The 144179-nt window shown below is 44.4% G+C and overlaps 2 protein-coding genes across 4 annotated transcripts; one reads left to right on the forward strand and one right to left on the reverse strand.

The window, feature by feature from the left end:
• Positions 1–16804: 16804 nt before the first annotated feature.
• On the reverse strand, positions 16805–99144 carry KCTD16 (potassium channel tetramerization domain containing 16). 2 transcript variants are annotated; one of them, XM_087753895.1, is made up of 3 exons: positions 99099–99144; positions 95693–96829; positions 16805–18785 (listed from the first exon to the last, which is right to left on the reverse strand). In XM_087753895.1, the coding sequence occupies exons 2-3, from the start codon at positions 96519–96521 to the stop codon at positions 18334–18336; spliced, it is 1281 nt and encodes a 426-aa protein (XP_087610021.1). In that variant the 5' UTR covers positions 96522–96829; positions 99099–99144; the 3' UTR covers positions 16805–18333. The 2 variants fall into 2 exon arrangements, with proteins under 2 accessions (XP_087610021.1, XP_009462641.1); XM_009464366.2 differs by lacking the exon at positions 99099–99144 and adding an exon at positions 97103–97468.
• Positions 99145–105939: 6795 nt separating this feature from the next.
• On the forward strand, positions 105940–115783 carry YIPF5 (Yip1 domain family member 5). 2 transcript variants are annotated; one of them, XR_015703949.1, is made up of 7 exons: positions 105940–106063; positions 106403–106513; positions 108116–108288; positions 109599–109744; positions 111796–111977; positions 112639–114249; positions 115095–115783. XR_015703949.1 is itself a non-coding variant. In XM_087754104.1 (6 exons), the coding sequence occupies exons 2-6, from the start codon at positions 106413–106415 to the stop codon at positions 112799–112801; spliced, it is 765 nt and encodes a 254-aa protein (XP_087610230.1). In that variant the 5' UTR covers positions 105940–106063; positions 106403–106412; the 3' UTR covers positions 112802–115783. The 2 variants fall into 2 exon arrangements, 1 of the variants encoding a protein (XP_087610230.1); XM_087754104.1 differs by having other exon boundaries at positions 112639–115783.
• The last annotated feature ends 28396 nt before the right edge of the window (positions 115784–144179 follow it).

The raw sequence follows: 144179 nt of genomic DNA on the forward strand, positions 1-144179 counted from the left end.
TCAGGTCTCTCTAGTACAGGGTACGCAGCCACAGTAACAATTACCTGGTACACCAGGGAAGAGGATAAAGAAATGTTCTCGCTCATGTTTTGTTTGCTGGGGAGGCATATTGTACAACTGCAATTAAACTGCCATATTTTAGTTCTGCATTGTTAGCTGGATTTATTTCTCATCCATAGTGCTGGAAAAATAAACATGCTTGTGAGTTAGAGATAAGTACTAATACTGCAATGTAATGCAGGGCATAACAAGCAGCATGAAGCAATAGCAGAGGTAAAGAGTTGGAGTTCAGTGTGGCTTGCCCTAGACATAAAGGGAGGTATTAGATATGACACGAAGATGTGAGTGATTAAAAATGTATGAAATTATGAGCAAAAATCTTCAGTCTTTTGTATTGGCTAAAAGCTGCAAAGATGCATGAAGAAGCTGGTGGAGACTGGAATGATTTCTGTAGATAATTAGATCAATTTATTCGATTTGTGGACAGCTTAAAGAGCTAAATTGTAATGTAGTGATAAACATGGCAGTAGCAGTGTGGGGGATGATTCAGGTGTGAAGATCAGTCCTAAGCAGGATACAAAGCTGGAGGGAAAGGTGGAGATGTTAGGGCAGAGGGAAAAGTATGGCTGAAGGCATCCAGACTTCTGCATTTTAGGGAGCTAGATCTTTTTGCCACTGTAGTCAGGGACAGGCTTTTCCCTTAAATAACAATTTTAGCATGAAAGAAGAGAGGGCTGTTGGCTTTGGTTTTGGGTTTTTTTTGTTGGTTTTTTTTTTTTTTCTGTTGGTTTTTGGTTTGTTTTTTGCTTTTGGTTTTTGGTTTTGTTTTCTTGCTACAAGTATGGCCACCAGTGACAATTCAAGGATAACCTTGCAGGGGTTGTGTGCCCTGCTGTGGGAGGTTTAATTGCCCAAAGCAATGGCAGAAGGATACCACGTCTCTCCTGCAAGAGCTGTCAGCACTCAGGAGATGCAGACGGGCCTCTGGTTACGGGAGTGCATTTCAGTCCCTGTTCTCTCAAGCTGGAGGTTACCTGGTGTCGGGGGCTGCTCCCCAGCTGCTCCTCTCCTTTACCACTTCAGCCAGAGCATCCCGGCGCTGACTGAGAGTGGACACCCTTGGCAGAGCCGCTGTGGTTAGTCCATGCCGGCATGGCATGAGTTACCCACACGCTGAAACTTGTGCAAGTCAAGCGACCACATACCCACATTCAGCACTGGGAACCAGGTGCTGCTTCGTGCAGGGGCTGAGAGCAGCTTGTCCTGCAGTGTGGACCGTCACAGCGGGTGCAGGAGCACCAGCAGCCTGCCTCCCAGCCATGCCCGCCTCCCAGCCATGCCCTTTCCAAGCACCTGGGCAAGGGACTCATGGCCAGCCATCTGGGTTAAAAGGATGGGCGGACACACCCAGGTTAATACTGCTGTTAATTGAGGGATTATGAGAGACATATTTTTAATCTTTCTATTACTGCATATGTGGGCATTGACCTTCACTGTCACCCATCCCAGGTTGTACGTCACAGTCTAACCATGTAATTTAGCAGCCTGGCAGCCTGACAGCCTGACTGCATTAAGTGTTGGCAATCATGCTTGCATTATTATTATTACAAAGCTGCAGCCTTGCCTGCATCCTCTGTATTCGTTATTGCTTTGCCTAAAGCCATGCTATTTCAGCTCATGCTCTCTTCAGCTCTCACAGGTTTAGACTGGATTAATTCATTAATGCAAAAGGCCAGGGAGAGATCTGGTGGCAACTGGAAAAATTATGTTTCTCTCTCACATGGCTCTGTCACACATCGCTATCCTAACCACACACTACAGGTTGCCTGAGCACTTTTTACACCTATATTTCTATCTATCTATACATCATACACCACCCAGAGCACAACATTAGCAAAATTCTGTGGTTGTTCACAACGCTCACAATAAGACAGAGGGCATCTTATGGCAAAGGAAAGAGGGTCAGTTGTAATGGTCCTAATGAATAATTATAAATAGATCAAATCCTATTCTTTTGGGCTAATGATGAAAATAAAAGCTCACAGCTACATGAGTAGCACCATTTATTTTAGCACTGGTAATATCACTAAACTACATACTATTCCCAACACATTATGTTAAAATTACGCATATTAGATGTCTTTATTGGATTTTAAAAAATAATTAGAGTAGCTTAATAACAACTTCAAGTAACACAGGCAAGATCATAGAGAAAGCAGAAATTACATTTTCGATATGTGTCTGAGTGCCTGCACCCTTTCAGACGTTCTGGAAAGGGACTGCGCCACACCAGGCTGCTAATTTAACTTGAGGGTTAATGTCTGTGACTAAATAAAAAAGAAGGAAACTGTGGATTTATCTTTGGAGGTACAGCCAAGGTCATCACTGTTGCCGTCAACGCGTACAGTCCATTACACACTTGGAGCCCTTTATCTGTTACTGCTCATCTGTTGTTGTAGCTTATCTTCGTTTTATATCAACTCATAAAGAGGGAATAAGGGGTGGGGGAGCAAAGTTAATAATGGTGTTGGAGTCAGATGAACTGAAATAACTCCAGTTCTGTGCAGCGGGATTACGGTGTTCAGTTGGCCCCTGCCTCCTCTCCATCTCTCCTGCCATCGAGGAGAGGGCAGTGGCAGAGCACAGCTCAAGGGGGACGGAGGCTCCCGCTGCCCCGGCTCCCTTCCCTCCCCACCCCGCCAGAGAAGCCGGCGTTCATCTCTCTTCGTGATAGTCCTTCTCCCCCGGGAGATCTCAGACCTCTCTGGGTCACTCTCTTATTAGCACAAAGCTGTCGATACCCAGTGCTCTGACCTCTAGGATTTCAGGATTACAGATGAGGTCTAGGACGACAGAGCAAAAGCAGAAATAGCCCATCACATTCTGTTCAGCAGCTCAGCAAATCTGTATGCTAAAATATGTTTACATTGAAATGCACTAAATAATTTTTGACAGTCCAGTACTGTCTAAAGCTCAAAGAGCTCTGTAAATACTTCCCAGGTGGTTCAAGGGGTTAAATCCCAAGCAGAGTTTCTTCCCGCATTCATTCTGCTTGCCCAGCTCTATTTCATGGGTAAATGGACATTTGCAGGAATCACAGGTATTGACTTCCCAATACCGTCAGCACTAAATCTTGAAATCGGGGAATGTTTTGCTTCAGTAAAGACTAAATAAAATCTGATAAAGGGTTTTAGATTTGGCAGCCTGGTGCAGCACAGGCACACCTGACCGGGAATTCGATAAGATGAGATGGTTTTAGTACCTCTTGGCTACTGTTTGCTGTGATCTCTGGGGCAAAATAATCCTAATGGCTGTGCCTCACTTTCTCCTCCCATAAAATGGGCATAATAATAAAAATACATCTGGAAAGATGCAAAATTTGTGCCACAGAGAGGATGTTTATAGTATTAATGTTTTCAGTGATTTTTAAGGGGTCTCTGATGAAACCATTTTTCTCAAGCTTTTCTTTGGGAGGCAGCTAATTTACATGCAGTTAAATTGCTTCAAGTTTTGTTTGTCTTGCTGTGCTTTAAAAAATCCTGAGCATTTTGGGATAATTTTTCAGCCATTAGTGATATTTCTGTCATCTCAGTCCTGCTTCATGACTCAGTATTGCACCAACAATCCCATTGCAGAGCAGGATGCATTCACAGCCGGTGACGAGCGCACAGCTCCTCTTCCTGCTAAGCTCAGTGGACGTTTTCTTGTTAATTTAAATGGGCGTAGGAGCAGGTTTTTATGGTAATGTCACCAACCACTTAGCAGTTCAGCTGCCCATGCTCCACCACCGTGGGGATTTTGCAAGACAGGGTTTGTAACTTAATCCTTATGTTTCAGATGGAGAAAAAAACCTAATGTTTGTGTTTGGAAAAAGCCCTGAGCTGAATAACGTTGAGATGGAGTTACTGGGGCTCTTACTGCTGACTGTCATGCTGCACCCTCACTAGCAATAGGAAAAGGCCAAGGATCAAGGATGATGGTCTTTGTTTGGAGGGACCCCTCCCAGCAGGTGCCTTCCATCACCTCGCTCCACCACTGCCCCACCTCACCCAGCGCTGTGCCTGCTGCTATGGGCATGTTGCACGTCTCGAGGCTCAGCTGGCTGGCTGGCCTGCTAAGGGGAAAGAACCACTCAGGCGGTCTGTCTTCTGTTTCTGCCTCTGCTACTGATTCCCCACTTGGCTTTAAGTCATTTGGACCAAACAGACTACTGCTCTGGGTGCCCAGCACAGCGCACCTGAAGCCAGAGGGGACCTGAGCTCTTGGAAGGCTCGTTGGGGATAAATGTGAACCGTGTCGAGCTGTTGTGCTGCAGAGACAGTGGTGACATCCTCACCCAGTGCCCGTTGTGCTCGGCAGGGTGTTATCTGTGATGATAACAGTTTCAGAGGGATGCGTGCATTGCTATTCCTTCTCTGTCCTAGGTAGTGTTTAAGAAATAAATAGCAGAGTTGATACACGCATCAGTGCTTGTTAACTGTATGGGTCAAAGGATATGAGGTGCCCTGTGTCAGTACTTTCCTGCAGATAAAAAAATACTTAAAAAAAAAAAAAATCCCATTTAGTTTGAATCTGTCGTGGCTTTGCCTCCCAGCCACAACATGCAGGGGTGCTCGAAAGCTTGCCTGGTGCCCACCAGCTGGGCTGTGAAAGGGGCTGTTTCAGGTTCACTGGGGGCTCCAAACACATCATTTGCCAACAAAGACATGTGTGGGAATTATTGTTTCTACGCTGAGTGTATCTTCTCCTGCTGAGAAGAAAATGCACGTTGGACACAATACTGCAAGGGTCTCCTGGAGTTGCCCTCTTGAGAGTAGTTTACAAAAGCCAGGTATCAATCAGCTTGCCGATAAACTGCAGTCTTGGCTCCTGGCTAAATGAGTTTTGTCCTTCCCTTTGGAGGACTGCGGCTTTGGTGTTCAACAATGTGGAGCAAATAATACATGGATGCCAGGGTTAAATCTGTGCTAAGCAATTCATGGGAGCTGATTGCAAGATTAATAGTTTTGGTGCCGTTCACAAAGGTCTTGCCCCTGAGACACCGCTCGGACCAAGGGGAAGCTCCTCTCCTCTTACACTGCTCTCCACAACTCTTCCTTAGCCCTGTCTCTGGCTCCTCCAGCTGAAGGGCTGCTCTCATCTCCCACCTTTAATTTATTTCTGTTCCTGGTTTGCTCCCCGTCTTGTAATCCTCCACCCCGCCTCTCCCTAAACGAATCTGCCTTTCCTCTGGCAAGCTCTCCCCCTCCAACATAATATGCCAGGCTGGAAGATGCCTCCAGAGGTCATCTTGTCCAGCCTCCCGCTCACGGCAGATGAATTTTCCCTCTGCTTTCGCACCCACCTCCACAAACATCTGAGCTGCCGCTTTGTCATTCTCCTCTCAGCCATACAAATATTGCTCTCAGAGACAGGCGACAGCAGGAAGGCTATTTTTTTTTAATATACACACAGTTCTCTCTCAGGTTGGGAGTGGACTTGATCGAAATTACACTTAGGTCCTTGCTCCCCTAATTTTGAGGGACCACATTGCAAATTCCAGGTATTTTTTTTTCCTTTGTTAAAATTCTGCTAAGCTGAAGAAGTCTTGCCCTCTGATATTATTGTGGTTAGACAAGGAATGGGTGGATGAAGTATGTAGCGTAACACTTTTATGACTAAAATCCACTAAATTTTCCTGGTTTTACATTAACCTTTAATGGCTTATGTGTATGCATATCTAGGCATGAAAAGAAAGGGCAAAGCACAGTGCCCAAGAAGTGAGACTTCAATGACAGTGGTGAAGACAAGATTTATATTTTAGGAATTGTTCTTATTTTTCAGCCCTGAATCAATTCATCCCACCACACTTCTCTACAAAAGCTATTCTGGTATTAATATTTAAAATAAGATGCTTGCAGAGTGCGCGAAAGGTGCTGAGCTGACCGATGAGAAACAAGCAGAGCTCAGGCAACCACACTTCAACCCATCGGTATGTCCACTCTGGGGGGACAGGGCTTCCCCCAGCCCATGGCCTCGGCGGTGGTGCTGCTGCAGATCTGCACCCCTGGCTTCATTAGGTGCTTTAAAAATGAGTCTGAAGTGGCTTTGAGATCTAGAGTCTGGTTTGGTCTTTAATCAGTATCCTTGAGCCCAATCTCTACGCCTCCCCAAATTTAGAAATACTTTTGTTCAGATTTACATTTCTAATCTATGCTTTTGATTTTATTTCTTTTTTTTTTTATTTCTTATGTGACAGAAAACTCTAGTTTGCCTTAAAATTCAACTTCTGCATCATATTTTTGATCTAGGAGTGGGATATAGACTGATCACAGCAGAGATGATGTGTGCCGTCAGGAATAAAAAGGGAATATCTCTGTACCTTCACTGGACAACAAGCCTCCTCCATCCCTGCAGCTCCCTGCTCTGGTGGTAGAAGAGGGACCAGGGAAGAAATATGGGGATGATCACAAGACGTCTTCATGGCTTCGATGCAGATTTCCTTATTTATTCCACAGGCTTGTGGCTGGCCAGGTCATAGGTGTGTATTCAGCTGCTTAATAGTGTATGTTTGACTAACAGCTTTGAAAAGACTGTCTCCCAAAATTTTAATCTAAACTGTCTGACTGACGGCTGTGCTCACCAGCCCAGCACTGGTTCCAGCACTGTCAGCAACACCATGAGGATTAACCACAGTTTAACCAACATCCGAGGACGGGGTCTCCTGTGGTCACCCTCCCCTCCAAAGTCCTCTGGGAGAGTGTGAAGCTGGGGGTAAGAGGCGGAGGGCCGTGCAGCTCCTCGTGGGACAGGTAGCATCCCCTTTCTATAGGCAAGTGCACGTGAGTAGCTCAGTCCAGGTCACACATACAATGCCAAATGCCTTTTTTGTCTTTGGTTAATTTTTATTTATCAATAAAACAATACTACAAAACATGGGAAACATCTGCATTAAATACAGATCTGCTGTTACTTTGCCAGTTTTTAACCTGCTGTATTTACAGAGTTCTCCCTTACAGAGTTTTCAGCAGCAGGAGCCCAAGGGGTGGTCGCTGCCAGCTGGAGGATGGGGCAAGGACCAGCTCCTCGGCACTCTGCAGCAGCAACAAGAGAGAAAAGTTGAGGAAGAAGTGAGTATCTGTTTCTTTCTGCTTTCGCATGAGACAACCTCATTGTCTCAGTTCCCTGCAGTAGGTTTCCTCTTTGCCCTGCCCCTGCCCTCGGTGCAGGGGGGAGAGGCTGTTGCTGCAGGCTGGAGGGTGCACGGGTCTGCGTCCCAAACGCTGCAGTCCCACCCGAGTCCTGCCTGACAGTGGAAGTGATCTTCCTTCTCCACTGGATAACATCAAGCTGCTGAGCTCCTCATTTGCTCTGTTTTTGGGGCACAGTAATAATTCATTCCCATTTCTGTTAAGGCCATGGATGGCTTGCACGGTCACACCTCACCCTGCCTGAATGTCGCATCTTGTGGAAATTACTAAGATCAGCGAGCAGAAAGGGTGGCACAGGTATTAACCGGCAGCCTTCCCATCCCAGACCTTCTCCTCCATATATTGAGTGCTTGGACAGCTTGTCATTTTGGGGGGTTAGGGGTTACATCTGGGGAGAGGTGTTCTCTCCTCTGCATTCGAACAAGTGATGAGTTAGTGCCGTTCTTCCCACCACCACTTACCTGTGTGGCTTGCAGCAACACACTTTCCAGGCACAGAGCAAGTCCAGACCCGGCCTGGTGCTGCTTACTCTGATTACAGGCTAGAATGACTGTAACTCAATCAGCGATAAAAAGAAATATACGTGTGTTTATATATGTTTCTATATATAAGCTCCTTTAATTATATAGTTGTAAGGCAGATTAAAATTATTTTCTGATATCACGGGGTATCAAAGGGAGTATCTCCTACTTGCCATGCACATCATACAGTGCTGCGTAGGGAAGGTAATTAAATCCTCAGTAATTATCATACAGGTATTCTAACCTGAACATCCATTGCTCTTTCACACCTGCCCTGACATGAAAAGAAGACAAGACAGTACTCAGAAGTGCTAGGAATAGCAAAATTCAGCTTCCTGCCCTAGAAAACATGTGGGAAGCTGCAGAGCTGAGCCCCTGCTCAGGACAGAGCTGTGACCTGCCGGGGGAGAGGACCCTGCAACCACAGCAGCAATCATCTTAGGTGCTTCTGATGTGTTCTCCTCCTTTGCAAGCTGGAAGGATTGAGAGAGGTGGAGAGTGAGACCAAACCCCAGACAGGGGCAAAGTGGGGGGAGCCGGAGCCAGAGCCTCGGCTGAGTCGTGGTCCAATGCCTCTGAACATTTCTTTTTCCTCCCAACTGCTGGAATTTGTCTTCACCTCAGCAGTCAGTAAAGAAGAACAAGTTGTTTTTTTTTTTTTCTCTCCACATGAAAGGGAATGAGGACAATAATATATTCCATAATGGTTCAGCTTTTCTTAAGATTTATTATTAGGGAGCTGGCCAGAGCCTTGCTAATGGGCACTCAGCTGTGCAGCACGGTGCATGCTTGCACTGGAGAGGACCGTCTGCTCATACCTCCTACCCGAGACCCTGCAATCATGACACCTCTGTAACGAGGCGTGTTCATAGAGCACAGCTTCCCAAGAACTACCCCCAACATTGCCTAAGACATAATAAAGTATTAGCATAACTAAATAAAGTTGAAAGAAGGGGAAGAACAGGTATAGTGCTACTGCTCTGTTTGTGGTCTCTTGAGCCACCAAAGGAAAACATAATTTTTACAAAACAAACCTTGATCTTAAATTGATTTCCTTCATTTTGTCTCTATTGTTCTGCCCAAGCAATGGAAGTAGTCTAGGACATCTAACTACACCTCCCAAAAGCTCAGGAGGTCTTAAAGGACTTTTTTCCTGGGACAAATGAGGATGCTTCTCCTCAGGGGTCTCAGACAAGATGTGCTGCTGCCTGAGAGCCATCTCTGTGCACGGGTGTGGGCAGCCCCCAAAACCCACTTAAACCCCAAAGCATGGCTTAAATCAACACACGCTAACAAGTAGAGCTGCTTAAAATATTTTCCACAAAATATCCTGTTTTGAAAAAGCCATAGTGTATTACGAAGGCATATAGGTGTTGGAAGGAGCGGGGTTGTCTTTCAATAAGGGATGTTCAGGTTTGTGAGCAGTGGCTGTGCTCACCGGGGCTCGCAGTGAGCCCACCCGCTGCCTGACAGGGCCGCTACTGTGGGGCAAAAACGCATGTCCAGGATGAGGAACAGGGTATCAACAGGTCCATGGAAATGAGATTATTCAGGAATGCACGGTGAGTCTGGGAAACAGGTCTGGCTGGAAAAAAAAAATATTTATGGAAGAGGGACATGATGAAATGCGCAAAAATGCATACATTGCCATTCTAAAAGTGAAGGATTTCAACTTTTGTTCTCAGAAGTTCTCATTTTTCAGTTCAAAACTCACTTAATTGAAACAAAAAGAGACAAAAAATGGGTGTAATAAATCATTATTAATTTCTTCTTTGTTTGAAGTGAAACATTTCTTTCATTTCAGGTTAAACAAAACGATATTTGTAGTTTCACATTAAAAAAAATAAAAACTTCATTTTTTTGTTTATTCCAAACTGACATTTAAAAAAAATAATTGGTCAGCAAAGTCAAAATCCATTAGTCACAAAGATCTCATCCACACACACGTGCAACAGCTCCACAGGTGTCTGGAGTCCAGGTATTTGCAGTTACTGGTTCATGTTACTGGCACTGAACACCTACAGTAATTTAGATATATGTCATTAGGATAAAAAAGCATACCCAGAGAAGTAACCTGTGTCATTTCTAATAAAAAAACTGATGATATCAGAATCTCTACTTGTTTTATTTGTGTGAAAACAAGTGCAGTACCATGTGAGCTGATCTTCATCTTCACCTTCCAAGCTGCAGTGCCCCAAGCTGGCCCTGGCCCAAACCAGCCCCAGAAGAGGATGATGCTGCTGCTCACTCGACAAGTCAGCGGTGAGCTCCAGGTTTCAAATGCCACCCGGGAGAAAGCAGGCAGGTAAACAGGGTTACAGATCACTGGGTTTGTTTAGAAACAGCAGCAGAACCGTATCCTCATTTCATTCCTGCCCCTTTTCCCTATTTCCTTGGCTCCGGACAAGGGGTCATTAATTTGGGAGAAGCTCGCCTGAGAGCTGTGATGGCAGTTTAGGGACCGCAGGGCCCCCACTGCTTTCTCTGCAGGTGTTGGCATGCTGTCACCAATGCGTCTTCTGCAGAGTCATCTGTTGGGGTGGGAATTGCATTATCATCTGGCTCACGGTCCTTCCAGCGTCAGCCATTTGCAGGATGCCAGCGGAGCGAGCTGGTACAGCAGGCTGTGACTGCCGCACGGCGAGCATCACGCCTCGCCATCTGAGGAGACGTAACTTCCAGAAATGCTTTGCTTTCCATATGCTTGTGCAGATACTGTAACATCCAAATCCCTGCTCTGGTGAAGCACCATATGGGGGGAGCTCTGCAAAGACGGGATCTTTCACCTTCTCCCAGGAAGAGGCCATTGGAAAGGGCTTCCTCTGAAGAACAGCCAAGTACCACAGATTAAAAATAAAAATAAAAAAAAATCATCTCAGGATACTCAGCCCCACAAGCGAGCAATTGCCTGGTTTTCTGGCTCTTTCAGACCCAGTCTGCCTAGGGCGATGCTTCCCAATTCGAGTCATGCTAGCGTGTGTGTGCATGGCTGGAAGAGCGATGAGAGCTGGGCCATCCAGGGCGGTGATTACAGCAATACCAAGCCCCAATTACCCCCCAGACAGCTGTGCAGAAGGGAAGAAGATATGACAATAAAGCCAAACTGTGAGTCTGCCATTCCAAGAACAGCACTGCTGGGGGAGAGGATTGCTAACGGCTTCCTCCCACCCCTGGCAGCCTTTATATCTTTGCAGCAGCTACTGGAGGAACGTAAAGCCTCACAGCTGGGCACCATCTGCGGACCCTGGGATCTGCCTGGGATGGACGATGAGGGGACCAGCACCGAGAAAGGCCACAGTTGGCTGCCCCTCCATGTCCAGAAGAGATATCCTGCCTTTCCCTCTGTATCCTTCTCCTGCCATGCCCTGCGTTATTTCCATTTGTGACTCGGCCACTGGCTGCAAGGAAGCCTTCCCTAGCCAAGGGGTCTTTAAAATGACAGAGGATAAAAGCATTTTAAAGTGTTCTTGGAAATACTTTGGCAGGTAACCCCTGATGCAATGATGGCTTTTCCAGAAGTATTGCTGCTGGTGACAGTACTTTGAAATCATGGCATCAGAAAATCTCTGTTCAAGACAGGGAGGCAGAAGAATCTCACCCTGTGACTACTGAACTGTTACTTTCAGCCCAACCCAGAAATGAATGAGGAAAAAAACCACCACCACCTTCAAGGGAGAATAATCCCCAGCCTGCAGGGAACTGGTTAACATGAACCGATGCTAAATCACAGTGGGCAAGAAAGCATGTATGTATCTATCTATATATTTAGGTGTGTGTGTATATATATATATATGACAGTTGAAGGATACCAACTTATTTATTCTTGTCTGTGCTCTTACAGTGTATATGCACTGATTTATTTGAATGGCAAGACACAAATTAGCTGCAGTTTTCAGCCTCCCAATGCCACAACACTGATAGCTGTACTTTTCACCAGCGTATTGTGTAACACCTAACCCGCACACGGAAACTATTAATATGGAGTGGCTCTCTTCATTTATCATCATCCTAAATAAAAGGTCATCTCTTCCACCAGCAGTGACGCTGGAGCAGAAGGCAATAGCAACACGTTCATTTACCACCTCCGAGCCTCTATAAATAGGCATTTTTTTAGCAGTTGGACCACAGCTACCTGGCAGGTGCCATTGCATGAATGACTCCACACAGGTCACAGCTATGACTTGCTTGATTTTTTCCAAGATGTCTCTCTTTCTTTCACGGTGTTATTTGTACCAGGGAAATACAGCAGGCTAAAAGCTACATGATTTTTTTTTTTTACATACCACAGTAGAAACAGTTACCGAGTTATATTTGTCAGAGTCACAGTAGTTTATGCATATTTGCTATTCACAGACTGCAGAATATTGCCAATAACCTCACTGGTGGGGACTGACAACACGGAGATACATGCATTCATGTGAGACCATAATCAATGATGTCTATACTGTATTTAGCACATTCATTTTTTTAAACACCTTCCAGTAAAATCGATTCCTTTAAATTTGTAGTTAAAACTTTTTTTTTTTCACAATTACGCACAAAATAACCTGTAAACAATTTGACATTACACTTATGTACAAGTGAACCATGTTGGAAAGTAGAGAGGTAATTCAGTGGGTGCCACTTAATCTACATCAATGTGCAACAGACTGACTCAGCCTCAGCAAAGTCATTAAGTGCTTGTATGAGGTCCGAAAATGTAACATGAGCAAGGCCCCGAATAGATCACAAAATCACCAAACCCCCCTCTAAATCCTGGGTTGGCTGGGAAAATATTGCACTCACAGCACTCACTCCTCTAACGCAGGTATGTCTGTATAAACCAAAATGCCCGGGTTGGATCATGCCCTGCGAACACGGGGAAGGGGCCAGCCCCCCTCCCTGCCCTGCGCGCCCGCTCCTCGGGGCCAGGGTGGCACGGCCAGAGGAGACAGGCAAAGGGACGTCAGGGAGGACATCCCCTGTTGAAGTCCAACAATTCCTGTTCAACCAGCTGGGCCCTGCCATCCTTCTGCTTCACGTTGGTAAGTTTTGTCTGTTTAATTCTGAATTCTGCTTTTTCGTGTTTGCTTTATCATTGCTATAGTTTAAAATCTGTAATATCATACTTACTTATAAACTGATTTTTTAGCCAAGTGATATTGATGCCAAGAAAAATAAAGAATGTCTTTTTATAATATAAATAATTTAAAAGTGCTTTTCTGTTCTTTTACTATTAATCTACAAAACCCCGTTGGGGCATAAACTATCCATAAGACTGGACAATTATTTTGTACCATGATACACATGGGGCCTTATGCATAAAGTACTCTGAAAGCCAAGTCCACATGCAATGGTGGAAAGGGCTTCAGGGCAGAGTAAGAAGTTGGAAAGTTTTCTCCAGCCTTTCTAGGGCTAGGAGCAAAGTGTGAGATGTGGCTGAAGGTCTCAGTTACATTATGGTCATTGCCAATAAAAATCAACCTTGTTTTCTCCTTCAGCCCACAGCTTTGCAAATAAAATTAATAAATGGACTCACAAAACTAGAATTAAAAACCCAAAACGTTCTCCAGAGTGCTGTGAAGCCTCTATACGGTGCATGCAGATGATTTGGGGAAAAAAGTAAAACAATTTTGTCCCCATGGGTCTATGTAAATTCACATGTTCTCCCTTTGTCTCCCCCTGATGCTTTGAGTCCTGCTCAGGTGTCTGTCTTGAGGCATTGGGGCATGTAACAAAGCCCTTGGAAAACTGGTATTTCTGACCATGAAAGGCGTAAGCAGGCGCGGGTTGCCGAGGCCAGCAGGGATGCACACGGCTGCAATGGGCGCTGAGCTGAGCCCAGCTGAGCCCAGCTGAGCTGAGCTGAGCCCAGGCGCCAGCAACGCTTGCGGCCAGGGGGGCTGTGTCACCCACCTGCGAGGCACTCATCCCACGGTGCACTTGTGCAGGGGTATGTACGCCTACCATGCTCCTTCAGCCCAGTGTCCTCAGCAAAGCTTAAGCAAGACTACTAAACAGACCATGATAATTAAAGATTGGCCATGCAAGACCATCACCAAATGACCAGACCTGTTTGCCATACACAGAAGTAATGAACATAGCGAGCAACATAAGTGGATGTGAATTTTATTACAGCTTAATGGCTTTCTCTCATCCTCACTGAGGCAAGTGCCCATTTTTCTTGAAAAAAGGTGTTTTAGTCCCACTAAAGTCAATGTAAGTTTTCAAATTAGTTTCAACAGAACTTATATTTGGTCTTTGTTATGCATGGAAAGTAGCTCAAAGCCCAATTTGCTCCCCAGATACTTTAGAAAGAATAAAAAGTACTCTGTTAATTGAATTTCATTTTGGCTGGCTACCGATAAGTGGCCAAAAATGTCTTAGGGATAGACACAGGTTCTCTCACTGAAACAAAGTAGAATTGAGCTGAATATTTTTAGAGCTCAAAACCCAGCTACCTTTTAGACAAGCTGTTATTCCAATTTCATTTTCCCCCACTGCATTGCGTCCATCTTCCTTCTTTCCCTCATTGCCTTGTTTCGGTAGGTGAGCAGAGGGGGGCTGCAGCCCATCAGCCCTGCACAGCCCCAGGGAAAAGCCCAGGAGGGAGGAAGGTGTCTGACGTGTTGAGCACCGACCGTATTTCCCTACTTCTGCTGAGCTGATGGTTTGGTTTGAGGCACCATTTTGATACCCACCTATTGCAGGAATTTCTCCTGCCCCTTCTAACAGTGAGTGGTGCCACATCCTGCAGATGGGGGAGAACCACCTTGCCAAAAAGGCATAAGTATATGCCTTTCATCCCATATGTAGCTATCTAACTATACGTATGTATATGGACTTGTAGATATGTATATATGTATATGTATTTATGCATGACATTATTTTTGGGAAGAGGTCTTCCAGAGTTAATACATCACCCTCCTGTGATAAGAAAAATCTCCATCTCAGTGCCTGTGCAGCAGGAGAAGGTTCAGTTGCTCTTTCCTGACCCACGTTCACCTGCACGTGAATTACGGGGCCGTTGTGGAGCAGCATTTTTAATTCTCCTGGTGACTGTCTCTACCTGGCCGTGGTTTCTCCACACCATAGCACGGTGGTCCCACCCTCTGTCCTCCCTCCAGCCCCAGAGCCAGCTGCAGGGGCTCATGCTGGAAGGGTCCTGTGCCCAGTGGTGGCCCTGCAGCCACCTGATGGTGGCAGAACAAGGTGCCTGAAGTGTGGCTCTTTGGTGGGGTGCGGTTCTTGCCATGGAGTACTGGTGGTCCAGAGAAAGGCAGTGAGGGAAGGAGGGAGAGAAGGGTACCTTTGAGCAGTAGTAAGGGACACTGCAGAGCATCCAGCATTTAGGTTAACCCCCATCGGGGAGGGGTGGGCGGCTCCCCACCATTGCCCAGGGGCTCCTCTACAGCAGAGGCTGTTTCACCTAAAGCCTGCCAGTCGATCTTAACAGCAAAAAGCCTCAAAGCACAGCCCCTAGCTCCTATACCAAGCCACTTGTAAAACAATTGCAACATGAAGTTAGACCAGAATTAGATCCCTGCAATACCGCAGCAGAAAGTGCATATGAACGCAGACACAGACCAGCGTGCACCCACGCGCCTGGGCACCTGTTCTCCTCTGGCTCCATCCTAAATTGTGTTTCCTAGCAGGTTTGGCCTGCCTGTGATTACTGAAGTTTAAGACCTTTATTTCTATAGCACTGGAGAGTAATAACCATTTCATCTAAAACTGAAGACATGAAGGCCACATAAATCAAGCCCATTCGGGCGCGTTTCATTTGGTCTAATTTTTCTACAGTTATTAATCATCGTGCAATCCTGTGTACCCTGAACGTCAGTCTGGGAAAACACACACACACACACACACACCACCACCACCCCCCACACACACATCCAGCGCCTGTTCTTCCACTCTGTCACAAGTATTTTGTAGCCCAAATATTTGTGATATTAAAAGGAGACAGGGAATGATCTGGAGCGGTGGGAAGGACAAGGTTTTAGCTGCAGTCTGCTGCCAAGGAAGAGGGGTGATCCATCCCAAACTACATACTCAGCTGGAAATCCTGAGGGAGAGTCCTATCTGTTCCCCAGTTTTGATTGCTTGGTGCCAGAGTGGGGGGGCAAGATGCAGGAAATGTTGGGTAGGAAAAGAAAAATGTAATAAACTAACAAACAAATAACTAAGAGGAGCCAGATCTGTGGATCTTGTGCAAAACATTGATTTCCATGTGACAATGTACCTTTTGAGCAGGTAAGTGGAGGGCTGCACAACTACCATGCCTGAACTCGAATGTGAGTGAATGTCTTAAAACCTGAATTGGTTCTAGAGCCTGATGCCAAGAAGTGCTGAGTTTTCTCACTGAGCCCAGCATTTCCCAGGTCCGACCCTCTATTTCACGTTCCTCACTCTGCGTTACCAACACTGCGTGTTCACTGTAAGAAATAGCACCCTTCTCACCTGTAAAACCTCAGCAGAGATGATGCCAAGCTGCCACATCCAAGCCCTGTTCTCCAAAGACTGGGAGATGTATTGCTGGGAGGGTTCTTCCCCCTCCCTACAGCCAGCTCATGCTTATGGATCACTCTGGACAAGTATTGCTTCCTTTTTTGCTGGTAAAATTTCCATCCTCACCAATAAACACCTGCATAACATCTGCAGCTGAGTGATGGGTATGAACCTCTGCCTGTGTGCTCGTGCAGACCTCACGGTTCTTCTGGCAAAACAAAAATGTCTCAGCCAGGTGTGTGGGCACAATGGAGCCCTGCAAGCACAAAGATACCACCTTGCTGAAACTGCATGAAGATCAACAGAAATAATCTGTGCATACTTGACATCAGGACACTAAATAAGTGAGAATCAAAGTGCTTTGTGTTACCAGCACCATCACTTCCCATATTTTTTTATATATATAAAATCTCCTTCTTTCTGTGCCTTTAGAAAACAAATAATTTATCTCAAATACTCTAGCTGGTTTGTTCCTAGCTATGGCAAAATAGGTTAGCTGGAGCAATTAATTTCTCTGTCACTCTCTGTGGCTCACCCGCCCCAGCAGCCCAAGCTCACCCCTGAGCTGAGCCCCCCTGAGCTGAGCCCCCCCTGACGCTTACCTGCTCCAGGTTTTGCTGGCCCTACGCCTCTGACCGCTTGCTAACACCCAGTTCCTGAGTGCTCTCTGGCCCTGTTGCTGTGCTCATGCATTACCCAGCAATGACAGCCTGTTGCACCCCACAAGACTGACCCATTCCCTTTCCCCAAGCTCCTGCACCCTGGGGGACTGTGGACTGTGGGACCTCCGCTCTGATCAGTGCAGGACCAGCGTTTCCCATGGCTGCCCAGCCAGTGCGCGGCGGATAACACAGGACACTCGGCGCAGTTTGCTAGCTAACGTCCTGCCACCAGCTGTGGACAGGACCAACACTGAGACGGGCGTCTGCAGGAGGGAATAGGGGTACCTCCTTCTGGGGTTTGCATTTTCTCTTGAAATGCACATGGCTGGAACGGCGTTGCTCCCGTCCTCTAGCAATCAATCCCTCGCCAGTCAAAGCACTAAACGTGGCTTGTTAGGTGGATAATTTCTTGTGTTTGCTTCTGAGCCGGACAGGACCCAGCGCCTGCTCTCCCTGCCAGCTTTGGCCAAACACTGCTGGCACACGCACCTGGCAAGCTTGCAGAAATCAGCTGTCCTTACCAGCACGGCCACTCCTCCTGTCACCACACTTGACCCTGGAAGAATTCCTACAGCTTTCCAACTGGGATCATCACGCATTTAACCCACTGGCACCGGAGAGCCTTGAGAAACATGACAAGAGGCGTGGGGAGGACACAAAGGGAACAAGATCATCAAAACCAAATGGAATATTTTGCTGACGGCAACAAAGACCCACATACTATTCCCTGGTCTCCACTGAAATGCATTTACAGTGTCTCAGAGAAGGGAGGGGAAAAAGGTAGAGAGAGGGAGCAGAGGAGAGAGAGAGTGAGATGGGTTTTCTACTGTTCAACCCTCAAAGACCTGAAGAAGAAACGGAACATCCATAGACTGCTAAAAAATGCTCTTTTCTGAGAAAGTGCAGTTATAAGGAGAGAGCCAGAAAAATCTTTAAGCAATATATATTGATATATATATACATATATATATACACAGAGATATATATACACACATATATATATGCACATATATATATACACATGCTTAAGGTAAACTGTCATGGCATAGCTTGTTTCTTTGAGCTGTGTACATCCCTCCAAACAAACGCACTACAAGGAGAACGCAGAAGGCATGCAGTCCACAGACACCCCGGACACTGCCTGCTCACGTGCCATGTTCCCACCAGCATCAGCAGCATCCACACATGAGCATCTCTTGTTGTCAGTATGGTTGTGCCCTTAAGGTATTCAGCTTGTGTAAGACTCAGAGTTTACAAATAAAAGCGTTTGTCATTGTGCTTCCACGACTGGAAAAATATCGTTGCCCTATGACTATAAATGTTAAGGTGAAATAGGCAAATTAGGCAGTACTATAGAGATGGATTTTTTTTTTTCTGACCTAAGAAATAATTATTATTGGGAATTATTTTTGTATCACTTAGAATCTTGCTCTAACGGTAATAAGGTCATGTGCTTTCCCCACCCCGAGCCTATAGGTGGTACTTCCGCAGCAGTTCGGATTGCCAGGGATGTTTCCTTTCTGGAAACCTGTCTGGGATTTTGATTTTGAGGAAATCCTGGATACATTTTTCTAGCTCCTCCTCAATGGAGAGCTTCTCCTTCACTGCTTTTTTCTTGCTGGAGTTGGACTCTCGGGAGCCGGAGGTGAGAGTTCGGAGCAGGTCACTCTTCCTCCGGATCTCGGACTGTTGCAGCAGCTGCACCGGCCCCTTCTTGGCCGGCCGGTCCAGAGTCTGTATGTTGGGCTGGCGGGTGACGGGGCCGCAGATGACTGTCTCCTGGGGGGAGCTGGCCTCCGACTGGCTGTCACAGCTCGACGTTGACAGCTCGTTGCACGACGTGCCACTCTCTCCCTCCTTGTCGCCTTTGCTGTTCTTGCAGCAGCAGTCGCAGTGGGATGAGGACCACCGGGATGGCTCACCTGTAAGAGGAACAGAGAGCACCCCAGGGTTACCGACAGCTCCGAACCCCCCGCCCACACCCCACCCAGAAACAGGCTGCTCACCCACCGCCGGGCTTGCTGCTGCCTGCCAAGACCCACGGGAGCAGCGAGGGATGCAGCCAGATGGCGTGGCAGGAAACCTCTCAGGGAGCTTTCCAGAATGTCACCACAAACTGTCAGCAAAACCTCCACCATTAACAATTTCCATTAACATTGGGGCTCCTTCATCCACTCCACTTGCACGTGTTGCTCAGGTCCCCCCTGCAGGTCCCCTAAGACATCCAACACATGTCTGAAAGTTTTCTGAGATCCTCAGTGAGAAAGAGTCATGCGAGGATCCAGTCAGGTGTTTAACCAGAGTGAGTAACCATCACTTCAGGAACCCTAATTGCTTTTCAGGCTTGTCATGATTTGCTGCTACCTCCACCCACCAACCCAAGGGCAAACCCTGAGCAAATCACCCGGGGCTTTTTCTCCCTTAAGAGAAAATCCTGATGAAGTCCACGGACATTTTGCCTGAGGAAAGACAGAGAAAAAAACAGAACGAGGACTTCAGAATTTGTCATTCCCAATCCATTCCTCCAAGTTTTACCTGTATGTGGGGTTCCTCTGCAGCCAATAAACTCATAGGTTTGAATAGAGGTTACAAGGCCAAGGCCAAGGTTACTAGTTCAAAACAGACAAACAAATGGTGACTTTTTGGCTGCCAGAGGAAGGCAGCGCCCAGGAGGCCGGACATGGCAAAGCCTGCTGCCCCTTTCCATCCCAGCCACCATCTGAGCAAAACACGAGGGGTCCAACAGCTCATGTTGGCACTGATCTTCCCTGGGCTTGCGCTCAATAAAGACAAGTCTGGAAATACGGGAATAAAACTTGTTCACATAGGAAGGGCCTGTCTCCACTGGTGTGCAAAGAAGTCAAGACTGTACCCAAGGTGGCTGCAGGGACTGACAGGTCTCACCTGGGAACACCAGGCTGCTTAAATCCCGTCGAACCCTCCTAGCCTAAGTCATCTTTCTGCCTTTAAAATCACAGTATCAAACATGCTGTTAAATCCAACCTGCCTCATTTTTCCCATTTGCCATGTTCAGGTTAAAACCAAAGACCCGTGGATTCTGCAATGATCTTCTTTGCACAGTTAAACACAGCTGCAGAGTCCTACCCCTCATTAGCAACCGCATGTAACGAACTAGCGCAGGTAAACGCCCTGCCATGGGCTTTGCCCCAGAATAGGTCAGCATAGGCGATGTGGCACGGGCTGGTAGCTCTCCTGTATGGCCAAGGTGGAATTTTGGCAGTGGAAGGCACCGCCACCACCACTGCTCCATGGAGGCTTCACGGCTGCTCCCTGGCATTTCCCTGCAGCCCCACAGCAAGCCGGCTTACAGCAAACACCCCACAGGGAGAAACACCGGTGCCAGACTCGGAGCCACCCCACCAGCGTGTTTGTAAGCAGCCAGGTTATACCAGACTCGATCCCTCCGTCTCCTCCCAGCACGACACGAGTGGTCCCATCAGAGGGAGCAGCACTACGCGAGATCATCGCTGGCACTGCAGCTTGAGGTGCCACAGCAAAGTAACCGTGAGAAGGGAATGGCAGAGAAATGCATGCAAAAAGCAAAATGCATAGATTCTGAGTACAGGCAGCTCATACAGATCTTTTTCTGGACCTTACAGGTAAAATCCTGGCAGTCACAAAGAAATGCAGTGTTAGGGGTTTTGGTCTAGTCCCCAGGATGCAGCAAGCAAGCGGGGGGGGCTGCGGGAGGCATGCCAGCACGGGGAGCCTGGGGAGCCAGCATCTCCGCATGACACCACCACGGGATGTGCAGACACGCCACCCTGGAAATCACAGGCTTTCCCAACGGTATAAAATGAAACAAAACAAAACAAAGCAAAACAAGATGGTCCTCATGTCTAAACAAAATGTTCAGACAATACTGCTCTGCTCCCGCTGCTCAGAAAAATATTCATTATTATTCCGGTCTGTAATCATCACAGTCTTTTCACTTTCATTGGATTAAATATAACTATTTGTTGTTTTTTAAAGTAAGAAATCAAACAGTATTCAGGTGATCATTGCCTACTTATGTCAATAAACATCTCTCCCGCAACAAGAAGGATATATACAGCCTGCTATAAAATTCAGAACTGGGTATCAGAAGGTGCCTGGCTTCCCCAGCCTCCAGGGAATAGCTTTTAGGAAATTATCTTTTCCATTGTTGACAGCTATAGCATCCCTAATTTCTCCAGCCATCTTTTCTTCTCCAAGGCTCAATAGCACAGTCACCTTTGCTGTAAGACGGTGCAGTGAGAGCCGCCAGCCTCTGCCCCGGTGGGCACCGCACCCCCAGCATCCCCCCTGCCCGCAGGGGCACCCCCAGACCCTGACCCCTGCAGACAACTCACTGCACTTCAGAGGTAGCCTCCCCATGCATGAGAGCTTGGTCATGCACAAAACAGAGGCTTTTGGGAAATACGGTCCTTCATTTGCATAACCCATTGGTGATGGGAACCCGTGAATAGTACTTAATTTATTTCCTGATTCATGTAGTTTTTCTTTTTCAGTTGGAGATCTGCCCAAACGCAGTAATCCGTGACAAAGTGGAAGAGCTGGCCTTGATAACAACTGTTCCCTGACCAAACCACTGCAATAATCACGGATTTAAATGTCATTTGGAAGCATCCATCTTCCCACTAAAATGTAATTATCATTTCCAACTCATGCATATTGGTAACATTATCCAGATCAAGAAAAGCATAATTCAGCTTAGCAACTTCAGACCAGCAATATAGCCCCTGGTCTCACCCATGAGAAGGAACCGGGGGCCCCATGGCCAGTATCGAACCCCAGTGCTTGTGGCATTTCTTACAGCGGTGTGAGGGGCACGGGAAGGGAAAGGGGGAACAGTTGGGTCAGAGCTGCAGCATTGGCCCACTGGTTTTTGCAGCAGTGACAGGCAACGCGTGGTGCTGGGATGGCGGTGGTGCTGGCAGATCCTACACGGCTGCAGGGAGGGCAGCAGAGGGGAGTGGGGCTGATGGAAATCTCTTCCTCACGCCAGGGTCCAAGGTGACCATTTGCTGCCACCACTCCAGAAACAGGTCTCCATCAAAAAATGGGGTAAAAAAGGAAAAAAAAATGTTGCTGCCAGTTTCAAACCCCCAAGCCCTGGGAGCAGACCATGGAGGAAGGGGGTTTGCAAGCTCATGGCAGCAAAATGTTAAAAAGCTGTACCCTGATAGTCATTGCCCTGCTCTCCCATTTCTCAGTCTTTCTTGCAACCATGAACACAATGCATATAATTTACAGAAACAGGTGGAAAAACAAAAGTCAGGAAACCCATCTTCATTTCTTCCTTCCTCTTCCTTGTCAATGATGAAGGAGTCTTTCAGTCTGTGAGCTGTGTGGCCAAATTTAATTTATAGACTTGCTTCAAGACCTGTTCTGTATCTTGTCTGAAAAAAGTCAATAATGGCTAAATTGAAATTTTTTATACTTTCTCAGTTTTTACAAAGGCACTACATATCGATCCTTTGTAAAACTCTGATCACACATGCTTCTGAAAAACACACCCGTGAGCTGTGTTGGTTTGCAGCTCCTTATTGCAGTTGACATTACAGCTTGGTGAGGGTTTTCCTGCGTTGCAGCTACCAAGTGCTTCCTGCGAGGGACTGCTCCAGAGCCTCTGCCCTTCCTAAACACAGAACCATTTATTCCAGCAAGCAACCACCAGCGCTTGAAAGGCAAAAATTAATCAGGTGGAAGGTAATTGGTCAGGGTGTTTCTGGCTGGTCCTGTGGAAACACAGAGATGCTGGGAGTGGAGTGCATCCCTGTCATGGCTCTCCTAGCCAGCGGGAGGGCAGCTCCTGCTCTCCTTATCAGCATTTGCTCTCTGCACTTGCCTGTAATTACTTTTTCTCTTCTCACCTGCAAAGTCAGTCATTTTACCCTGCTGCTTGTGTGCATTTATAGAATCATAGAATCATTAAGGTTGGAAAGGACGTCTGAGATCATCGAGTCCAACCTGTTAACCTAACTGCCTGGTCCACCTCCTAATGGAGGAAATACGTTCGACGAGCAGCACTGCTGCCACCAGCTCTTGAATGGTGTGTTTTCCCTCCTCTGGATTCAGGCTCCCTCCCCATCACGGCCCCGGAGGACAGCGGGGCCGAGCTCCTTGAGGGCAGCGCTGGGGATGCTCACCTGCTCCCACACCGAGATGATGCCTTTGCTGCCTTTGCTGCTTCCCCACCCCATGTTGAAATGAATGAAGTCTGAAAAACGGTGAAAAATGAGTTGAGAGGGAAAAGGTCACTGCTCAGATCAGTCCCCATTAGCGTGCTATGCAACCTCCTCCTACATCCTACCGCTTGCTTTGAGCACAGCAGTTTTCAGTGCCTCCCTAACAGTTTCTAAGCAAACTTATAGGGACATTCAGCTAATGCCCATCCATATCCCATTGCAGTGAGACAGCCCATGAAACCCAAATCAAAGGGCTGCGCTCGCCCAGCCATGGAACAAAACTCCAATAGGTGCCTGAAGTGCCCAAACAGCCCAGACACCAAACGTCAGATACCAAATATCAGACACCAAATATCAGACCACTGCAGCAGTGCAGGACATTGCTACGATCACCTAATGAAACTTTGCAAACCTGAGCTAATGTTCGGCACACACTTAGGTCACAGACACCTCCTCACAGATGTAACTTCATTGCTATAGGGAAGAACGGGTCAAGCCCCCCGTGCTCCCACCAGAGGGGTTGGACCCTGCTCAGGGATGGCCATGTGGGCAGGGGGACCCACCAGCTGCCATGAGGCACATCCAGAGTATATACTTCATTACCACAAAACAAGCCTTTTATAAGCTAATTAAGACCTAATAGATGCTAATTTCACTTAATGAATATTCACCAACAATGGGCATACCGCGGGTGAGTGAGCTGGGAGGCAGAAATTCATCTATTCATGAGGCAGAACAGCAAAACCAGGCGAGATCCAAGTACTGGAAACAGCTGTGTGGTTTGGAGAGGTTCCCGGGGCAGAGACCTCCCACCAGCACCAGTGTTCAGTGAGCTGGGCTGGGCTAGCTCACTGGGAGTGGGGCTTGGTGCTGGTGTCCAGCAGCGGATGCTCTGGGTATGCAGAGCATCTCTACAGTGGATGCAGGCAGAGATCTCCAAATGCCCCAGGGAAAGGCGAGAATCCGGCTAAGCAGCTGCTGCAGCAGCAGGGAGAGCTAAAACCAGCGAGCTCCTTTTTGCAACCTGAACAACTGCTCCACTCTGCAGAAAAAGAAGGGGCAAAGGTGAACAGATTTCTTTTTGATAAATACATTTTTGACACCTTTAAATGGTGGGGAAGTCTGTATGCACAGTTAAACACCCTCTCAAAAAGCATCCTGCCAGTCTGGCTTCCAGCTTTGCTAACACCCCTGCCCTTGCTGGCCTCAGCCCAGCATCAGGCAGGCAGAAGCCCGGCTGGGTCTATGGGCTGAGGGAATCGCCAGATGTGTACTTTTACTTTTAACTACAAAATGGGGAGAGCTTAAGTTTTATGCTGAAAAGACCTTGATACAATCATTACAAGAACAACATATCAGGCTAGCCAGAGCAGTCCATTAAGAAAATCTAAAGAGAGAAGGAAAGCTATGGAGAAAATTGAATTGCCCTTTAGCATTTAATGAAGTAGAGGAAAAAAAATAATTTTCATTAGGCTATCTTCAGATACCAGAGGGAGAAAAAAAAGAAAGGTTCCAGTATTAAGCAATAATACATGAAAAATACATCTGTGCCAACCAGGATCAAAGTAATTACCATGCTAGGAAGTTGGCTCTGTTAGTTAAAACAGTACTGTAAAATTATCTGATCTCAAGCCAAACAAGCCAAGCTCCACTTTGTTGCAGGTGCACCATGAAAAGTGCAGGCATAGCTGTCTAATTTACTGCTTTGCAAACTCCCTTTGCCTAAGTTAGGCTTAGGCCTAACTGAGGGACATGGTTTAGTTGCTTAGGGACATGGTTTAGTGGTGGACTTAGTGCTGGGTTAACAGTTGGACTTTATGATCTTAAAGGTCTTTTCCAACCTAAACGATTCTATGATTCTATGATTCTAAGTTTGACTCAGTCAGGCATGGACTGTGAAAACCTCTGCCTCACCCCACGCTTTGACAAACAGCTTCAGACATCGCCTCAGTCAAATGGCTTCTGTCACCTCCTCGAGAGCCAGAGGATGCCAGGGTGTCCCAGAGGCAGACGTGCCAAAACGCTTTTAATAGCCTAAATCTAAAGCCAGATATCAGTCAAATGAATTCACCGGCTAAATGAACTTATTGCAGGATACACTCTTTCTGCCTCTAGAGTTTCAGAGGCTATGGGGTAAGGAAATAAAATAACAAAATTCTAACAAGGAAAGAAAGCTGGAGATTCTAGACACATCATACAAGACCTAATTTTATCATTTTAAGTAACTAAATTGCCCTCTATATTACACCAATTAGTTGACATCAAAGTGAGGGAAAATGATCGGTCAGTCTGACAGAGACATGGACCAGACTCCGGAATTCTAGGTAACTGTATGCACGGTTGCAACGCAGCCTGTTAGGAATAAAGTCCTCAATACTATCATTAGCAAGGAAAAAACCCTTTAGGAATCGGGGAGATGGGTGGCAGGTTTCCGAGCTGCACTACCACCAGCATGGCATGCTCGGTCCCAAGTTGGTCAAAGGTAAGATGGAGCTGATGTGTGTTAGCAAGTGAGCCAGGTCGGTCACTGCATGGCCATGTCACTTGGCAAAGAGGGATGCAAAAGAGGTCAGGATTTAGAGAAAAAAATTCACTGCTGTTTGCCTCAGGCTGACTTTTTTTTCCTAGCAATGTTAAACCAAAACACTTCAGCCACCCACTACCAAAAGAAAATAATACACTGTTTGGCTATTTAAAAAAAAAGTCACTTTTAAAAGACGTTTCGAGCATGAAAGGGAGAATGGGAGGCAAAGGGCTACTGATTCAAGGCTGTGTCACGTGTCACCTCCATGTAAACCCCTCCATATCTGGGCGTAATTGGAAGCTGCTGCCAAATCTCAGGTTGCATCAGAAAATGATTCTGTATTACATTGTAATGAAACGAGCAGAGCAGTGCACTTCACACCTTCCATGTGCACACATTACACATTATTTTGCTGGATACAACGAGTTTTCAACAGCAAGAACTGTGGGGGGGGTCTAGGTGACCGCCAGCAAAAGCAGTGTTCAAACTGCAAACCCTCCTGGTGAACTCGGCCTGTGCGGGCACAGGATCGGCCACGGGTTTAGGCTGGGGGTACACCAACTTCTCTAAACTGGGAGCACAGTCTTTGACAGCCGTATGTGTTGTGGAGTGATCACGTGCAAATAGAAATTGATAAAGCACTACTGAGAAAATGCAGATTGCTGCTAACTAAAAGCAATGGCTGCAAACTGAACTGAAATCAATTAAAAAATAAGAACTATCACATCATCAAAAAGAAGAGCTAAGGCAAGTCATTCATCCCCGTGTAAGGACAGCATTGATGCTCTTCAAGTGTTTTCCAAACATTTTCCAGATCACTTTTTGAAGGATATTTCACCCACCTACTCACTTCTTGGAATGTGATTTTGGGGGAGAAGTTAGTGACTTTCAGCCTAAAGTCCCCAGGCCAACACCTTCACAAGGCTGCCACCAGTTACACCGGGGCTTGCTGCACCTGGGCTGGGCCCATCTCAGCAGGACATCTCAGCAGGACATCCCTCCACCGCAGATGGAAAGCATGCTCACAAGTACAGGAGAGGATGCACAGCCCTCAGAGACAAACCCGCGCTCCCTCCTGCTCCGTACCAGGACTGCTGTAACTTGCTAAACGGCGCTGCTGCCTCGGCTGCACGCTGCCACGTAAGGTGTAGATGGCTATGGTGTCTGATGCAGAAGTATCTCTGAATTAGAAAACAGTTAGCTCTGTTACTAAATCCTGTATCAAAAGCAAAACCATACAGACCTAGAAGGCCAGGAGAGATGTAAACCCTGCAAGCTGGGCCACTCCCTTGCACTGCATACCAGAAGCCTTTTTATTAGAGGAAAACTGCTGCCAGGGTCAATTTATTCTTTTGTGCAGCATTTTGTCATGCAATAAACATCTTTTCTGGAGTCCCAGGGACAATCTAAGTGCCGCAGGTATGAGATTTCATTGAGTTTGGGTCCAGGTCAGCAGAGAGCCTTTAGTCACCATGGGAAGCCATCAGCTTTTGATGCACAGGGGATGTGCGTCTTATGGGCTCGTGGGGATTTGTGCAGTTCCCAGCAGTGTAAACCTGCCTGGTTGCATTGCTGGATGGGGCTGGGTCTCCTCATCCCAGTTTTGGGTGCTCTCAGGATGACAGAGCCGACAGGAAAAGAAGAAATATTTCTCTGCATTTTGCAGCGAGAGGAAGGCATCTGCAGCTGCATCAACCCACACAGGACCCATGGACACGCAAGGACGGGTGCTGAGCCCTGAGACCGGCCACCATCCTGGTGGCAAACCAAACATTGTGCTGATTTAACCACAGAATTCATTAATTAATGTCTAAACGCTTTGAGATTCTTGGATAAAAGGGGCTAATTAATTCTGGCCTGGCTTTCCTGCTTTTCTCCCTGATCTCAGCACATTTTTCTCCCAGTGCCCCAATTATAATTATTATTATTAGAAGCTTCTGAAGAAGCAGTAAAGCCTCCGATGTATAATTGACACACAAACCATCCAGTTTTTCTTTTCTCCTCGCCCTCTTTCACAACAAACGTGCTGCAAGCAGGGAACGGGAAATCCCCATGAAGAGGGATGGAGAGAGATGTCATGATATAAAATAAAATTAGCACAGGACCTTAAAACCAAAATCAATGAAGAATTTTTATTGTGAGAAATAGCATATAGACCCTAACCCTAGCCATCACTAAGTCCATCTCAGATACAATGGTGGTTGAATTTTGTAGTGCTAAGCCTGGGATAGATAGCCCAATGAAGACAGACCTGGGTTTTGCAGGGCAGTGCCTCCCTCTCCTCCCTTCCCCTCTGCAAATCCCCAAAGCCAGCAGCGATGGTCTGATTGTGGGGTGCTCGCAGAAGAACTTTGAGGCATCTAAAACTGCCCCAAACCCCACTGCTGCAGCAGGCTGGGACATCTCTCCCTCCTTAACTTCTAGGAACTTCGAGAAGTAGGTTTTTGCTTTAATTCACCCAGAAAAAGGCTAACAGAAAATTGAATACTATTCAATTTAAATGCTATCCATAAGTGACTTCCAACTGAGTGCTGTTTTACCATGTAGCTGCATCCACATCTGGGACTGGCACCAGTTTCAGCCCCTACCTATCCCCAGTAATCACCCCCAGATTTAATCCCTCTAACAAATTATCCAGCCACTGCACTGGAAAGAAATTGTCGCCCCTTGCTCTCCAAGCCCACCTGGAAATGCAGAGGGAGCATAATCAAATGTGTGAGACCTCTGACAGATCCCAGGAGAAAGAGATGAACACTTCTTAGGCAATTTTGCACTGATAAATGCTGTTGTCTTGAAATTGATATATTCTAAAAGAGCACAGTGATTTTGATGACATTTGCACTGGGAAAGTGCTCAGCTAGATCACTTCAACACTTCCTTTCATTTTGACATCCATATTATAACATTAATTTTAATATCAAACTCCATATAGTTAATTTTCTGTTAAAATGTTTCAGACTTATAAAAATGCAATGCTGTGATATTTCAGAATGAATGTTACAAATTACTATTCTACAAGAAATTTCAAAAATTTTATTTTTTTTTTCCTACTGAATTTGGAATTAAAGTACATGTTGGTGCATGAGAACATGCAATGGGATGGAGACTGCTTTCTCAAGTAACTCTGACCTTACAGGCAGAAAAGCTCATTGTTCTCAGAATTATATTCCTTTTATTCAGCTTCTACAGTTTTCACAGCCCTTTTTGCTGAAGTTCGGGGGGTTTTTCGGTTTTGAGTCTTTTTTGGTTTGTTTTTTTTTTTTTTTCCCCCCCAGAGGAAGAGGGATGGTTGAGCCTGTCTTATAAAATAATCAATGGCAGATTTGTTGCAACAGAGATGGAGATAGCAATCAATTACTAATCAAAAAGCACGAGTGAGTTTTCTTGCTCAGAAAAAGGCACCCCACCAGCAGCACGACTCTCTGGCTGCCAGTGCCACCGCAGCAATCGCTCTGGGGCTGGGCACGGCTGGGCACTATCCCGCAGGAGGGAGGCTGTTGCTGGGTATTTTGCCTGCTTAGACTGTGCAGCCCCATCAGCCACCGCTGCAGCGAGGCTGCTCCCGGGGATGGGCATCGCACCAGCCCCAGGAGCGTCTTTCAGCAGACACAGCTGGGAATGGACAATATCTTCAGGAAGGGCACAGAGGTTATGCATCATATGCTTTTTGAGGCAGGCAGAGATATTTTCAGTATCCAGACATTCATTACCTCTATGTGTGTGGGCTGTACCAACCTTTCAGTCTGTGATCATCTTAATTTGAGCCATTTTCCTATCCTACTGTTCTCAATCCACTCTTGTCCATTTATGTTGTCCTCTCACCTTCTATTCTTCTTACTGCTTCTTCTGCTTTAGGGTTTTGTTGTTGGTTTTGGTTTTTTATTTCTATTTCACGTTCCTTTTCTTCTTCCTTGTCCCCATGACTTTAATCTCTCAATTGTTCTTGGTTCTTGCTCTCTTCCACACTTTCTCTCTTCTGCTGGGGCTAATTGCAGCACCTGATCCCCATTTGAGCAGTAATTAACAGCACTGCCCAGGTAGCCAAGACCACCGGCAGGTGGGAAGAGGGTGGGCCCCACCCTGAGCCAGGCAGCCTCCAGGGCCACCCCCTGCCCAGCTCCCCATCACCTCCATCCCATGGGAGTCCCATCACCTGAGTGCTTGAGGGGCCAGTGGCCTCACCTCCACGTTCACCTTTATTTCCAACCATGCAAAGGAGGTATACTCCTTTCAACCCAAAAAATGAAGTGTTGAAGCTTTTAAAAATATCACACATTATTCATATGGTAAATAAAAAATTGATTGCCTCTAGGTCTGAAGATAAGGTAATGTCGCTAAAGTGACAATTTGATTTAGATCACTCATTCATGCATGCACAACGCCTCAAACAGTTTTTGCATCCATGCATGAATTAAAGGCGTTGTGATTGATGAGAGACCAAGGTCTAATTGGTGTTTTAATAAATACATTCTGACTTGGTAATCGAGCTAGATTTATCAGCAGAAAATGCCCCTGTCTAAATAAAATTACCAAGGTAAAGCTTTGGAACAATGACAAATACCATGCAAGTAATTGGCTCTGGGATCAGTGTTGGCAGCAGGATGGACATGTGGTAGATTTAATTGCATTTAGGATCAAGTATCTTCAGTAAAATTTCAGCAAGCAAACAAAACCAAGGAAGGACTTGACAGTAATGTTATTGGTTTGAACCCTCCCATATGTTCAAAGACAGCAGCGAAGGGGGAGGAAGGGAATCGGCAGAGGCAACGGCTGCTGGCAGGCACAGTTAGTAAGCTAGTACAATTTTCTACCCTTCTGAGAGCAGCTGTGTCCACCTGGGTGCTGCCATGGCCACGACTTGAGCTGCTATCTGCAGATACCTGGTTGCTTCCTAGTCTATTCTATTAATTTAAATTTTTTATTTTAAAGTTTTTTTCCATTTAAATTTTCTGAACTTGCCAACCCAGTGTAAAAAACAGAATTGTTCACCCACAGTCTCTCTGTCCATGATTCGTGCAAGAGAATTTCAGCCAGTCCCTAGCCAGCACAAACACTTTTATCAGGAGTCTCCCAGCAATTTTACCAGTACTCCTGCGATCTTTCCTAAAACACTCAATTCTGGAAATGAACTTCTGTAAGAGTATCAGATTTGTTTGAAAATAAAAATAAGTTCCCCAAATGGTGGAGAAAATATGAGACCTGGTGTTAAAGCACCAGAAGGCATATTAAATGAGCCAAAATATTTATATATGGATCTTTTGCAAAGTAACATGTGATGAAGTTAAAATTCTGAGTGGAAAGAGAAGCACAAAGTGTGAGCAGCAATATGGTAAGAAACAGAAAGCATTTAAAGAAATTGGTCAACCATGGTCATTGAGGTTGTCAGACCATTTTTGAAAGTTGTGATGTACCCCAAGTGATACAGACTCCACCTTGCACTTCGTAACAAAAGCCTTTTTATCAGAGGAAAACTGCTTCTGTGGTCAATTTATTCTTTTAGACATAACTTTGCTGGGCCAAAAACATCTTTGACTCTCCCTGGAGTCCCCCGTGCTGACCTGTCTGGAGATACGACCTGTATGTGGGCTACTCAGCACTTGTCTAAACCAGCAAACGCGTCCCGGGAGGACCCTTCAGCTTCAGGCGTCTCCCACCTAGGCAAGCAGACAGTGACGGTGGCCACCCACGCTGCAGAAGCATCATCATCCTTCCCGGGGAATGTGGTGGCCGCACTGCTCTGCACCCTCCGATCAGCAAAACACATACATGGTGAAGACTCAGCCCAGAGAGTGACTCCATGCAGTCGTCTTGGCAGGCTCTGATGAAGCCCGTGCAGCTTTTAAATGGAGGTCGGATGGTGGCAGGAGACCCTGTGGTTCAGTACACATGACCCTTGGGTGAGTTATTTCCACGTTCAGGAAAACTCTGTTCTGTCTCTTACTATGAAGATGTGTGGTGATACCTCAGCAAATGTCTCCATCATTAATTCAGGTCATCTGTCAACTTTTAATTGCTTCTGATTATGGTCTCTTCAAATCAATCCTTTTTTAAACCTCTTTATCAGCCTAACCATAGCTGTCTGCTTAACCAAATCCTTCTCTGGTTGCACTGTAGAAATCATTCAGGCTTGCACAACCCAGATTTATCTGCCTTTCTACCTTTTAGTTCTCATCCACTAAGTAAAATCTTTGGCCAGACCGAAGCAAGAGCATAGCTGAGCAATAATCTTTCAATTCTCACCTGTATTTTTCATTGACAATTTAGCAAGCATTTAGCCTCAGGAAAAGTAAAATGAATAGCTTGGTTTGTACGAAGAGCTGAAGAGGTCTGACTGTTCAGCATTTCCAATGTAAGAAGTAATTCAAGGAGTAATTCAGTGCTGCTGGCTTCCTTGCTTTGTACTCCCCTTTCCAAATACTGTGATTAGAAACAATATTTGGCCATTGGGACTGTGGCATTTAAGTATATCTTCCTCTGGGAAAATTACATTGATATGAAGAACTGATGCATACGTTTTCTTCTGCCAATAGCGTTTGCTCTTTCTGTTCTTCTGTCAAACATCTCTAGCTCATTTAAGTTTGGTGCACAGAGAAATAATAGCTGCCACTAGCAGCATCTTCCTTCTTCAAGTCCAGCCTTGTCCCCTCAAATTTAAGACTTTTCTATATCTTTTTCATTTATTATTGCTGTATTAATACCTTATCTTAATACAATCTTTCCTTTTACCTTCTGTTACTTTAAATTTACACTCAAGAACTTGAAAGTGAAGTTTGATTGAATTAAGCCAGCCTGGGTTAAAGAGCGAGGGCTTTCCTTGTCTTCTCTGCACAATCCCGTGGAGTTAACCACGGCGCGAGCTGAGACCTGCACCGCCTCTCTGTTAGCAAAAGATGCGAAACCCTCTGGTAGGACATTAACTCAACCAGACCAGAAGCCAGGGAAATAATGCAGGCAGATCGTGGCTTGAACCCCCGCAGTTGTTTTGCACTGACGTATTCCTGATGTTTATTAAGAAAGAAATTCCAATCATCCATTAATTAAAACACAGGTAAAACCAAATTAGTCTGAATAATCAGAAAACACATCCCCTCCCAATGCCCTAATTTTAGAATTACCTGCATGAGCATTACTGCAGACTCCTCAGCAGCTAAAGCAAAGAAATTCAGAATTAGATGAGTGTCAACAAAGCATTAATGCCTAAATGCAAAGCCGGAGCAGTTTCCCCAGCATGGCTATGCCACCCTCAGCACTGAGCCGGGGTGGGAGCCCACCCCAATGCTTTGTATCTGTGACTGCACACAGCACTGATCTAGTACGAAAGACCTTGAGATACATACATATATATATATGTTTGCATACATATATGTAAAAAAACCAGTTTACATTCAAACTCGAGCCCTGTTTTGGACACCTGTTTTAATTAGCAAAGCCAAAGTGTGTATTACTCCCGCTTTTTAAAGATATATATTACAAATTGCTGACAGATGGTTATGGTAATATGGGAGCCACAATTTCTGAACTTTTGAAAATTAGAACTCATGAATTCAAAAATGCTCTGGAGATACAAAGATATCATGTCACCCTATGTTGTTCCAATTAATTGCAATCAATTGCTAATTGAGAGCTATTTTAAGACGTGTCATTACTCTGAACATAATGTAGAATAATTTGTGTGTTCCCCTTTATCCCCACCACAAATGACGTTGGTGCAAAGAAATCTCAGGAAAGAGAGTAAAAAAGGAGTAACAAAAGCCTGATTCTTGATTTCCTTCTGCCTCTTTGGCAGGTACAATAAAATTAGGAGCTGTAGATGTAAAAAACTTAAGAGACAAGGACCGAGATAAGGAATCTCAGTCACTTGGGGCTCCACCTCTAAAACTTTCCAGAATGGCAGCTCTGATATTACTGAGTAAATACATTTGCTTACTCCCTGGGTTTCCAGACAGTACAAAGGTCTCATTTGTTGAAACTAATGTCTTCAAAGAACATTGCACCTCAAATCCAAGCAATAGTAGTGGAACAGTGTCAAAGGTAGAGGGCAAACTGGAGCCCATTTTTTATATTATAGTATGGGAATGGGTTGTTCAAAGAGACGTCATAGACTCTAGAGAGGAATTGGAAAATTTGGTTTTAAAGGCAGAAAAAAGAAAAGCTTAAAATATACCTAAATTAATAGGTTTGTAGTGGCACCACTTGCATAGGACCTGGCAGCCTCCAGAGCTGCCAAGATGAAGACAGTGCCTACCTCGGTGCAAGGCAGGGAGGAGGACGGGCGCTTCGCAGCAGGGATGCAGGCAGAAGGGGAGACACACGCCCATCACCCTGGGGAGGCACAGGCTTTCTCCCCTTGCCCATGCCTGTCACAAGAAAGGCACATTTCTGGGCAACTGCCACAGGCAACAAACATGTTATTAACCAGTCAGTGATTTCCAAATATAAAGATGAAACAAAGTAAGTGCGTGATGCTCCAGAGCTGAAACCAAGAGGCACAAAGGAGCGAGCTCCTAGCAGCCTTGTCCAAAGCCACCGCCTTGAAATCTACACTCATGCTTCATATATATATGTTTTTTTTACAAACAAGTGCATATACACATGGGGAAAGGAAGCATTGTTTGAAATTGGTTTACTGGGCAACACAGCAGTTTCATTTGCATCTTTAGCTTGACTGGCTTTACAAGAAAGGCCCCAAAATCCTGACAGAGTTATTTTGACATAAAAATCAAATGACCTAAATAACTGTACAGCATTCAGCAACAGGCTGGATGCTTACTGCAAAAGCTGGTGGAGCAGGCAAATCCAACAGGGATATAACTCGGAGGCAAGAGGCATTTATGAGTAAGACCAGCGTGCTCAAAGACCGCAAGTCTGTCATTCAACATCTGCATTCAGACACGCACCAGCTTGACAAGCTGTTTCATGATGTCAAGTAGAAAAATCCCCAGGCAAAGAGATAACTAATTCTTAAATGAGGAGTTTCTGCTAACAGTGCTGGTTTCAACCAACCAGTAAGATATTTTTCTTAATCAATCTACAGTTCTGCTGTCTTTTCTTTGCATTTTATGATGCTTATAGTTGGAGCAAACTCAGCTTTCCTTTTAAAAGACCCAAGTCAAAATTTTTTCATCTGATTATTTAATCACATACTCTCTTCCCTTTCATTCTCCACCTGGTCCCCATATATAAATATATACTATATATAAATATATACATCCTTGGATCCTGTTAGTGGCTTCTGTGGAGGATTATGCTTGCCATCATCACATGAATAAATTCACCCCCTTTCACCTCTTATTTGTTCTGCTCTTGCAGTCTCTCTGTTGCTCCAGTTTCTTCTCTCTCATCTTTTACTCTTAGCATCAAGTGATTTGCTATTCTTGGAGTATCCTCCCATTGCCTCTTTGTCTCTACTTCAGTGCTGTTCCCAACAGTCACCCTTTCCATAAACTGTTTATAGGGGCTCCTCGGTCAGGTCTCACCCTGGACTCTGCAGTCCAGTTTTCCTTTTCCTTGGGGTTACCAACTTCTTATCTCTTTTCTTTACTAGTCCTTTTCCTTCACTTTACACATATGCAGCATAGGGGTTTATGATGCTATAAATTAATAATTAGACTGTAATAATACGCAGTGAGCTGTTATAATTCACAACTGAAATTACTCAGTTGAAAAGGGGCGGGGGGGAGGGAGGAATTCAATTCTTTGAATTTAAAAACGAGGTTACTCAGGGTTAGTTAATACAGCCATGCTGCTCATCCTTGAAGAGCCAGGCTGGCTGAACAGCCTCCCAGGGAGGAGGGGAGCAGCCGCTGGCTCCTGCCATCTCCTGGGAGAGCTGCAGACAGCTGCAGTGAGCCCATCTCCCAACCGCAAGGAGGGGGCTCCAGTGCTCCCCCCTTTCCTAGTACACCTGCCCAGCGTGCAGGCAAAACTCAATGCCCACGTTGGATGCCATGCAAAGGGCAGAAGATAGAAGAAACCATCTCTTTAATGCTTGCTCCTGCAGGTCTGCCAATGGTACCCATGTGCCTGGAGGGGAGTCGCTACCATTCGGACAGGCTGAAGCCACCCGTTAAGCAGCACTGAGCATCACCTGCACAGGCAATGGAAACGGCTGCAGGAGCAGCATAGAGTTATCAACCTACAACAAATTTATTAGCAGCATTTCTTTTCTGCCTAGTTTAGCCCCATTTGCCAGCATTCCCCCCTGAGCCTGGATAGCACTGGCAGAGCCGAGGAACAGCTGCTTTCTGGATGGTGAAGAGTGATGTGATGTATGTCATTATTACGGAGTGAGATGAACCATGGCTTGTGCACCTGGACCAGGTAGCAGCAAGAGGGTAGAGGACCAGCTAAGCAGCCAGAAATGGTTCTCCTACTGAGACATCCAACTGAAAAAGCTGCTTATTGAAAACAATTACTTTGGAAATCACTTTCTTCCCTACTTAAAGCCATTACTAATCTCCTAATTGCCACGATATAGTTTTCTGCTTAACCTGGGCTTATTTTAATCAATCTAACGTCCTTCACTTATCGTTTAGAGTTGCACAAAATGGCCACACGTACCCCATGCGAATACACCAGCTGCACAGCCAGCAGCTGCCCGGTGGCTGCGGCACCTCCCAACCAAACAGGCTGCATGGTGGGTGGTTTTCACCAGTTGACATAAGGCACCATTCCTCCGTTCTAAGGATGCATCCCGAAATGAAGTCGCAAATTACTTCCCCAGTTACCAGGAATTAATGTTGCAACAGAAACACAGTTTATTGCAGCACCTGGCCAGCAGTGTTTGCAGTGCATTCCCTGCTTATTTATTGCTTAGGATCACAGTGGTATTTCGCTCTGACAATGGGCACTAATAAATAACTCATGTTCTTTGCTGTAGCAGCGCATTTTCAATAGCATTGAACCAAGCCTCATTTTTCATAAACGGCTTCTTAAGAACAACATTGTGTGGCGCTGGCACCCCAGGTGATGGATCGCAGTGGGTGCCAGCCTGGGAGCCGTGCCGCAGGGAGCAGCGTGGGTGATGGTGGCTCATCGCCTGCCCTGAGCTTGTCCTGCTGCTCAGCCTCATGCTGCCCAGCGGCGCCGGATCCTGCTCCCCACCAGTGTTGTTCAGCTGCATCGAGGTAAACACTGCAGCTACAAAGAAAATCAGAAAGTCAGGGGCTGCTAGATAAGGGAGCAGCCCTGCAGGGCTGTTGTTTATTAATTATTTGGAGCATGACAAAGGCAGCTGCTTCCAGGACAAAGGAGGGAAGTGCAAACCCGCAGCCAGGGGCATGGACGGTACTGGAGCTCTGCAATGGGTGCTGCTGCATTTCTGGGAGTATCAGATATCCCTTTCCATAGGGGCAGATATCTGTTTTTTATGAGCTATTTAAGACTCTCTCTCTGGAAGTTTTGGGTTTTTTTTCCTGTCTGAACCCCATAAAATAGCCTTGTGCTCTATAGAGATAAATTTGGTTTATGTGAGAGAAACATTCCCAGCCACAGTGGGCTTTGCCTTAAACCCCATATCTTGCTGTTTAATGTTGCTGTGGCTTAGCTTGGTTTATTTTCTATCCTCTAAGTGTGTCATGGTTTAACCCCAGCCAGCAACTAAGCACCACACAGCCGCTCGCTCACTCCCCCCCGGTGGGATGGGGGAGAGAATCGGAAGAGTAAAAGGGAGAAAACTCATGGGTTGAGATAAAGACAGTTTAATGGGTAAACCAAAAGCCGCGCGCGCAAGCAAAGCAAAGCAAGGAATTCTTTCACTCCTTCCCATCGGCAGGCAGGTGTTCAGCCCTCCTCAGGAAAGCAGGGCTCCATCACGCCTAACGGTTACTTGGGAAGACAAACGCCATCACGCCGAACATCCCCCTTCCTTCTTCTTCCCCCAGCTGATATACTGAGCATGATGTCATATGGTATGGAATAGCCCTTTGGCCAGTCTGGGTCAGCTGTCCTAGCTATGCTCCCTCCCAGCTTCTTATGCACCTGGCAGAGCACAAGAAGCTGAAAAGTCCTTGACTAGTGTAAACTCTGCTCAGCAAGAACCAAAACATCAGTGTGTTATCAACATTATTCTCATCCTAAATCCAAAACACAGTGCTCTACCAGCTACTAAGAAGAAAACTAACTCTATCCCAGCTGAAACCAGGACAAAGTGGTGAATTGAACTTTAAGAAATGAATGGTTTGGTTTATCAGTTTTAGCATCTAGACCAAAGCACTTTTGTATCAAATAAATGCATACAGTGGGAGACCCTCCAGATACTACTTTAAAAAATCCAGCAGTTTATTCCAAACTTTTTTAGCACCAGCTCCAAGACCAATTAAGTTACCCATGCCTGAGCCATCCTAAATGCTCTGAGATCACAAGCTTTTCCATGAAGTAGAGGGTCCTGAGGGGGACAAGGAGGGTGCTGAGCTGCAGCAGCAGCCTGGCAGGGGCAGCAAACACTGCAGCTGGGCTCATCCTCCCATTGCAAGGCAGGTCTATGTAGGTCACTTTGAGGCTCTCTAGCACAGTGTTAGCATGAATGAAATATCCGACTATTTCTATTTTTGCAATGCATAAAAAATAAATGTAGAAACCAACCAAAGCCCAACCTGCCCCATCACTTCTGACGTCAAGGAATGCACTGTGCAGAAGGGGACATGGCCTTCAGACTAGTAATTCCAGAAAATGAATCAGTAACATTTGTGAACCTGCTCCGTGGGAGTAAACCCAAGTGAAATCTGGAGCAAGTGACATTTAGACAGAAAACTAAACAAAACACAGCACCCATGCCTAGGTCACGGAGAGGATGTGCTGGAACACACAGAACCAGAAAAATCTCTTACTGGGAAGTGAGGGGGAGACAGGCACAAAGAGGCAGGCGGGGATGTGGCATCCTTTGCTGTCCACAGCCGTGGGAGCCACCTGACAAATCCTGAGGCAGTGGCACCGCTTGGTACTAAACACCAGCAGCTGCATACATATCCTACGGAGAGGTTTTTCTACCAGGTTCTGTAGACTTGTTCCCTAATGAGTCTAGAGGATAATTTGATTTTTTCGAGGTGGGCACAGTGGGTTGGATCAGTCTGGGGAAACTAAACTGGTTTTGGTTAACCAATATACAGCTCTATCCTACATTTATAGAAGAAGAAAATACATTTTTTTTCCTGCCAAATCTAACAGATTATTGGATATTCTTTTCCATATATTTCTACAGAAGGATGCAAAAAGTCTTTAGAGATGTTAGTGGTTCCTATTGAACTCTGTAGGGTTTTAGTGTCATTTACCAAGACTCTACTAGTATCAGCATTATTAAATTCCATATAACTTCTCGATAAGAATGCAGAAAATCTCAAAGATTATGAGTCCAGTACCTCTGTGGATGACAAATATATTCACAGAAAATCTCAGAGCATTACAGATGTATTCAAAATAATAATAATGGAAGGATTTTTCTACATGCTGTAATACAGAAATGCGTCAAACATGGAAAAATTGGACTAACTGTCCTTTGACCTAGAAGAAACGCTGAAAATTTAAGTAAGCTCTCAGCTATGTAAAGACCCGATCCTAATCCCTCTGGAAATAATATGAGCATTTCCACTGACTGAAAAAGACTTCAAAAGAGCACACCAGCTGCAGCTGTAGCATCACGGTGTACTTTTGTACTCTTTACCTTATAGACACTATTTCTTTAGAAATCACTACATCTCACAGCTATCCAAAAGCTAATAAAGCAGATTATGAAGGCAGGCTGAGTCTAAAGAAAACTTCAGAGGAAAAAAAAATACATCTATACAGAATTAATTTCAGAACTGGTATGTCAGGCTTCCCAGGCTGGTTTAGTAATTACTCCTCAACATAGCACCTAGTAGGTTGGCGATGGAGTAGGAACAGGTCATGGGTAGTAGCAATCTGGCTATGGCCACTTTAGTAACTGGTCTGTTTGCACAACATAACCTACAGATGTTACAGAGGAAACCTTCATCTGCAGAAAACAAGACACAGACAGGAATATGAGACACTCAGGTACACCACCATCGTGTTAAAGTGATGGGAGGCCCGTTTCATCGAAGCCCTGGAAGAGCAGCTGGTGTTGCCTCCATCTGCTTGAAGTGGTGGAGCCAAGGAGTAACCAAACATACAATTTGTGTTTTCTTGATTTGTTATTCATTTTAGGTTTGATCAGAAGTGCTTGTAATGCATTTCTGGAGCAACTGAATGCAGTGCTTCCAGCAGGCATCAGAAATCAGCAATTACAGAAACCTCTTCCACACAGTCCATGAAACACAGCCCTTTATACAGTGGAAGCCAAGGCAGACCCAGTCCAGCCCAGCTGGTCTTGGATCTGAGTAGAGACCTGGACTAGTCTCACCCACTGGCACACCAAGGGCAGGTGACTCATGGAGAAGAAATGGGATTTGCAGCAGAACTCGGGAAAAACCTTTCCACAACAGGAGAAACAGCCACAACACCCGCAGGTCCTCAAACTCATGCTTCTTCTGACATGTCATGAGACATAGAGTATCTCCTTCACCATGGTCTTCCACACTGGTTTTCCTTAGTAATTTTTTTCCCTAAAAAGAAAAAGGAATTTACTAAACTAGAGCCAAGATCCTACAAAATCCTCAAAAACATTTTTCCTCAGTTGCCTGTGGGTCCTGTTTTCTTTTGCTCTTGGTCATCACCATGACCCTTTCCATACTGCTCTGTACGCCTGCACTACCCTCCCTACCTGCCAAACTGATGTGTCTTCATTCACCTCCCCGTACATGTATTTCCTCCTACAATATCTACGCAGACAGTAATACTTACTGGTTATTTTTCTAATTAAATCCATGGACCTTATGTTTTGAAAAGCAAATACTTAGGAGATGGAAAACTGAGGCAAGTGAGGATCTGGGATGCTAGAATTCAGGCTGAATTGTAGACAAGTTTCCTTGACTCTCTAAGACTGACCTAGCACCAGATCACATAGGCTTCCCAGAAAAATAGTAGTAATTGATAGAATTTCTCTTTAAACACAGAAATCTTTGTTTTCTTGAAAAACTTTGTATTGCTTTTTTTTTAATTGCATTTCAAAGAAAAAAATCATTATAAAATCAAATTTGGAAGAAAAATACTTGTCCTGGGTTCATTTTGCATTTAATTTAGAAGTTTCCATTCATAGCAAAATTCAAAAATAGGTGTTTGCATTGTGATTTTAAGTGATTTTTTTTTCCCCCCAGGTATTTCCACAAATGAAACAGATAGAAGGAGAACCGTGCTTTCTATGAAGTGGAAATTTATTTCACCCTGGTTTTGTAGACAACACTGATAATAAAAACAGTCATTAAAGAGGAGAGCATTAGTCATTTCTCCCATCGTGCCTCCCACCGGCTGTGCTGTGCTCTGCTGCTTTTTGGAAACATCCACTTTGTCATGTGCAGCCCCAAGAGCCAAGCCAGAAGCCTCTGGTCACAAGCTGGAGATGCAGCAGGGCAGCTTCTTGCTGTGTGGGTGTTCTTGGGAGCAGGAGCTAGGCTGAGCTCTGCACAGCTCTGCAGACCTGGCCGAGAGGCAACGGCCACGCAAACACTTTGCTTCTTCCAGCAGTTCAGAGTGGCACTTGGAGGTCCCATACCACTCTCGCTCTTCGCTTCAGAGACATCACCCACACGCACAGAATGATGCGTTCGTGCTGCAGCCTGTCATCTACCTCAATCTATGTCATGGGCAACTGATCCCAAGGAGTGTGGGCATAACATTCCCTGCAGACACATGCTTTCTGAAAATTGCACTAAGGAAGGTGCCCCGCTGGTGGCAGGAATTCACATCATGTCACCAATCTGGCCAGGGCCAAGAGGGGCTGGAGGCAGGGTACCTCTGGGAGCCATTACTGAGAAATGGAGCATGGCTCATTTCGCGTGTCACGGGAATTTCCATGTACCCCCAGTCCCCAGGGTTTCCCAGGTGTGAAGCACTCTCCCCATAGCCTCTGGCTTCAGGTCCTCATCTGCTGCTCTAGGAGCAGACCCTGCACCTCAGGGTGTTGGGTTGGTGACAAACCAGTGCCACCAGCCAGACCCTCATGCTGGTGGAGACGGATCTGGGCTGAGGGATCGCTATGCCCACATATATAAAGGCTTTCTGAAATATTAAAACACATGTAACTGCTTAGCTGAAGTGATAAATGGGCAACACAATTATTTCAGCATACATCACATACTGCCTTATGGCTGCCACAATAGACAAGCTATTTCAGTTGGAGTTCTAGCAAACACCTTGCACTGTTTTCTAAATATTTTATATTGGAGGAAAACACACTTTCCCACATGTACCTGAAAAATTCAGAATAAGACAGGCACATTATGGGTGTTTTCACATTTGTGTTTTTCACATATTTACTTCTGGCACTGTGAAAATCATTTCACCTGTTGTTAGTGCCTGGAAACATCATTCATTAACTGACATAGGGCACTTTTTTTTTTGCTATAGGCACAGTAGCATTAACTTGACAAGTAGGCTGGGAATAAGTGCCATCAGGAGTTCCACGTGTGGCTTGTGACAGCAAAACAAAAAGCACCTCCACCTTGACTAAAGCTGTTCCTTCAGTTGTCATCCTTTGGTTCAGATGAAGAGTAGTTTAGCAGATATGATGATGATGAAGTCAACTGCATACTCTTCTGCCGAGTCCCTTTGGAAGCGATTTGCACTTGCACGCTGCCCATTGGGGTTTGCACAGGGCGAGGGAGACCCTCGACGCCCCGGGGCTGAGGAAACCTTGCACACCACTCTATCACTGCCAAAGGGGAAAGACTGAGTATTTGGAAATAAGAAATACTCCAGAGTTATAATATTTAGGGATGTGTTTTTTCTTTCAAGAATAGAGATGGCATCCTTTGCGTTGTACAGTGTAGTTTAATATTGGGAAGAAATGCAACTCTCCAGCCAGCTCTTCCCACACCTGAAGGTGTGCTCGCTTTCTGAGGGGGACTAAAGCAACAATATAAAAAAAAGGTAAGGAGAAATGTAAATCCTGTCCCTGGCCCAGGAGCTGCTGCAGGATGAGGAAGGGCCATTCGCTAGTGCGGGAGCCATCGCTTGCCGCCCAGGCCCCGAGAAGGGGAAGCCGTGCTCCTGGCTGCCTGGCCCTGCAGTCAGCTGGGGATGCACTCGCCAGAAATACAAAATCCCAAATCCTTCCTGACCCTGCAACCAGCCTGTGACTTCACCAAGTGTTACGTTTTTTGTCACGTTTACACCTCCTACCAATTCTGCTTTAGTGCAGGAGTTTATATTTTAACTCTTTACGGGTGCGTGTTGCCTCGGCTGTGCATGCAGGCCCTGAGGACATGGCCCCTCAGGGTGGTGGACACTGCTGCAGCACAAGTGGCTTATAGCTCAGGGGCCTCGGCACTGCCGGTTTTGTTCTGATGTGTTTTAACACTTATCTAGATGGAAAATGAACATAACCAGGAGGGGAGGCACCAGCAAACACGTGGGGTCCATGCAGGCAGCATGGGGCCCTTGCCCCCCACGTTCGGCACTCTCCAGCTCCAGCCCAACAGACCCCATGAGGCACCATCTGCAAAGGCATTCTCCCACATAAAGTTAAAAGTAATTACAAAACGTGGTTTCACAGGTGGTATCAAATAACATCCAAGGAGTAAGATGACCTCGAAAAGACCTTTCTTGCTACCCATGGCGAGGCCATCATATAAGAAAACAGGCCATACTAGAAGGCAGATGCACCAGCCCAGCTCCATAATGAAAGACTCCCAGCCTCCGCCTGACTAGAAAGCATTCATACTAAAGCCATGCAGGCAATTATATAGTAAGTCTCCTGAGAAAACAGTGCAGTTTTAGTGAAGCAGAGTGTTCAGCTACTCTAATCATACTAATTACTTGAGACATTTCCTTTCTCCCTTCCCTCCTGCACCCTCTTGGGCCCTTTTGCCTCCAAATCAGCTACAGAAACAAAGTAATTTGGTCAAGTAAGAAGCTTATTACACACAATGCAGCTCAGCACAAGAAAACACAAAACACCACAAAGGTCCATCCACCCTGATGTCCTGACAGAGTGACCATCCCAGACATGGCAGAAGGGCTTTCTCCAGCAGGGAGGGACTCAGTACAGGGGGAAGAGGAGGGCCTCATCCTGCACATGAAGGGCTGCAGGACCCAGCTCAGCCTCAGACACCCTTGCCAGTGTGACCAATGTCCAGCTCCACCTCCCTGGAGCCCGCTGTTGGGATGATCAACTGCATCCCAGCAATGGCAGGGACACTTAGGGCTAGCTCAGATTCTGAAATCAGCACCCTCTGCTTCCCCAATTCTATTCTCTCTTTTTTTCCTCCATACCTCATTTTCTTAAAAAAAAAAAAAATAAAATAAAAAAAAAATCACCGAAAAAACCCACAAACCACCAAACCCAAAAACTCTCTCCCTCAGCTCTCCTCTTAACCTAATTCCCAGACATAAGGAAGTCATTTAGAGCTAGTTTTTGGGAGTCATTTTCTTTTGCATCAGTCACTGACGCTAACACAAGGACTGGCTGCTCCAGTCTTTCCTATTGCTTTATTTCAGCTTTATCTGGTGAAAACCAAATGCTGCAACTTCGTTATATTGTTCAGGAAAGACAAATTATATTCTAAATGCATACATAACCTGCTGTTCAAGAGGCTTGTTTTAGTGTTTTATGGTCTTTATTTATTGATCAGCCAGGAGATCCAAATCTGGTACTGCAAGCTATCTGAGCTGGGCTGGGAGTTAATGGGAGCACTGGCTCGGCAGCAGGAAGGGGAGCTTGCCAGCAGGCTCCCTCTGCAGCAGTGGATGTGCAGGGTCTGGCTCTCCTGTGCATTGCACCAGCCTCATTTCAGCATCACTGCTCAGCCAAAAATAGCATTAAGCAAGCAGTGAATCCAGTTTTTAAGTGGTGCAGACAAATACAAATATGATTGTTAAAACTGAAGAAAAAGGCCCAAACTATAATTTAAAGAGTCTAAATGTTTCAGCTTGAACTCAATACACTACCATGCAAGAAAATCTAGTGCTTACACTGTTTCATCTTCCTTGTGAGCTGCTCGTGCCCAAGTCACCACTGTAGCAGCCTGCTCCATCCTGACCTGTCTCTGTTGGCTTTGTACCCTTGTAAAGCTGCTGTCAGGCAGGCGTGAATCTGGCCAAAGGCATCTCCTGCTTCCTAGGGGGAGTTGATGGTCCTGACAGCTTTGCTCTGCAGCCATTAGAAGAAACTGTAAATCCAGCAAGTAATTTCTGAAGGGAGCTGTTAGACATGAATTAATGTGGAATAACGCACACACATCACGGTGCACTGCGCGCAAAGGTCACCCCAGCTGATAGCCTTGGGCAGGGCTTGTGCTGGGCAGGAGACATAGGCTGGGGTCCCAGTGCAGCTGGGGAGGCACGTGGTGGTCCCAGGACTGGGATAACAGGAGCAGCAGTAGACCTGTGTGGGGAGCCAGGACCTTGACCCATCAAGATGCGGGTGCAGTGGATATGGCTGGCTCCCTTCTTCACAGAAAGGAGGGAGAAGCTCAGCAGCTTTCAGCCAGGAGAAAGCACACCATTTACACCTGGAAAGTCGCAGGCTCCCTGGGTGTGGGATGCCCATGGCTCAGTGCATGGGTTAGCAGGATTTATGCCCTCTTCAAGGCTTAATATTGCATTTCACACAAAGTTCAGCCTATTGCCTTCAAAAAATAAAAACAAACCCGTATTCAACATGGGAGATTAATCTCTAACACAAAATATTTAATTAATAGAGTGAAATTTCATTTCATGGGTACTTGCATTTGTGCTGTGATAAGCATTAGTTGAAGATCAGTGTATCACCAAATACTGCATAAGACAAAGGAATCATTTGTCTATATTGCAGTCAAGCATAACAAATAACCAAGTAGTATTTTGGCATAGGTCTGTAATGTTTGCTGTATTAGTCCTTTACATGAATAATTTACAGCTAAAGGTCTGTCTCATTGCCATCACCAAATCAAAAGCCATTTGCACTAGTTATGATATCACAGTGACATCTTGGCTGAAACAGTTTTCACTTTGCCAGCCTATGTATTGCATTGAATTTAATGGATTTCTCTTACATATTAAAACAAATAAAATGAAAACAAACATTACCAGTATCTGGGAAAGATGCACACATTTTATTATAGTTATTCAGCCCCTAAGGAGGGGCTTTGGTGCAAAGGGACTGTGCCTCCTCACCCTGTGCAGTTTAGCTGCAATGTGGCGGGACAGAGGGAGCAGACCTAGACACAGCGTTCCCGGGGGCAGAGCCAAGCAGCAGCGATTTCCTCGTACCAGCCCTGGCTTCGAGACAGACAAATGCAGCAACATGCACAGCCAGGACATGCACTGCTTCTCCACTGGTTCCCAGCCCTTTGGGCCAGCGTAGAGGGCAGATAAAGCATCAAGACCTCATCCAGGTCCCACCAAGTCCTGTCCCACCACTGGTCCTCTGAGCAGGACCCCAGAAAAGTGGCATGAGCACAGATTTTTCTTGCAGCGCCATCCATAACAACGCACACCCATTGGGATGCCAGGGAGTGCATTTCTAGGGCATCACCTCATCTCCAGCACTGATCAAGTCAATCCTCTTTGGTCTCCTGCCTTACAGTATTAACCAAGGCCCTTCTGAAAAGATCCTACCAAGCTCAGAGATTCAAGACTGAGCTGCGTTACCAGTCTCCAGGCACTGCTTTGAAAAACTGTAAACCAGAAGACAGTACTCTATCTTTTTAATGAAGCACAGTTGCAGGGGTAGTGTTTGACTTGTTTGAGACTGTTCTACAGAATGAATGTTTGGTCCTTAGCAAAAGGGGTGAAAAGGACTGTAAGGAGCACAGGCTAATGACTTGCCAAGCCTAAAAACCACTCCAAATTTTACTCATTTTTAAGATGTAGTTTGATGACCAACAGATGAACTGACCTGAGACACCTCATTACTGCAAGAGCAGCCCTGAGGCTACCCCATCCTCCCAGCAGAGCCACTGGGACTGGGGTCATCCTGTGGTGGGCAGCGGGTGCCCAGGGGGGCCAGGGCAGCTGGCAGGGAGGATCCGAGGACCCTGCCAGCCCATGGGATGGGGCAGGGAGCTGCTCCACCATGGCACGCACTGCCTCCAGCTTAACTCCCACTTATTGTGGGGAGTTTGTCATTTGGAAAGCTTCACAAATCCAAAACTAGTGAAGTCAGATTCTCATTTACACATTAAGCCTTTTTATACCTCTCTTACTGCATACGAGGGCCATAAAATAAGCAGCAATATAATTTACTTATGCTTCAAGGTCCCTTTACAAAGCCAAAGTGATTTATGGGGCCTCCATGCACATGACCAGCAGGCCCTTAATATTTAACAGCTGTACAAATATTGCACAAACACTATGCATTACTGAGTCAGTTTTGGCCTACAAACATATTAAGATAACTCTGCATACATTGCAACTGGTCAAGTATTAATCATTGATTATTTTATCCTGTGAATTTTTTTTTTAAAGAAAAAAAAAAATCATTCAGCAAGCATTCAGCAGATATATTCATCCACTCTAGTACAAATACATATTTGTGATATGGTTATTGGTCTAATATATGTTTTCTGGTATCCTCATTTCAGGATATACATAATAAGAGTCAAATCCATCCCTAGGAAAAGAAAGGGAGGAGGGCCAAGCAAAAAGTTTTATATGCAGGGCTACACTTGTCAAAATGCTGCTGCCTGCATCCAGGGAGCTCTGGAAATGAGCAGCTGCAGTCTCTTTAAATATTGATGGCTTTGCTGGAACTGTTATGAAAGCACTGGAGAGAGTACTGGAGCTGATGCAAAAACCCAACACATGAAGCAGAGTCCACAAGAATCCGAGCAAGGCTGTGTGCTACGTGCTGCTGCCAGCACCAGCTCCCCCCACACACCCAGGACCCTCCTGCTCCATACCTACAGAGTGAGACCCTGGCTCCCTCCATCTCTGCAGCAACATACATCCAAAAGAGTGAAGTGCATATTAAGACAATAAACAGATACACATAATAGTAGCAAAAAGTATTTGTCTCCCAGCATCCTTCAGCCTCTGCATGAGAAGGACGGGGATCTGGCGGCACAAAGCATTACTGGGGTAGGAAGCAGGTCGCTAGCAGCAGCTGCCCCAGTCTCAGCAGAGCCCACAGCCTTTCTACAGGAGAACCGCTCCGACACACCGTTCAACACTTCTCCACACACAGTGTGGGGCTCACGACTCCCTTTGGCCAGCACAGCGATTGCAAGCTTAGCGCGCAGCCAGCTCCGGCACTGGGGAGATCCTCAGCCTTGCTCTGTCTTGCTGCTCGACGTGGGGCCATGCCAGGTCTCATCCAGAGACGTTCAGCCAACAGCATATTCACACCACACAGCTGGACAACTCCACAGGGTTTTAGAGGAGCACTGCTCACACCAGAAATGCACTACTTGCTTCCCATTGACCATTAGTCCTCACTTGGAAGCCCCCCACTTAAAAGATTTTGATGGTGGATTGAAGGAAAAGCCATGTGATTTAGGCAGTCATTAACATCCTGGGAAGAGTAAAGTCAGCTTGGAGTCTGCGCTGGATAGCAAGTCTACAAAAGCCCATAGAATGTCTGAAATGTCACGTAGACAAGCCCAAAGGGACCAGCGTTCAGTGTTTTGCTGGAAACAGCTTGTGCAGGCAGACAAAAAGCTGATAACATCCTTATGCCTACCACGACAGACATATGCTGCCACATGAGTCTGAAAGCACATACCTGGCTACCTTTTAGGGAAAGAAATTCATATGGAAAGCAAGTCCTCAGCTCAGGCTAGGCTTCCTGCTCCTCAAATCCCATCACTGCCCCACTGCCTTACAATTATTGACTGCTTGATAATTGTATGATATGCACAAAAGAGGATTAGAAGGCAGCAACACGATTGACATTGCCTGATTAACCTTAGCCAGGAGTTGAATTCAGATTATCAGAAGTACCACACAAATGAACGAGAGCTGGCCCAGTGCATTACCTAGTCCTCTTTCAGTCCATCACAAATAAAGGGTTTAATTAAAGACACCAGGTTGTGCATTACGACCACATGATGTGGAGGCAGGTCAATTCATCCAGCAGAAGGAATGGCTGAAGAGCTTGGCTGGCAGGACAGGCAGGCCAGTTATTCTGTCTGTTCTCTGCCACTGAGAAGCACCGGCATTGTCAGAAATACCATAATTCACACCCTGTGTGCTAGGTCTAGCACAGTCATTTAATGACCCTGAAACAGGTCCCTGTACAACCACAGTATGTCCACTGACAAATTTGCACTGTGATTATACCACTTCAGTAGCTAAAGACAGGTATTTCTAGTGCCTGCCTCATCAGCTTGTTGCGTCACTCCTGCAGCTGCCTACCCAGCTATGGGTTACGCAGGAGGCAAATACATCGAACGGGAAAAGCAAGACTGATGCCTTGAAACAGGACTGTCGCAGCAATGCCTGCCTTCCCTTCAACCTGTGCTTCCAGACTGAAAGTCAAGGGCAAATCAAGCAGCCATCCAAATGCATAAGCATATCTGAGTTACGTGCCTGCTCCAAGCCAGCCAGCACTGCCACTCCGGATCGATCTCCTGAAAACCCCTCTCTGAATCCTGACATCTTCTCTATGTACAATCATGTTTTGAGGCATTCGTAGCCAACAGGCAACTTTTAAACAAATCAAAACAACATGATTTTTGAATTAAAAGCCACCAGGCTCAGTTGTTTTAGCTGACCTGCGCTCTCCATGGTACATGGCAGCCTGCAGTATGATGTACCAATTTGTTTGGGGCCTGATACTTCCCCCTCCCCTCCACGCTGCTGCCAAGCACTGCCCATCACAGTGGGTGAGAAGGGCACCCGTGGGTCACTTTGGGTCCTGGGGGGCCCGCAGCCTGAAGGCTGCTTACATCCCCAGTTTGCAGCCGCTGATAGCGCTGCCCAGCATGAGCAGGTATCTGCCATGCACCTCATCTGCATTCAAACTGAATGAAGACCAGTATGAACTGCCTCCCCTTGCTCCCACAGCACCAAAGAGCTCGCAGTAGTATTTATTTCACTTATTTTAATTTCTTCATTACGAGTTGGTTGGCAACATGGAGATTTTCACTTGGAGCAAGATTTTTCCCCTCTCTCAGGTTCACACTATAATGATTGAACATTTTTTTTTAAAAAAAATCACCCCAATGACTCTTCAGAAGAGAACTGAATTGTTTAGGCAATAATGTCATTCTGCAGGAATGGGAGATTTCAGCCACATTCACACCAGAGGGGTCAAAGAAGAGGTCCTTTATCAGAGCAAAAAATACCCTGGAAGTGGGTGCCAACTCCCCACTGGCAGTCTGCGCTGCTTTGAAATTCAAATCAGTTGCCATTTGAGCCATAAGTGTCAGCCCATCTCCAGGAGCAGCTACTGAGAACTGCTTCGTACTTCTGCAGGCATCGCACACAGCTCAGGCAAGACCTTGCTCAGCCCCCCTCCCTGAAATGCCCAGAAAGCAGGAGCTGGACTTCAAGCTACCGACAAAGAAGTTTAAATTTCTAGTAAACCATGAGAGATTCTCCAGCTCCCATCACAGCAATGAGCCTGACATTCTTTTAGGAAAATATAAACTTAATTTTAAAACATTTGGGAAATTCCATTAAGTGATTTATCATGCAACTGATGAAACTGCAATTTAACTTCAAAGCCCTAAACAGCAGTAAAGAAAGCCTCATGTGCTCAAATTAACAGTAAAATATTTGACACTGAAAATTATTGTTACAGCAAATAGCGTTGTTCTCCAATTAGCCTAATGCAATAGATCACCACATGGGCACGTATCCCAGCAGGCACTCACTGGGATGTGCATATTCAGGTTAGCATATATGGCCTGTAAGCGCAGACAGCAGAGCATTACATGTGCAGTAAGGGGGGCCCAGATGAACAGACTCTGTCCTGCTCCAGCCCAGCCAGCTCTTGCCTCTTCACAATGTTATCCTCAGAGTAAAGACCTAAAGATAGCAAAACATCACCTGGTGGGCTGCAGCCTAGTCACCCTCCATACCTCACCTCTGCAGCATTCACAGGCAGCAGAAAAATTTTGCAAGAATTAAGGTTGCAAAAAGAAAACACCCTCCTGCAGGAGCTGCTCTGTGCTGCTGCCGAGCCTGCAGCCACCCCAGGCGATCCCTCCTGCTCGCAGGAAACAGAGGGGCAGGAGAGGAAGCATCAGTGCTCAGCCACTGTGTGCCTAATTAGTTTACAACTGTCTCTTTCAATAACTGGTGAATAAGATCCCTATTGATCTAATTAGCAGTAAAAAGAAAATTCTACCTTTTTTTTTTTTTTTTTTAAGGGCTGTTGGCAGCTTCCAGGTTACAGCTAAAGAGCTCCCTTAGCTCCATGCAGGCGTGTGTGGGCAGCGGGGAGAGCTGGCCCCAAGGACGGAGCATCTGCATCCTTCACAGCCAGGTGCTCTGGTGAGAGCTCAGCATTGCAAAAAGCCAAGGGCTTTGCAAGAGCACACCTTGACATGCCCAAAAAGGACCATTCTGAGTGAGGTCCATGGGAGCCTGCAAGCTGACTCCTTCTGCAGAAACTGCCTTATTTAACGACCCTGGCCCTGGTTTCAGGCTGTAACTGAGCTGAATGGAACCAGCAGAGGAGACACAGGTATTTATGCCCACTCATATTTCTTCACATTATCCCCAGATAATGCCTAGGGCTGCTCAAATTTAGGCCAGCTGGAACAATCCTCAGCAGAGCCGAGCAGCAGCCCCGAGTGACGGGAGTGCACAGAGCAGGCAGGGAGCAGTGACAGGAGCTGCTGGACCCATCTCACCGCTCCCAGCCTGTGCTGGAGATGCACCAACTCTGCCACAGGGATTCACGTCTGGTACCACCCTGTGCATCAGCCTGTACATGTCCACCAAGGAATGCAGAATGGATGAAGAATATCACTGCCTGGAAATGTTTAGTTTCAAAAAGGGATGAATGGAGGGGAGAAGGAAGAAGAAATACGCTGGTAGATGGTATTTATTTATCTTCTGAAAGGAAACAAAGACTTCCCAGGACTGAATAGCTCAATTAAGCACTTGCTGGAATGACAGATTTACCACTTGCTCAACAAATACATTTCAAACCAGAAGTAAACTGGATGAGAGAATTAACTGAGAGATAAGGAGAGCCTTAGATAACCCAGGAGAGGATCTACCACCCTGCACAGAAACCAGGAGCTGCTACAGAGCCAGGTCAGATGATTTGTTTTGCAGCTCTTTATCCCTTGGAGGGAAGAATTGCTCTGAGGAGACTATGCTGCTCCCCAGCCTCTGCTCAGCTGAGCAATCCCAAAGGCCACGAAGGCCCCAACAAACCATCCCAACCCCAAGCAGGCTAGGGAATCCACCATAAAGGGATTTCAGCCAAGGCTTGCTCTATTGGGTTAAAGATTCACCTCCATCTCCAGCTGCTCTTACAGAGGCAGCTTTTCCTAAAAATAATTATAAAGCAGTTCTTGGTTTTCTTTTTATTGGTTCCTACTTTTACTCAGAGCCTGTGAATGGGGCTGTAATTAAGTGTGGAGTGCTGTGAACACACCAAACCGCTGTGACAAACGATGCACTTGAGTCCTTGTTCCTCCAGTTACACAAGGGGCAGAGCAAAGCCCTGTAAAGGCTCTGCAGCTACATCTTAATAAATACTCTGGTAGTTATTTAAACCTCAAAAGATAGGTGCAAGTCCTCCAATTTAATCCTGTGCCTTCAGGGGTCATAGAAAGTGCTAGATTACACCCCCCTCCAGGAGCAGCAAGAAGTGTACTTTTTATTACGGGTACTCTGCTGAACAACAATCTCCAGCTCCATTGAGGAGTTTTTGATTAAACCAGACAGAGGATCGCCTACATTAGCTTGGCTGGAAACAGTTTTACCTCAACTATCTGGCAAGCATTTTTTTATTTTAGCAAACCGGCATTGATGGCAGGAATTCAAGATTTGCAGGTGCCCAGATAGAAGCTCAAATCCTCCTATTACTAAACCTCCATACAATTACAGCAGACAAATTACTGTCCCTTCCTCATTGCCCAGACTTAGAAAGGATTCATGGTTTTTCCATTTCAGGAAGATTTTGAAAGGCACAAAAGACTGATTATCACTGGGAGTTTTACACACAACAATGACATTTGGGTCCTTATCAATCATTATGTCCTCAAAAATCTTTACCTTTGTGATTAACCTATTGTTTCTTTGGCTCTTTTCTTCATTAAGAAGAATCACAGAGAAACAATTATGCATCCTATCATTACTTCTAAGGGAGCTCAATAATTACATATTTTAATTAATATCCTTGTTCATTTCAGAGAAACTTTGGGTTTAAGTCTGCTTTTCTGGCAATCAAATTGTATCCATATTGTGGTTTGAGAGCTTTGCTCCAGCAGCCCAGGAAAAAGTGCAAATGGTAAAGGACATCACTCAAGAAAACTTTTTTCTTTTTCACATAAAAATTTTGAATTTAACTTAAGATGAACAGCAATCTATTTCTCACACCCTTGATTGTGAAAGGCTCCTATTTTGCAGCATAACAAATTTACTTTTGCAGTTTTTTGGTGAGGTGATGGCTATCAGGAGTCATTCTTCAAAGACATCTTGGTGGTGGCAAATCTGTGGTTTTGCTCATCACCACTACTGAAGCTGGTTTTCAATTATGTGGCACATGGGTCAAAGTGGATCCCCAAGGATCCCACAGCAGAAGTCTGGGACCTGGTTAGGGTCTTTTCCAAATGTTACGTTGCATTAACTCAGGCACAGCTGGGTTTCTCAGAATCTGTGTTTTAAAGCTGAGCATGGCCAGGACCCGTGTGATGCCACAGCTCCTGTGTCTGCAAGGGCCACCCTCTTTTGCCCTGCTTGGACCATTCCCTTTCCTTCTCATCCTTTTTCTTCATCTCTCCTTTCCACAGTTGGCTTTTCTCTTCAGCCTCTTCCTTTTGCCTTCCAATGGGAAAACAGGAGAGATGCAGCCAGGAGCTCTGCCTGCAGCTGGCCATGTGCTCTCAGGTGCTGACCTGGGGCTGGCTGGGGGGTACCTGCAACCACAGCTGAATGCTGAGCACAGAATCCTCCTCTGAACCACATTATACAGGCCATCTGTATTGCAACTTGCTGTCATAAATTTTCTGCTCAGTCAGTATACCAATTGTACCAGGAGTACCACAAAAGGAACAATTGCACAAAGCCCATCAAGTACCAGAGTGTGAATCAGAAATAGGAATTTTCTCTGCAATTAGAAACAAAACGGTGTATAACTTGCCTTACAAGAGGGTCATGCATTCAGAAGCAAGGCAAGAAGGAAACCATTTTGTTTTTTAAAAAAACAGGAGAACATTTCTGTGGGGAAATATAAAATACTTTCAATTTTGAAATGTCATTTTTTTCTTACCAAGTCTTCCTATGTGAAAAATTACAGTTAGCCTTATCTCTGCCCAGTCTCCTTGTCGTACTAGTAAAACTGACCCAGCGCCCATTACCAAATTCCAAACTGAGGGTTGTCAGTACTTGGATTTAGGATCCAATTTGACCTGCTGGAAAGTATGAGTCATGAAACTTGCATTACAGTCACCCCCAAAATTCAGAGAGAGCTTTTGATCCTAAATGAGAAATAAGCCAAGCAACCACTGAAGCTATAAGCAACTTTCAATATAAGCATCCATTTTACCATCAGCCTGCAGGTATTTTCCCCTAACTACATGCCTTTGCCTTGGAAAACACTGTCACCAGCTGAGGGCAGGGCCACACCACCTCTGAGGCCTGTTGCTGCTCCTCTTCCTCTCAGCACTCCAGAGTGGCCGGGGCAGAGGTGCCCAGGCACCCACCAAGCCCTCCCTGGATGCCGGGGCTGCTCCCTGTGGCGACAGCTGCATCCTGTGGCATCCGTATAAACACTCTATGCACCACTCAAAACCACAGTCAAAATGCCAAGAGCAATTACTTAATTGCTTTGATCTGTGCTCTGGTGAGATCCACGGAGTATAATTATATTCTTGCTTTAAGAAGAGTAAAGAAGAAAAAAAGGCTTTATTTTGATGTTTTAGTGTTTGCTTCTCAGCAATATGTGCTTAAAGGGAACTACGGTAATTTATCTTTCCAATGCTTGCTTTCCACATCTGAAAAAAAATAGGAATAGCTGCTGTATATTTGCATCTCAATTTTAGCTCAAGCAACTTGACAAGGATTCAGCTAAATGAATCGGCACAGTTTGCAAAGAAAGCAGCTGAAGTAAATAAAACCTCCAGGGATGCTGACAAAAAACACGTTAAAATCGGGATCTGCTCTTTCACAATGAAAGAAATCCAGCACTTGGAGTATGATCTAAAGTTCACTAAAGCCCTTCCATCAGCTCCAGCAGGCTTTGGATGGCACCCAAAAGGTCTAACAATCGATCGCAGTCCCTGCAGCTGAAGCCTGCTGGGGCCAAATTCATATCGAGATCCAAGACCTGCTGCAGAGAAGGTAAGGAGGAGAGCACAAGCCCCTACCCGACGGTTTGGGGTAAATGGTTGAAAGAGCAGGAGAAGCAGAGGTGAGCCTGGCTGCCAGTACCTGGACAGCCCCATAGCATCCCCACCTCCCACCACCGCTCCGGTGACAGCAGAGGGGAGGCATATGGCTGCAGGTACCACTGATGGGTGTCTAGTAACCAGCTAAGCTCCCACCAAGCCCCAAGGTTTTATTCAGAGCAGCTCTCAGTTTCATCTGAGAGCGTGAAAAATGCCTTCATTTTCAATTCACTCAGGGGAAAAAAGTGAAAAAAATATCGGCCAGCTGCACTTTTTATGGGGAAGTTATGAGCACTGATCTTTGAGAGCTGAAAAATATGTACCACTTTTGCATAACAATTAACTTTTATGTTTTTCAAGAGGGCTGTTCCCTTTACTGCCTTCCTCACTCCAGGCCAAACTCTCTGCTGGTCTCAACTGCCGAGGCTCCACTGCCTCCAGCCACGCTACAGCAATTTACCCAAGCCAAGGCTTTTACCCTTTGTTTTAACCCTGCCTTTGTCTGAAGGTCATGGAGGCTCAGAAGGAGATGTTTCAAAAGCATCGAGGACTTGGCTGACTCTAATCCCTGGCTTCAAGGGAAGCAGAGGAAGTTAATGCAGCATGCTTTCAAAAACCCTTCCCGGAGTCCATATTATCTTAAAATGCAGCACGTTGGAGAGGCTAAAAGCAGAGGTGGGGCTGCTCTGGCTGCTGCTGCGGGAGCTGAACAGACCAGTTTAATTAGTAAGACTGAGCTGAGATAGAAAACTTTCATCTTTTGATACAGCAAAGAGGACACAGAAGAGGCAAATGATTTAAAAGGTGCCCGTTGCCCTGGGCTGGCTTTCACTGGGTACTGTTCCCTTTTGTTACTCAGTTCCTTTTGGTCCAGTGAATTAGGTTGCTCACAATGGTTTGCTTATTTTATTTGAAAGAGTGGGAGGAAAAGCTACTCCTATATACAAGTCTGCGGTCAGGTTAGATCAGACAAAGCGGCAGCTCCCAGACTCTCTACTGCTTTTTTCCAATCAAGGCTGCCCAAAATTGCCATCTCAGGGACAGCATGGCCAGCAAGGCTGCAAGTGACAGCCATGGTCAGCTGAAGGCTCAGTGGGGAAAGCCACCACCACAGGTTTTATTCCAGGGCAGAACAGCAACAGGCATAATTTTAAAAGTCTCCATTTACCACCTGTATATCTAGATCACATATGGTATTACTCCAGCACAGAGTATCTATATAACCCACTGAAATGGCACTCACTGTCCCAGATGGTATTTACAGGTTTAGACACTTATTTTCATTTTACAAAGTATATATGCTCACATATAAACTCAGCAGGTTTTGATCTTTTGGCAGCAAAGCCGAAGCGCTCTTTACAGGGCCGTCATCATCATGGCATTTCCAAGTACCCACAAGGAAAAGAAAAAAGTATGCTACTGGCTTATGAGTAGCCCACCCTATTCCCTACCTGTAGGACGCGCTGTGTACGTTGCAATGCTGGCATGAGTTGTTGGACTAGTGGCCAATATCACCCAGGGGTTTGGGAGATGTCACAGCAGAATTGCCCCTACAGACGGTTGCAGATATACATAAAGGTTTCATTGCAAACCCCTCACACTCAGAACAACTTAATTTTATACTGTTGTACAACATAAAATCTACAGCACGTTTCAGGAAGGCGATTGGTAAGGCTCGTAATGTTTACAGTTAATCCACGCCATGCAGGAGCTGTATATTAGCATCGCTCAAAATTCACCTTCCTGCAGATGGAAGGTGACACGCAGCTTTGCACCAGGCTGGTAATTCGGTTCAGTCCTAATGAACTTCAGACTTTGATGATGTCCATCCAGCAGATTAAAACAAACCGCCAAGAGGCTGGCATCAAACCAAGCTACCCAGTGTCATCATCCTCCCAGTCACAATCAAAGTCTTCATGTCTGTTGCAAAGAGCACAAGCCTGACCTTATTGCATCGCTTGGTGTACTACCCACATTAGCAAGGATCTAAGCAAAAATTTTGCTATTTTTTGAGCAGAAAGATAAAACAAGCCAAGTATTTAGTTTTACTAAGAAAAGCTTCACACAGGCAAAAAAAAAATAAATCTGTTTTTCCTTGGAACCATCTTAGGAGGGTTGTTTCTCCAGAGCAAGATGAGGCAATGACAGAAGAAGCTATAAATTAGTCTTTTCAGAGAGCACCTGTGTGGCCATTTTTATCTGAGACATGAGGAAGGAAAGGCCTTAGACACACAGTATTTTCAGTGAACTATCTCAAGAGTACTTTGAGCTAGAAATGAATACACAAGCTCCCCTCTAGCAACAGATTGCTTTCTAATTCACAGAATGCAAATGCAGATGCTGTTCTTGGCACTTAACCAAACTATTGCACAACACATTTGTTCTAGAGTAGCAGCATTTAATACAGTAGCAATAAAGAGGAAAATAATACCTGGCATCCACCTGTATTCGCCTGGGTTTGTTATTTCTGCATATGATACTACAAAGATCTAAACTGAAGACAAAACCCAACCCTGCAGAGATCTCAGGCTGCCTATCCTGCTAAATAATGAATAGGGGGGAAATCTAATAAATATTTCCATGATGTCCAAGCCTTCCAGCACTACAGTCATCTTAGGGGTCATTTTGTACGATGAGGTTACCCAATATAAACATTGCCTGGCTCCTGCAACTCAGCTAAGACACAAAGTGGTTAAATTAAAAAAAAACACGCTATCGAAGCCAGTGATTCAAAGTCTCTTCCACTTCAAAACATTTTGGCTCAGGATCAACAGAAAGACAATTAATTTGCATTGACACCACACAAAGCCCATTCTCCATGATTCAGTTTGATGTACGTTGCAAACAGGCACTTGCATCAGCAGGGCTGACTGTCACAGCCCTTTGCTCTGCTGCACGCCCTATGCCCAGGAACCCAGGGAGGACACTCAGGATGGTGGCAGGGAGCCCTCCCACCCCTGCTTTCTACAAACTAGGAATGTCTATTGCTGCCAAATGAAGAAATTTAGAAGAAAAAAAAATACCAAAAAAATCCACATCTTTCCTTTTCCAGAATGACTCCAACAGAAACCAGAACACACTTGAAAACAAGAAATCATAAGTGAGAGTCAATATCTTGCCTCTCAATAACAAGTAAGGGGAGATGCTATCATTTTTCTCCTTCTGTTCCCACCCAGTTCTGCCATTGTGGCTCACCGTGCCCCTCCCAAGACTGGGAGTGCTCAGAAACCCACTCAGGACAGCCTGGCACCTCCTGCACCCCCCCATGGTGATCCAGAAGGCACAGGCAGGGAGCATCTCCTTCCCGAGGCAGAAACCCCTACCTCGGGGCAGCCAACACTTTCGCCCCCTCTTTTCAAAGGGTAAAAGCTACCTTTCCTGACATTTCAAACCAGTAAAGTGTATCAGGTTTTAAATACAAGGGTCACCTTAATTAAGCTGCAATTAACACTTCCCAGCCTTGAAACAAGCCCATTTTTCCCCCACAGGTTTCAGCCAACAGTCTCCATCAGTAGGAACTTTCCCTATAAAGCGATTTTGAAACACTAGGGATTACTGACTTGCTATCACCTCACACAAATTACATCTTATCAAAGAAGCACTGAAGTACATAATACAATTACCCAAAGAACAATTTGCTGGTGCCACAGACGGTATTTTACATACGCCACTGAATTTACAGTTTAAGACTAAATACTGTCAGTGAGCACCGATCTGATACACTTCCCTCCTTTGGGTTTTTTCTTCCTTCCTCCTACTTCTTTTAGTCCCCGATTCACACACTAATGTGTAGCTGGAATTAATGACAGGCTAAGTAGCTCCTAGAGAGATGAATGTCCAAACAGGAGCCTTGGCAGCAGTCACAGCCATACCGCCCCACCAAAACCAGCTTGTGCTTCCCCAGTACACACAGGAGATGGTACAGCGTGGTCCATACACTGGATTTCACTGGCTCTCCCACCTTTAAGAAACCCAGAGCAGTAATATATAACATATATATAGCATATAATATATATAAAATATTACTGCTATATTACTATATCTATTATAATATAAGACAATATGACACTTGTGCATATACATATAAAGAAAACACTTTTTCACAGGGATTCATTCAGAGGGTTTTGCTTTGAGGACAACTTTTGGGCAAGGCCTGGATCATGATTTACTGATTTGACATCAAGTGAGTTGGGTGCTGCTATACAGAACAGCATTTATGCCAAAAGCCTGCAGCAGGCACTCTGTGCTGTTATGCAGTGAAATAAAGAAATAAACCTTATTTTCAGCTAATGGAAACCTTGGTAGAGTCATGATCTCAACACAGCTCCTCTGCCACAGAGGAAGAGGGGACAGTGACCACACTCACAGGAGCAAGAATGTCTGAGCTTCCCAATACCGAGGGGGAAAAGGTTATAGTTTTTGCAAGCATAAATCCCAGAATAGACCCAGCACCCGTATCTCATGCAAGCCCATCAGCACCGAGGACGCAGCCAATGGGCCCCAGGATTAATTTAAACAAGGACCTTGCTCTTGACCTCACCTTCTGGGAGGTGAGGCAGGCACGAGCCTGGCAGGACATGGGGGTACAGATACACCGGGGCTGCCCAGCAGCCGCAGGTGGATTTGGGTCAGATGGAGCACATGGGATACTGCAAAGGCAGGCACAGGTCCGCAGCTACGCAGATGATAACCAAGCTCTTATTTTCCCTTTACTTAAGGGATAAATACAGCAGGGTGAGATAACAGAGCAGCACACAGGGGACATCCTTGCAACAGCACCAGCAGAAACACCACAGGGTTCTTCCAAATCATTTACATGATTAACATGTATTATATGCATATTTATATATATATATATACACACACACACAAATATACATCTGCAGAATATCCATATATTCTGCATTGCTTAAAAGTGGAGACCATTTGGTGCTTGTGCTCACCAAATCAAGCCGACTTTTTGAATCTTTGATGTCCATTTCATAATGAGGACCCTGGAACTGAATCCACCCCATTTCAGGGGACAATATGACACCAGTTCCCCATCCCAAAGATGGGCTGGCCACCATACGCTGCTCTGTGTAATCGCAGATCTCATTGTACAGTTCAGGACAGGCAACCTCACCTTTATATCTTATCTTTCTAGGATTTTACCTACCTATTTATCCAGATTTATATGCATACAATAACCTTATTTATCTAGAAAGAATGTTGTGTAGACCAGTAAGCAAATATTTGATGAGTATTATCTGAACCTTAAATGTTATTACTAATAAAAATGTCAGCTTGAAAAATCAATTAAGTCCTGTGGAACCAGATTCTCAGCAGAGATGAATCGGTTTATTTCTGCAGAAGTCAATGAAGTTAAACCAATTTACACAGCTGCTAATGCCATACAGATTTCTGAACAGTAATAAATAGTCTGTTCTTTCCTTTATTTAAACAAAAACACATTACTTGTTTAAAAAAGAAAATAGCCTTGCTGTAATAGCTAGTGAGCTTTTTGCCTAAATGAGACATTGCTTGTTTTTTTTAAATCAACACACCAAAATAGTTTTCCAAATTCTTTGTCCTATGTAATATCAACTACACTTGACACAACTATAATGAAATCAATGGCAAAAGGCAAAAATGCATCCTATTTTGGTCTCTGATCGATTTTTCTTTGTTCTCAGAAATTCCCACTTACATCTTTGAATTAACAAAATACTCTAACTTTTAAGTAATAATTTATTTCTGCTGCACAGGGAGGTGTTCTGCCTGGCATCATGCAGCAGCAGCAGGACATGAAAGCTGTGCTGCAGGCACAGCACATGGGGTGGCACCAGGTTGCCACAGGGGGCTAGGGGCTTGATTTTCATCTTGGGAAGCTGTTCACAGTAAAAATATGAAGATTCACTTTTTGTCAAGCAGTCCCTTTTCTAACTAATTTGCAGACTCAGAGGCAGGAGCCTCTCCTAAAGGAGTCTCTGCTGCAAGGACTGTGTTGGGTTAGCCAGCACAGCCGAGGAAGACAGACAGGGTTCTGCAAGGAAACAGTCTAACAAAGACTATCTCGTGCCACTAATTGAATCTAAATAAACCTCCCAAATTTTATGGCCCTGTGAGGTCTACCACACAAGTATTTTATGCCTATTTTACTAGCCTGAGTTACAAACACTGACAACGTGATTTAAGAGGGCAAATGCTAAATGCTACACCAGTGGTAACCTAGTACACATCCCGACAGGAGACATTAAGAAAAAAAGCAGAGCCCAGGCAGAAAAGTTTGCTGTTGTTTGCCCTTCCTGACAGCTGTGTTTTATTTCTTAATGCTTACAACCCAGTTGGTCCCAGGCTTACAGTTGGTCAGAGCCCCCAGTTTGACTATGAACCTTGGGTAGAGCAGAACCTAACACTACTGAACATCAGTACCCACTTGTTCTTGCAGGGCACAAAACCAATCCTATCCAGCGGTACACTGAACTCTACACCTGTATTAACCTGATTCTCCATTTCCTGAAAACCTATTTATTTTCCATTTTCAATATTTTATAGAAATGTCAACACACTGTACCATAAATATTTAATTACAGGTGGCTAATGAAAACACTAAAGTTAATAAAAATCTCAAGGTAGCGTGCACAAACATAGCAAGGAACATTTTCACATACAAGTGAAAAAGATAAGACAGCATATACTCTGGGTAAAACATTTAATGCCTGCTTAACCAAATTCATTCCAGTGAATTAAATACTTCTCAAACAATTATTTGTTTCCTATTTGTTATAGAACACATTGCAAAGCATCTTCCTCCACTGCTGTGTATTCAGCAATTATACATACATTTTGATAATTGTTTTGTCTCATATGTCAGATTTTATTTAGTCTTTCTAAACTCTTGCAAAATACAGGAGAGAAAGTTTCAGTGTTTCCACATGTATCTTCCAGAAGCTGAGATACTGATCTTGGTTTAAAAGAAAAAGAGGGTAAGTACAAAATTTTAAGTTCAGTGAGAGGCCATAGGATTTTTCCAAGGAAACCTGCCCTTTCCCTGTGGGACTGGCAGCCACCAGGCATCGCTACAGCCAAGAGCAGACACCAGCTATAAAATGTTGTCTTTACGATTCACGCATTTGTGAAACTTGCTAAACAAGGGATTTAGATGTATAAAGTGAGCATATAAAATTCATGTTTCAGCACATGGAAGAGTCTTGAACAGAAATTATTCCCTGTGAATAGTCGATTCCCCAGTTACTAATGAGAAAGAAGGTGACTTGCATCTGCCTCCAAAGCACTTGCTGCTCCAGAAGCATCTGTATTTCTCCCCATCATTAACAGAACTATTTCTCCTCCTCTAAAATGTTTCAGTCACAATGGCATTTTCTTTAAAATTTAATTTTATCTCAACAGTTATGGAAATTCAGTTACAGTGTTTGCTAACAAGAAGATCCAAGAAGAAACTAAATATAAACAGCAGTGACACTGACTTGTCCAGTTTTTAATCCAAACTTAGTGAAATTCAGAAATTGTTATGAGCATAAAATGTGGAAAATAAATTATGTCGTGCAATTTTTCTTCACTCCATTTGACAGCCAAAGCAGCCATTAGAAAATCTTTGGCAAGATGTTATCAGGACAAGTTTAATTCTCTCTCATCAGGAATCTGCTTCTGAAGATCACCAAGATGGTAGGGGAATGGAAGCACAAATCGCCAAGGACCTAGCCCCACTTGTGGTATTTCCCCCTTGGTAACCCTGCTCCACCACGAAGGATAGCTTGCTATAGACACACAGCCCAACAGTCTTCAAGGCCTATCAACTTCAGCACTCTTTGGATAAAGCCCTCATTGAAAAATTAAGGCCAACCTCACTGTTTTATAGCATAGAACAAAGTTTTAGTGAAACACCGTGCTTTAGTGAGACGCAGTGCCGGGGCCAGGAGGGAGCCTCAGGTCTTCCCTGCCATGTTCATCCTGCACCTGGCTTAAGCACCCACAAAAGGTTCATTACCACATTTTTAAGAGAGACAAGAAACTGGATTTTTTTTCCACAGTTAGGAAGTTCAGAATGGGTCTAATTGTGGGAAAGAGTAATTAAGCATTTGCAGTGAGGTCTAGAGGGGGGTGGAGATGAGGATTTCATCACATTCATCACACCTATACATTACCTCCACTTGGGAAATGAGAGCTTTAAACTGAGTTTAAACTCTTCAGTGGGCTACAGTACAAGTTAATAACGGCTCACAAAATGAGGTGCTACATATTATTCGTGATCTTTAAACTACTATCATAATATGAAGCAATTATCAACACACACAGAACCAGAATAATTAGCACATCATTACTAATAAAACAGGGTCATCAAATAAAAGATACAAGATAATTACATTACATAACCATACAGTTGAAAAAGCACAAAAAATATATGGAAAATTAGTTAAGACCAAGAAATTATTAGACTGACTGGAACCATGATGATATCATTGCAGTAAAACAAAGCAAATGTCACCACTCTTCCTCGGAGGCAGCAGGAAAGTTGCTATCTGTAATTGGACTCTGCATTAGGGAAGAAGTGGCCTGTGATCTCCATTACCCACTCTCCAGCACGACCTGCTGCTCTCAGAGCCCATCATGCAGCAAATGCACATGCAGAATGAAATCGATAAGGAAATTAATAATTACGAGCTTTAAGCAAATTCCCTGAACATGCAATTATTTCACCCTGAAACGCTCCTGAGCAATCAAAGACAAGATGGAGAACAAAGCAGTTAGTGACAATTGCGTAATCAAATAATTATTTATACTGTAACTGGCACTCCAAAAAAAACCCATGTATGCAGGACTAGATAGGCAGGGTGGTAAACCCAGCATTACAGAGACCAACAGACACATGAGCCTGGCTACAGTGACACACACCCAGGGTCACTTATGCCTATTCTTATACATTTGCTCCCCACATCCCATTTGTTTTGCTCATTAGGGAGCAGCGAAGCGGAACCAGTGGGAGCTGGGCCAATACCAGCTGCCGTCACCGTAACACCAGGCAGAAAGGATTGCTGCTATCTTAGGACATGCTTCACTGAAGATTCTTTAGAAAGGAAACTCCACAAAACAAGAAGATAAATGACTCCTGAGTGCGGGAAACAGGAGCGATGGCTGGATGAGCTTTCCCCACATCCCTCACAGGGCTGTACCCACCTGAAGTCAGCTCCTGGAGAATGGGTGGAAACTGCCAGGTGCCCACGGGCTGGCAGGCAGCTCAACAAGCTCACCATGGGTGCTAGACATGGTCCTTAGCTCATGATCGCCTGTACTCCTCGGGACTCCCTGCCCAGGTTAGCAAACTCCAGCTAAGAGCCAGTTCTCCACATCCAGCCCAGCTGCCCGTGATAAAGTAAGTTGAGGGTCTGTATCTGAAGTTGCCCAGTATCTGCTGAAAGTTTAAGTCAGGACTCAAGCTTTGCTCCCTTCTGTGGTAGGCAAAAAGCATAGGCCAAGCTAAGGAACATCTATACACCCTCCACACAGCTATGCTGCTCTTGGGATGATCCCAAACACAAAACACATGGAGAGGCTGACACATGATGCCCTGTCCTGGGAGCTGCCTCCCAGCCTGACAGCCAGAGCTCCAGTGCCCAGTCCAAATTCCTCCAAAATCAGCATCTCCCCACTGACTTGATTGAATCGTGAATTCAGACCCTAAAACTGCACCCCAAATGACTTGGAACATCCAAAAGGATAATTATTCACTGATACGCATTCAAACACAAGCTAAACCAAAAACCCCCACTGTTCCAGTTCTCCATGGAGAGCAGAGGCACAGCCTGGCCATGCCAGCTATCCTTGAAACAAATAAAAAAACCACAAAACCAACACAAACTGTATACTAAAGGTGAATTTTTATCTGCTGAGCATCTGCATGTCCCCAACCTTACACCAGTTATCACACTGCCTTCTCCTGCCACCTTACTGAGCAAGGGCTTGCAGAGAACACACAATTTTGAAGCAGTTCACAGGCTTATTGCCATATTGCTAGTCAGTGCTCTGAGAGCAGGTTCTCAACACAACCGCCCATTTCCAGTTCCTTAGCTCCTGGTTCTCAGTACTCAAGTATTTGTAAATAGACCATCTTCATTTTGTTCCAGAAAACCTGCAGCAAAAGCAAACCAGGATTTTGGAGGCCCTGGGCAATGCTGATGGGAAGGCTCTCAAATCCCTGCAGCAGAGAGCACGCTGCTGGCAGCAGTGTCCAATCACCCAGATATAACTTAAATGCAGCTTTTAAAGTACTTCTGATTTTACCTGTGCAAGTACAAGTCCATATCGACACTTACGTGGATACAAGCAAGCACATCTCTGCAATAAGACAGGTGGGTGGATGAAAGCAGTGAATGAATGCAGACCACAAATACCATATCCAGCTCTTCCTAAAAGCTGCTTTAATCAGCTTTTGTTGGCTTGTAGAACCTCTTGTGCACCTCCTTCTTTCTCCTTGGCTTCCTGATGCAACCTCCAGATGAGAGTGCTCCCTGTGCTCACTAAATGCTCTCAGCAGCGCACGCCAGCCTTGGGTGCTGTTCATCATCCCCCAGTGACTCCAGCCCCTCTCACGTTTCTTTTTTTTCAGTGAAAAGGGAGATAAAGTGAAGCCAGTACATGTAGACCAGGCAAGGATGGTGCTGGCAACAGCCATAGCATGAAACACATTGGGAGAATTACAAAGCCACTATATTTTACTCAGCGAAAGCACTCAGAAATCCAGGGAGGAACTGAAGGATATGTTACTGGTGAAGATCACCAGCTCACAGGGAATCTGTGCCTCCAGATGACAGGGCTGTAAAAAAGGAGCAATTGCATTCACCCTGTGGAAATCCCTGCTGCCCCCCAGGTCCTCCTCCATCCTTTCTTCTTTCCTTAAACCTAGCTTTTTTTTTCCCCCCTGTGAGCAGGAATGTATTAGCACCTATAAAAATGGAAACACTAAAAGGCTGGTGGAAATTGGGAGATATACAACTGCAGACATGCTGGCAATGTCTTCACATGCAGAACTGCAGTGTTCAAAGCACCTAGTCCAGGAGTCAGATAAATCACAGGCTGAAAGATGATCTCAGGGAAATGACTTTATGGAGGAAAAGCAGCCAGAAGAGATAGCACAATCAGGCTTCTGGCATAGTGGACATAATGAGTGCAGGAACAGCAGCATAATAATGCAAACCTCGTCCTGTAGCAAAGGACATCGAGCAGAGGAGCTGAGAATCCCATTACGTGCATATACCTACATTATCCTGGGATGAATTACACTTGACAAAGTGCATTTCTACATTTCTCCAGCTTCTGCCAGCCCTCACACATACATCCCAGCATTACCATAACCTACAATGCTTCCCACGGGCAATATATTACATATATCATTCATGCTTATCATATATATCGTACCAATTTCCACAAGCAGGGACAAGAATGAAATCACCTCATTTAAACAGAGAATAAGTTAAAGAAAATCTATTCTCATTTCAGGGCTAGATCATCACTGCTACGTGAACAGAGAGTTTGCGTGTGTAATTATGGCAGCCATAAACATAAGTGCAACAACCACACATTGTAATGAGCTCATCTGCCCAACCAGGCACATCAGTGGGACAGTTGGGACGTCAAGGACCACTGCTGCACTTGGGGCCCCACAGCAACCCTGCAAACACGCTAGGCACATGTGTGAGCATTGCACTGCATCTACTGCACTGCGCACAACTCCCCCATTTGGGTCAGATCTGGCTTTCAGTTGCACAGGTCCAAATATGAAGTCATTCTCCTTGAAGGCATTAGTGTAATTTGTCCAGAATCTGCTTCTAGATCTTGAAATGCAATTACTACTGGCTGCCAGCTCAGCCCACTTAAAGCCAAAAGCTTTCCCCAGGGTCCAGCACATCCTACCGCCAGAATTACTGTTTGCACTGATGCAGACTCAGGGCGCAGAAACTCTTTGCTCTCTTGTTCCACAGATTATCTGTTCTACTCTTTTTTTCCTCATATATCACACCTGCATTTGCACAGGTCTCTTCACTGGCAACATCAGGTATCCCAAATAATTTGTTTGTACAGTTCAGAACAAGTAAGTGCTAAAATAAGTTATTTTACACTATCACTACTATCCTGTTTCAGAGGAATTTATTCATATAGATATGAATTATATAGTTAAATTATTTAATTATTCAATTCTAAATCTTATGAGTAATCCAGTGCTAGAAAACAATCACTGCTGGGGAGAGGCAAGTAGAGGGCAACATACACTTCCCATCTGCTTGCACCAGAGCAAGATGCTCCATTTGAAGCTATTGAAGCAACAGATTTGTGGGACCAAGAGAAAAGGCAGGGCCCATGTGGTAAAACTGAAGTTGGTTGCAAATACCAAACTGGTATTACTGGGTGTGAATATGCAACGCTGCCATGGTACCAGTCTGTGTTTTATGAAAGTCGATCATTAGTGCTTGCCTGGCACTGCATTTCCAGAGCAAACACCGCATTGGGGCACAGAGATGCCAGGACATGGAACACACCCTGCCCCTATTTGGGGTCATGGTTTAAGGTCCTGAAAAACACAAGCAGAGGAGGGAACTGAAAGGCTGGATGGTATGCATGCAGAAAGTGAGCCAAAAATTTAAGAGGCATTATTACAAGTCTGTTGATGTCCTCAAAGCCTTTAAGCATAAGGTCTACTTTGCTGCTTGTGGCCTTTCTAGAATAACAGCTAACAGGCATTTTTTTTTTTTTTTAGATCCGTTTGTCCTGACACTTGCTTGGGTTATAAGTGCAAATGAAAACAGAAGTGAAAGAAAAAATAGTTCCCCAACTGTTAAACAGCAGATGTGTTCACCTTGACCTGGACTTATTTGATATTGCATTTCTGAGCTGAGGTGTAACATAAGGTTCCCAGTCTCTCCTTGGGGACACCAGGCCAGAGACCAAGTCCCAGGGCTGCCCCAGCCCAGCCAAGACAAGACACAGGTGCTCCTGACCCCACCACAGTGCCCCAGCCCTGGGGACAACAGGGCCCCCAAGGCCACCAGATTCACATTAATGGCCATGACAGCCATCACATTTATAAGGCATCTGGCAAAGCTCCTTCCACAAGGACCATGCGTGCACTCCAGTGTTACAGAAGGAGCAACAGACACTGCCAAAGCAGCTCACATTATCAAGCATTAAACACAGACTATAAACAAAGCCAGTTCAGCGCTGCAGGTATTTAGAAGAGCACAACCCTACGACAGCCCGTGGAAAATCCAATTACAGAAAGCATGACGCATTATTAAAACTTTCCTAGAACAAATTGTTACTACGTATTTTCTGCAGTCAAAATGAGATTATCACAATACATTTCATGGCCATATATTGCATGTTTCCCACCAGCCTTTATTGCATGACAAGCCCTTCATGCAGAGAGAGACAGTAACACACTGGGACTCCCAGAGCTACTGGTTAAGTGTAGAAGTGTCAGCAATAGTGGCTGTGCCTGGCCCCTCTGTGCAAAGAGGTCCCACCAGAGCCTGCACCATCCATGCCTTGCTGGGGACTCGCTGTTCCCTACTGCGCTGTCCTACAGGGGATGGCGCTTGGGGAAGCAAAGGGACTGAAAAGTAAATACATAAAGCCCAGAAGCTGATGAAACGCATGTGCATCAGCTCACAGCAATGTCCCTTAATGCATACAGCCGTTCACAGTCAGAAGAAACAATGCTGGGAACAACTACTACAAACAGAAGATTTCTTCATACAAGACAAACCCCACTTTCACATTCATTTTCCCAACAGGCAAGGGGGGGACGGCGGTAGATTAAAAGCTGGTGACTGACCTTGCAGGTCTTGTTATAGGCATGCAGCTGCAGGAAGAGAGGCAAAGGGAAGACACACTATACTGTAATTGGAAGGTGCTAGGGAGTTATCACCACTATCAACAGAAAGGCAATTGCTGTTTAAAAATTAATCTTTTTTTTGTTACCCTATTGTTACTCCATTTTTAATGTCAGAATGAGCAAAACAGGATATTACTTAGCGATGTTCACCCAGAAGGGAAAAGGCAGTTTAAATGCAAATGAGGGCACAGCTCACAGCACTCAGTCCTGCCTACTTCACTCAACCCAGTGGGCCAGGCGTCCCGTAGCAATTCAGGTGGAGGAATTCAGTCTGGCCACTGAAGTCCTGCATCGCCTCTTTCGTTTTTAATCATTTTCCAAAACAACTCTACTTCTCCATTGCCACCAGACTGGCCACCAGCAAGCCCATTGGGCAGGGAACAATATCCCCATCACCCCACACATCTTTTGACTGCTTCTCCATTGTCCTTGTTTTCCCCAAGGTCATTGACAGCACTGCTTACAGATGTTGTCTCAATGGTGAGGTGCCCTTTCTTTTACTTCCACCCCAAACTACCAGTCTCAGTCCTGGCCACCACACTCTGCTGGAGCCTCTCCTGACCCCCCAGTACCCACGGGAGAGTATACATCTGTCATCCCTTCCGAATCAGGTATTCAGATAGCTCTTCTCTCCTCTCCCCTAAACTCCACGTCGTTATACAAAATCTCTCCCACAGCCTGTCATTTGGAGAATCCTCTTCAACACCTTTGTTAGCTTTCTGTGCAGTTCTCAAACTGCCTCGTTTGTCTTTGCTTCTCATTTGTTTCTGCATAATCTCATCCACCAACACATCTTTAATTAACAGTTCTGTGTTGATGATTCACAGATGCACCTTTTAGCTCCGAACACATACTTGTCCTTCAGTTCAAACGCCAATTTCAGTCTCCCTCCCTCCCAGCCCTGAGGAGGTCTGTCCTTCAGGTCTAGTGAACACTGAAGACCACTCTCTCTCACCCCACTCACCATACACTTTTCTCCATCACTGTGGTCAACATCTTGATCAAAGTAACTCAGCCTCATAGTTTGGGATCATCCTCAGCTTGGGTGTCCCTGTGTCCCCATGTCCTGGCTATAGCCACACCTTGCCAGTTCTTTACCACAATGATTAAAAATGCAATCTCTCTCCTGTTTCCATGTAAACAAAATCCTCATCTCCATAATTGCAAAACTCTTCTCTCTGGCTGTTTTACCTTCCTGCCATTCACATGCTACCAGAAGATCCTGGGAAAGGTCATACCCAGAGGTGTCCCTTCAGCCATATCACCCTGCAAACCCTTTTCTCTGCCTCCTCTTCCTCACAACCATAAGCTGCAGCTTTACCTCCCTCCTCTTGCCTGAAATGGAGTTCGTGGTTGTCTTCCCGGAGACCCTTGCAGGAAGCTGAAGGGTGAAGCTCTCCAAGGCTATCAGGGGACAGCCTCTCATACTGACACCTAAAAGCAGTGACCTATCTTAGAAAGGAGCCCCACAGCCCATGTTTATTCCTGTGAATACCCAGCCTGCCAACCTTCAGCAGTTTTGCTCTGGGGACCATCAGCCAACTTACCCGATAATTCTGTTTGTCACTGTTCATAGGAAGCAACAGAGAGAATTACAGGCTCACAGGCAGCAACAGAGAATCACAGGCTCTAAGACAACCCACCTAAAACTCATCAAAAATTTTGTGTGTGCGTGTCTCTGTACATGGCAAGGGGTTTGTCTTCACATTTATCCCATGCAAGTAAAAGGAAGACTAAGCTTTAGCATCTTTAGCTAACATACATTCAGAGACGAGCATCCAAAAAGGGAAAGAAAGAAAGAAAAAAAAATGTTGTTCATGCAGCAGAGAAGGCTGATACGGAAAAAGAGATGTCGGAAAACACAGGAAGAGATCATAAGCTGCACTGGATAGCTAAGGAGACAGAGAGGAGAGAGAAAGAAAGAAAACTGAGAATGGCAAAAGGAATTAATGAATTATGCCTGTTTCTTGTAAAAATGGAAGAAAAAAATCACTTCCAACACTGACTGGTTTTGGACTCCGTGCTGTAAACAGGCTCATAAACACACCAGATGCCTTTTTCTCTGCTGTCCCCACTCATTAGGAAGCTGCAGCCCCCTGGGAACAGCACTGCCATAAGTAAATGATGAGAGAACATATTGCCTGGTGCCAGTGTTCACCTTTTTCCAAGATGGAAACAATCACGGATATTTTGATTGTTAGGGTGAGAAAACCGTTAATGATGTGTTGATGAACATGAAGTTAATTTTCCAATACATTTCCTACAAACTGTTTCTTTAGGAATTTTCCTCAGAGCCCAGCAAGCAGCTTTGAAGAGCTACTGTTAAATATTGACTGCTGCTCTGGGATCATTACAGAAAATGTGTTTGGGCAGTATTTTCCAGGGCAGGTTGAGGGGGCTGGGTGATTTCTGTTAGGAGAAATGCCTTTTCTACCCCGGTAAGGAGGAAGGGGAAGCAGGGCAGACTGAAATGGTCACTGTTTGTTTGTTGTTGGGTTTTCCCTCCCCCAGATATAGGGGAACAATAATAAATAAAGCCTGAGGACAGCAGTTTTCTAAGCTGGGTCAAGCAGAGAGTGCAAATTCAATAGCAAAATGGAAATATCCTCCACTGCACCACAGGGAAAAGCAAGAGCAAGTCAAGTGGGAGCAGGGAACAGACACGTGCAGAGGTGACTTTGGGACCAAAAAGCTTGCAGGAAGGAGGGGAGGGAAGAAAGAACAGGGTATACAACATGCAGTGTCCCAGGAGACCAGCCTCTGCTTGGCTTTCAGAGGCCTTTCACAGCAGTAAAGCTCACCATGTTGAATTGCAGTTTTCCTTTATATGTTTAGGAAATAAAGGAAATCAAGGCACTAAAAAGATCTAGAAAACAAAAAGCTGCACAAAGCAGCTGGAGGTCTGTGCTCCGGTGCCTGGAGCAAGGCAAAGGGGCTGCCTCACCCAGGCGAGCATGGACAACCTTGCTCCCTCCTGGGAAGGCACAAGCACCAAAAGCCCCCAGCACCACCACGGCCCCATCCAGGAAGAGCCAAGGCACCGATCGATGCTCACTGCATTTGCACAGCAAGCAAGTACGATTGGAACAAATGTAATGACAAATGCTTAAGCAGCACTTAAAAAGGAGAATAAGAAACGTAGTCTGAGAGGATAAAAAATTGAATTTTAAGCCCATAAAGCAGCACACGACTGTATCAGTGATGGAGCCCTCCCCGGCTTGCAGAGGTTTGCCCATCCCCTGCCCACACTGCAGTGGATGGGTGGGTGCAGGCAGCTGGTGATGCTCAAGTGGACGATGCTGAACTGTTTTAGTGCCAGCACCCCAAAAGGTGACTGTTTCCAGGAATTCCTATGAATTCCCAATGCCATCAAAAGGCATTTCCAGTATTGAGACAGAATACAGGGGTCTGGGCAGGGAGAAGAACAAAGTTAAGCAACGCACTCCCAGCATACAGCAGATATTTTCCACACAGACCTAAGCACCCACAGAAGACAGGTACTTTGCATTTCTGTCTCTTTTCTGAATGAGAAAGCACCAACTTAGCAACAAACCCCACAGACAAATAGCTCAAGAATAATGCAGTTTTCCAATAAAATTTGTACTATACGCTGCAGCTAACATGTATTATGTTGAGGGATTGCTGATTCCCCGATTTTCCAGGCTTCTTAAGCCCATAATAAAGAGCACATGTCAGGGATTTCATCGCCCACAGTCAGTGGCAGAAGCTATTCTTCCTCGCTGGCTAAGAAGGTAAAAAACACAGTTATGCACTTCTGCAGTATACGTCACTAGAAAATACAGATCTTTTCTGTAAATGAAGGCCCACAAAGCAATACATCAGCACCCTCTGTTCAAAACCTAGCAGCATGAAGAAAATGACTCGATCCATCAAGTTGTGCGAGGAGGTTAGCAGTGTCAGTCTCCTCAGCCCAGCTGCAGAGGAAGGGAGGTACCCATCCCCTCACCCCCAAATCTCCCGCTGGAGGAGATGCACCATCTTCCCATGAGGGCGAGAGGCAACAGAAATTGGTACCTGGCTCCTTCACATCAGAGCCAAAAAAGCAGGAGTGGGGACAGATCTGGCTCGTGCTTGTCTTGCTATTGGCACCGATGCCAAACCAGTCTAAAGGCCAACATCAAATACCAGCACTGTGGACTGCTGCTTCTCACCGCCTGCTTCCCTGTGCACCCCAGCAAAGCCTCCACAGACCTGCTGCCCCCTCCCTTTCCAGGTACACTGGAGTGAATCCACACCCAAAGAGGTGAGGTTGCTTTCATTTCACACTTTAAAAACTCTGGATTTCTCTTTATAAACTATAACTTTTTCCCCCCCAAGGGTCCCACCCACTTACATATGAAATTCCTTTTCTGTCATTTACAGTTTATGATCCAGTTTTCCCCAACACAGAAATATTTGCAATAAAGGATGAGGCAGAGACAAGTAACCCATGAGTACCATGAGCTGAAATGCTTCCTTTTCTTTCTCTTTTTCAAATACTGATAGATACCAACTACAGTACATTTTGTCCTTGTATATAATTCAAAATTACTTGGGCATGACATTTATTTTCATGTAATACAAACAGTATATGGAGGCGGGGGGAACAACCAGATTCATTTTGTACTTTGGATTCAATTTTGTTTAGATGATTATCTGTCCAACACCACTATCCTGTTTTTTCTAACTAATCATACATAAAACATGGAAAAAACCACTATTTCCTTTAAAATTAAAATTCACTGATGATACACACTCAGCAATAAAATAGCTTAGTTTTGCTTATCGTCATCAAGAAGCATTTGAGTGACAGTCAAGTTAAAAAGCCCTGATTAGCACATGAAATAACATAAAAGATCCAAACAAAAGCAGAGCTTCAGATCCCTCAAATACAAATATCCCAAATAAGTAAAACCCTGGTGTTGGCAAAGCTCAGTTGTGGGATATCCAACTCATGAGAGAAAAGAATCCCCCTTTTCTTTTGGAGAAACTTCAGATGATAGTTATACATCAGCCATTAATAAACACTGACATGACCAATTAAGACAGGAGCAATCCTGCCCCGTCCACTCCCTTCAGCCTGCCTAAAGCTGCATAATACAAGCAATTCCAACTATTTGTGAATAAACAGCTCAAGAGTCAACCCATCTCTGCTCTTCTTGATGATGCATGAGAACCTTCATGTGCCATAACCAGTGCTGATAAGAAACATCTGTGAAACTTCCACATGTAGGAAATCCATGCTAGAAGTTGTCTAATTTTTAATCTCCTTTTGACATCCATGTTTTGTACATCTGCTGTGGGAACATGCTGCCTCCAGCCAAGGAGCTGGATGAACACCACATAAGAAGTCACAGCATCCAGGTTATGAATCATTCCCGGTGTGGGAATGCACACAGCAAAGCCAGGCTCACAAAGGACTCAGCAGCGATTAATAATGTAGAGTTTTGAGCAAACCAAGAGCAATGAGCTGATAAGCTAAAGGTTGCATCTGTCACACCTGGGCTTTGTCAGATGCTGCTCCACAAGGAGCAATGTAAGCATTTCTACCTACACCTTCATTCTGTCTCCTCACACGGTGCAACTCTTGCGCTCTTCCTTCCATCACTCATTTTCACCAAGGTCTGAGACCCATTTGCCATCAGCTTGGCACAGAGTCTATCAGCGAGCAGGCAGCAGGTTTCACACGCTGACCTCCCTCTGCAGCAAGCAACAGGGGAGGCTGGGGTAAGGACACAACACCCCCAGGGTTATCCAGCCATGGGCTCAAGCAAGCATGCATCTCCTTTTGGAAGATTAGCCAGGGAAGCCTATATGCCAACATCAGACCAAGATGACTGCCTCAGTAAAACACTGGGGCTGGCTGTGCGAAGTGTGGATGGAGCATGTGCTGCTTTCCTGGATGCTCTGCAGACACTCGGTGTCCCTCAAGGCACGGCCCCACTTCACCAGGACTTCACTCCATTGCACTTGCTGTGCAAACTCACAGTTAAACTGTGTCAGCTTGTGCACAGCAGCAATACCAGCAGGACACAGCCCAGCAAGGGACTGCATCACCCTTTGGTCTGCAGCCAGGCTAGCTCTGCCCCACAGCATCCTCCAGCCCACACACCCAGAGCTTTCTAAGCCTGCACTTCAAGCAGTATTTTTCCCAAATACATTGGTCCTAAATTCCTGGCATACCTCAGTATCATTAGTGTCCTCCAAACAACATTGTCAACTTGGAATACAACAGTTTTGTTTGAAGATGTTGCATCTTATTTTTGAGACAGTCTAAGGACTGAAAGTAACTAGGAGAGGAGAAAAAAAAACCAAACCACATTTAGTGTAGTGGACAGCACTTTGCAATCAGGGCACCAATTCCACCTGTCTCACACTGTTTGGGAAGGCACTCACACACTCCCCTGCTTCAAGTTACTTAACAGGGAAAGTGAAGCCCAAGGGGAAGCAGCTAAATAAATTCAGAGAGGGGTAAAAAAGGAAAAAAAAAAAGAAAAGTGGTGAAAAAGCCCCTTTTGCTCCCCTCGAGTCTTTCTGAAGGAAATTCACAAGCACAGCAGAACAAAAGAAAAAAAAAAAAAAAAGGACCTTATTCAGTTTTAAAGATATTTAAAGCCTGTTGTTCCTAATGGATTATCATACTTTAAAATAAACTGGATCAGGTGCTTTCAGCTGAGCTGCATCCCATAACATCACTAGCTTTTAGAGCTGGCCTCAGAGCACACCCATTAAAACTCCATCAAATAATTACCATCAGTTTGGTCAGGGTTAGAGCTTTAACCTCAGACTGCATAATTCAGGGAAAAATTCAAAAATCTAGCTGTAGCTTCTTACTTATTAAGGGTATTTTAATAGCCTGTTCTGCTGCCTCCCATGCTCCCACTTGTATTGCCTGGATATTGATGAGTCCAAATCTGCACAGGCAGAGCTCAAGTGCTCTGCCTTTGCTCCTTGCATGCATATTTTTATGTTGATAACATCCAAACTGGACAAAAAGAGGACTTGATGCCATCAGGGACACTTTATTATAAATTCCAGGTGGACTTTTTCATTCCACTAGTCCAGATCCATGTCAGGAGCTTTTGTCTTACCAAAGATGAGCCCTACCCGGTAACATCCCCATGGAGGGACACAAGAGCTCAGTGACCCTGGGACACAGCATCTGGCACAGCACCACACAAGCCACGTGTCCCATCCTGCCCTTCTTGCTCCCCAAAAGGCCAGACCAGCCCCATGCAGATCTGCCTCCTGTATACTGATAAAACGGCACTGGGTTTATGGAGACATATAACATGGTCCCATTTTAATTTCAGCATGTGAATCAAATAATTGTTTGGATTTTAATATTGAGTCTACGTTTCAGTGATTTGCATTTAAATGTGTTGTCAGAGAACTTCCAGAAATCTTTAATAAGAAGACCAATTTGCATTTTAATGTGCACTTAAAGAATTTCAAGAAATCTTTTCATGTGAATAGTGTTATCTGAGTAATGCTCACACTTAAAGCAGAATGAGAGCTGCTGATTTGCTAAGTACAATTCTAACAAAACTACTTTTTTGAGACAGCCCAGATTTGGTGGACTTTGTTTTAAAAAAAAAAAATCTTACTGAAGATGTGGTTTACAGGGAAAGCTGGAAGAGCTGGAAAGGCAGTGATGAGACCTGGGCTGGCACAGAGAAGGCTGAAGAGCAAATCACCAGGGGCTCAGCCCTCTTCGTGACCAAGAGCACTTAAGTGAAGCCTGAGCCTGGTGGGCAAAGACCCACAGAGGGATTGCAAGCTCTAAAAGGCCATTTGCTGGAGCTCACAGCTTGCTATAGCTTTATAAATAATTCAGCTGGGTAATGTCTTACTTGAGCCATCCTGAAAGTTAAAGAACCAGCAGCTTGTCTTCTGTGTCAAAAGTGAAAATAGACAAAAGCATGATTTCTTTCCCGCTCTCCTCAATAAAAAGAATATTTTAACCTCCTTGTGACTCTCCCTGTCTGTTTAGGGCATGTTGTTTTATCTAAGCCATACTACTACAGTTATGCCTTCAGGTTACAGGGCAACCTTGCTCTCTTCTAATCAATCCAATGCCACTTATATCAACCAGATTATTGGGAAAAGGAAGCAGAGAGGCTAGATAGAGTTTCTGAGAACAAAAAAATAGAATAAGTCTTCACAAAAGCTATTAACAAACACAAGTTAAGACAAAAGAGGACGAGAAAAACCCCTCACAAACCCCAGTCCTCCCCAGCCAGAGAGAAACACCTCACTGAGGCACAGCCCAGAAGAAGCCTCCTCCCTGCCATCGCAGTCCTCCTGCCTAACCAAGCCTTATACCACAAAGGGACAGAGGCTTACAACACAGACCGCATCTTGCGGCCTTCAAAAAGAAGGCTGCAGTTACCCAACATCTTTGGGGGACCAGCTGGTGGCTGCACAGATGTTTTAACATCCCTAGCCAACATTTTTCCATAAATCAGTAAAATACTAGTATGTGTCTTCATTATGTTAATCATTACTAGCAGTATGGTTTTAAGAGCTAGGGAAAGAATCCATGTTTCTGATTATCAGCTTTATCTCATACTCATTTCTAAGCAGAGCAAAACTCTAAGTGGATGTGAAAACAAGTTCTTTCTTCCATCTGTAATAGCAACAAAAGAAATGGATCCTTTAGGTTGGGTTTTCTTATGGAACACTTGTATGTGCCTGTAGATTATTTTAACAGGAAAATTAGGTTTCTACACTACTCAGGTTCTTTATGCTCTCACTTAAGCACCAAATATATTCATTATGCAGAATAACTCAGCTGATCATATAGTTAAATCATGCATTGAACTTTAAGTTTTATTAAGTTAACTTATGTATTTCTCCATTATGAGAACAGAGAGAGGCTCTAGTCCCCACCAAAAATGCTCAAGTTAGGTTTATCTTTAAAACAGACCAGTCCAAAAATTCACACATAATACTCAAAGCAACTGAGAAGCCCATATTCCAACTACAGTCCCAATCTTACCTTCATCACTTATACCTTCCAGCACACACCTCACTAACACTCTGACCCCTACAACTCTCCCAGTGCTCAGCCCCTGCAGATAAATGTGTTTGACTTTAAACCACAGCTGTGCCAAATAGAAAAAGTTGGGCTAAAAGTGGTGTTAGCAGCTGTTTCCAATAAAGAGATGCAGACAGGCTTATCACTAGCAACAAGTGGAGGAACTTAAGAGACTATCACAACATTAAAACCAGCTCTTTTAGGCCCCAGAAGTTACTTGCAGCTAAGACAATGCCAGTGGAACACAGGAATGCTGTCCTGCTGCTAAACAAATGCAAGGCTGAGGCATTTATAAAAAATAAATTACTTTAGGAAACGAAGACGCTTATTTTTAGCAGACAACTCATTCCCTGACAATGCTTCATTCAGTTCACATAACTTCACTTATACCCAGTGACTCAGGTTGTTTCATCGTCTCCTCGGTGGCTGCTGGCACGCACGAGGGACTGCTGCTCCCGCGCCTGCCATCACCCGCCTGTTGCACTGTGAATGCTGCGAGCGCAAACTTATCCTGAGCTGAAAAAGGAACTAAAGAGCTCAGATCCAGCCTCCTCTCCCTCCCCTCCCAGTCTGAGCTTTGCTAAAATACACAATGTTCCTATCCTGTGCACAACAGAGATATCTGTAATTTAAGTGTATACACACATATATATGCTGCTCTCAAACGTGTATGCTCTCCTAGCAGAGCTTGCAACTCGCAGCTTTGCAAACCTGCTGGTTTTTTACAGTGCAATCAAAAGTTTAAAAACTGCAATTAGCCAAGTGGAGACATATGCAAGGCGACAGCACAATAATTAGTGAAAAGCAAACTGAATACTTCAGAGTTTAAATTATCTAACACATAATCAGTACAAAAGTAAGAATATTTGTTTGTTTACTCTATATGGGGTCACCTACTGCTTCCACTGAACAAAGCTGTCATTGATTTTAAATGGAATAGGCTTCTGCTGCTTAAGCCAATTATTTTCTCACCAGAGATCAGAGCATCAATAAAAATGAACAAATAAACCAGTTTTTGATCAGCTGAAATATTGGTTATGTGGGATTTTTATCATATTCTTTATTGCAATAAACATAAACAAAGCATCGCATATGCATCAACACTGCCAACTCTTGTAATTCTTCTGAGCATTTCATGGCAGCTGATGTTTATCCTCATGCCCCTGTCTAGAGACAGGGTGTTTCTGGGTGTGGGGGAATTGGTGTGGGGTTGTTTTATTTAAGTACGAGCGTTGACCCTGGGGTTGCAGGAACCACCTGTAAGCTTACATCTAGGGGCTAGGTTACTAGCGAGGGCTTTTTGATCATGTCAAAGGCAATACAACTGCTTTACAAGCCACCAGTTTTATAAGCCCAGGCTCCTGCTCTTCTCCTGGCTTGCCCAGGTAAATCAGCCAGCAGGAAAAAGCTGTTACCCCAGTGATGGGGGCACATGGCTCGCTATTGTCAGTAAATGCAATGGGTATCAGATGAAAGTGATCCTTCTGTGTCATTTTAAAGATCTGCTAATCCATATCACATTTCCCTATTTCCTATCTTGGTAGCCAATGATGCATTCTTAGGGAAAGCACACGGGATAGTCTTTACTGCCCAGTAATAAATTGTTGAGGAGAAAACACTGTGACAAGACAGGTTTTGTATCGTCCCTTATTTAAACAACAGTTCCAAGCACACAGAAACCTTTCCTTGTTTTAGAAGCTAGCTCTGTATCTCTGGTGAATTTGGGAGGGTCAAATCAATACATGCGTTGTTTGGCACATTCCTATCAGGGTGTGCAATACACACCAAATAAAACTTCAGCTACGAAGGCTGAAAATAATTTAAAGATCTCATTGAAATCAATTTAACAATGCTAGTGAATGGGCACAGCAATCCTTCTGATCCCGCAATGACCAAGAGGTTTACGCATTTTTACTCCGGACCTTGTGATTAGTACACATCAGCTCTAAGGGCTGGTGAGCAAGAGCTCCTCAGATGGATTCGGTCTCCTTTGGGGACATATGGGACGTGTCCCTGTCCTGCAGAAGGGAATTGTTTTATATGAGGTTATATCCAGGTAGACGTGTTCAGAACAGTTCAGTAAAAATGTGACTCCTGTACATCCAAACAGCTTTTAGCAAACTCTGTCTTTATGAATTCATCAAACCTGATCTGTCTTTCCGAAGTGGCTGTGTCACTGCATGCCAAGTTAGCGCAGAAGATGATGGAGCGTATTATGACAGGCAAAAATACGGACGAGCACTTCAACACACACACAAGCGTCCCCTGTTTTGCATTTTCAGATAGGAGTAAAAGAAAATGCCTTAGATTAAAAATGCAGTGCCTGTTAAGGTCCATAGGCTCCAGCCTGCCTTCCCTCAGCCCTGGAAGCAACATGAACTGGCTCCTACACAACCCTGCCAGGGAAAACGGAGGGGACGGGCACAGAAATGCACGGCGGAGGTCAGGGCACCCCCCTTTCAGCACAAACCTCCCACCCTGGTCCCACGGAGAGGACACAGTGGGAACAGCCTTTCCTGAAAGGCTCTTGAAATATCCCTGACTTAGGTCATGCATATTTATGCATTTGGATTTATAGCATTGCAGTCAGAAAACTGATAACCATGCTTTAGGCATGAACGCTGTTTACCTAAGCAGTAAGAAACACAAACAATCAAATATCTAATAACCTTATGCAAAGCCGTTTTAAAAGAAATATGATTTTCCCTAATGAAACATTCTTTAAGGTTTAACTTAATCTGTTCTCTTCAGTTACTTCATCCCTTGGGAATAAGCACATTAAAACACTGATGATCTGTACGAGCAAGAAGAGGCATTACAGTGCCATTATCAATACAAACCAATTTAAAATGCTTCCAATATTTAGAGAAGATTGCAAACAAAATCTCTGATCACTTTTTCAAAAAATGTTTAATCTCTCCTTTAGCCACGGCTCTGTAAAAGCTGCATCTGCAAACAAAAAAGACTGTATGCAACTAAAGTTGCCACTACCGCTGAGCAAACACATTCTAGCTAATATTTTACTTATTAAATTTCACTTTTTTCTTTTTGGAATATGTTCAAAATCAGGTCACAGAACTTGCAAACATCTCATCACTGATATTTTTTTCTGTGTTTCTCCATACAGTGGAGAAACCTGGCAGGGTCAGGTGCAGGAAATTCAGGTACAGGAAAATTTCTCTCTCCCCAAGGTGACGGTTTATGTCACCAAAAAGCACGGTGGACACTTGGAACATGATATTGGAATTCAGGTTTGGTTTTATGGCAGTATACCACAAACAGGTGTATCAACACTGATTTCAAGGCCTGGTTTGATTTCAAGCCATCAAGATGTAGGTGGAGGGAAGCGTGGGAAGATCTGCATGGGATGATAATCCCATGGACATGGCTGGCAGGGAGCGGGCAGGAGGGTGGTGCACACATGCTGAGGGGACGTGGGACATCGTTAGTGAGGATGAAGCAACCCGGTGCCAGGCTTTGCCAGCAGACCGCTTAGTAACAGCTTCACCCACGTGGAGAAGAGCAGGTGGTAGCAAATCTCTATGGCAGAGTGGCCACCGACGCTCAGTCCCACAGGAACATGCTGCAGGGGGATGGTCCCCAAGGTTTCCAGTACAGAAAAGGGATGGCGTAAAGCTGTAACCTGCTCCCTGCAGCCAGGACCCGGCCACCAGTGGGCAGACCAAGGCCCCCCCAGCTTGGAGATTTCCACTGGAGATGGAGAGATTGGGTCATCGCTGCCGTAAACTCCAGGGGCAGAGGGAGACCCCTTTCCCATCCCAGAGACCAGAAGAGCTGTGGTTTTGAAGGCAATGTTTCAAACACAGCATAAAGTGCAAGAAGGTAATATTTCAGAGCTCTTTAATCCCCTCGTTCAGAAGCAGCAACACAAACTTTCAAATATTTACGCTTGCGAGGGAGAAGGTGGCAGCCTGGACCAGTGCACTGTGCCTTTCTTCTGTCACCAGCTCACTGCCCATCAGGTAACCAGAGAGAAAAAACACATTGTCTAAAGCAAGGAGGCAGCTGTGAGGATGTGATGGAGTCAGTTGCTCTTGTATATAGTGTTGTAATGTTTTTCCATGAAATATTCATTACTCATCCCCACTCACCCTGTCCCCGTTAGTACTTAAGCATCTGAGCAGAGGAGAGGCTGATGCATGCCCCTCGATGGCACGGTGCTCCAGCGCTGCACACAGCCTACCTTTCCCGGGTACTCCGAGGAAAACCAAATTAGCTCAAACACTTCTGGCTATGGCACGGGCTTCTCGGTCAATGTCATGTTATCCAGGATAATTATGAAAAATACTAATTATCAGAAATAGGTGGGAGGGCAATTTTTTTGTGCTCCAGGGGATCCCAAAAGCCCTTTCTGCATCAGCTCTGCTGGCCCAGCAAGAGGAGGGGAAATGCCAGCCCTGCAGGGACAAGACATCTCACAGCCTTTGGAGATGCACTCCAGCAGCACTCTGGTCTGCAGGCTGCCCAGGTGTCCTTGCAGCCCCCCAGCCAGCCCCCAGCCAGCCCCTGCTGCACCCTCCAGCCCAGCCGCCACCAAAGCCTTTCACATTCTTCACCAGTTTCCCAGGAAGCAGTAAAAATTGCAGCTGAGGGCCCTGAGTGGGGACATGGGGAGATGGGGTCCCTGGGTGCCAGGTCCGGGCCGTGGGAAAGTGCCTCCATCCCTTTAGCGCTGTGCTCCCAGACCCACTGCGTTTTAAGGATGGGAAAAGTATCTTCTAAAACACCGTGGGCTTTAATGAGCAGCAGGGAGATTTGTACATTTGCATGCAAGAGGAATGAGTAATGGTAGCAGGCATGAGGGAGGAATAAATGAACCTGATTATACCTACACCTGCAACTGGTGTCTTTGCCCTTATGCCATATGTTTGCATCATATTTCATGGAAACCTTCCCTGCAGCTGGTATTGCCAGGATGTACATGTGAAATGCATCAAGGACAGGTAACAGACTAAGATTTATTTTTTCTGGTCCAGTCACTTGATCACAGTCAGACCTCAGGAATACCTTCCCTTGTTAGGAGTAAGCTGGGTACACTTACTCAATGATTAAATCCTTGGGAAATGTTGTTTGCCCCAATCTAAAGATCTCAAATACCTACAGCTTGTTTGAAATACAGGAAGCACTGAGACTCTCCTGCTTTCTGGATTGGGCTCTAACACAGGGATTCAGAGCCACGGCAGGTTTCAGAGCGGCTGCTATCCCTGCTTGCCCTGGGGACGGGGCCAGTTTTGCCCTGCGGGCGGCTGGGCTGAGCACACAGCACTGGGACCTCTGCAGAGCTCTAGTCCGCAACCTCTGCCAGGCAGGTCCTCCTCCCCACACCTCTCAAGGAGAACAGCAACAGGTCTAAGGGGAAATAAGAGGGCCACTGGGAAGGAAACAGTAAATATATAGAGAGAGGACTTCTAGCAGAAATAGGGCTGTTACAAGGGAAAAAGATCATGAGAAGATTTGCACATGTGCACAGACACACACATACGTGCATGCACACATGCACAGGGAAAGAAAAAATGACAAGTAGAGCAATAATAACAGTAGTCAAAAAGTAATTTGTTCTTAACCTGTTCAAAGTAAAAATAACTAGTGTACAAGTTCACTCCTTGGACCATCTGCATCTCATAAGCATAAGTTAAAATCCTGACACCATCTGTTCAATTGGAATTTTAATACTGTACCAATATGCCAAATCACAATTATGCTAGCAAGGACAGCAGCCTCCTCATTTACCGAACAACTTGCTGCCGTACTTCAATGAGATGGGCAACGAAAAGCAGCCAGCTTGGAGCAAAATGGATCCCGGTGCTTGCTGCTAACCCTGGGGTGGGGGACACAGGCCCATGCCGCCAGTGGCACTCTGAGAGCCACCCTCACAGTCCTAACGTAAAAAGGCAATTGGGGTAGGACATCTGACGACTAAAAAATAAACAGAAAAAATTCACTGGGTTCTCTTGGAATATATTTTGTTCTCAGCAACAGTGGCGCATTTGCCATCCTGCAAAGTTGGCAACCCCAATGAAGCTCTTCCAGAAGAGAGAGATCCACCACTGCTGTGACGAGGTTCAAGTCCCCTGGCACAACCCAACACCCTTTGTTGGGCCACGGTGGTGGCTGTGACTGTCTGGTCCTTCTGCACCTCTGCCAGGCACCAGCCATGGTCACCTCTATTGCTTCTTTGTCTCTGTGATGGACCATAGAGGAGATGCTGAGACCCCAGCAAGACCCAGAGTGGTTAGAATTGCGAATTCAGGGATCAGTCTGAATTCAATGGCAAGAAAGTCTTGTGAAGTGTCTAAAAAAACTTACCTTGCTAAATTAGCCTAGCAAGATTTACACCATCTTTTAACTAATTATTACTAGAGAGGCTGTTGAAAGCCTTTGCATATTTTTTATTGGTCCTAGTGGGAAAAAATCCATTTCAAAATGGATATTAATATAATATCTGCCAAGCCTTCTTCCGTGATTTTTTTTTTTGCTTAGCAATATTGTCGAGTTACAAACCATACATCATGTCCTGTGCTTCTTAGGATCAATTTCTTCAAGAAAGAAAAATAGAAACGCATTCCCTTACCACTGTAGGATATAAAGTGAATGAAACTGAGGGAGGGGAGGAAAGCAAAACACTGGCAAGTGAGTAAATTTTAAAGACATAGCACATACCCATTTTTTCCTGATCAATGGAACTACGTAGGCATGTTCATGAAATTTAATTAAGTTCTGTTCCCCAAAAAAATCTATGTGCAGTGTTTCCTGGCAATTATTTATTTACTATCTGCCATGTAGCTTTTAGCTTTCATCCAGAAAATGATTGGTTTCCACTGCATTTTCATTAGCAGGCACACAGTAGAGAGGCTGCTTCTCAAATCGTTTGTGGGAAGGTTTGCTCTTCTTTCCCCGTCTGTATGTGACTGCCTTCTTGCAAAGACGCACTTCAAGTACGATGCCATTTATACCAAAGTCACTAGCAAAAGTTGGAAAAGAAATGTACAAATGAACAAAATTCAGTTTCACTGCCAGCAGCTATGAATGCTGTGGGAGCCATGGCTTTTGCCTGTTTGCATCCAGACTTGGTCTGATCCTGAATCTGTTGTTGCTGGATTGCAAATACACAAACTCAAACCTCTATGCTACTGCAGTGAATTTATTTGGGCATGGCAGCAATGCAGCGGCATGCAACACCCCGTCAAAGGGGATGGGAAACATCTCATGGCCAGGGCACAGCACAGCCTCAGATGGAAGGTCTGGATCCCTTGGCTTATCTGTTGAAATCAAAGAGACTGCAGAGATGCCTGGGGAGAGGCAGACGAATCAGTGATCCTGCCCATGTGAACAAGTCTTGGCTGCTTATGTGCCACCTGCTTTGTACCAGCCTGACTGGAAACATGTGGGCTGCTACTGGAAAAGAAAGCATACAGTTATTAAGAGTTTCAAATGGATCATCTTCTCCAGTCCTTTGAGTTTCAGCACAGGAAAGGTTATTCTGACTTCTTAAACCCAGAAGGTAAATACTGATGCTTCCTAGGTACAAGCCAAGTATTCTGAAGATTTAAAAGTGGAAGTAAGTTAGAGCAGGGTTTGATTCTCCCCATTAATGACCTCCAGTAGATCTACCAGTCTCAATGGGATGCAGACTACCATGGGCTGCCTAATCCCACACCTGGGAAATTTTGTATTATCTTTTTAATGGGAGGTAGACTCATTTGTATTCATTGCCCATCCTGCAAGCAAGCAAACAAACAAACAAACAAAAAAATCCAAACCAACTAACAGATATAAAACAGGAAAAAAAAACTAGTTGTGACATTCATTTCTTTTTTAACTCCAAATAATGTGACAATACTGTCCTTCAGGGAGGGAGGTTATTTTATTTATTTATTTCTATCATAAAGGACGTCAAAACCCATGCACAGAACAAATACTATTGCTACTAAATGTTCATCTTTACGATGACATGTGAAAATGTTCATTGGCCTTCTGAAATCAGAAGAATCCTTGCGCAGGTTGGAAGAGGTGAACTGAACTGAGCAAAAAGCCCCCCTGGGGGCTGCAGCAGAGGAGCACGGTGAACCAGTGGGGAGGGACCGGTTCTCTCCCCAGCAGTGCAGATGTCACCGGGTTGTGGAAATTCTTCCCACAGACCAAACTTAAACCAACTTTTCAATCTATCTGCAAGAAATGGTATCTTTTGACTTCTGCTTTCACCTACAGGACTCTACAGGACTCTTTAAAGCAACAGATTCTTTACTGGTGAAAGCATTTTTATCAGCATCCTTATTTAAATATTCTTTGTCTACTTAAAGTAAGGCAGAACAGCTTTCTATCTGCAGACTCGGAATTGAAGGAAGGGAATGATTTAATCCTCACATAATATAAGTGCATTGACTTGAGAGAACAGAGGATTCATTCTCTTGAATGCTCACAAATGAATGAAATCAAGAATACCTAGAAACTACACTTCCCTCAGCTAGGAAACACATGCTTTTGCATCTTCATAATTGTGGCTTCACCAGGGAAAGTAAGGACACTCTTGGGCTGCACGTGGTTGAGGTTAAATAACATCCAAGGGAGTGAAATAATTTATTTGAGTCATGGGTACAAAACCTCTCTAACCTACAAGTCTTGTGGTTTAAGGGGGGATGGCAGGATTGAGAGAAAGTCATTCTATCCAATACTGGCAGGAATGGCAGAGAGGTAAATCAGTCAGAGAAAAGCAGTCAGATTATAGCATGTCATGATCAAACTAATGAGATGAAAAGAACCCAACTTTCAAGAAATTGTCAGCAACATGTTTCTGATAGTGACCTCTCAAGAAAGCACAGCTGTATTTAAATAAAGGACATTAAATATATTTGCTATGTCAAACAATGAGATATCTTCCATAGCAAACCTTTCTAGTCAGCCAAACCACATGGGAGCACACACTTTTCTCAGGGTAAGAAACAAGACAGGGCTAATGTGTTGCAGAAATGCTTGGCCAGGTCTTCAGCTGTGGGAGCTGGTGCAGCTCTACTGGGCTCAGCAGAGTTTTTGTCATTAACCTGACCATTTCATATTTACTTTTCTGCCTATAAATATAACATAAAACACCAGCAGTATTAACAATAAAGGTAATAAATGATATAATAAATAGTATTATTTATACATTAAAATTATATTACCACTGACCACTATTGGGCCATTAATTCAGAAACAGAATTCCCTCTTTAATTCTGCAAGAAGACAGTGGTAATTTTTTTTTTCCCCACAACTATGCTGCAACATTGTACCAAAGGAAAAGAACCAGGCACCCTCTTGAGGACCAGCTCCCTGCACTGACTTTGATGATCACCTAAAAACTAAGAGAGAAAACCAAAGCCAACATCCTTATAAAATAATCAGCAACTTATTGAATTCCTCCTCATTAATTTTTGTATGTCATAAGCAAGGAGATTTTAGATTTTCAGTGAAGCATCTCAATTTTTTCAGAAGCCCCAGTCTTCTCCTCTGATGCTCAGCCTATGCTTATTTGCCATATGACACCGCGCTAAGGCAACAACACTGCAAGAGAAAACTGTTCAAATTTTATATGAAAGCATCCATTATCGATACAGATATTATATTTAGTTTAAGTGATGATCAGTAATCACATTTTCATATAAGCATGCAAACAGTATATTTGCAAAAAGCCATCTTCACTTCCCAGTCTTGGGATTAGCCTCTGCAATCCTTCTGGTCCTTTGTGGAACAAAATGTTGGATTTCCCCATGCTACCAGTGAAACTACTGAGCTGAGAAAAATTCAGTAAAATTCCCTTTGTAGGAGCCCAAATAAACATTTTTTTCAAGCTCTCTGATGGTATGCTTTTTGCTCACCCAAGCTTTGCTTTGAGTTTTTGGCTTTGAGAATATTTAAAGTGCAAAATTCAGTCAAAATCAGCATGTTCCACTGGGTTCTATTTCAGCCTGATTTAATTCTGGTGTAAAAATATACTCTGATTCAGTTTGATGGAAATTCAGTCTGAAGTCTTGAAATAAGTCTCTTCCAAAATATGTAGAGAGAGAATTTTTTCTTTAAATTTGGCTTTCAGGCCCTGGCCAAAGACTGAACAGCAGCGCTGGGTCTCCATTCCCACCCACAGGCCAAGCTCAGAGCAAGGATGAGAGCATTCCTCAGACCGCTGCTCCCTCCGAAGTAATTCTGTTCTTCTAGAAGTGCACTCCAAAGCTCAGGTTCATTTTCCTGTTTGAAATTAAAGGTTTGGGGATGTTGTACTCTTTTTCCAACAAACTCCAGAGCCCTGTGTCTGGAGCACAGCTATAGAGATTTTCATTGTGGAGTTAAAGGAGCTTGGTTTTGAGGTTTTCAGGATGGATTGCAAACCAGGATGGCCAGGGTTTTCTTCACTATATTTTGGGTAGGGGAATTTTTTAGCTGCCTTAGCAGCTAATCAATGAGCTCCTATAAATCGCTAATCACTTTGTTAGTAGATTCAGAAGAAGCACTGGAAAATTTGTAACGCTAGTGATTTATGAACCAGTTTCCTGAGTCCAGCCAGTTACTACAGCTGTAGAGTGCTCACACCGACACTCAGCTTATGGACAGAAAGGCATTTTACATGACTGATAGTCAATAGAAAGTGGTCAACAGGATCACACTCTAATTGAACAGTTTATATTTATGGGTATTTCAACAAAGCTTATACCCAGCTATTGAAATGTAAAAAGTATTCTCACAATTCTAGACTTCTCGCTTTCCTTTAAACATTATTAGAAAACTAATATAACAAGCTATTTTGGGAAAACTAAGGGAAACAGCCTACACAGTACTCTGATGCCCAGTATACTGCTGTTCATTCTCTATTTTATTTACCCAGATCCTGCTAGCAGAGGTATTATCTATTTTCTTCCTTTACAAAAAATATGGTTTTGAGCAAGTTTCATAAAAGGTTACTCTTGCTCTTTGCAAAGATGTAATTTAGATTTTGCTTCTTCTCTCCATATTTACTGTATGTTAGCCTTGAACTTGAAAAGCCGAAAAAAAGGCAAAGAAACTGAGAAAATGTTGCAGTTACAAATTTAAACAAAACCAGGATGGCTGGGAAAAAAAAAAAAAAAAAACAACCTGCTTCAAGGAAGTGTTTGTCTGTGTATACAATATGTTGCAGATATTCATTGAATGGCAAATATCTGTGTTATGTTTTCTTATTTACACTCCTTTGCTCTTTCAGATTTTGTTTTCATAAGAATCACAACTACATTTCAGCAAATCTTAAAAAAGGCCAGACCTCAACAGGCTGAATAAAGCTGCAGAAAACCAGCTGGTGGGATCCATTCCACACCACTCCGCAGAGAGCAACCCAAGGATGCTCAGCCACTTCCACCCATGATTCTGCCGTCCCAGGGCAGCAGACTGGGCATTCCCTGATTCCACACCTCCCGGGACACCAGCAAGGGAACACCTCACAGGCACACATCTACATTACAGCAAAACCCTCCTCTGATCAGTCAGTCTACCGAAACGGTGCTGTGGGACCTCATGCACACTGTTCCTGGAAAACATCCAGCTCAAGACTAGTTTAAAATACATTGATTTTTTTTTTTTTCCCTAAATGCCAGCCCTCCTTGGTTAATCCTTTAGTCATTACAGTGTCTTTCTGGATCATGGAGCAGTAGCAGCAATTCAAGCTTCACAGGTGAGGTTCTGCCTCTAGTTTGTACCTGTTGATCCCGCAGAAGCAGAGGTGGTGGCCAGGTGTAGCGAGGATGCAAAGCAGCCTGTGCCCATGGCCAGGCCCTCACTTCACTGAACCCTGCACAAATATCTCCATTGCTTCTCCGATACTTGCACTGCACGAAGCACGCGCAGCCCCCCTGACAGCTTGGAAAGAGAGGGAAGGCGCAAACACCAGATCAAAACCCACTCCACAACCTCTTCGGGCAGTGCTGATTTTATCACCTGAACTCACAAACCCCCTTCCACCGCAGAGACCTCCACAGACAGGGGACAGAGGGGCAAGAATTTTCCTCAGTAGGAAATCTGTCTGGCTGCTGCACAGGTGTTGTGACAGAGGGAGGATTTGCATCACCAGGTGGTATTTTGGAGCAGCAAGGTAACGGACCTGTACAATGATGGCAAACATCTATCTCAAACATTCAAGCTAATGAAGATTGTATCCAAAAGGCTATGAAATAACCAGCCATGCCGTGAATACTGGGTAGAGACAAAGGCCAGTACCCAAAAGCCATCCTTGCCAGTTCCTGAACATGACTATCCATACATTGTCAGAATGAACTCTGAGTCCTGTATCCAAACAACTTTTTAACCAATTTTTGCCTCAGTTATCCATTAAGCTGGAGACTTGTAGACTGATCTAACAATTAGATTTGACACTATTGGTTTCTAACAAATAATAGCATTTTTCATCTATGGAATAACTCTTATCAAACCAAGAAACTGTACAGGCTTTTCAGTCTGCCATGACAAACTAGGAAAAAATCAACCATCACTCAAGTCTGACCAAAAAAGCTAGGAGCAAGGTCCTTCTGACATGAATATGCTAGCAGACTTGGCTGATTACAGCCCCACCACCTGCAGACGAGCATCCTTGTGCGAGAGAATTTTGTTTGGCAAGATGGACCAGATTTGCTGATGATGACAATAATTACCTGGAAACAGAAACATCTCCTGTCAACAGGAAAGGAAGCCTGTATTATTCATTGGATTAGACTTTATTTTGTTATCTTTTGGGTTATTTTGATCTTCACTGATTTAAAACCAGACAGAACCAACTACTAGAACATAGAACAGTATCAGTTTAAAGAGAGAGGAAAATAGGTGATATTCCTCTTCCACATCTAACTCGATTGACAGCACAGCTGTAGGTGTCACTGTGCAAGAACATTCAGTTTTGTTAGTCAAATTTCTACCACACAATTCATTTATGTGTCAGTGGTATGTACATCAGTATGGGATCTTTTAGGTCTGTTCACGCATACAAAGTGACAGGCCACAGCTGGCTGCATTAATCCCAAGTGGATCATCTTGTATAAATGACACCAGGATTATCCCAGACATACATGTCCAGTGAAGGGCCATGAGAGCGTATTTGCAGAGGATATCACTTGGCATTTCTCTTCCCTCCTGCACAGCCCCACCACAGAGGATTCATCTGTTTATCCCAGGATAATCTGAAACCTACTTAACAAACATCTCTACACATCAGCCTCCTACCAGCAAGTGAAAGGCACACCCAGCCAGCATCTTCTTGAAAGAGTAAGGCGAGAAGGCCAAAATTTACAACTGTCCCTAGAGCGAGTGGAGGCAGCACATGTCCTTCAGGAGCAAGAGCATTGTTAATTAATTTTTGGCTTTCAGAGCTACAGTGCCAGGAACAGTTTCCTTTGAACATCTGCAGGTGCTTAAGCTGCTCCACATGTGCAGATGTGAAGTGGCCGGCAGAAGGCAAGGCTTATGCAAATCAGACTGATCGTCCTGATTTTCTCATGCTTGCTCAGACTTTGAAACACAACTTTAGGAAGGGCAGGGACAGTTGTCTGTCTAAATCTCTGTATTCTTTCCTGCTAGTGAACTTGAAGGAGCATTTGTCAACCCCTCTCCGTCTGCTTGTTGCAGGAAAACATTTGGGTTAAACCGAAGACTTGACGTACCTAACAAATTCTCCCTCACCTTGTCTTGGTGTAGTTGTCAGTACCCACATCTTTTCCCTACTTCTTTCTCTCCAGATTGTGTGTGAATTTTCTCTCCTTTTCCTCCATCTGTACTTCTTCTATATTTGTTCCTTTTTGCCTGGTAGCTCTCCTCTCCCCTGGCTTTATTGCTCCAGCTGAGCTGAGGGCAACCTGCTCATTGTGGTGCCAGCTGCGCTCCTTATAGGTGCTACCCACAGCTGTGCAGGGAGTCACAAGAGTAAAAGCAAGTGGTCTGACATGATATATTGGAGTCAAGATCTCCCCTCTGTACTGTGAACTGTTTTGAGAGCCTATTGCAGTCTCAGCCACTGACAAGCAGAGAGAGAAGGGATGTGACATCAGGCTTTTGGGAGGCAATCACAATATGCAGACAGGGGCTGCCATGCAGTTTCTCCCCATCCCATCGCATCCCATGCCATCCCATCCCACTGCCATGTCACTCGGTTCCTAGCTGCTCTGCAGACACATGCACACAGCTTGCCATGTTGCTGACCTGCTGTCTGAAGCTAAAGCCTTCTCCATTTCCAACCTGTTATTTTGCTCTTCTGGCAATCGCAACATCCACGTGCAGGACTGTCACCCACAGTCCTGGCAATGCTGCAAGACTGGAAGCAGGCAGAAAGGGCTGGTTTGTAGGTTATGGGAGGTGACGAAAAAGAGTGTGCTGCTGCCACTGTGAAGTCAGGAATGGGGCCAGGCTACAAAAGGCTGAGCCAGCCCATATGCTTTAACACCCTTCACCCCCACCACAACATTTACCAGATGTTCAAGTGCACATTTTTGATTCATCCCATTGTAAAGGTTGAAAACATTTAAAAATGAAGATCCAAGCACAGGCTATCATCCTCTTAAAAAATGAAAGTGTTTGGAGATGAGGTTTCACTTCAAGATCATCAAAACAACAGGAGGAGGGGACCACAAAACAGTTCAAGTTAGAAATCCAACCTTAGCCAGTCTAAAATTTAAGTAAACATCTTTGACATAAGAGAAACTGGAGGGAAAGAAAATGCCTGAGCAGAACCTCACCTGCTTTCCTCAACTCATACTCCACCTGTGAGCAGGAGGCAGGCTGTTACTCCTGCCTACCCACCACGCAGGAACTGCATTTCAAAGAACTGTTTAATTATGGCTCTAATGTACCAACACAGCCTGTCTCCAAACCCTCCTTTGCATCAGCCTATTTGAGACTGGAGTGGAGCCCAGCTGCGCTCTGAGGATTGCACTGTCACCCCGAGTGCTGGCTTTGCAGCCCATCTTGCCACCCGCTCAGAAAAACAGCTGCAGGTTTACTGTAGAGGACGCTTTCTGCATGCCCTGCATTTTGGGAAAACCTCCTCCTGAGAACATGAATCTCCCATTAGCCTTAATAGCACCTAAATTTGAACAAGGGGAGAAAACGTCATACAATATTAATCGTGCAATTCTGTTAACAGCACACACTGTACCCATGTGAGTAGCTGCACAGTTTACACCCCCTTCGGTCCATCTGATCTACTTTCAAAAGGATTTGCACATGAAGAATGTCCTTTATCTTCGTGCCAACCACAGGCATTTACCTTCTGAGTAATATTTGGAGCATACAATGTATTTGGTGTATCAAAAAAATATTCCTCCCTCTATTCTTCCTCCTTTGGAAATAATCAACCTTTCCCAGCTCTGAAGAGTCCCTCCAACTGTGCATTTCACAGGAGCTACTAAGCAGCTCTGCAAAGACCACCTCTGCATCTGCCTAACCAGTTGTATTAGACACCTCCCATGTTTAGGCCCATTAACCTGATCACAACAGCTTGATGAATTAATGCTTATATAGACACAGTTGGCAACTTCTAATTAAATAATTATGGCTAAGCAGCTGCAGAGAAGTTGTAATGTTCCACTACAAGCCAGATGTCAATTTTATTGGTCCTCAAAGTTTCAAATGAAATGACTTCGGGAAATTTGGAAAGGGGTTTCTTTGGCTCCGGGTGAATTCCGTAGGTATCGTGCCTGCTCTCAGGTTGGCTGGCTGCAGCCAGACCCCAGGCACGTGGCTGGAGAAGGTCTGCATCCCACCAGTGGCTCTATCGCAGCAAGCAGCAAATGGCACAAAACGTAACCGAATGATAAAAGAGAGTGTTTTGGCATCACGGTTGTTGCTTTAGGTTTTACCTAGGGAAGGGCCCTTTGAAAAATCCATCTCTGAAACTGTATCAGTGTCAAAAATGCACAAAACTGATATGAGCCAAATGCAAAGCCTGTTGAACTGGATAAGAGTCTTTCCAGGAACTTTAATTGGATTGGGCTTTCCCTGCACTGGTGAGAGAAGATTTTGTGACACCTACTATAGATTTTCACCCTCCAAAATTTCTAAGGTTCCTTTCATCTCGGTACCTAACCCCAGCTGTAGTAATGTGAAAGCAATGAGCGATCCTTGAAGGGAAAAATTTGAGTAATATGAAAATCAGGAGTCTGTGTTTGCTAATTCATGCAAAATCTATCTTCATCCTGTCTTCAATTAGCAAACCATTGTGCCTATAAGGAACTTACTTTTTTTTTCTGATTTTAAATATAAATGCAAACACAATTTATTCTAATCCATTCCTTTAACTAAATTAATTCTCCTCCTATAACTTGTACAAGACACTATGATTTCAAACAGAAGAAGCCTAATAATAGAAATCATCCATCCCCGTCAGAATATAAGCGGATCCATGACCTTAGAACCATTTTGCTAAGAAATCCAGCTAGAAAACTAATTTTAAGTAAATCTACGCATATCAAAAATACAGATGGCTTTTCAGGATGCTAACTTAAGCATCATTACATAAGCAGATTAGGGCTGCCTGTTGAGCCCCAACACAAAAGTAGAGGGCATCCAGTATTACACACAAACTATTCGCTTCCTGATACATCTTTCATCTAAAACTTTTGTCAGCTCCCACGTTACCGAGCCTGGTAACTGTAAGCACCGCACACAGCACAGCAGGTCTGCCGGCAAAGCATTCTCCTCTAAACCCCACTGCCCAAAGCAGCAGCTGGCTAAAGCCCATTTCTACAAATGGACCGGGGAAATGTTCCATCCTTCACCCTCTTGAAATGAAAATGGAGGAAAACAGCCTCGTGAACCTCTCAAATGTTTAAGCACAGCAGTTGTGGAATGATTTTCTGATACAGAATTATAGAATCAAAATTACCCTCATGTTACCATTGGTAACGGTGCCTCTACCTGAATATCAACTTAGAAAGTTAATGAGCCTGCTAGAGCTCTCAGCTAAAATTACCACAACAGTATGTGATCCGATGTGATTGTGGTAAGCAGGGCAGATACTTCTCATTATGAGGATAGTTTGTTTTTCATCGGCATGTTGCATAACAAGGCGCAGCAACTTGCCTCTCCTTGCTCTGAGCCCTCATTTCAGAGCACATCAGCTGGCTCCGAGAAGGCCCCCTGTTGAAAAGCAGCCAGGGGGATGGGATTTTGTTTTCCCTTCCCTGTGTGTAAGTGTGTCAGGTTTGTTGACAGATGGCTTGGCTGACTGTGCTTGACTATTATCAAGCAGCTATTACCTTTGTAAATTGAATCCCATTTGAAGATTTTCTGTAATTAAATCTGCAGTGTGTTTGCAAGGCTTATATTGCATCCCACACATACCTGGGAAGCGTGCAAAGCAGTCAGACGGCTGATTTACACAGCCAGAGACAGCAGCATCCTTCAGCCACGGGGATGGGGTGCTTTTGGCAGTCTGTGCTGCCACCTAGCCAAGACCAAGCCACTGAGTTCAGCCTTGCTTTACATTTTGAAAGCTTAAACTGAAGCGTATCCCCCCCAGATCTAAATAAAACCTCAGTCCGCAGCAGGAAATTTGCACTCTGTGCATTGAGAATCGTACAGTCAGCAGAAAAGAGCGGCTTAAAACAGGTAGTTACATTTCCCTCAGAAATGTCTTGTACTTACGGTAGAAGACATATTCAGTGTAGCTGGACCAGACCTTGTCGTCTGTGTACTGGTTGACAAAGGAAGCCGTCACCGAGGAGTTACAGGCCACCATGTGGAATCCACACTCGGACAACATGTCGAAAGCCCTCTCCAGGTGCTTGAACTTGAGATAAAACCTGGAGGTGTACCTTTCTGGAGCCCTGTCTGGGTCTCTGCTTTCATTCAAACTTTCTCCAAAGACCTCTTTCACCAGAGCAATCCTTCCACAAACCAAAATCCTTGGGACCCTCCTGAATTTGGCATCTGCTTGGCTCTCCCTGCCAATAGTGCACGACCCCCGGTACCCGATGGTAATGAATCCCCACTTCCGATCAGGCGGTAAGAGCGACGAGGGTGGACATATTCTCGTGTCACTGCCTTGGGAGACCTCTTCGTAGTCACTGTGGCAATAATCATCAGGGCTTTGCTTGTCATCGGGAGTCAGGAGTTTGACCAAGTCCGGGAGCTGGAAGTACTCAGCTTCCCTCTTGAGCCTTCCCTTCTCTGGGAAGTGGTCAGGCAGAACTACTTGCTTGTCCCTGAGATAGTCCAGAATATAGCGGAAAAGGAAACCATCTCTGTCGATGAAGAATCTTCCCTTGGAGTCCTTGGCCAGATCGTTGGCTGTGTCTCTCTTTGGGGTGAACATTTTCCACAGCAGGGAGTGAGGGGTGCCAACCAAGGTGGAGTGGCGAGTGAAGTAAACCTGGCCACCCACATTTAGCTCCACTACCTCTGGGAAGGAGTGCAGCCCAGTCCCCTGCTCTCGAGGAGGAAGGTAAGTCCTGCAGTTGCCACTTAGAGCCATTGTACTTTAAAACAGAAATCAGCAGCACGAAGCAGCAGGACTATCAGTCACATCAAAGTGTAGAATAAGGCTCCCAACATTAAGGAAAAACAGGGGGAAAAGGGGAAGTGAGAAAAGAAAAATAGCCAAAAGGTTTGTTTAAAAAAAACATCTGAATTGTCCATGAGTGACAGTGTGGCAGAAGTGGCTTATTCCCTAAGCCATAGAGGCTGGAGAGCAATCACTTCATGAAATGCAATCACATCATTAGATCTTCCAACAAAGCCAGCAAAATCAAGGTCAAGCCAAGCCTATGGCCATTCACAGGTCTGTCAAAAGGGAAAACAAAATAAGACACAAATGATTCTTTTAAGCCTCACAGAAGCTGCAGCAGAGAAAAGCAGATCAGTTTAGAAAGCCAAGCTAGATCTCCTGCTAAATAGGTCTATTTTTTTTGCAAGTTCTATGCTTCTTTTTCACAAGTACTAATCAATGGAAGGACTACGTATGACTCCACCGTTTAAAAGAAAATACATACTTCATCTTTAAAGAAACATCTAATTTAGACATGCACAGGAGGGAACAAGAACAGCGAGTCTTACCTTGGTTACAATTAATGCATAGCTCTTGTAAAGGAAAGCAAAATTTCAAGACACTCAGAACACACATACAGGCACACAGAGTCCAGTTAGTATGAAATCCGATCCCGGCAAGGGACAGCAAAGGCAAGAAAAGTGCTCTTAGCAACATCCACGTAGATCTCAAGAGTTAAACCGAGTCACAGGAAAGTTAACCGTGGCAGGTGACGAGAGAAACCAATACATACAGCACGATGGGGGAGAAGGAAAAAAAAAAAAACCAACCAAACCCACAACAAAACCCCCCGAATAAATCCGAGCGGGCTCCGGGAGAGCGGGGCAGGGGGAGCGCGGGGCGCGCGTTTTGGCTGGCTCAGATGACTTGCAGAAACCCCGCAGCCTGCGCTAAGGGCTGGCGGGCTCCGGCGGCTCCCGCGGCGGCAGCCACCCGGGCAGCGCGGCCGGCGGCGCGCCCATGTCCCCCCCGGGGCCGCCGCCGCCGCCGGGGCCGGAGCGCTGCGGGGCCGCCCCGTTCCCGCTCCGCCCCGCTGCGCCGGGCCGGGCCGTGGCGCCTCTCCCGCGCCCCTGCGCCGCGCTGCGCGGCTCTGCTCAGCGGCGCGGGGACGGGAGCGCGGAGGGCGATGCCGATTGCATCATCTTAAAGGAGTCGGGCCGGGATGGGCGGCCGGGACCGGGCCGGGACCGGGCCAGCGCCGGCACCGCGGCCAGCGCCGGCACCGCGGCCAGCGCCGGCACCGGGGACAGCGCCAGCACCGCGGACAGCGCCGGGGCCGGGCGCCGCCGTGCCGGCGCCGCTGCCGGGGCGGCGGGAGGCGCTGCCGCCCGCTCCGCTCGAGTTCGGGGAAAAGTTGCTCCCCGCTCCGTTCCTCTCCGACCCCTCCAGCCGGCAGCGCCCCGTCCCCTGCCCGCCCGCCGCCGAAACGTGCCTTTCCCGGCTCCGCGCAGACACGGCGGTGGTTTCAGCCGGCGACGCGGGCGGGCAGGGCGGGAGCGCCCGGTGGGTGGGGGCTCCCGGCACGCAGGCCCGTGGCTTTCAGGCAGGACCGTGATTTTATCACGCTGCTCGCACTCCTCATCTCCCCAGCGGCGACCCAGAAAGGGCAGGAGCCAGCAGTGAGGTGATCCGCCACCACCGCGGGCCGCGGGAGGGAGGAGGTGGGACCCCGAAGGAGGCTCGGCGTGACAGGAGCGGTCCCGCACCTACTTTATTTGTCGGTCTTTAACGGGTGGGGGAGCGGGGAGCAGCGGCCGCGGCTCCGCGCCCGCCCCGCGCTGCCCGTGGCCGTGGGCGCGGCGGCACCGCCACCTGGCGTCCGCGGCGGCGCAGGGCGGCCCCGGCCGCTCGCCCCGGCTGAAGGGCCGCGGGGGAAGGCGGCTGAGCAGCACCGCGGGAAGGGGGATTTGCCGTGCAGCTGCTCCCGCTGTTGCGGGCGGGCTCCGGGTCGCTCAGCCGGACGCCGCTCCGCTCAGCGGGACGTTAACAGCGGACGCCTCGGGTTGAAGAAGCACCGCACAAAACATCCGCTGGAATTCAGTCACGAAGCTGCTTCAACAGCTCACCGAATCGCGACCACGATACGCACCCGCCAGTGATTTCACATCTGTCATGCAAGGGGAACAGGAAAGTCCAGCTTTGTCTCTAGCACACATCAGTTCGGGGCAAAAATAGGTTACTCAGAATAATAAACGTATGATAAAATAAAGCCTTTTACTCAAATATTAACCAAAACCCGGAGGGGAAGCTTTAGAGGGAAATCTTTGTGTAAGGCAGTTACCATGTGCAGATTTTTTTTGCTGACTGCACTTAAGCTGCAGATACTTCAGCAAGATTCTTCTGAAAACATGGTCATAATTTAAAAAACAGATAGTTAACATAACATGCTAATGTAAAAAGTACAATTTTCAAGGCTAAGGCAGAAAATCATGAATTTGTATACTTACAGCCTTTTTGAATTCAAACCTGAGAGCTGAACAGTTAATCAAACCCTCGAATTTTTACCTTAATCAATTCATGAATTCTGAAGCATCTGCTGGGCTCCTGAGCCAAGGTTCTCTCTCTTACTTCTGGATCTGATTTCTAATTTTCAAACCAGCAGAATCTGGTACTACTACAGAGGCTGCTCATTGTACCTCAGAAAGGGAAAAGACAAAGTATTGTGCACCTTCACTTGCAGTTCTGTCAGACCAGCTGAAGAACTACTCGTCAAGTGCTCCATAACGTTTACAAGGAGGATGTAAAGGTGTGACGTGAGAACATGTGAACTTAGATGGCTTCACTGCTTTTTAAGAGTCCGGTATAGTCAATGCATACGGGCTTTAACATCTACATGACCAGTCAGATGAAACGGTAGCTTCCTTTGGGATTTAAGCTCGTTAGTGCTGCCCCTGTTCAAAGCAAGGAGTATTGCATCAGCTTTTTCAAATACTTTAGTTATTAATGTTAGTTAATATGCTGTAATAATATTTAAATCAATTTTCATAAAGCCAGTAATGTCATATTGGCAGGACTTGAAGAATCAATTCACTCTGCCCAGTAAAAATTGATCTTGTTCAAATAAGCACCGAAGCCATTTGTGATCACACAGTATGATTAAGATCCAGACCACCAAGGCAGGGGGAGAAAGATCACCTGGGTAGAAGTTTTGGGGGCCGAGTGAAGACAACACAGTAAGTCTGATGTGCAGGCGCTTAGGGAATGGCGTGGTGATAAGAGGATCTTATAAAAGATTGTGATTCCTGACAAGCTTCTGTGAAGCATTCTGACATGGATACCATGTGATTAGTGAATACAGAGATATTCAAGCTCTAAGACTTTTTTAAAAATTATAATCAGAGCTGCCCTTTGAAAAGAACAAAAACCTTAGAATTTTAATCACAACGGCTTTAGAAATGCATCTGCACTTTTCAAATAATAAATGAAAGAAATTCAACTCTTGCTTGTATTTCTTTACACAGGATGTTCCAAGCATTTTACTGTAACATAATATAATTTCCTTTGATGAAATGACTTCAGTAGTAAAAGCATCCCATAATGCTTCCCTGCTAAATACGAGCCATTGGCCAAATCCATCAAAACGCAGCCTGAGAAGAGTGAAACTTGAAAATTTGGGCCAAATATACAGGTGACCTAAATGTAAAATATATGTCAGGACCACACTAAGGTTCTTACCTATTCAGCTGCAAAACCAACGCAGTTCATTTGAAAAGCAGCTACACTTCTGATGGAAAAGAAAAGCAGCATCTATCAAAGGGAGGAGGATGAAGCATGTTCCACTTTTAACAGATGCCTACATAACCTTCAATATAGCTAGGGGAAAATTTAGCCTGAGCTTAAAGTGTATGTTCCAAAAGTCACAGCAGAGCTATGCTTAAACCCGATATACTAATGGTGTGACGTCATTCACAGGTTTGAGGTCATTCCATATGACAAAGTGCTAAATTAGCATTCAAGCTTTCAGGAAATCATGGGACAACTGACTTCACCAAATTCTGTGGGTGCTAAAAAAGGTGTCTTAAAAGAAGCAGCAGTGAATGTTAGAAAGAAAGGGTTGTATTCAGCGAAGTCTGTAGTAGCAATGGGATGTATACATATCACCTTACATCTTGCAGTGTGAATACACAAGCTATAAATACGAATCAAGTCACCCACGCATAATGAGAAATGTTGAAGCTGTTTATCAGCATTTAGCAACACTGCAGAACTTCAAGGCACTCAGAGGAGTAGCAATAATTTCCAGCAGAAATTGAAGGAGTAATTCTGGGAAGAAAAAAAATATCTAGGTTGGATTTTGGACAGAAGATTTCAGCTAAAAAGCCACATGGGAACTTTCATCACTCTGGGTGATTTTTACACACAATAGTTAAAATAAAAAAAGGAAGAAAGAAAAACAGTACTTGCAGTTCTAGGCTTAGGCTTTGATTCAGAAATGACTTCAAGGTGCCACCTAAGGATCCTTCACCCACATACCCTGTAACATTCAGTGCTCCTCAGCAGTCTCATACCTAAATACCAAGCCAATGCAACATTTCACCAGGGCAAAACTCCATCAGGCCAGAGAGAAGAGCGCAGTTTCTGAGAAGAGTGGCATGGCAAAGAGAAAAAGAAACGTCTGGCCCCAGCAGATGTGTTGGGCCCGATTCTGGCTTATTGTCAGAGCAACGTAAAGGGACAGTGGCTTCAGTGAGGACCAGACACCATGTCCTGTAGGTAGATGCTAGCGCTTCCAGACAAGACTTCCAATCCAATCTCAATCCATAGCAAAGAATGGTAACAGAGCCCTGGTAGGAATAAATTCGAGGCTCTTGCAGAGTTACAGTCCTTTAACCCAGACACTTTTCCAAAAGGTGTCTATCATTCCTAGAGCGGAGTGGTCTTCACATCGCTCAGGCAGCTCTAGAAACTGAGTTCCCAAGAAGTGAGCCAGGCAAGAAGAATTATGATACTGAGCTAAAATAACACGTTATCCACTGATCCAGTAGTGTGAATTACATACAGTGAAAATCTCATCTGCTGAAATCCAGCAGCATGTGTGAATAAGAAGCCCTAACAAATCTTTCCTTTTGAAGAAAAAGCATAAAGAAACACTAAATGGCAGAATCTCCCTAAGAAAAGGATCTGTCAGCAAAAGAGCACCAGTGCTGTAAAGTAGGGTTTATTAACAAGTACATAGTAAAGCATTACCCAGATTTGCCCTTGATCTTTTATTCATAACTCAAGTGCATAATGTATTTTCATCAAAAAAAGGCAAAGGGGAAGAATATCTTTCACAGCTGCTCAGCACGTGAGCACGGGCATGGTGCAAGGAAGACAATTCAAACAGAAGACATGCAACGACACTTTTTTTCCATCATGTCACATACAGAGTGTGGGCATAGCTTCTGCAAATAAAACGGTATGCTCCTTCTGTCAAACAGCAAATCCAAAGCAAATTCACATTGCACAAGGTTCTAGGTTTTCAAAAACTGACAGTAAGGGGGAATCATGTTCCACTGGTTTAGATAACAATCATTGTACATCAGATAACATTTTGACCAAGAATTGATATATCCAACACTGACAAATCCCTTCAGAATGTCTTGGACACTGTTCAACAAAGCAATCTGCTATACAAGCAATCCTGGGGGTCTCTGATACGTCAATAGACCCAGCATGTACAGGCAGACAGAGACCTCATGTGCACTCACATCAGCATCCGAGGATTAAACTCCAACAAAAATTGTTGTTTTCAGTCACCCTTCTGTAAGGGACTTCCTTTCTCTCTTACGAGTTCTGCCATAGCAAAGCCTACTTCAGCAGACTTCTTCCTCTCCTCCTTTTTCCCTTCCTCCAACATTTCCAAAGTTGTTGAATAATACTTTTATTCTCAGTCTGGTTCAAATTATCCCATTATTAACACTGGTGTAATTATAGTGTGGTTTTTAAAGTTACAGCTAAAACAATGTTCAGTCCTCACTGGGTAGCTTTATTGTAACATCAGCACTATGCAACACGTGCTCATTTTATGAGTATCTTTATTCTTCCCATCTTGCAGCCATTTCAAGGCTTCTCACAAAGCCAGATCCCCTGTCCAGATAACCAGAGGTGCAGCTGGAGCTGGTCCCTCAAGAAAGGGATGGCGTTTGCCAGGGAGTGTTTGGTGCCTTACTAGGTTGTACCTCTAGGCATGGTAAGGCAGGCTGTTCATATAACGCCCTTTCCAAGTCATGCAGGAAGGAAGCAGTTGTGTAGCTGCAACGTCTTGCTTTCCCTTGAACCCACAGTATCAGACTACACACTGCTACAGACGAGCGTCAATTTGTCCTGCAAAGCTGAAACAATTGATACCCTAAACCAATGCTGAGACACCTAGTGCAGAGAGAACTAATTAATGAAAGCTCAGCCTAAGCTGTGAGTAAATTCTAATAATCTAAGCAAATCCAAATAGGTTTCTAGCCAAAGAGCATTTCAGCAGCAGATCACAATTACACAGCCCACTGCCTGGGATTTGGGTCTCATTTTACTGTCTAGTGAACTGCAACGAAGTCACACAGTTCAGCAAAGAGGCACTAAGTCATCAACATCAGACGTAGCCTGCACACTTTACAGGTCTTCCGTGAAAGCTTGGGATCTTCTCAGCCTCCAAACGCTAATTTACCTAGAGTATAACTTTGCAAGAGGCAGCTTATACCACAGTTACTGATCTCTGTATTATCTGTGGCTGTAATTCCTCTACCATTATTTCATTCAGTTCTACAAACATGCATATTTTCTGGGAGGCTGTTCTCAGGAGATACCGCGTACACTGCACCACAAGATACGTTTTGCAGGAGAGGCTGGTAACAGGACTATAATTTACATACAGTAATCTCACTAGAAGAAGATTAAATACATGAGAGTTTGTAACAAAATAACTGTAATCGTGTCCTGAGCCAAAATGAATTTAAAAAAAAAAGAAAAATGTACACATACTTCAAAACAGGGACTCACACTTGCAGAAGCATGTGTGCCCAAGTGGCAAGCGTTCAGTTCCAGTATGCATGTAAGAAGTTAGGCTGCATCAAGCATGGGATTGCAATAGTTTATGTGTGCATGGCTAACACATTTCTAAACCTCATTACCAGGTACCTATTCAGCAACAACAATAAAGTGGCAATCACAATTCATTTCTCTCTGCAGTTTCAGCTAAACTACCTCAGCTGGGGTTTTCCCTGCCTCTGTCTGCAACGAAGCCCACCCGAGTCAGCGAGGCACACTCGCTTCTTCCTGCGCTCAGCACCACGACCTTAGGGAGATAATAAAAACAAATTCTAATTAACGGTCCTTGTACAGCCTTTTCCTCTGGCCCTACATGGAAAAAAATGGGAGCAAAATGATGAAACTAGAGGGATAAACAGAGTGAGTGCCAAAGGACTGTGAAGGAAAGGAGCTTCTTCACATGAGAGTGTCTTCACAGTCCCAGTCATGTTTTTCTCAATTCCACAGCATTCCCAGTTCCTGCAGGTTATTCATGGCTCTAGCAAATTTTTTGTCTGGCCTCAGGAAAATGTTAGTTTTATTTAATGTGGACATGTGAAAGGGAGTGAAGGTCTAATATTAAATGACAGCAATTATTTACTTTTCACTCAACAGCACCGTCACCTACTCCATTTCCTTCAGTACCTGCAGTTTCACATAAACTCTCCCATCCATGCAGTGAACAGGGCACACCCTGTTCCCTTTAGGAGACCCAGACAGATCACGGGGCAAGGTGCTAAACTTGCAGGCAAAACTGCTTCATGTAACTAAGCTGTGGCCTTGAGAAAACAAAACAAAACAAAACAAAACACCTTAAATGAACATTATGCAAAATAATAGCTCAAGGGCCGAAGTCTGCTCTCTTACTTTCACTGATATCAAGAAGAATTCTGTCTGAATCATGCAAACAGCATGTTATCCCTTCTCTGCTCCACATTTATATGAGGATTCACAATATTTTTTTTCACGAATAATACGGAAAAAAATCCTGGGAAGAAAGAGATTTTTGACAATTAAAAAGTTGCTTAGTAACAAATTCCTCTGTGACCTCAAATGCATTAATACTAAACTCTTACTGAAAATCTTCTGATGTTACCTGTGTATGTAAACTCTAGTGAAACCAAAATTTTGCATCCAGCTGAAAGCAGATGACACTGTTGAGCATAACCAGACACAGTGAACCTGGCAGATGCTGATAGCCTTTGTGCTTTGCTTCAGGAAGTTACATGAAAAGTGAGTGTATTGCTCGCTAGGGATGCAGTGCAACGCATTCTGACACCCTGAACAATCTGGCCCTACGAAGATGCGGCAGCGTGGGAGGGAGGCGCAGGGGTGAGCCAGCCCAAGCCCTGAGGCCCCAGCCCAGGCACGAGGCCGCAGCACGGGCCCCAGCCACTGCCCCGCCGCCGGAGCTGGCATCGCTTCTGGGCTCCTGCTCTGCTTGCACCGCTCAACTGAGGCCCCGCGGCCTCTCTCCTCCTTCCCCCAGTAGCTCTTCCAGACTGATTAAGGACTAATTGCAAACACAGCAGTGACAGAGACCAGAGGAGCACACGACCGTTACTGCCAGAGCCCTGTCCTTGTCCATTTCTGTGCCTCCTGAAGGTCAGCTTTTCTTAATGGTTTTTACACCATCGTGCCTGCTCTGCGTGACCACAGCAAGATTCGCTGACTGGGTTTCTGCAGACTTGTCAGACAGGCTGATGTTGATGGAAGGATTTACAACTGCAGTTAATGTTTTTACGTGTCATTGGTGGCTGCACCAGGAGAGAACAGTAAAAACAAATAACAATTAGCAGTTACACAGAGCATTACAGCTTCACCTCACAATAAATGAGTCCTACTCCTCCTGTTTCACAGCTGGGGTATCTGATGCTCAGCACCTAAGATGAAGCAAAACAGTAAAAGGAGGTGCTGACGACTAATGCTTTAATGCTGAGTGAAACATGGACAGAACTTTATTCTTCCCATGTATTTAAAAGCCAATGTTTTGCTTTTCTTCATATTTTAGGCAAAACAACGGGAGACAGAAGCCACGAAGCCTCAGTTCTAACAGGGAGCCTTAACAATGCAGGGAAAAACGCCAGCTCGCCCCTCGCGGTGGGCCGCGCGGTCGCCAGGCCGCCCGCAGCTCCGAGCGGGGCGACCGAGCCCTCCCGCAGGACGAGCCCGAAGCCACCGGACCCCGCCAGCGGCAGCAAGGCGGTGCGGGCAGCGGCCCCCTGCCGCGGCCGCCATCCCGCGCTCCGCCGCCATCTTCCCTCCACCCCGCGCCCCGTCGCCTTGGCAACGCGACGGCGCCGCGCAGGCGAGGGGCGGGGCTGCGGGCGGCGCATGCCCGGTGGAGGCGCCCCGCCGAGCGCGCCGTACGCACGCGCGGCCCCGCTGGCCCCGGAAGCGCGCGGGCCGCTGGGTGACACGTCGCAGGGGCCGCGGCGGCGGGTGTGGGGCCGGGCCCGGAGGGGCTGCAGGTGGGTCCGGGCCCTCCCGCCGCCTCCCCGGGCACACGCTCCCGCGGCTTCCCTGCGGGGAGAGGAAGGGGGCTGGGGGCGCCGGGGGCTGGAGGGCAGCGAAGGACACGGCTGCGGGCGGCCTGCGTGAGGGCGGCGGGGGTCGCTGTGGGGCTGAGCGGCGGGGAAGGGTGCTCCCGGAGCGGCCTCCCTGCTGTCCGGGGGTCACGGCGGCCCTGGGGGAGCGTTCCCCGGCCAGGTCCTGCGCGGAAGCGAGCGGACAGAGCCGCTGGGTCTCTCTGAGCGCTGCCTTTCGGGATGGCTTTGGAGACCCGAGCAAACCTCGCTGTTCTCTTACAGATCGCTTGCGATGTCTGGGTTTGACAGCTTCAACACAGACTTCTTCCAGACGAGTTACAGTATTGATGACCAGACACAGGCCTATGATTACGGTGGAAGACCGTACAGCAAGTAACTTGTGCATGCCTTCTGAGCTTGTGTAACGGGTGTCTTGTGTAAAGCCATTCAGTCACGCTTCTTTAGCGCCCGAGCCTGAGTTCAGATACTTCTGGGGTAGTCTGTTTATTCAGGAAAGGATTGGTGTTTCAGCCAGGCAGTGTTGCCTGTAATTGAATTCCTGATGCTCTGTTTTATGAAGAGCATAACTTACATTCTATAAATGCAGATATAAAGCAGTTGTATGTTGAATATTCTGCCTTCTACATTTTAAAGCAAAGATTAGAAAATTGAAAGAAAGGTTGTATGAGTAATCTTAATTATATGAATAATCTTCACATCTTTGGGAAAAGAAACATCATTCTGTAAGTGCATCTCCAGTCACTCACTCGGGGACTAAAAATTAGTTCCAGTGTCACATAAAGAAGCTTGCGATGTCAGTGGTGATTCCTAGGCTTCGGTATGGAAGGTGTGGCGGATGTTTCTAGGTCTAGTCCTAAGTCTAAAGGACTTGGGAGTCCTTTATGGATATCCAGTCTCAGGCTGAGGGTTCTGGTCGGTTATGTGACCTGTGTGATCCCTGCGATAGATGGGGCAGGTAGATGCCTGTTTGCGCCCTGAAAAAGATGACGGCGCTGTGATGAGGCTGGACTCTACTAACACAAGGAAAGACAGGAGAATCAGTTCTGGGTTTTCCTTCTTTATATTCGTATTTCCATAGTTAAATATTTTCGATGCTTTTACTGAAATCTCTGTAGTCAGAAATGTTTAGTGGCAAGAATAGCTTAAAAGTTTGTTTAGGAACAGAAGATAGCTTTGATTAAGCTTTTTTTTTAAAGGTAGCAATGTATATTTTTATACATATAAAGTCTATAGTAGAAAGTATTCTAAAGACAGCGTAAATTGATTTGTTAGTAAATAATTGAGAATACATGAAATAGAAACTGAAAAATTGTCCCTTTTTTTCCCCTGCATCGTGTCCTGTAGGTAGATGTCATAATGTGTTTAATGCTGTATCATAATTTCTCCTTATATGTCTTAATGCTACCTGATACACATGGTGCTGAAGTGAAGGGGAAAACAGGTTTTTTCTTATTTTTAACTAAGCTCATTTTTTAAATATAGAGGGTAACAAAAGTGGTAGTATGAGAAACTTTGTTCTCTAATAGTGAGTTTGCAAATATACATTCTAAGTAGCAAATTAATGCTAGCATCAAATGAGATGTCAGTAGTAATTAATGGACAATATTTGAACAAGTTTGAGATGTCAGATTTTCATACTCTTTACATGTCTACAGCCTGTGGTAGTAATTCAGTCAATGGATAACGCTCATTTCTCCGGGCCTCTGACTTAAAACCAAAAAACAATGCTAGCATATATAGCAAGAATTACCTTGTTTAGCCTAACAGTATTGTTTATAAGGATTTGAATTGATGGACGTGGCTATATGCCTAAAAGGCCTGGATCTGAGTAGGGGATCATCTAATGTGACTTTTTAAAAAAGAAGAAAGGATTGTTTGCTGCAACTTATTTAGTGAAAATAAGCTTTGCTTTTGCCGGGAGGCGTTTAAAATAAAAGTCTGTATCTGTCCATAATGCGATGTCATTCTTTGCAGGCAGTATGGAGGCTATGAATACTCTCAACAAAGTGGATTTGTCCCTCCAGACATGATGCAGCAGCAGCAGCCTTACACAGGGCAGATTTACCAGCCAACACAGACATACACTCCAACTTCAGCACAGTCTTTTTATGGAAGTAATTTTGAGGATGAGCCTCCTCTATTAGAAGGTATAACTTATGCTTTATGGCCAAAATCCAAAACTGTTCCTGATTTGGGGATAAGTTGAGCAGCACGGTCTGTATTCCCTACTTCTGAAAGTGCACAGTTTATTTGAAATTCTCTTTTTTTTTTTTCTTATTTAACTGTATTTTGGTATATGAAATACATGTTCTTGTGTGAACTTCTGCAGTTTAGAATTGTGCTTTATTACTTAATACCAGCTGTTCTGTGGAGGACATAATGAATTAAATGGATAACCTGACTTCATACAGGTTTTATGACAAAACACTATTTCTGTTGTTGCAAATAAATAATACAGTAATACAATTACCCACTTTTTGTAAAACAAATCGATGCAGTTAGTTTCAGTTGATTCTTTGGTTAGAACTGAAATCTTTCATTGCTGAAGAGGAATGCTAAACACTGCAGAAATTCCTATGTAGAATAAAGCCTGTGTAGAATGCCAGAAGAGATACGTAGTTAGCGTCTGGATTGATGGATTCAGTTTCCAACTTATATCCATCATTGTTCAGTACTAAGCAATGGAAGAAGCCCTTACTGTTACTGGTTAGAGACAGGTATTCGTGATGCCTATCACCTATACCTACTCACGATACCTTCCACCCTGCTGTGCTTTTTTTGTATTCCTCAAACAATTATTTTGTTTACATAGATGCTTCCTAGAACCTGAGGTGGGCAACTGGTAACTGCATTCGTAACTAGGTTTTGACGCACAACTGTGGGCAAACTGTATGGATGGAGACTTGAAATCCTATCTAGCTGGAGGGAGCTGTGAAACTCCTTGTCATGAGACACTGAGTGTTAGAAGGGGTGGGTGGTTTTTTTAGTGGGCTAAGTGGCTGGTTTATGAAAGAGAAATCCACTGAGGGTAATTAAGTACAGAGAAACTACTTTGAATTAGAAATCGTTGAGCCACCAGTCACTGGAGACTTGGGGAATCCGCATATTCTGTGCTTATACTCTTCGTACAGATCTGCTTTTGGCCACTTACATGGACAAGGTACTGGGCTAAATGAACTTTTGGGCAGATCCAGAACACTGCACTGGTGCTGTTAGCTGGTCCTTTAGAAACCACGTTGTCACTTCTGAGCATTAGATACCTGGAATCTGTGGAGGCAGCACACTCAGCAGCTTGAGGAAAGATGGAATGACTCGATTCTCTGGTCCCCATAGAATGGTATCTGGAGGAGATTTAAAAGTGGAGGGGCAGGGAATACTTAAGAGTGAAGCGAATGGGGGTGACAGGAAGGGGAAAAAATGAAATAAATATGCATAATTCTTTTCATGTGATTTGTAGAATTGGGGATCAATTTTGACCACATCTGGCAGAAGACACTAACGGTGCTACACCCATTAAAAGTAGCAGATGGCAGCATCATGAATGAGACTGATTTGGCTGGACCAATGGTCTTCTGTCTAGCTTTTGGGGCCACATTATTACTGGTAAGATATTGATTGCAAAATATTACTGTTTGTGCTTCAACATTTTTGGAAACACTGGAAAAAAAAGCCAAGTTACTTACAGGTTTACTGGAAGTGACTTCTTGGCACGGAAGCCAAAAAAGCACATCCTGACCAAGAATTTGTAGCTATATGGAAGAGGAGCTGGGGCTTCACACGCAGCTGATTGAAATTAATGCTATCACTACCACTTTAATTCAGTCGAGTTTGAATCCAAGTCTTTGTGCTTGGTTTTTGCATGGCAATTATTTCAATGTAATTCATATTTCTTTTCATACTTTGCTTTTGAGGAGTGTGGCTCCCTTTTGTCACAGGAATGGGTGTGACCCATGTTCAGATTTTTATGTTTGGCTTTTTTTAATAGGTTGAGATGTTTTACTTTCAGAATTGTACCTTGTCCTTTTGCAGTGTCTCTGTTCTGTCTTATCAGGAATCAGACACATTAAATATTTGAATATTTATTTCATTTCTTCATTTAGGAGTTTCTTTTATTTTTTAACTCTTAGTGTGTTTAATATTTGAGTCTATTTCTCTGTTTTGTTCATTCTATTTCTTTGCTCCATACCCTTTATTCATTGGTCTTTACTAATATTCAAGAGGCAAGGAAACTCAAAATTCACATGTAAAAAGTGATTTCATAAGTACTGATACATTAGGCATGACTTTCGGTATCAAGAGACAAGTCTGGTAAAATACTTCTAAAGTAAACCTGCTTTCAAATTGTTTATACTTCTTAATAGGTCAGCAGCTGTTGAAGCCTGGTGGTTTTTTTAGTTGAGCTTAATTGAAATACGTTTGTGCTTTAATGACTCAAAAGTGTCAATTATGAAATGACAGAGTAGCAGCAAACAGTATTCCTTGTCACTGAAAGTGTCAATATTTTTAATCTTTTTTTTTTTTTTTTTCTCTAAATGTCTTCAGGCACTGCATTTAATTTTTGCCCAAAATTTCAAGTTGTTACCACACTTAGAACACAGTGTTTTGGTACAGAGGAGACTTCAAGCCTACTTTTATAAGTAACCTTTATTTATGGAAACTAGGCCAGTAGAATTAATGAACGTGTTTATAATAGATATATTGGAATGTTATTTTCCTAAGAAATGATTACTTTCTTCTGTGTGCTTTTTTTTAAATACATTGAGTGTAGTGAAAGAAAACAAGCTTAGCCTAGCAAAAAGATTAAAACAGATATGATTGTTTTCTATAGTGCTTGAGGAAGAAGAATGCTGGGTTATAAGTAAACTTAGTTTGGAAGTTAGTAGTGGGAGACAGACCGGGAAGCTACGCGCCATCATAGCTTCAGTAACTTCATGGCCCTGTATTCCTGCAGGGGTGGACATCATGCATTGGGCGCTTTTTGATAGATGTTATAAGGGAAGCTTTGATCTCATCATTGGAAAAACATGATGACATAGGATACATACGTTTTGAAATAATGCATGTATGCTTTCTACATACTTGTTAGTAAGCAAAATTCTGATTTTGACTTTCTAAAATTGCCATGAGTTAATTCTGCTGTTCATATACAGTGCTTTACAGCTCAGCTTCAACTGTTTCTGGCGATTTTTTATAACTTGCATTGTGCTATAACTTTGTGGGGTCTATCGCAAATTAAAGGACTTCAGCTCCAGATTAGTTCAAAAGTTCCTGAGTTACAATTTTTTGGCCTGTATACACTAGTTCTGTAAAGATTATTGCAAGCAATCAATCATCATGAGAAATTAGTGGATTAAACCCTAAAGAATGCGTAGGCTTTTGCAGCCCAGATCAAAGAATAACGATTTGATCAAAATCTGTTCATCAGGATAGGTGAAGTTAGGATAAATGTGCCTCTTGGGTGCCTAGAATGTACAGGTGTCCTGGAATTCAGGGTGTGGGAAAATACTGCCTGTTGAATTTGAATATAGCAATTGAGGGTGGGGGACAAGGGGGAAAATGAAGATATTCTGTAAACATTCTTTCCTTTTCCCTTTCTTTGTGGGAGGCATTACTTGTTCTGGTAACTAACATGCATTACTCTGCTTGACTTTCAGGCTGGTAAAATTCAGTTTGGTTATGTGTATGGAATAAGTGCAATCGGATGTTTAGGGATGTTTTGTCTCCTGAACTTAATGAGCATGACGGGTGTCTCGTTTGGCTGCGTTGCCAGCGTCCTTGGATACTGTCTTCTTCCTATGATCTTACTTTCCACTTTCGCAATTGTATTTTCATTGCAGTAAGTACATAAACTTTATAATTTGGTAATAGATTCCTCTCCTATGAGATGGTGAAGGAAGTGATGAAAAGGAACTTTCATATTCCTTGATGAAGCTGCATATAATTTGAATATGACAGGAATTTGTAGTAAGTGTAAAAACATTAATATCAACAGTCTTCAGGTAGTTACTGGATGAAGGATAGGTGAATACTGGTTTTATCTATAAGTCAATTAACAGCTTTTAAATACATAGACTCAAATACCAGTATCAAGTTTGTTTTCAGTCAGCTTTGAATCTTACAAATCTCAGTACCTGTGAAGTCTAAAAGTAAATATAATTTAAGATGCAAATTTGAATTTGACAAACAGAAGAAAATCAGTGTGATTACTCATAGCTATATGAAATTAGGGACTGAAAAGAAAGAACTGCTACAGTTACTTTACTCACCGCTTTTAAGTTTCACATGCACAAAGTTAATTTTGGGGTTTTTTTATGCTGTCATAATTTAATAATATCATTTTGAAGCCTTTCTGGAACTATTTCGTTTAAGAAGTCAAAGATAAAAGCTAAAATTCATCTTATAAGCTGTAAAAGGTGTTAGAAGGAGTCCAGTTACAACTCCTGTAAGCATATATACACAGGTCTTACATGAATTCTCTTTTTTTTCTGTCTTTACAGGGGAATGATGGGGATTATTCTCACGGCTGGAATCATCGGCTGGTGCAGTTTTTCTGCTTCCAAAATCTTTATTTCTGCCTTAGCAATGGAAGGACAACAACTTCTAGTAGCATACCCCTGTGCTTTATTGTATGGAGTCTTTGCTCTCATTTCTGTGTTTTGAATAGACTGTCCAAACTGTTGGACTCCAGTGGGCCAAAATGAAAACATCAACTCGGAACATTTAGTTGGACCAGAAACAGCTGCAAACAACTGTACAGTGTTGCTGTCACAAAACTTAGACCTGTTTTGAATCATCTGGAACAATGAAAACAAATGTCTCGTGTTCACTTTTTTAGGACTTTGAATACTGTTTTCAATTGACCTGAGGTGTCTATAGCTTTAATAAGTGTTCATGCTTATCAAGTTAATGTAATTTCTTTCCCATTCTTATATCTTTAGAAATGTAACTTTGGGTTGTTTATTTGAGGGTTGGGGTTTTTGTTTGATTTTTGGTTTTTTTTTTAGGGGAGGGAGGGAGGGAGAAGGATGGCAGTTATAAATCGATAGATTTTTATCAGCAAAAGTTAATGGAACTGCAGATGCTGTAGATTTGGGGTACTCTTTGAATAAATCTGCAGTAATAAAGAACCTGTTTCCTGTCCCCGCTTACCAAAAGCAAAATGCACAAATGAACACAAGCAATTAGAGTATTTTCTATATTTTAACAAGTATACTCTTAAGCTCTTTGGTCTCATTTATTTGTTCATTTGATGTGAAAGTATTTCAGGATTTAAGATACTTAAATTATGAATTAGAAAACAGATGCTTAAAAGTTAAAGGGATCTGTAATTCTGTCACACTTGAAATATGAATATATTTGGATGTCTAAGTAGCTCTATGTTAACTTGGATTTCTGAAGATGACTTCAACTAGAGTTTTTTCCTAATGGTGCACATACTAGTAGATGAAGAGTAATCTCTTTTGCAGTACTTCCAAGAAAAACACCATTTTGAAAATGTTATGCTTGTCAGTATTGTAGTTACTGTAAAATAATTTAAGGCATATTGATTAAATTTTCCTTAAATTTTGAAAAAGGTGTTTGATTATTCTAATCTTTCTTTTTTAATGGAGTTCAGTTTTTAAAATAAACTTCAATATTGGAGCAAAATCATATTTAAAACTGTATACAGTTAGTGGATTTGATACTTGCTTCAGTCGCACATACCTAATCTTACATGAGAAGTATAATCCAGTTTGTAATGTTTGTTAGTCACTTAGAAGAAGTCTTACGAGCATAAGAAGTGGGAAAGCAAAAATGGTTGTTCTTCAAATAAGCACTTGCTAATTCTTAAAATAAGCAAGAAAAGGATACAGACATATTTTAACTCATACTGGGGAGGTTACTTACATAGCTAGTAATTCCCCGCCCCTGCCTTGGAAATGAAAAAGCTCTGACAAAGTGCTAGTTTATAACTACCATTTCTTCAGCAATTTAATCCAAGGGATTTCGTTTCGTTGAATTCACCACAGGTGTTAGTCTGATGTTCGTCTGTCATGTCCATGGAATGATCTATTCGTAGACTTCAGGAGTTGAATCAGTGGTCAGACGTGTTACGTTAACACCTTCTGGTAAGACGCAATGTGCGAATGCATCTTCAAAGGAAAGCTTTCATCTTGCTGATACATGAATGAATAATTTCAAAGGCTCAGCACACGTTCTTGTTCCCTCTTCCCTTAGTTCTTTACGTTCTCCTAAAAATACCTTCCTAGTGCCACTAGACGCTACTGACAAGGTCCTTCTTTGTTGGCCAGAGCCAGCTTTTGCTTGTGTCAGTGGGAGTTGTGGGAAGTGTCATAGGAGTCTAAAGCTTTTAAGAACCAAACACTGATGCACAAAACCATTCTGACTTGGGTTATGTACTGTAACTGGCTGTTACAATGAATTTTAAAACACACACACACATAAAAGACTTCAGTTTTCTGCCAGAAGCGAATTCAAGGACCTAGATAATTTTCTACTTCGATATGTTATTACAAATTATCATCCTAAATAAAAGTGGTGAGTTCATTCATTTAGCAAAATGCTTTACTCTGTAGTTTGTAGTTCTGATTTCTTTGGATTAGTAGACCACATCTGCCCTGGTGCACAAAGTTCTTACTCCTTTTAATGAAGAACATTACCTGCTGATGGAGCACGATGTCCTGTATTTGTGCAAATAAATTACAGTGATTACCTTTACTAATGAGGCCTAATTAAATACAGAATTGCTCTAGTAAGTATAAAAGCTCGCATACTTTCTTGAGCACATCAGGTTCTAATACTAAATATTATATTTTTGTGGAGCAGGCTAATTAAGTTTATCTTGCGTATACGAATGTGGTTCATTTCTTAAAGCTTGCGCTGATTCTGTAGATAGCTTCCAGGGTGATTGCTTGCATGGTAAACTTACAAATAACTTTTTCTCTCACCACAGCACAAGGAAACTAAGCGCACAGGAAAAACATGAAAATTAGCTTGTCTCAGTATAGCACTGGCAATACAGCTGCTGAGTTTGGAAAGACCATATGAAAAGGTTTTTATTAAGACATATGTGTTCACAAAGCCCTTGCCCTGGCAGTAGAGGATACTACATGTTCTACTTGAGCAGTGAGGTTTGACCAGCGAGTTTCAGGAGCATCTTGTGTTCTTCGGCTCACATTGTGGAGAATTTGGCAGTGAATTTCCAAGTGGACTCTTGGGGGCAGGAGAGAAGCGGATGGGAGTAGAAGGTCAAACACTTTAATTCATGGAGGACTTTATAAAAACACAATGTTATGTCTAGACTGGTAGTCTTAAATATCCCAAATTTCTGGTACGTTAATTAATGTGATTCTATTGACTGCGTTTATTGCCTTTCCAAAATCAATTCCATTGATTTTCTGTAATAATGTTTTGTCCTGGATCTTGCTTCAATTTTAGTTACATTTCAGACAATTTAATCTTGCCATCACATAGAATGACAAGATTGTATGCTGTAATTCTTTACTCCCACATTTGCATTTCATATTTAGTAGGACTTTTTTTCTTTTTACTTTCTAAATCTGAGCTCTCCCCCACAGTCTGTTAAGATCAGTATTCTTATCTAGTTTTCAGATTAAATACTAACGTTACTTGCTTCCATCCTGCATTGTCTCTTGACATTTTCATGTTACTCAGCTTAAAGCATTCAAATGTGAGTGCTGGTGTTGCTTTTTTAAAACCACTTTTGTTATCACACCCAATCTTGAAATTACTTCCTATTCTACAAAAGTTAAAAGTTATCTTTCCCAGTTTGTCCATTTTTTCTCACAGTTTGTCAATGTTTTGACAGTGACTTTATTTTTCAGGTCACTTGTTTTGCTATGAGGCAGCTGCTGACTGCAGTGCAGTTTGTTTCTATAGGCAATATTTCTGTAAGTATCAAAAAATTACATGGCACATCCTTTAATAAAAAGCATGGTTTTTTTGTGCTTTTATGCCTTTCATCTGTGCACTGGTGTTGGCATCTGTTCTTGAGGGGCTATTACTTGTTTAGTGATGGATGAATACCTTCAGAAGCCACAGAGAGCAGGGACTGATTTGGCATTTTGTGTGAAGCCAGATGTTCCTTCATCCTCCTGACTGGAGCGGAGCATCCTGGATTTGTATGGGGAGCACTGACACTACTGTGCACCAGCATTGCTCGTGTTTTGCACTGCCTTCTCTCCAAAACGATTACCTTATTTCTGTGGAGTTGAACAGTCCGTTTGTTTGGGTCTGTAATAAGAAGCTGGAATACCCTTAAGCTTGTCTCCAGGTATCGGCACCAGGATGTTTTCACTGGATAATCTGTGCTCGAAGGAACTGGGACTCTTGCTCCTCTAGGGACCGATGGTTGCAGTTGGGCACACGCTTCACGGTGCAAAGAGCAGTCAGTGGGAGGGAGTCACTCGCTAATGCACTAACCGTGCATTAGTCCATATCAGTACCATTGTTTAAAAGTTTGTTAATATTTTTTAGGAACCACTTTAGCTAAAGGAACAGCCAGTGCTTTGGGGTATAACACATATGTTATGCCACAGAAGCAGGGTTTGCAAAAGAGAGAGCATCTTTTCACTGTGCCAGTTGATTCACCTGGACAAGCTTTCAGTCTCTTGTGTCTTCACCGAGATGCTTTGGAGTGTCTGCTGTTAACGTTACGTGCTGCATAGTAACAAAAAATGAAGGAATGAAGTAACTGGGGCTTGCTGTTTCGTGCTTCTCCACTGGGTGGGCCTGCAACATATCTGATGTGCTACAGCATATCTGATGTACTACGAGATACCTGCTGGACTGCAATGCTTCTGAGGCACTGTAAGGCAGGACTAGGGGCTGGCGCGGCCCAGCATCAGGAAGCCTTTCCCCTCCTTCTCCCCTCCTCGCTTGTCCCCCACAACATCAATAGCGATTACATTCCCAGGTAGTCAAACTGCTAATGCTGTCAAGCTGGGTTTCTGTTCCCTGTAATGGGGAAGGGATTAATTTCAGTCATGGCCTGTCAAATTAGCAGAGATGCTGTGTGTGCTAGGTAGCCCTCCTGGCAACAGGGAACCTTTGCTACATCTCGTTCTCTGTATAAAGCTGTAATATTTCTGACCAGCCTTTTTTTTTCACATTACCAGGGAGTCTCTTCATTTTCTGTGCGCAGTGCAAAAACACATAAAATTATTTTTCTCTGGGCAATTCATTGCCTTTCCAACTGTTGGGTGATACAGACAGGCAAGCTCTTCCGTAGTGTGGATCACATTGTGTCGTAGCACTGTCTCGGTACCTTTTGTCCGTGTAAGTCCACGCATCCTTCCTTTGCTATACTTTTTAAATTTAGTTAAATAGCATTCTTCTCAGAACTAAAACAATTTATTTACACGGTCTATGGGATTAGAAGAGTTTTTAAAATGTTTTTTTGTTGTTTAGGAGTTGCAAGCCCTACTATATCAAGATGTAAGGACTTCAGATTATTTATTGTGGTTATCCTTGAGCGTCCTGTGAGATGGGGAAGTTTCGTTGTTATTTTTTGTAGATGAAAAATGGAGTAAGGAGATGTATGTAATTTGTGTAAGTCCTGCTGCATTTGACCATCTTTATGCCAGCAGAACGTAACGGGGTATTTCTCCCAGGGGGGGATTCTCAGCCCAGCTCTTTGCGATACAGTTTGAAAGTGGGAGGAGGTTTTGTAATTGGAAAGTCTGTCGATTGTGTTTGCCAGCTTTGTGCTTTCCTAATCAAAGCCAGCAGGCCGTTAGCCAAACAGCAGCTCATGCTTTGGGGAGGACTGCAAGCATTGTGCTCTTAAGGGCATTTTTTTTTCTGCTGTTATTTCTTTGCTTTATTGCAGGAAGTACTGACATTAGAAAAGCGAGGATTCTCTGGTCCTCATCGGGAATGGTGAAGTGGAAGATTGTCTAAAATTAGACACTAGTCCTGGAATAGGCCTCTCTCAAAAATTGTACTGTAATTATGTGTCTTTAGGACGAAGGGCGTTGCTCTATTTCTTTACACACCAAACTCCACCACATCGTTCTTGAAATTACAATGGTCTTACCATATATATTTCTAGTCATTTTTTCCCAACATTCTTGCTTTTCTGCTGTTAGCAAAGGAAAATCTAATCTTCTTGGATACCTGCCTTACCTACTGATCTACCAGACTGATTCACTTTTCAGTCATGGAATTTGCATCTGCTTTCATGCAAGAGCTGAAGCCAAAGGTAGGAGGCACTCTGTGCTTCCATCGGAAAGATGACCCCAATTCCCACGAGCCTCTCTCTCTCTACTGCGTGTGGCTGCGGCAGTGACATGAAGTTACCATGGGGCTTTGAACCAGACCCTGCCGAAGGCACTCTTTACCTACCTGTGTTTTCTCAAGTCTGGAGAATAATGATTTACTGCTAAAAAGAAGTCAGGAAAATCCCCTCTCTCTAGACTGCCCGTTCCGCAGCACAAAATGTTAGGTAGCTCCTGAGGCACCGGGTGTGTTTTCCCCTTTGTAAATGCGTGGTTAGCATCTCACGTTGCTAAATGCGTTACAGGAGGGTATTTCCCCTCTGAGATCTGCACAGGGTTTCCTCCCGCACAGCTTGCCCACCGGTAAGCCTGTCCGAGGGAGGTCACTAGAGACGCACCGTTTAATGGTCCAGCTGAGTGCTGGTCCCAGAACTTTTTGACAGAGTCTTTCCAGGCCCATTGGCAGCAAGCACCAGTGAAGGCTTATCTTCAGCAGTTTTTATGAATCCAAACTCGAGGCCATTTGGGCCTCAGGGTAAAATCCAGACGTTCTTACTTGGGGTGTGATTTATCCCACTCTGGTGGGTGCCAGCTTCTCAGTTCTTTTTCAGGCAGAATTCCCGTTTAGCTCAACAGGCAACTTAGCTGAATCGACATGATGAATATTTGGCCAATAATTATGTCAGGCATATCTGGACAAATATCCTCATTTACAAATAAACCTGACAGTCTAGGACATTTGGCTAGTACCTCTACTCCAGTCAGCGTCAGTCCCAAGCGCTGCCCAGCCTCCCGAGCCTGTGCTCAGACTAGCCGCATCCACAGAGAAAAGAATTTCAGTGTTGATAGATCGATGCCAGCTCCTTACCTCAGAAACGGACAGAGTCTGAAAAGTATGTTCAGAGAGGACTTTTGTTTTAGTAAAGGATACAATCTGCAGAAGTGAAAATCCATCTTAGAAACTTATTGTATTAACCGGTGTTAAGGGAGCAGCAGCTGCCCGAGCATTCACACACCATTCGGGGAGTTGCACGCACACCACCCAAGATTTTAACTGCTCGTACCGGAGCCCCTTCGCAGCGGGCAGCTCCGTTGAGCTGACGGGTGCCCCTTTTCAACTCCTCGCTCACACACACACTCGCCCTCGGGCACTTTCTCTCCCCTCAGGCTCGACCGTAGGTTTCCCTGAAGCAGAGTCTCCGACACGACATACGCCAGGCGAATTTATTGAGTGGTACAGTGAAGAGCAGCTTGAGCTGGGTGCCTCTGGAGAGGGACCCTGAACAAAGAAATCCCTGGGCAATTATACCCTTACAGTCTAAGTTCCCCTCCCACAACGGTTTGGTCCAACAGCAATATTTGGGTCTGGGATCTTCTTGTTCCTTATTGGATCCTTTCCCAGTCTCCAGGCAGGTCATTGTTTTTCCTATCTTGATTAGCTGCAGCTTCTGCCGATGGTTTCGGCTCCCTTATCTTCCTGGTTTGCACCGGTTTCGGGGCCTTCCTTCCTGTAGCTAGGTAGGAGTTCAGCACACAGTCAGTGTATCTAGGTGGAACTTCACAGCTTGCGGTCTAAGGCTTCAGCAGGTCTTTGGATCCTTATCTGAGCTAAAAATGACTTCTACAACACCAGTTCATGTTCAGTTACCCAAGAAAGTTGAAGCTCATATTGTCCTTGTACCATCAAGACAAACACTGACGACTCACAGCAGGTTATGGAGGATTTTAATGAGTTCAGTGCCTTTTTCTTTCTTTATTTGATATTCACTTTATTAATATGAGCCAATCTTCTGATTGTTTTAGCGGCTAGTTCAAATGTTAATTGTCAATAGCAAAAGATAATCTAGCATCTTGGCGAGGCTCTGCTGGTATTGTGGCTGCTTTATTGAATCACAGTTGGAAACATTTAAATTCAGGATGATTTTCTCATTCCAGTGTTTTGTCCCAGTTAAAAATTACTGGTTCAGACAAGATTAGGAGATCTAAAGAAGACAGTATCTGCACTTAACTAATGCCAACAGCAGATGTCACATTACTTGCCACTCTGCTTTCTTACAGATTCAGTTAGCCAAATTCTGCCAAATACCCATTTGGTTTATTTTAAAAGCCCTGAGCCTGCAAGGTACAGAATGACCTTTAATCATTTTATATGGGATTTGAGAAATTTTAACGTTCCCTGTGAGGATACAAAGAGTGTTTTTTATCTTTTGGAATAGACTGTTCCAGGAAAATCAGATGGGGTTCTCTGCACAGGCAGATACACCCTGAAACCACAGACTTCTGGATAGCTTGCCACTGTCTCATCGCACTCAGCGTAAGATCAGTCTAAGTGCCCCCTCTCATGCAACTGGATCCAGATTTTCTCAAGTGAGGCCTCAAAACTCATCTCTGAAAGTTGTATGGATGCCCTGCTGACCACGCTCCTGTGAGCACTTAGTTTGGTTCCCCAGGGGAAGCCCCTTCCTCCGGGTCCCCTGTTATGGGGCCGGGGTGTGCACATGCGCTCAGCGGTGAAGCCCCATTTCTCCCCCATGAGAGAGCAGGCAGGACCCAGCGCGTGGGGCTCAACGCAGAGCTCTTCAGTGTTCTGCCAGTTTTCTAATGCTGCCTGTTGGATTAACACCCGTGCTTTGTTCCTTGGCCACCTCCGTGGCTGCCTCTCCAGTGCCCCCCGTGAAGGCTGCCTGTTCCTACGTACTCCTCTGCTCTCGGCTGTGAGCGTCGGTCTGGATGGCACCCAGAGAAGTCCATCACCTGGTGTAAAGGCAAGATTAACTCCTTTCTGACACATAGGTCTGACCTGTCCTTTAAAGCTCCAGCTGTAGGGAAATGACACAATCTCCCTTGAACACCTTGTCAGTGCTTTGCTAACTTTATGATTAGAAAATGGTCCATGATGTCAGGCTTATTTCTTCCTATTTCTTCCTCCCTTTAATGCACTTTATTATTACTATTCTATCCACAATAGACATGAAAGACAACTTATTCTCTTCCTTTTGGGAGCAGCCTCTCACATAATGGTGAACTCATTCTAATTTCCCTTGTCATTCTTTTCTTGAAAAAAACTGTTTGACTATCCACTGCAATCCCCAAATCCTCTTCTACAGAAATGCTACTGAGCCCATCGTTACCCATTTTATTTACAGGCACTGATGTTTCTTCTTTAAAATAGCGTTGTGCGCTGTACTGAATTCCATCTTAACAATTCAGATCATTTCTCCAATTTATGTAGATCAATTTGAACTCTAATCCTGTCTCCAAAGTAATTGCTATGCCTTCCACTTTATGATCTTTAAATTTCATCCCCCAAGTTGATCAAAATAGTGAGTAGTGCAGACTGAGGGTGGGGTATATCGCCTGCATTTAACAGTGATGCAGTCATAATTTTGCGCTCACATTTCAACCTTTGCAGTAAATTTTTCTGAACTGTGTTTCTTGTAAATCACGATATCACATCTGCTGCTTCCCTGTCTTTAATAAGACCAGTTACCCTTGGAACAAGATAACTAGGTTTCCCTAACCTGCTTTCTCTCTTACAATTCCATATTGGCTGTTTCTTATCACCTCATTTTCTTCTATGTATTTATGGACTAATTCTTTTAATTGTTTTCCACCCTCCTTATAGGCATTAACTTTTATTCCTCAGGTCCTCCTTTTTAAAAGAACTTTATTTGTCCCTCTGTAAGTATAGCATTTGTGGCCCCATCCCCGCACTTGCTGCATGCGTTCTCAAGATGATTGCAGGTGGCCGAGCAATTGCTCTATCCAGTTCCCTGAGAATCTTCTAGTATCATTTAATAATCCTCCATGGACACACAATTTACAGAAATGGTCTTAACCTTTTAAGGGTTTAAGCGTTTGGTTACAGCTGGTGTTTCGGTGAGGGCTCACATAAAAAGGGCATGTTAGCCTCCTTATCATCATGCAGCGTTTGCTTTCCTTCCCTGCTAAGTAATGGTCGTATACTTTGCTTTTACTTCTAATGTATTCATAAAAACTTTCATTAGTCTTTGTTTGCAGCTTTTTTTATTGATCACTTACTAGTCTTCCTTTTACCTCAGCATAGGCTGCTTATTTTTTCATCATCTTTAGTAGAAGAACATGCATCAAATTTTCTTTGATGGCCTCATTTACTGTCATCAACTATTGAGATGTTATTTAGAGAAGAAGCTGGAATAATCAGACTGGAGTATTATAAAAATAGCGCTCTGTGTTTTAACCTTCTCAATGCCTTTCAGACATACAATTTCACCACTGAATATTTTGGGTCTACTTCAGTCTTTAAATACATGCAAAATGGTGGCTTTGAGTGCTTTTGGATTATGCAACACATGAGAGGAGGGTCCTTGTTTCACTTTGAATTGTTGTTTGTTTGGAGGAATATTTGCTCAGTCCTCTGCAAATCAGGTCGCTGATTTTAGCAGCCAGCCTTGAGTTAAACAAATCTGGGAATTAACTGGCCTGAGTTCAGTTAATCGATTGTAAAACGGGTTTGCTAATTCTGTAGCTGCAGCAATCTGTGGAGGAGTATGGGGAGTTTGTTTGAAGGCAGACTGAACTAGCAGAAGCAAAACAGAGCAATGTCATTTTTAACACCACCTAAAGGTAAGCGCTGTGCTATGAGTGGAATCTGCTTGTGCAAGTTATCAGTCCAGTGCTTTTCCCATAAAAATGTGCACTTCAGTAAAACAATTAAATCATTTAATTACATTTTACTTGAATAAAAGCCACAGCACTTGTATTCTTCTTAAAAGATAAAGAATGAAAAGGGACCTGTGAATGTAATCTTACGTGGAAAAAGAATGCCCTGGGTATGGATTTCAGTAGCAATGATTCAGTAACAAGAACATATGCTTGATTAGCTGCAATTGGCTTTAATGTTTTCTCTGGCTATTTTATACTCTCCTGGAATTCTTGTACTCTAAATCCTTTTATCTAAACCAGATGTACTTAACTATCATGTAATAGTAGGTTTGATCTGGAGGTTGAGAATTCACAATTTTACATGTCAGTAACAGCTTTCTGAGAGACGCAGATGTTTCCTGTTAACTTAATTTCAGTATCTTTTAGACTGAATGCATTTATTTGTTCACATGTTTACAGAATCAAGATAATGATTCCAATGCCATGGGGTAGTTTATTTCAGTTCATTTATCTAATGTTTAAATAGCATTATTTGCTTTAAATATCAAGGTTTGCGAGTTGGGGGGGTGATTTTTTTTTTCTTTAATTGAACAGGCCTCTCTCATTTCACTCGTTAATCTCTGGCGATTTCACTGTCATATCTGAATAAAGAATCAGAATTAAATTTTAAATATGCATATTGACAAAAGGCAAGAAGATCATAATTATAAATGATTGATTGGTCCAAGCCCACATCATTGGATTAATTCTTCACTCCTTCGCACCACTGTTAATTTGGAATAAATTTGCAGCAATCAAGTGATCTTAACTCGTGTGGTAAGTATGAAGATCTTAATGTTCTGCCTGAGCTTTAATTGAGCTTAAAAGGTCTAATTCTGCCTCAAATCTATTCTTATTTTTGTTTCAGACCTGGAGTGAATGTAGACCTTAAATTTGAAAATGATCCTCCTGTCTACATATTAGCTAGTGATAGTTTTCCCACCCAGTAATTACTTCCATTAATAGGCTCAAACTTTCACGCAAGGATGGAGGATATAGTGCAGCCGTGCCGATGTGCTGCTGTAGCTGCTGAGGTAGTTTTACAGCAGATCACTTAAACATATGCATGTATGGAATGGGATTACATTTTCCACATGTTATTCCTATCACTTCTCATAAGATTTGTTGCAAATATGCAGTGATTTACTTAGAGAATGCCAGGAGGGAATAAAGCCACAAAAGGTCTCAGAGCTTCAGAGTGAGGTAAATAATGGGTCGTAATATATTTAAAAAATGATCATGAAAAACACAGGAAAAAGAGAGAGGAAAAACACATTCCCTGGCTATGAAGTTGTTTAAATGTAAGAGTCAGGAGCACTGTTCAGTTGGGAGTATTTTCTTGGCTTTTCCCTGCGTAAATAAATCACCACAGCGTACATTAGTGGACGTGGTGATACGTAGTAAATTCTACCCTGAAAGCCCCTCGCTTCGTGCTTCCCTCCCCTGTCGCAGTACCAAGCCCTGCACGACGCCAGGCCGGAGCGTTACGCCGGGCGTGGCGTGCGGAGCAGCCGCGGGATGCAGCCGTGGGATGCTCCCAGGTGGTGTCTGGCCGTCGACGAGGCCAGGGCTGGCGGCCAAGCGGCACAGGGGCATGCAGTGGAGCCCACAGCAAACCCGTGGCCTGGGGGAGCTGCACGGCTCGCACTAAACAGAGAGCAAGCCTCCTGTTAAGACACAGCAACTGTTTCCCTTTCCCTCTGAGTATAACGGGATCTGAGGCAGATTTCTGCCTCCTGTCTGCCTGTGTCTGTAGAGAGGATGCAGAGGATAAATGGTAAAAAAAACCCAAATCAAACAAAAAACCCCCAAACAAACCAACCCACAAAAAAACCCCCAAACAAACAACAAAAAACACCCCTTTGTTCTTCTTTGTACTTTTTGCATTCAGTATCTTTCAGATAGTTATACAAGACATCCAAAATTTTACCTTGTAAAAATAAAAAAAGATGATCAGTTTAATTAGGGAATACGGGACAAAAAGAATAACGCCTCTTCTGTTTGTGTGCACACAAATGGTGAAACAACTAGGGTTGAGTTTGTTTTTTCGTAGGTTCCTTTTATTTGGGATTGAGAAATGGATGACAAAAAAAGGAAGAGCTGGGATGTCTCCTGGCATCACAGCCAAACTTAAAGTTTTCCCATAAATAACAAGGAAATTTTCCTACAGGCAGAGCTGTAACAGCGACGCATTTTAGATTAAAATCTAGATCTAGCATGTTTAGCCAGTTGTCATTTCTTTTTTAGGCCAGCATAAGAGTTTTATAGCGAGATACTCAGTCTATAAGCAGACAGGTGTATTCACGCAGAAGTCAGTTCTCATGGAGCGAATTCACGCGATGCAGAGCCTGCTCTGCACATCGTCCAAAAGATACAAAACCACCCGTCATTAGTTCTCACAGCAAAGCCTCACTAGCAGGGGAAAAAAACCAAGACAAAACCAGCTAAGTAGAAGAGCAGAATGTTAATTTGCCATTAAATCAAATTGGGGTTGTGAACAGATTATCTATTGCAGATTACAGATAAGAAGCAGGAGGACAAAATTGGAAAGAGGTGAACAGGCAAAGTTAAAAGTTCTTAAACTATCGATTATTAATGAAATCTGACTTGGTGTGTGTTTGCCTTGTGCTCAAGTGTCACCGTTCATTATGAGCTTTGGCTGCTCATCAGCCCACCTTCCCAGTCCAAACTGGGACTGCAGTGGTGGGTCTTCCCGGCCCGCCTGGCTCCCGCACGGACTAGCCTGGACCACCGATGGAGATGGAGGGGGCACGGGGTTGCAGGAGCGTGTGCTGCCCAGGAGGATGCGGCCGTGGGGGCTTTCGCCCCTGCCCACCTCCCTCTCCCATCTGCTCCCCCCGGCACACAACTGCAATCAAAATAGAGACTTCACCCCCCGCTGCACGTACCCTTTCAATTCTGTTGGACAAGCAGCTCTAGCAACATCTGCCAGCTCTCAAAACACCTACACTCCTGCAGATACAGTTCTGGCTTTTTTGGTCATACCTGGTGCCTGTGAGCACCGTTATTATTAATTTCCCCTTTCACCTGAGCCTTCCTCCGGGCTGCCTTTGTCACGGGCTGGGGGTGACCCGTCCTCCCTGGCCCGGAGAAGGCAGCAGTGTCACTGCATCTGCGAATCCCCCTGTCAGCAGGAGTGAGGAGCTGTAATTAAGGTTGTGTGCTGCTGAGTGGAGAGGGGGAGAGGAGGAAGAACTGGCAGGGAGCTACGAAAATAATTACTTCCAACTGAATCACAGAAGCAGTAAAAACTGCTATGGACCTAACTTTTGTAACTGTTACGTAGTCATACTAAATGTTCCTTTTTATTCTCAAATAATAAATGTTATTCAAATAATTTCTCTCCATCATGAATTATATATGAATGTGGTAAGTATTCATAATCTATTAAAAATTATCCTATTTTGAGTAGCATTAATATACTCAGATTATTTCAGATCGTGTTTTAAAAAGCAAGGAAGACACTGTTATTTTGTCATTAAAACATATCCTAGCAATACTGTACAGTACCTGCAACTCACAGCCAGAAATATGTGTCAAGTTGACATGAAAAGTACTGTTTTTCAACAGTACAGTAATTCTGCTGCGCAGTTCCTTATTCTTATCCAGGAATCCAGCTCTGGGTGAGAAAATTAGTTTTACTGACCTGGAGAATATCAACAGCTGAAACTTTCATATACTGGGGATCCTGCTGGACTTCAAATACTGGAGGTAAGAAAAAAAGAAGTCTTTAAAATCATATGGCCCCTTTCCTTGCCAATGCAGAGCTATTGCTTTCTGTGCATAATCCAGGCTACTTTTAAACATGCTAATGACTTGCCACTGCATTGCTGAGAGGAGGCAATGCATCCCTAAACAGAGAAGGTATCTTCCTTAAGTTGTGATGAATTCCCCTTTAACCATGGCACTTGAAAGCATCTTAAATATACATTGGAGAAATACAACAACAGTTTTTGTCTTTCTGCCACAATCTGTAATTAATTGGCTTCACTGATTTGTAGGGATTTTTGCTCCTATTTCTTTCTGATTGTTTTGTCTGTATAACTGAGTCTGCATGCTCCTTGTGTGTGCAGCATTTCTGAGGAGGTACTCATGTTTTCATGCTGTAAGTAGCTCTGAAGCAGTCACATTCAGCTCTCTCCCTGCTTCTACTTCCAGCACATTTGTTTGCTTGTTTTCACTCTGGATTGCTAAGCAGATGATTGAACAACCGCAGAGGCCCTTTCTTGTTCCTTCATTATTTTCAAAGCAAATACAGGCAGAATTCTAGACCCTGGAGAAAATACAGCTAAGCTAAATTTTGAAATTGTAAAGTGCTGGCAGCAGCTAGATAATACTCATTAAAAACATCAAGCTGCAGCTCTGAAACCTCTCTTCAGTTTACACAGTAATTCAGCTGGAAGTATGTTCTATGGGAGTTTTTTCCATGGAAACCTGAAGTGTAATCCCCCAAACAACTCACTTCACTCTAATGTATATGGGCTTGATGTTTAGATACCACCCGGCTATGTTAGTCTGGTTGCTATGGTCCTGTTTTCTTTTTCATATAATCTTTGATTAATACACTAACCATCGCAAGAAGTTGGAGGACTGGTATATGAACATGCCTTATGGAGCGCGCTGGGTAGAGATGGGCTTGCTAGATGCAGAAATGCTGCTAGTTTCTTCCAAGAAACTCTGGCAGTATAAACAGCCTTGGCCTGTGCTTATATAGTACCTCAATCCCCTCCGTACCGCTGCCAAGATTTCTCACTGCAGATTTTTTTTCACCCGTCATCCCCACCCCATCACTCCGTGCCGGAGCCTGCTCGCAGCCCGGCCGGGTTGCCTGTGATTTACAGCACATCCAGCTCTCCCAGCTCCAGCCCCTTGCAAACCAAGCTTAACCTTGCTCATGGCTTGGTGCGGATGGCTTGCGCAACATGCGCATGGCAGGCTCGGACCCAGGTCATGCAATGGAAAAAGCTGATGTCTTTACCCAGCTCGGGCCCTTGCAGCTTTTTTCTATTATCATCGAGTTTCTTTTATTTACAGCCTGCAGTTAAGCAGGGTGGCAAATCTTCAGATGATACATCTGGGCAAAAGTGTTGACTTTCAAGCAGAAGAGTAACCCATGAATGCAACACTTGATGAAGCTTAGAAAGCCAACAAAGCTTCATGGATTATAATTCTGCTCCAGTTTTCTCCTACTATAAAATGCCTTTTCCCTTTTTACCATTCTCAGTCAATCCAGTTTACAAAGATGTTGATTAATTATTATCATCTCTATATCACAGAGGGAGAAACTGAGACATGGAGAAGGGGAATAATTAGGCTGGAGGACACTAAGAGGCAAAGCAGAACCATAGTCTAGGTCCCCAGTTCTGCTGAGAAAACAAAACCAGAACAAAGTGTATCTTTACCTTTTGCTCATTAATCTATACCATTATCAGCAACTTATCTGCATCGTTCTCTAAACCAGTAAACTATTTTTAAGTGCTATATTTCTATTGCTGTGGTTCTCAATACTTCTCATTGTTTTCAACCTTTATTTCAACCCATCTACTGTGGGATTCACCTGATCAGATGGATATCTGTAATGCAGATGTAGATATTGGAGGCTTTGCAGGCAATGGAAATAAATAGGCTCTATAAGGCACTTTTCTTATCTCAAAGTAGACTACCATGATAAGTCAGATGAGTCACACCCTTTGACCGTAAAGGCAAGCCAGGGTGACTCAGATGCACACACGAGACCTTGCGAGATGAATCCTTCCCGAGGCAGTAGGAGGTATGCAAATAGCTGGTTAGCAAGGCTGCCTCACGTAGAGCACGCGTCCAGTTTTCCTCGCGGGAGGGGATCTCCTGTGCAATACGGCATCTTCAGCGGCAGCTGGCAGTCGAGGCTGAGCAGGAGCCTCATGCTCTGTAGCAAACTAGAAGTTGGGCAGTAATGCGTTGACCCAGTGCCATTGCTGAATTCAAGCTGGCTGCTTGAAAATGCAGCATCCTATGGATTTGTGGTCACTGGCCACATGCATGAGGGTCTTGACAAGGCCACTGGGGTTTCCCTAAACCTCCTGGTGTAAAGTTTGAGCACGGTCAAAGCACCCCTGACCTCGAATCTGTATTTCATCCAGGAGAAGTGGCACCAGTAATGAACCTTCTTCCCAAAGTCACTCTTTGGCCTTACCTTTTAGCCAAAATATCCTGAAAATTTAAAGCACAGGATTAATAAAGGAAGAAAGCAGAGCAAATATAATTTGACCTCCAAAACTGTTGATCGCAGTGGCCGGGACTGTTACAGGCAGTGGGCGGAAGAGTAAGACAATTTCAGAGTAGCCTTCCAGCAATATTTAGACTCAATCAGCATCCCCTGTCAACAAAACTTGAGCGAGGAAAGTTATGAATGTCCATTTTCATTTGCCACTAGATGGCAATCTGTGTATACCAACTTTTCTTAGCTGTTATAATGTTTGCTATATCATGGGATCTGCTCCCAAGGCTGCTGGATACCTTCTCCTGGGAAGTGTTAACGCTGGCCAGTGGGTGTCAGAGCCGGTGTGTAGGGCTGGAGCTGAGGGAGCTGGACCAAGGAACTGCTCCTGTTAAGGGCTGGTTCTGTTTTAACTTGATTAGGTTAATTTTCAGCTGAATCAGTTCCCTGATCTTAGACTTGTGGCAGGGCAACATGAACACTGCAGGAGGGGACAAGGCGGCGGGGGGCAACAAGCCAGAGCATCCTCTTCAGCAGTGTTGGATGACATTGTGGCCCAGCAAATAGATATTTGAAGTAGTGATGCTATTTTAAGAATACTTTCTAATCTGTTGGAGCATAAGGAAAGAAATCCTCACTTTGATCTTTGTTGTATGGCTAAAATTTTTAAAGAAAACTCCATTCTTCTTCCAAAGGAGGTGGTAGGCATTGTTTCTGTACTCCTTTCCTGTCGAATAAAGCTCAGCAATGTCTCCAGGTGGCACCAGGTCCGACAAGAACTCAATGGATCACTTGGGTCTGGTGCTCTAGGTCTGATTTCAGATCTCACAACCAATTTTGTCTCGTACTGCGAATGCAGTCCTACAGCACACTTGGGTGGTTTGGGTGTCATATGCACACAGCTTCTCCTCGTCCTTTCCAACAGAAGCTAAAAATTCTGTGTAACAATACTAAAAAAAAAAAAAGGGGGGTGGAACAAAAGAATGATTTTTTGGCCAACTGCCACTTCACTTAGCAGGGAAAAGTTAATGGCTGTTCTAGTGACCTCCGCAGTCGCTGCTCTCATTTAACCAGTTACACTTAATTATGCTGAGTAATATAAAAATTCCATATGTTCTGTGAGCAAATTCCTCCTTGGTCTATGGAAAACGGAAATCCAGCGGAGGCAGGAAAATGCCTGTGCCTGACAGCACAGTCATATAATCTATTTTTAACTGAATTTCTCCATCTTCTTTGTAAAGAAATAACACTTCTTCATTGCCTCTGGCTGTAATTAATGTGCCATAATTCAAGTCCAAGAGACATATAAAAACAGACTTAAAGCAGAACATTAGCTTTCAAGCAGAGCAAATAATTTTGGAGAAGTTCAGTATTTTCTACACTTAAAACTCTTTTCACTGGTTTTAATTAAAGTCCTTCAGTTGCTTGAACATCGAATGTGCTTTCTTCAGCTGCGCGCTGTGTTTGAGTGTATCTGTCTCCGCCAGGACGGGGCGAGGGAGCCTGGTTTGCTGCGGGAGCTGCTGTCGGCAGAGCTTTTCCATACTGATTTGAAACGGCAGGAGTATCCAGCCTCTGGCTTATTTGTCTGAAAATAGAACTGTCATTTTTGTTGCATAAAAGGTATACAGAAGAAAGTAAATGTTTGAAAACATTTAAAAACTATATTTAGCAATCATTCAGCAATTTGAATTGGGTTCAGCATCCACATCTCCTTTCTTTCAGTTACCTGGTGACCAGGCAGCTCTTGGGAAGCAAAGTACTGTTTAAGCAGAAGAAATGTATTTCAGATAAAACATGTTTTGAAACAATAAACAGTTTATATATATATATGACTAATGCTGAGGACCCTCTGCCTGCTTCAGGGGGCCCTGGGGCTGCCGGAGTCTGGCAGCAGCAGACCCCATTGAAGCCCTCCTGTATTCACCAAATTAGGAGCAAAGCACACAGAGAATGGGTTAAAGCTCTGCTCCCTCCTCTCCTGTGTGCTTCCCCTGCACCGCCTGAGCTCTCTGGCCAGCAGGACAAGTTTTAACAAGCCCCCTTGGTCCCCAGCTGTACGCAATCGGCATCAGCACAAGAGACACCCTTGCATCACCTCCTCCCTTATAGTCTTAGGTCATTGTGGCTACAGCAACAACACTATTTACTAGCAAAAATATATACTCAAAAGGTCACATGCAATCAGAGCAGGCAAATGGGGAGGATGAGGCCCTGGGAGCCGAGGCAGGACAGCAGCAAGAAGACCCATTGCTGCCTGCTTCAGGCCCACCCAGCTGCAGCTCAGCCCATTAACTAGTGCAGAGGACCTCCAGCAAATGCAGGTACTGGTTTGCCTGTAGCAGCACTCTGCCCTTGGGCAGCACAGAGCATCTTGCTCACTTCCAGTTTGTGATGTTTGTAGGCTGGGTAGGGTGCTGGTTTAAAAGGGGCAGAAGGACTGCAGGTGTGCCCCAGCCACACAGTGTGCCCCATCCATGCAGGTGAATAGAATAGAATAGAATAGAATAGAATAGAATAGAATAGAATAGAATAGAATAGAATAGAATAGAATAGAATAGAATAGAATAGAATATTTCAGTTGGAAGTTATCTACAATGATGATCTGGTTCAACTGCCTGACCAGTTCAGGTGTGCCCCATCCACGCAGCCCTGCTTATTAGTGCAGCCAGCCTAGAGCTTGCTCCTCTTTTGATGGTCACTTTGCTTGCAGAGAGGGTGCTGGGTACAGGTAAGGGCTTCTCTGGGGGAGCTGGGGCAGGGGCTGCCTGGGGAGTGGGGGTACACATTAGGGGTGTGACAGAGGGGCTCTTTGGGGGCTATGAGATGGTTATTGCAACCCAGAAAATAGCTGGGTTGATACTGTTGGACTGCAGTATCTGCTTCTCTGGCTGCTTTTTTTCTCTGTGTGCCTGATGCTGTGGGTGCCCAGGTTACTGTAGCTGCAGTCCTGGCTCTTGGGTTTGTTCTTGCTGGCCACATGAGGCACACGAATGTTCTGCACTGGTGCTGTGGGCACCCTGGGAGTGCCCTGGGCAGGGGGAGCCTTCCTCCCCTTTGGGCACGGATGGTGATGAGGGCTCTGCTGTGCACTGGAAGGAAGAACAAACTAATTTCAGTATATACTATACAGTAAAATACTTTATGTTGTTACGGCAACTAAAATTCTAAAAATAAACCAAGGAAAAAGAGATGACATACATTGAAATGACCACGTTTTATTTAAATTATGAGGGGTTTTTTAAACACTTTCTATGCAAAGAATTCTGAAGTTTATTTTTAAGTTTTCCTTTTCTTTGTAACTTATAGCCTAGAAGGAGTCAGGTACTGCAAAAATGTTTGCAGAGGCTGCCAAGTGACAGCTCCCAATCTTTGTGAGCAAAAACTGACCAGTTGCGCTTTGTGGTAGTGACCAGGGCAGCAGCAGTAGCTGTTTTATGGTCTTACCCACAAATACTGGGGAGGATAGAGCTGCTGGGCTGGCTGTTGTATAGGCAAATAGTAACAATTACTATGCTAATCCCAATAATCATATATTGGCATTATGAGGAAGTGACTTTATAGGTAATCTTCATCCACTTGTGTCACCCTGCATGTGCAGTATTTGTCCAGAACTGGCTGCCTTTCCCATCCCTTGTAACCCAGGTCAGGAGCTTTCACTTTTTTGCATTTTCCACTAGTTCTGTGTAGTGAAAGACAATTCTTGAAATGGAGTGTATTGTTTTCTCTTCGTAATAATAACAAACACATTCTTGCTTTGGTGGACTCACTAAATATAGCTGGTTTACACTGCAAAATCTTAAGGCTCTACTTTATCAGAAGGAGAACCCACTGGTCTTGCTGCCGGGTGCTGCTTGGGAGCTAACCTTTGCATTGCAAAGAACAGTGAACTTAAGTAATTTTTGGAACGACTGGAAAATGAGTTTTATTATGTCAAAATCCAAGCTGCAGCTGCAATCCTTTTATTAATCATAATTAAACTTTCATGGAGTTGCTCAGGAATGTGCTAGCTAGGGCAGGCAGGTCGGCTCCCTTCTGCTGCATCGGCCTGACTGAGCAATAAAGCTCTTGCTAGGAAGAGGGGCTGCAGGGAGGGTGTTTGGTTACAGTATTTGCCAGAACAGCAAATTCACACTGAAGAATGGGGTTTCCATCCTTATCCTAGCAGACTGCAGTGACCCAGGTGGAAATCCCAGGGTCGGTGCTGTTCCCAAATGCTGAGAGCAGCAGCTCCTCACCATAGGATGTGGTTCTGCCCCTTCCCACACTCATGCATGTGCCAGGCTTAAGCCCTCAATGTTTCACTGTGTTTGGAGAGGACTATTTAATGTGTTTTGCCTGTCTTACCTATAGGTCCCTCTTTGGTGGATACCTTACAGCCAGAGGTAGCACCCTCCCCTGGTGGCAACGCGTCCCCTGGGCTCCCTGGAGAGATTTCCCTGATTTCCCAAGTTTCACACCTGTCCTTTCTTGGGGATTCAGTGCAAAAAAGGAGAGAGGGGCTGTGTGCTGCTGCTGGGTTTTCTTGACATGTAATGCTGTGATTAAACATTTCCCTAGCCTCATAGGTACGGTGAGAGGCAGTGAATCCTTCTCGACAGCGAGGTGTCCCCTCCAGAGCCAGCATCCACCAGCAGGCTGGCATGCTGTGGCTGCTCTTCCAGCACTTGCTGTCTATGTAGAAGTCAGGAAAACCTGTGCCCTTCCTTCTGACAGCAAAGTGTGCAGAGGAAAAGGGGGGTCAGGCTCCCCTTCTGGGAACAGAGCTGCAGAGGGAGGTTTCCAGTGCTTGGTGCAGTGCCTACAGTGGGACCTGGCCCCGGAGGCATGCAGCACTGCCCCTCTGCTGCCTTTATCCTGACCCAGAGCCTCAGGACAGGCGTGTGCACCTCCCTGGCATGTTTGGGGCTGAGGTGGGGATGGCTCCAGGCACACCGTTTGCTTCTCCTATAGCTGGATTAATCCCATGTTGCTGCTGAAAGACAAACATCTGGAGAAGGGGCCACAGAAAGGAAATTTTCCTCGATTCAGAGGGAGAGTTGTGAGTGTCAGCTAAATAGTATGTGTGTATGAAAAGCGGCATTTAATTAAATAAAGATAATGTAAATAGAAATATGCATTAGCTTAATCTGTGCCATAGAATGAAGGCACTTCCAAAGAGCACGGAGGGGTAAGGCCGTGCACATGAGTTTACTTCTTGTATCCTGCCTTCCAGCAGGAACAAATTAACTGCCAAAGCCATGCTGTTTCTCTTTATATGTATAGACATATAAATAGGGTGCATGTGTGTTTACTATGTGCTGTAATTTCTTAGGTGCTATAAATTTCATGCCTCTTCCAAATATTTGAGCACTACTCTGACCTTTTAACCAAAACATGAAAAGTAAACTGTATGAAATCTATATGTACAGTGGTTGTCATTGAAAGCTAACATTTACCCATAGTCATTACTGTTTATATTGCAACAGCATGAAAAATTGCAAATACGGAGGAGAGAGGCTGCTCCTGATAGGAAGTGCTTTGAATCAGAGAAGCAATGGCCTGAGAGCGGTGTTGTACTTGCAGAAGTTGGGCTTTTTCCACCCTCTCTGAGCATTCTCCTTGTACGTCTTGTCCCACCAAGGAGCCCCTCCTGGATTTGGGGTTTGATTCGTGTTTTGTTAATGAGCGTTTGAGCCGTCACTGATGCTGTGTCTGTTCGATCATTCTTCTGAGACTGCAGCAAATGGCTGCTGGTTGTTGTAGTCATTCCCTCATTACAGTGGGATTTGGCATTCTGGGGTAATAGTAAAACTTGTGATTTCTGCATGAAGTTCTGAAATCTCCTGTTGAGATTCCACAGTTGTATTGTTCTGTTTGTCTTCATCCCTCATCTCCTCTTTTTTTCTATTACTGTTTTGGGATGAAAGGGCCTCTGGGAGCTGGTGGTTGTATGGGGGCAGCTCTCCCAGCTCTGCTCCAGGCAGCCTGGTGTGCCGGGGGCACGAGGGGCCCAGCAGCAGCTGCTGAGGAAACCTCGTCTGATGGGACCAGTTGAGGCTGCCCATAGCAGAGCAGTCAAAGGCTGTGGAAGATGGCTGGCATACCTGAGCTGGTTTAGGAGGGGTGGGCTTGAGCTGTTTTCAGCAATTCAAAGCAAGGGAAGTTTCTTGTCGAAGGAGGTTGGTAAAGGAGAGTGGGCACAGAGAGATGGGCTCAGTCCTGTTGGCAAGGGGTGGGTTACATAGGAGGCATTGCATCCAGAGTATTTTCTTTCCTAATGGCCTGCAATTCCTGTCCCTTATCCTTCATGAAAAGCAGCAATGTTTTCAGAGGCTCTGGCAAGCTTGTGCGTAGGTGTGGGTACAGGCACCTCAACCCCAGATTGCTGGAGCCTGAGTTCAGGGCTGGGGGGGAGGGGGGGGGGGCGGTAAGAGCAGCCCCTGGACTTCTAGGGGGCTGCTGTTAAATGGGAAACCCAAACCCTTCAGGGACTCTGAGTGTCCTGAGAGAATCCAGCCTGATGCCACCGAACTCCCCTGTGCTCCTGGCACTGGGGGCAGCCTGGGGAATGACTGATCTGATTCCCCAGTGTAAAAAATAGGGGATTATCCTCTGTCTCATATTGTAAATGCTGGGAGTTTGAGTTATCCTAAAGTAACACTTCAACATTTTCCACTTCATATGTCAAAGCTTTTACAACTGTCTGGCAATACAAGCATTTGCAGCTTCATTTTTACAGGAGGAGTCTGCATCCAGAAGGATCTTGCCACCTTTACTAGATGACAGATTAAATGTATGGCATAATTTGTAAAGCAACCTACTTTTCAGGATCTTCAACCTTGTGTTTCAAATATAAGACTGTTTTTTGCCAATAGATTTACTCTGATAATAAATGCCAGCCCTTAGTTTATAGAATTTTCTAGAGTTAATTTTAAGAGGAAGCAACATAAGATATAGGCACTTGGTGCACCTAAAAGAGGTCAATAATATAGTGGCCTCTACTTTGTGGTGCTGCGTAGCTACATAAACATCCAAAGAAATGGCAGAGAGCCACAGATCTAAGCCAGAGTGACACTAATGTTTGCATTTTATGCTGAACCAAGAGGCTGCTTGAACTATTGCCCTATTTACTCCATCAGTCTTTTCTATTAAGAGTGTTTGCTTTCTGGAGCAAGACTTGTGTCTCCATATGGTGACCCCTCTATCCTCAAGTGCCCTTGCTGGACAGTAATACACGTATTAAAAAATAGAAAACCAGTTGGATTTAAAATGAACATTTAGTAAAAATATGTTACCTTTAGGACTGTTTTGAAAGCCAACAGCCTAATGGATGAAGTGTCATTATTTAGCAAAAAAACAAGTGCTATTAGAACTGTCAGGGAATACTCTCTATGTGGTACTGAAGGGTTGGTATACTTGAATGCAAAGCTGAAACTATTGAAACATGGGGTGGAGTAGGCTCAAAAAGTTGCATATCCAAGGATTTCCACTGGTTGCTGTTCCAATATCGTGTTACTGTCATTGATAACAATAACATGGACAAGGCTGGAAAAGAAGAACAGCAGCATTTGTTGTCAGTCATGTTTTATGTAGGCTGTGCTAATGTATTCTGTAGCATGAGGAATGCTTCCATAAAGTTTAGTGTATTCATCTAAATATATTTATATCTCTTCAGTAAGTTTTGCTTCCTTTAACTTGCATGGTGTCCTCAAATTTTAGCCTCTTGCTAGATGCCTTTGCTGAGAATGTCGTGTAAATAAAATTATTAAACATACTTAAAACAAAGGGTTCACCATTGCCTGGGCAGGGAGAGGTGCCCTCGATCTGCTCCAGCCTGATTAGAGAATGAGAAGTGCAATCTTACTGTTCTTACATTCATTTCAAAATAATATTGGCCTTATTTATGTCTGATCTGGATGGACTCAGCAAGACTTATTTTTTACATGAGAGGGGTTTCCACCTTCCACAGTCTGAGAAGGAAGTTTGGATATTTTACACATGCTCAGCTCTTTGGGACAGGCAGGGAAGAATAATGCTGTCAGGTCTTAAATCTATTGGGAGAATATGGAAAAGCAGCGTGCAGTTACCAGAATTTGAGGGAACATATGATAGGAGTCATTACGTTTCTAATTACCAAAGTAATCACGACATTTACTTTGTGTATGGCAGTGTCTGGAAAGTTTTGAAGACCTCTTTTTCCACTGGAAAAGGTTCATTTATAAAACAAAAACTATTCGTAAAAAGGGTATGTTTCTTCCAAGTTTTCTAGTTTAAGCTCTTAGAAGAGGACCTTTTTCAAAATGACCTCTTAAGCTGGGAGTAACATTTTGTTTGAAATCATAGTTAAATGATACTAGAAAAAAGTTAAAAGGAAAAGGTTGAAACTGAAGAGAAACATTTAAAATGTTTGTAATGAGACATTTTGGTGAGTTCCCCTCTTAGCCTACCCATCAAAAAAAAAAATGGACCAGCTTTTTTCCACAGTGGTGTTATATAACCAATTGCTTGTCCTTTACAAAATCATTTCCAGTATTTGCTTATTATAATGTTTTGTAGGAGCTATCCTGTTTTGGGAATAGGAGAACACCCGCTGAGCGCTCTAGGACCTTCAGCACTTCACTACCCAAGGCTGGTACAGGCTTCACTCCATTAGCTTTATCTTCAGCTTCTGCGATATTCCACTCGGCATAGAGGCGGCCTTGTAGGAGTGCTCCTTGGGAACTGGTTTTCTGTTAATATCTTCTCGTGAATATCTCTATGCTCTTTTTGTGTTGTGAGCAAACTGTGTGTTTGATATAGCTCTTCCCCCCCCCCCCCCAAATGAAAGAAATCATATCTGATTGAGAACACTTAATAGGCATTAAATTAGATGTTAGACATATTTAAAAAAAGACGGGACATCTATGTAGACAGCTGTGGGAGGAAAAAAGATTAGCTTTCCTGCCAAGCGGGAGTAGACTCAAGTCAGTCCAGTATTATCCATATGCTATACTTAAACCAGTGCTTTGGAAGACTACGGGCATTCCTAACTATACCTTGTTTTCCTTGGCCATTTTATTGGCTAAATATCCACTAACTTTTGGACAAAATCCTGATTTTTCTTAAGTTAATGGAAATTTGCATGTACTTAGTTGTTGGGTTTGCCCTTCTTTTCTGTTGTAAGTTTTCTTTTTAACCATTTTTCTTAATTATTATGCTTCTGAAGGCTGGCATTCCTAAGCATATTTTTCTGTACCCTGCAGAGCTGAAATCGTTAGAAATTTGTAAATAAAAGTAACAAGTTTGCAAAAATCTTACATTATTGTTCTCCTAACTTCCCCCTCTCCACTTCTTATTCCCAGTTCTCCATTACTCCTCATACAACTAAGCCTGTTTAAATAAGATCCATGTGTTGGGTGAAGTGAGAAAAGCTTGTGGACTGTAAAGAAAACGTTCACTGAGTGCTACAACACAGCTTACTCAAAGATCAGAGATAATACAGCTGTTTTTCTGCAGTCAATAATACAGATATTCTGCACCCCCCAGCTCACAGATAATGAGAAAGGGCTGGATTATTTTTAAGGAAATTACGGAACTCTTTTCTCTCTCCCTTTTATAATATTGAGGATGAAATATTCATGCATCAGGATGAATGCAGTTAATATGTAAAGAGTGTTGCCAATATGCAAATGAAGTTGCTCTTTAGTGATAATTGAAACCATCATCTGGATGTTTTAACTTTCACTGACTGTTGGCCCAGAAGGTCCTGTGGTGTCGAGGCTGTGATACAAGTGCTGGTACTGAGCAGAGTAGCACGAGTCTGGGATACCTTGGCCAGGAAGGAGGTGATTCTCACTTGTACAGGCTTTGCTTTTTAAGGTCCTGAGCATCTTGTTCCATTTGAGGAAAAAAAAAAAAATAAAAAGGTGGTCTTGCTCTGAAACAAGCTTTTCTGTGTTGCTGCAAATATCTGCCAGCTCTATAGGCCCCAAGGGATGATACTCTGGCGAGGGTTTAAGCTTTTCTGAACAGGCTGAAGTCAGACGGCTTTGGGATAGAGGAGCATCAGAGCTACCCTTGTGAGCAGGACCTTATACCTTGGGGTTATTAAGGTGAACGGCATAATAATGTTTAATGATCCTACAACAGTTGTGTTTGCACATGTATAATTTGTCTCTCAAGGTGTGGTTTCACTTCACAACTAAGCCAATCCAAGAAGTAGAGTTGCCATCAAAAGACGACCTTCCAGCTCCAGCCTTTCCCTTCCAGACAGTGTTGCATTGCTTGTTTTCTCATGGTAGCCCTGGCAGGAACCTGCCCTCGCAATGCACTGCAGCAGGTCTTGCAGGGATAGCTCTCAGCCAGGAAAGCCCGGTGCAGGAGCTCAGCACTGCATGGCGCAGGGCTGGCACAGGGACAGCCACCGCAGCATCAGTGGGAGGAGGAGGAAGAAGGTGCTGCTGTGTGTTTCACCTGCACCTGTGACCATTGCAAGTGATTAAGGCTATCGTGGGCCTTGGAGGGATGAAATTCTTTATAAAAGATGGAAGTCTTTACAGTGGTGTGTTTGTTTGGTACTGAACTTGATCTGAAGATGGTTTGTAGCATTTCCCAGTTCTCACCAATGAGCAGCACAGCTGGTGATACCATTACAGCTTGCACAGGGTAGGTGTATAGTGCTGGCTGGGAAGAGCAGGGGAAATACTCAGAAATGGCAGGAGAATACAAATTAAACAAGCAAGTCAAAGTGATAGCAAAACAAGCCAGAGTTGTTATTAGTAAAGATTGTTAAAAGCTGATAAACAAATCATAAGTTCTGCTGAATACAATTATGATGAAGTGCCAGAGATTAATTATCAATTCTCTGCTCTTTAACAATGTATTTTTTCACTGCTATTCAGTAAAACAACTTTGCGTATCTAGGGATTCTTTGTTTTATCAAGCACTTATTTTCCCAGCTGGCTGTGCAGTATTCAGTGGGTCAGGCTGTCATCAGCCTCACTACCCTGCACTTCTCTTCGTTAGCTAACCTCAGTAACAGGTATCTTTCACTTTCAAACTAGTCGTCCAGGACTGTTAACCACTTGCTAACCAATTCCCTGGAGAGATACTCCATGCATGCTAAATCTTCTGAAGGGTGGTGTAGGTTTTTTTTAATTTTTGTTTACTGCCAAAACTTTACCTCAAGCCTTGGTGGTAGCTTTCTCCTTAAACAGTTAGGTGGTTAAGCTCTTTGAAACTGCAGTGGCTGTGGGGCCAAGCCCTAAGGACTTCTGAGGCTGATGACCTCTTGAGGAAGATGGTATGGGATCGCTGTCCTACTGTGGCAAGTTCACATGAGAAGCCATGAACAAACTTAGTTCCTGTGGATGTTCAGGAGATGGTTGTCCTCCAGATGCTGAGCTGGAAGAAGAGGTGTCTGGGATATGGAGAGGACAGAGAAGCACATGAGTGTTGGAAAATGCTGAAGCACTCCTTTTCTGAGGCTTTCACTCTTACTAAATGATAATTAACAGGAAGGCATAGAAGCTTAGTAGCTCTTGAGGACTGTTAGTGCTCATCACTGCCTGTAGTTTAGCTTCTCTTTTGCCCCACTGCATGTGTGGTTTCCCTGGGGACCATGTGGCTGCTGGAGGCTATGAGAACAGACCGTGTGCCTATGAGCTGTCCCACTCGAGTACTGGGCCCCTTCCCCTGCAGCTACTGGGGCAGGACTCTGTCTTGTCCTTGTTTCAGTGTTACTTACTGCCCGCTCCCTGTTGCTGGGTGCCTGCAACTCTGTTTTGAGCACAAGTCCTTAGAGCTCAGCATCTCCCAGACATCAGCTGTACAAAGTGCTTGAACCATTGCATAGTGCAGCTGGTTTGAACAGGAGGAGAAGACCTGCTGAAGAAGCTGTCTCCTCCTGCGTTGTATGGCTTGTATGGATTTGTCTGGGGTTTTGTTCTCTCATGGGCTGTGAGGCAGTGGTAGCTGCTTAGCATGTCTGCGTTTGCTTTCTTTGTAGTTCTTTAAGAAACACATCAGGAGACGGATATCTGTGTTGTGGTTCTTCACTTTGTCTAGTTCACAGACTCACAGGTTTGAGATACCATTTACCCTGTGGCAAGGTAAGGTCCTTTTGTGTTCATCTTCAGAAGACTTCTTTAGATTGGCAAGGGGATGTCAGTGTTGTTTTAAATTTATTCACATCACTTGTACTTCAAGTAAGAAAGACTATGGAATAACTGCGTATCAGAAAACTTTTAAGATGTGTATTGCATGTTAAACCTGCACTAGACACTGGCCTCCACTTGTTAAAGTGAGGGGAGATGTAAAGACATGGATTAGTCACAATGGTAAATTGGGCTTCTGTTGGTAAGATTAAAAAAAATGGCTTGAGGATGAGAAGTCAAATTTCAAGATAATGTTCTCTTAAGATACCAAAGGAGGCTTTAAAGAAATCCTATTGTGCACCTTCTAGTCCAGATCTGTCAGTAAAATGTATAGCCTTTCCTCTTCTCCCCATCTCATGCCTTCTTCTCCAAAACAGGGAACACCACCTGCTGTATGTAAGGCAGTAAGTTCTGGGTTAGAAGGTGATACCAGGTAAATAGGTTTGTTTCTGATGGTGGTTAATTTTCTCATGAGTTACTCTCTGAAAATGCAGAGCACATGGTTTTTAACATGTCCTTGGAGAAGCAGCAGCAGATGGTTTGGGTTATGTTGTGCTCAAGATGTTCTTCCCAAACAATATAGGCTTGGTATGGTAGATGAGGTTTTCTTATAGGGAACTGAGCACAGAATGACCGAAGGCCGTATGCAGCCTCAAAGAACTGGAGTCGCACAGCAACAGCTGAACAAAAGCATAAACTTCATGCAACAGAAACGGGAGATTTGGGAGGAAAAGTTAATGTAGCCAAGCTATAGAAATAGATCACAGGCAGTCTGAAGTCTACACCAGCTAGTAAGGAAAGTTTTGGTCCTCATCCATAAGCGCATGAAAAATATGAGATGGCAGGGTTTACTGAAACAAACACAAACCATTTGTTGACATTGGCAAATGCCGTGTCCTTCAGGAACAGGGATTTCTCCAGCTATGAATGCATGGCTTCCAAATTGAACACAGAGCTAGGAGAGATGTGGTAGCTGTAGACCCTTCTAGAAGAATAGATGGACTTTAAAAAGAAAAAAAAATGAAAATGCCCCTTCCCTCAGCCAGCCCTGGGTGTGCTGAGAGGGGAAGAGATGCTGATGCTGACTGCCAGAGCCCTGCTGAGCATCAACCTCCTAGACGTTGCCAGACTCAGAGGGGAGAATGAGGCTTCTAAGTGAAATGGATTAAACACTTTCCCTTTGAGATGAGTCACATCTTTACCTCCTGCTTTACTTGTCTGACTTCCTAGTGCTGTCCCTGAGCAACAGACTTATATTGGCCTCTGTTCAGAGTGGGCTATAAAACTGCAGCTTAAGCATCTGCTCCGAACCAGAAAGGCAGGGACCAGCAGGGGATCACGATGGCCAAACACTGGAGTTACCAGAATGGTGTCTTTCTCCACAAACAGCTGCTGCTGTAAGCTGATGTCATGCTGTCTGGCGGGAGAGGTCAACGGGGATGACGTGTGGGATGGTGCGCATCCCTGCAGCAATGTGAGCTGAACTGCTCTGCCTCCTACTTGGCAGCCACGGAATGTGGGACCATCAGCAGGGGCTTGTGCAGGAGCTGCTCCTGTTCTCCAATAATGATTTATTTTAAGGTAAATAAATAAAAATCAGTGCAGCACTCATCTCTCACCTGGTGCAGGCTGCTGTAGATTTCCAAAGTTCAGTGGAGCACTGGCAGTTGACCTTCAGTCACCATCTTTCCAGCCTACATGTTGGTCTGCAATTTGTTGCATCAGTGTATGGGGCCAGATTTGTCAGAAAGATCAACATAGGACTTGAAACAACTTGTTAGGACAATGACGTGTGAAAAAATGCTGTCTTGGAACAATGAGTGTATTTCAAACAGTTTAGTGAGAAACGCATGAGACGGCTCCTCTTGCCAGTTCATGGAGCGTATCTCAGCTGGTCCTTGTATCATTCAGCATGCTGAGCTGCCAAATGGCTCTCAATGGGCTGAGCAGGGGGTTCAGATTTCCTCCTGTGCTCCTTTCTAGTTCCTTTCCATCATGCTCATAACAGCTATGGACCATTGTTTCAGACTTCTTCCTTGCTTAGCTCCTCCTCTATTTTTGCCTGTTTTCCTTTGTTTCTAGCATCCCAGAAACTTATTGTCTTTATTCCACTGCTGTTGTGTAGAACTTCATCCAAGCCAGTTCAGCTCTACCCATTTCTCAGCAATTAATGAAAAATATTACCTTGAAAACATCGTTTTGCCTCCCCCTCTGCCCCCAGCAGACATCCCTTTTCTACATGGTTTTATCTCAGTTTTCTAATCCTTAAGCATTGCTTACTTCTGTTCAAATTTTATTCTGCCCAGTGCCCGCTGCTCCTCTGATTGCACAAAGTGCAAGGCAATGCTCCTGCTTCATCCCACTCCTCATCTGCCATTTCTGTGCTTGCATACATTGCACGCACAAGGTAGGAAAGGGTGGATGACTTGGATCAGACTTCCATCCTTGCTGTCCGGAAATCCTTGAAGCTTGTCATTTAAGGAGCACCGTCTTATGGTATGTAAGTCTTTTCTCTGTAAGGAAAAGCATGCTATCTAACTCTTTTCTTGCTCTCTCCTCCCTGCTCCAACACCAGCTTTTGAGTTTTATCTATACAGATTTAGCTGCTGTACACAAAGCTGTTATCTTCTGTATTCTGTAACATACCAGAAGAAAGCAAACCTACCTGAGAGAGAACATACCTGAGAAATACTACAGATGTGTCATGGCAAGCTGTCAAGAGTGCTGGCCAGTACTGTGTTTTAAATTAATGAAAAATAGGCAGGAGTACATTTTGTGCATGT

This window comes from Nipponia nippon, unplaced genomic scaffold (assembly GCF_047370975.1).
Source record: "Nipponia nippon isolate SJK-2023a ecotype South Korea unplaced genomic scaffold, ASM4737097v1 scaffold_17, whole genome shotgun sequence".
In the NCBI taxonomy this organism is placed as follows: Eukaryota; Metazoa; Chordata; class Aves; order Pelecaniformes; family Threskiornithidae; genus Nipponia; species Nipponia nippon.

Coding starts and splice junctions, on each gene's coding strand:
- YIPF5 (XM_087754104.1), top strand. CDS start 106,413: ATGTCTGGGTTTGACAGCTTCAACACAGACTTCTTCCAGACGAGTTAC. Junction 108,289..109,598: donor TGAGCCTCCTCTATTAGAAG/GTATAACTTATG, acceptor TGTGATTTGTAG/AATTGGGGATCAATTTTGAC. Junction 111,978..112,638: donor GCAATTGTATTTTCATTGCA/GTAAGTACATAA, acceptor CTGTCTTTACAG/GGGAATGATGGGGATTATTC.
- KCTD16 (XM_087753895.1), bottom strand. CDS start 96,521: ATGGCTCTAAGTGGCAACTGCAGGACTTACCTTCCTCCTCGAGAGCAG. Junction 18,786..95,692: donor CACTGAATATGTCTTCTACC/GTAAGTACAAGA, acceptor TTCCTCTTACAG/GTGAGCCATCCCGGTGGTCC.